Below are 144,179 nucleotides of genomic sequence, written 5' to 3'. Positions count from 1 at the left end.
TATAACAAGGGCCATCATGGAATCTGGGCCGAGTGCAAAGGGAGCACCAAGAAGGAGTGGCTAACTCTCCCAAGGGAGTCATAGAAGCTCCACGGTGGAGGTGGCTTTTGAAGAATGACTGCCCACCTTAGATGGAAGTGGTGGAGCAGGTGCGTGAGGGTGTTCCGGCAGGAAAAGAACAGCAGTTTAGTTTACTAAGTTATCAGGCCGCCATCACCTGCTCAGGACACAAGTCCACCTGCAGACTGGCAGTCTGCACTAAGCTAAGGCTTTGCCCCATGCACATTCTTTAAGGATGTAAAGACAGTTCCGTTCAGTTTTCTTAAAAATCTCTTTACTGATTTTTATAAAGAGAGGAAGGGAGAGGGAGATAGAGAAACATCAATGTGAGAGCAAAATATCAATTGGCTGCCTCTTACACGCCCCCTAACTGGGGTCAAGCCCACAATCCGGGCAAATGTCCTGACCAGATTCAAACTGCAACCTTTCAGTGCACAGGACAACGCCCAACCAACTGAGCCACGCCGGCCAGGGCTCCATTCAGGTTTAAACAGTCAACTTAAGAGTTTAAAACTAAGCATAGAGAAGGATGCTTTGACCATTTCAGGATCATGACTTTATTTGTAAATAAAAGACAGTGGGTTAAATGAAAGAGAAACCCCTAAAACATCAAGACGGTTGGTCATTAGTCCAGCATGATATGGGAAATTTTTTTTAAATGTTTCTAGATTGCTCTCTCATAGTTTAATTTGATCTGAATAGTTTCGCAGTATGAAAGTCTCTCTCAAATCTGTGTTCTTCCATGAAAATGAAATTCCTTTTCAATATCTATTCTTCAATTAAACAGCATGCATTGTGTTTTCAGAACACCTCCACCTAAGATTATTACTTTGGAGAAAGGCTCTGAAGGATTGGGGTTTAGTATTGTAGGGGGTTATGGAAGTCCCCATGGAGACCTGCCAATTTATGTCAAGACTATATTTGCAAAGGTATTTTTTTCCTTTTTTACTGTACTTATTTTTTTAATCAAACCTAGGTGAGATTTTTTTTTAAGTGCTTTGGTTTATTTTGGGCTATACCTGGATATGTACATGTATATTTATTTCATTTTAATCTCATAGGAAATTCCTGTACCACACTAGTGAAAGAAGAGTTCTTTTATAATAGTGGAGTCACAGAAATGTAATTTTCTTTGGACTCCATAACAAAAGTAGATGCTGGTAGTTTTTAATGATCGTCTTCTTTCAGCAACACAATATTAAGAGCAGTACCATGATCTTTGGAAGCTGATCTTGGTATTGCTGTGGGCTAGAACAAAGATGTGTTCTCCTTTAAGAAAAGGTAGCAGAAAAGAAAAGGTAGCAGACACAAGAGGGACACATGGCATAAAGCTTAGTACAAGCCTCAGATCAGTGCAACATTAATGGCTGCCCATCACCAAAAACCTCAGGACACTTGAGCATAAGGTGGTTTCTCTCTTACAATGCTCTGCCAGGTACTTACTTGCAGAACCAGCCCAGGAAGTTAGATCCTGTTTTTCAGGGATTAGATATTCCAATGCATCCTACTGAATACACAGGTCACGGTGTGCATGCTTCAGATGGCTCTTAGATAAGTTCTTTTTAACTTCATTAGGATTTTTAAAGTCGGAATTTCATTTTATTATAAACTTTGAAGAGCTTTGAAAAGTATTCACTATTGATATTGCAATTTTCTCATTGATTTTATCACAGTCATTTGTTTACGTGTTAATTGATCCGATTGTCCCCTTTAGCTTTACTTCTCTAAAGAAATAAAGATCTTAAAAAAAAAAGTTGGTACTTTCCCTGGATCTTATATGTCCACAGGGTGTAGAGTTTTTTTTTATCCTCACCTGAAGATATATTTTTGTGTGTGTGTTTTTCATTGATTCTAGAGACAGAGAAGAAGGGGTAGGGAGGGAGGGAGAGAGAGATGGAGGAAGAGAGAAACACTGATCAGTTGCCTCTTGTACACACCCCATCTAGGGATAGAACCTGAAACTTGGATATGTGGCCTAATAGGGAATCCAGCCCTTGACCCTTCTATACAGAGGATAACATTCTAACCATTTAGCACACTGGCCAGGGCTTTTTTTTTTTTTTTTTTTTAATTGAGAGAGAGAAAAATATCAATTTGTTGTCCCACTTATTTATTCATTCATTGGTTGCTTCTTGTATGTGCGCTGACCTGGGATCAAACCCACAACCTTGGTGTATCAGGATGAGGCTCTAACCAACTGAGCTACCTGGCCAGGGCTTGGGAGTAGATTTTTATGTGACTTTTTTGGTGTCCTAAGCCTCATTTAATATTTCTTACTCAACTAAGAAATTAATTTGGCCCATTAAGATCTCTTTCCACTCTGGAAATATGAAGCATCACAGGCACTTGAGTATATGCAATTTGCAAGACCAAGTCAATCTGATTAACTTCCAATGTCCGGACCTTCCATTGTCTTTCAGATGTTTGGTTGGAAACTTCAGAATCAAAGCCAACTTTAGGTCCTAGTCCCTTCAGCAGCCAGATTTTACCATAAGCAAAACAAAAACAAACAAACAAAACAAAACAAAACCATGGACCTAACAGTTTCAACAACCCTGAAAATTTAGGGGGCAGTTTTTCAGAGCCTGTGAAATATAAAAGGAGTTTGATCATCATGGGAGTGAGTAAATATCGTGTGCCATACGTTTAATCCTTAGAACAGGTGAAAGGTAGCTAGTGGATGCCTGTTTACAGCGCAGGGAAGGCTGAGTGAGCAAGCTGGGACACAGCGAGTGGGCAAAAGCCTCATTTCTGAACCAGATGGAGGTCTGTCTGCAAGCCATTTCTTTCTTTCTTCTCTGCTTAGTCCCCAAATGCCACATTGATAGTGTAGGAGAGGAGATGCAGGTCAGTAGGAATTATCATGTAAGCATAGCAATATCTGAAATAGTACAAATCCTAGAAGGCTGAAAAGTCGTCCTTTTTTGCCTTTCTGAAAATGAAAACTTGAAGAGCTTAACATGCCTTTTAAAAAAACGAATTATGCAAATAGCTGAGGTTTACTGAAGCCTTTAAATCTCAGAGTGTAAAATTTAATAAAGTCCAGTTAGCCAATAATTCCGATTCTATTCATTAGAGTCACTTGTTTAATCCTGACTTTAGTACAGTTAACACACTTCTGAAAAAAGAAAAAAATATATTTTAATGAAGTTGCAAGCTATTTAATTTTGGAATCTCCCCCCACACCGGCCCCAATAAAAGCCTGGTTTTGAGTATTCTTTATTACAGCTATATTCAGGAACTCTACCCTTTTCACAGTTTTGAAATTCTAGAAAATTCACCCACTACCTCAGGACCTCCACCTCTAGTGGACACGGGTCTCTGGAACGTTAGTGCCTCTTCGCTGAGCTTCTGAATGAGTCAGGCACGTTCTAAGCACCTGTGGGCCTGATTTAACTTCCCCAGTAGGTCAACATCATTTAAGGACCCTTATGGCACTGACTTCTCATAGGATTTTCAGTTACCCCATCCGGTGAGAAAAGCCTAGGTCTTCTCCTTCCTTACCCACCCAAAATGTTTCTGGTACTCTCGTGGCATTTTTGGATCCTCAGCTTTAGAATGGAAAAAAGCCCAAGTTTCACTTGCTTGGTGCCATTTTGAGGAACCATGCATGACTGGGTACATAAAGAACGCAGTCATTTAGAAACCGATGTAGATGATCGAAGATACATGAAGTTGAAGCTTTTAATTATGATATTGCAAAATTTTAGACATGCTACACTTTTGTGTATGTTTTTATAGAAGAGCTTTGTTGAGATATAATTCATATACCATACAACTCACCCATTTAGAGGCTATGCTTATTTTTATTTTACACTTATTTTTGACAGATCACCACAATGCTGATAGGTTAATAACGCAGTAGGAACCCTATACATATAATAAAACTAACGCCAGATTCAGTTTTGCCTTCACTTGTGTATTACATATTCATGAAAAGGACATTCAAATTCCATTTAGCACTTAATATTGAAATAAGGTCCTATTTGTATTGAAAGAAATATGAATGTTGTTACATTTCTACTGATGTTATTTAAACAATGCATAGTTAAGGTTACTAATGGAATAACATATCCCACATTTTTCTTAAGTTTCTTAATTTAAAAACACTACCTAGAAATGACTTTAATTGGTAATTTTTAAAGTTACTCTTTTAATATGCACACCGTATTATTAATATGATTTGAATTGCTTCGCCCTGGATTAAACTGGAATGTTTCTTATTTGTAGGGAGCAGCTGCAGATGACGGCCGATTGAAGCGAGGTGATCAAATTTTAGCTGTTAATGGCGAGACCCTAGAAGGTGTCACTCATGAGCAAGCTGTGGCCATTCTAAAACGCCAGAGAGGGGCTGTAATCCTAACCGTGCTGTCATGAGCCTCAGGTCCTGATCACAAGCTAGATGTAGAGCACCCACAGGAAGATGAAGCTATGAGAGGATGAGAAGCAACTTCAACTAAAACCCACCTTCACCGATTCTTACTGTCTCGTCCTCTCTGCTCAGGAGAGACGGCTGAGATTCACGTGGATTTCCCACATCAACAGTCATCTCCCTAGTGCTTCCCAGCATCTGTCTCCTCTTGGTGAAGTTGAATGAGTCTTATCTGCTTTGCATTTAACATCGATGTTCATCAACTAGTAGTAACTGGTTCTGATTATATTTGCTGAAACTGAAGTTAACAACCACTCGTTCTGTATGCCCTGCTCTCCCCATCCCTACTCAAACAGAAGCTTAACAGTGACCTCAGATCTCGTCTGGTGAACAGAAACAAATGTTAAGCAACTGTCATCTCACTCCTGATTTACTTATGCTAATTGTCTCTTCCAGTATGCCAGAAAACATTAGCCGTGTAATTAATTTACCAGTGATCCCCAGGATGAAATACCAACTTCTCCTATGGAAAATTACTGTGCTCTCTTCTGTACGACTTACAGTCAAATAAGTCTCACACTCATTTCTTGGGATGGATCTTTATACATTAGTCATTGGTGATTATGATGAGTCAGTTTGCAGACTGTAATCTGAAAACTCTGAAAGGCTTTTGAATTATTTTCTTAGTTACAAAAATGCTGACCTAGCAAAAGCACCTATTCTCAACAGGAACAATTAGCATCCATGTTCTGAATTCTAACAATGCTAAATTATGTTCAAGTCTGGGAAGTCCATCTGGAGGTAATGGCATCTCAGTATCATTCCCACCCCTTGGTCTTCAGACGGGGGTGGAAACCCCCAAAACCACACTGCAGAGATCAGCAAGTTTTGCCTCAAGTTAGACGAGGTCCAGGTGACCTTGGCCTTCTGGAACATGGAGTGACAAATCTAAGTATCCTTCCCCTTGGCTCCATACTGGTCAGTCTAGCAGCACAGATTGTAGGAACACAATGTACATAGCCACAAAGTGACGGAGCAAATAAACTGAGCCTAGGAATCAGTGATGGCTCCTTGGCTAATGCCTCCTGGTCCCCAGGGAGCCGCCATTTGCTGTAGTTTTGCATTTTAAGAAAGTAACTACAGCAGAAAATGCAAGCATACCTTTAAGAGTGATTAGGGACATTCTTATTCAGGTATTAGCAGGGAAAAAAATGGGGAGATGCTTATCAGTGATTGTTTTAGGTTCTTCTGTTAAAAAAAAAAAATGCACCATGAGGATGAGTACGGGCATCACTAATGGAAGTAGTTGGCATTATTTAACTAAAACACAATGCTGCAAGTGATTATCAAAATGTAAACATTACCTTTCTAATTTAAAATGTTATTTAATACATATAGGTTTTAATTGAGAATATCTTTGAGTAAATATAATCACAAAGTGCATTAACTCTCAGTGGAATATTTTGTGGCTATTCCAAAGTCTAGAGTGCCTAAATTTTATGTTGAAAATGTGTTTCATGATTGGTATTAAATTTTCTGAAATTGCACATGGCTTTTGAAATTTCTAATGTATCCAAGATATGCAATATTGTTAGGATCCTGTCTTTCAATGCATGCAAAGCTATCAACCTCTGGACATTCTACGTTAATTGTATCTGCAAGAACAGCTCAGGCATCCAAGAAGAAATGACGCCCAATAAAACTTGAAAATGCACCTTAAAACAATATATACATATATATATACTTTTGAAATGTGATTCTGCTTGATTTTGATGGAATGGCCATTAAATACACATTTTGAAGTAATACATCGTTGTTGTGTGTCTTTACGCATTGCCCTTTAGGTCATGTTACTCAAAATCTGTTGATAAAGGAATTGTGATGCTTGATATTCCTTGCTGCAGGAAACGGACAGAACTAGTGCTTCTCATAACTGGTCCTGTCTCTGCTTGCATGCCTCATCAGTAATTGCCTTTCCAAAAACACTCTTTTTGCATTAGAACATACTGACAAGCGAAGAGGTATGATGAGAAGATGGGAATTTGTGAAAGGAGTTCTCTCATCCACATATATCTTTTTGGCTTCATCATTTGGGCCATTTTTGTATTGTAGTAATATCACTAATTGGAGTTAGCGTGGGAGGGAAGTGAACCAGGAAAAGCAAAACTGCTAAATGTTTGTATGTACAAGATGTTAAGATTTTAAATAAATGTAGTTGCTTAAGGAGCAAATGGAGTCTCATTATATATGAAAAGAAAAAGTTTAACTTCTGCATCTGATTTTGTTTTTTTTCTTCAGCCATTTTATCCCCTAATAGAAAGGGGGGGCAAAAACTCCAACTTTTCACATGGTTTTCCAGTGTCCTATTAAATCTGGGACCCATTCATAGCTGTCACATGTATTAAATGTCAGGTATGCTGGGCATTCAGACAGACGCTTTACAAAGGAGCCAGTCTGGTGATCCAGAGGGTGAGTCTTGGCATCACACTAAGTTTGAATCCTAACTTACTGGGCATGTGGCCTTGTCCAAGTTACGTAAGCACCCCTTGCTTAAGTTTCTTCACTCAGAAAGGGTTGGGGGAAAGGGGAGTTTCTAAGCACTATAATGACCAAAATCCAAGTAGAACTCTTAGTATAGTGCCTGGCTCCTGGTAAGTACTACATAAATAAACATTAGCAATAAACCTCTTCTCCCATTTATGCAGGTGGCCTGAAATTAGGCACTTATGCTGGCGACTTATGGTTTCAATTGGAAATGACCTTTAAAAAATATATTCTTGAAGGTGGCTTACCTCTGAACTGTTACCCCAAATCAGAGAGCAAAGTGTGTCATTGATTACAACGGTGTGTGCTTGAGGAACTAGAGGCTGTGCTGTCAAAAGCTACAACTGAGCCGAAACCAGTGCTTCCTTCCATCATCAGCCATGCCCCTGGGATAGGAGTAACACCAACGCGATACGCCTGCCTCCCACCTTCAGGATGACGCTCTAACCAACTGAGCAACCGGCCAGGGCAAGTTTTTGACAACCTGACTCAATCTTCAGGTTCTCTATATTTAAGATGAAAAGGAAACAGTTCACTGTCTGCACAATACCAAGATAAAAACGAAAATGTGTGTGTGGCTGTGTAAGACTTTCACCTCCACCCGTTCTGAGCATTTCTTCCATGTCCAGTCACTTTAAGAAACAAGTAAGCCACTGTGGCCTGGGCCCCTGAGATGCTGCTGTCCCGCAGCAGGATCCATGCTGGGCAAAGACACGGGAGCAAAAACTTCTCCAATCCTCCCTCTAGAACCAGACTTTAGAAATGGTGGCCGCCTCTCTTTGGAGTCTGTCCTGCCCTCCACGCCGCCACTCACATTTCACAGGTGGGAGAGACATGCCAGAGGGAGTGCCTGGTTTGCCCAGTCACCCAGCTAATTTGCAAGCAGAAGAGTCTTTAATAAACCTGTGGGAATTCACCGATTTAGCAAACTATTATAGAGAACCCATGCATGACTTTTAAATTAGCCTGAATTCTTAAAAGCTTATTTCTGTTCTCCCTATAGAGCTCTATAACACAAGGCTAGAAAACAATGAAAAATAGACATATCTTTTGGATGTTGGGGAAGAAGACTTGGTCTATCAACTTGCCATACCTCTCTACAGTCTGGGAAGAATTCCCAAGGCAGGACACCTGGATGCCGTCATGGTTTAAGCATCTTCTTCTCAAGGGAGCCACAGTTCATGGCAGGTGCAGTGCCAACAGCTCCTCCTGGCTAACGTCTTGACTGGGCACGTGCCCAGCTTTCCTCTCCTGGGAGAACAAAAGAAATGGTGATGGAATAAAGAGTGCCAGCCATTCAACTCCAAAGCCATGTTTTATTTTCCTGGAACCTCAAAATAGATGTTAGAAAACAGGCTTCAATGGTCCCCACCCCTGAAGAATAAGATTTATCTGTTTTTGCCCTGCCAGCATGGCTCAGTGGTTGAGCATAGTAGACCTATGAACCAGGAGGTCACCGTTTGATTCCCGGTCAGGTCACATGCCCAGGTTGTGGGCTTGATCCCCAGTAGGGGGCGTGCAGGAGGCAGCTGATCAAAGATTCTGTCTTATCACTGATGTTTCTATCTCTCTCTCTCAAAAAAAAGATTGGGAGCAGAAATTTCTGGTCTGCCATTGTATTAGGGTTCTCCAGAGAAAGAGAACCAATGAGATATGTGTATTTATGTAAAGAGATTTATTATAAAGAACTGACTCATGCAATTATAGAAGCTGGCAAGTCCAAACTCTCTACAGCCTGGGCTGGCAGGCTCACCACCCAGGGGAGTACCTGGTGCAGATGAAGCCCCAGGCTGCGTGCCAGAGACTTCTCTCCGGTTCAGGGAGACCCAGCTTTTTGTTCTACTTGGGCCTTCCACTGGCTGGATGAGGCCCACCCACATTATAGAAGGTGCTCTGCTAACTCAAAGTCTGCTGATTTCACTGTCAGTTCCATCCAAAGAGACCCTCAGTGTTGACACATAACATTAGCTGTCACAGGCATCATGGGACCTTGAACCGAAACTCCTCTAGAATGGCTTAGGGTAATCCTTGTTCTCAACGCTTTTCCAGCCTCTTACCCCTTTTGGTGTCTCAGCTGCAGTGCAGTCACCATCAACTCCCCACCTCCCCAGACCCCCCAGGTGCAGACAGCTGAGATTTTGCCTCCGTCACCCCACCACCCAGGCACCCCTCGGCATTTGTGTTCGGTGGCTTTTCGTTGCATTTAGGGCAAAGTCCAAACTCAGCATGTTTTTGAGGCATTTCAGGATTTATCTTCTGTCTAAATCTCTGGCCGTTGTACTAATACTGGTGTCACCAAATACTTCCCAGGATAAGCCAAGCTCTCTGGCTCTTAGGCCTTAGCACACACTATTCATTAGCAATGACAGAGGAGAGAACCAAGATGGTGGCGTAAGGTACAGACCTGTGTGTGCTGCCTCCCACAACAACATTGAAACTACCAATTATAAGACAAACAGCTGTCATTCAGAACCATGGGAAAGCTGGCCCAGTGGAAGCTCTACAACAGGAAGGAAAGAAAGAAGAGCACTGAGACTGAGTAGGTTGTGTGGAGGCTCTAAGAACGGAGGTACGGAGTCTCGCGCCAGGTGGGCTGCAACTGGATGCGCGGTTTTTTTCAATTAGAAGGAGCTACAAACTCTTGAATCCACTGAGCTTGTTTGGGGCGGGATTCTGAGGTCCCAGACCCCTATGGGGAGAGGCAGACGGCCTTGCAATGGGCCGGAGAGCGAGGGTGGCTGTCTCACGGAGCTGCTCCGGCACTCGGGGGTGCAGAGACTCGGAGTTACCCTCGCTTGCTCCGCCCTGGTGATTCCTGGAGACCCTGCCCTACTCAATTTACATCCCGCCCAAGCTGTGCCAGTGGCACAAAAGGAACCACCTGCGCTTTTGCAGCCCAACCCAACAAACTGCAGATTTCATATACATACATACATAAGACAAACAGCTATCACTCCTCACATACATAAGGGACACACTCAAGAAGCAGAATCAGGTTCAGAGGAAGCTGGAGTCGGAACCACTGTACCAGCAAATGCACAAACAGGTCCACCAGATCCAGTCTCACATGGGACGCTGGGAGATGGCAGATAAGCAGTCTGTGCACTTAGTAGAAAACGAAATCCAAGCAAGCATACCAGATATTCAGCCACCAAGAATGCCTGGAGATTTTGTCCAGCAAGGAGCCGCCCAGCAAAACGTCGTGTTGCTGAGACAGCCCCCGTGAGGCTGAGACGGCCCCCGTGAGGCTGAGACGGCCCCTGTGAGGCTGGGACGGCCCCTGTGAGGCTGGGATGGCCTCTGTGAGACTGAGACGGCCCCTGGGAAGCTGAGAAAAATACCACATGATCTCACTCATTTGTGGATAATAAGGACCAGTATAGACTGATGAACAGGGATGGATACAGAGGCAGAGCAGCATTGAGCAGACTGTCAAACTACAGTGGGAAGCCTGGGGAGGGTTGGGGGGTAGGAGATCAACCGAAGGACTTGTATGCATGCATATAAGAATAACCAATGGACACAAGACACTGGGGGGTAGGGGAGGCCGGGGGAATATCAAGAGTGGGGGGAAGGAGACATGTGTAATACTCTTTGTAATACTTTAAGAAATAAAACAAAATTAAATTAAAAATAAAAAGCAATGAAGGCAGTGCTGCTCAGGGAATCAGCACAGACCAACTTCCACAGCATCACCTGGGTAAATGCAAATGGATGCTCTGCCCTGAACCAACCTCTGGGCTGGGGCCCAAAATCTTGTGTTTGAATAGGCTCTCCAATTGATTCTGATACATATGAAAGTTAGAGAACCACTCGGCTAGAGCAGCCTCCTCCTTTTTGTCTGAGTCATTTACAATTACCAAGTTCTTTCTGGAAAATGCCCATGGCCTCCAGTGGTTGGAGTCGGGCAGGAATGTTACACTGCGAGCAAGTCTGAATGAGTCGGCCACCTGTATAAACATTTGTTTGCAGGCAGCACAACACACAGCCCCCACCTGTCCAGGATGCTCAGCGAGCTGCCCTTTCTGTTCTTAACCTTGGGTGTACATTAAAATCACCTGGGGACATGTTAAATGCCCAGCGCCTGGGGGATTGCCCAGGTCAATTAAAAGGAAGTCGGGGGCCCAGCTACACAGGAGGTCATGATTTGATTCCAGGTCAGGACATATGCCCGAGTTGTGAGTTTGACCCCCAATGTGGGGTATGCAGGAGGCAGCTGATCAATGATTCTTTCTCATCATTGATGTTTCTATCTTTCTCTCCTTCTCCTTCTCCCTCTCCTTCTCCCTTCCTCTCTGAAATAAAAAATATATATATTTTTTTAAAATATATTTTATTGATTTTTTACAGAGAGGGAGGGAGAGAGATAGTTAGAAACATCGATGAGAGAAGAACATCGATCAGCTGCCTCCTGCACATCTCCTACTGGGGATGTGCCCGCAACCCAGGTACATGCCCTTGACCAGAATCGAACCTGGGACCTTTCAGTCCGCAGGCCGACGCTCTATCCACTGAGCCAAACCGGTTTTGGCATATATATATATATTTTTTTTTTAAAAAAAAAGGGAAGTGGGGGGAGGAAGGGTGAGACATAAGGTGTGTTTGTTTTGGGGTATTTATTTGGGGGGCCGGTTAAGCTCCCCAGGGGATGCCAATGTGTGGCCAGAGTTAAGAACAATGGTTTTAGGTCCTCCTACAAACACCTGGCTTGAAGCTTCACTCCTAGGCAACTGCGACAACATGCAGACTTTCTTTCCCATCAGATAACAAACCCTTCCTGATGTGGGTGAAGGTGGGAGGAAGAACGCAGAACTGAGAGTTCCAGACCAAGAAGGCTCCCCTGTTTAATCAAGGGGGAACGGGTACCTTGTCCTTCATTCTACCAACTAATTTTAAAAGTACCCTTAAGTAATTAATGCACCCTTTAATGTAGCTTTAGATGCTGTTCAAAGCCATCCCCTTTCAATTTTTTTCTTTCTCTCTTTTTTTACTTTTTTATTGAATTTACTAGTCCCAGTGCACAAATTCATGCACCAGTGGGGTCCCTCAGCCTGGCCTGCAAGATCAGGCTGAAACCAGCTCTCCAATATCCCCTGAGGGGTCCCAGATTGTGAGAGGGCGCAGGCCACGCTGGGGGACCCCACTGGTGCACGATTAGGGCTGGGGAGGGACTGTGGGAGGACTCCAGGGCATGTCCAGTCCATTTTTCTCAGTCCTGATTGGCCGGACCAGAGCAGCAAGCTCACCTCCTGGTGGTCAGTGCACCTCATAGGAGTGGTTGAGTGGCCTTAGCATATCATTAGCATACTACACTTTGATTGGTTGAATGGCCAACTGGACACTTAGCATATTAGGCTTTTATTATATAGGATTGGGGTGATTTCAATTTCAAATGACCCATCTTTGAACAGATTCCTGATTGGGGTACACCTTCATTATTAACTTACATCCTTGGGATATAGGTTAAACATAGTTTCCATGCACATCACACTATGTATGTTACAATATTTATAGAGACTATAATAAAGTCTTCTTTTAAATGTCACTTCCTAGGGAAGGCTTCCCTGACCCCATAGACCGGGATAAGTTGCTCTCCTCTGCTTGGGGTCACCCTGAGTTTCCCTAGTCATGGCAGCTAGATGGTGGAAGAGTTGGTATCAGATAACTTGTCTCTTATTTGTGCCAAATTCTGAATACCTTAAGGAGAGAAACAGTGTCTTTCTCACTATTGCATCCCCAGCACAAAATTAATGTTCAAATATTTGTTGAAATACCTGCCCAGCCAATGTGCCAGATACATTTAAAAAAAAAAAAAAAATCTCTCTCTCTCTCTGCAATTGACTTTGAAATACATTGTTTAAAAGATGGATTTATAATGGATAGACGGATGTGTGCATGGATAAGTGTGTGAGAAAAGAAGTTTAGTGAAATGTTAATGACTATCTTGGTGGTAAAAATACTCTGTAAAATTTTTCAACTTTGCTGTATGTTTGAAATTTTGCATAATAAAATATCAGAGGAACTCAATGACTCTTCGAAACAATACTTCAGGCTAGGGATTATTGTCCCCCTTGTTCACAGGAGGGGAAATTAAACATCAGAGAAGTTAGAAACCTGCTCAAGATCACACAACCGGCAGAAGCCGAGTCCGCACCCTCCCCCCCTGCTCTCAGGCCGCCTTCCCTTCCTGGCTGTCATTAGAATGCAGACCCCGCCGGCAGACAGCCCAGTTCCTCCAGGAATTAAATGGACGTATTTCATTTCCAAGATTGGGAAGAACCACTGCAGAAAACGGGGTGTGGGGGCTCCCCAACGCGACATACCTGTCTCCTTAGGAGGCCAGAGGCACGCACCTCCCCGTTCCCCGATGTCCTGACAACTTCCTTTCCTGAAAGCTCTGGAAGCCCCAGCGCAGGCCTCATGAAGCCGGGGCACGTGGTTGCTTGACAAAGACGCATCCATTAAATGCGGCTTAAGGATCAGAGCTGGGGACCAAGGGTTTGAAACCCCACTGTGACTTCCCGCTGTGACTTCCCTCCCACAGCCTCGGAGTTTTAGGTCCGTAACTGAAATATAATTACTCCCTCTTTCAAACCATTCCTAGCTATGAGTGAGGATTCTAACCAGGGAGGTTTGCCAGGCGTTTGGTTGGCCGCGTGACGGTAAGCACAGGACACGTGCTTCACTGGCGGGTTGATCTGTTTCACCTGCAGAAGCGAGAAATGAAATCCGGGCGCTGGGCCACGGGCACCCAAACTTGCTTCCTTCCCACGCGGTGCCTCAGCGCCTCCGCCCGCCGCAGCCAGCCCAGCCTGCGAGACCGCAAATGGCCGCGCGGGGGCGCACGAGAGGCGCTTCGAGTTCCTGGCCTCGGCTATGCCGGGTGCCCCAGCAGAGAGAAAAAAAAGAAGAAAAAAAGTTCATTAGCTGAGACCTCAGTGAGAACCGGAGGGGGAGGTGAAGGACGGCGCGGGGAGGCCGGCTGGAGTGAAGGCTGGTATGACCTCCAGTGAGGGTAGAGCTTCAGAATGTTGACGCTCCCACCCGGCCAGGAGGTTAACAGTACAGGAAGGTGATACAAAAAACAAAAACCCTCAGTGCAGGAACGGAGACCTTCTTCTCACAGCTGTGCGTGGTTTGGTCTTATGACCAGGCTCGGCTCCGTGGCCTTGGAATCTCCGCTTTTCCATTAGCCAAATGGATCAGTTTGTCCCCTGACAGTGAGAGGTGAGGTTTTCAGGGCTTGGGCATGGATTTCAGTACTTAGGTGTTCCCCACTCCCTTGTCCTTCCCCCTTCAGGACCTGCACTCTGGAATCTTATTGCTGGAATTTGTAATTTTATTGTGTATTTTAAATAAAATTGCTATTGTAAGATACACTTAGAAAAGTGCAGTCATTCAAATTTATTTTTTAGAAAACGTGAGGTACAATAAGACTTTTTCAGTTACTCGTGTAATATTTATTAAGAGCTAGCTATGTACCCTAACCGGTTTAGCTCAGTAGATAGAGCGTCGGCCTGCGGACTGAAAGGTCCCGACTTGATTCCGGTAGATGTTTCTCTCTCTCTCTCTCTCTCTCTCTCTCTCTCTCTCTCTCTCTCTCTCTGAAATTAATAAAAATACTTTTTAAAAGAAATAAAATCAATAAAAACATTTAAAAAATAAAATATGGTGTTTTCTCTTCGATTATATGTGGATTTAATTTCCATCTTTAATATTTCTGTACTTTCTCAAATGTTACACTTGAATGAAAACTGTTTTCTTTGGTAACCATAACACGATTTTTAAAACTGATTATTCGCTTTACAGTTTGTCCTCCATCCCATCATTTTTACTGTTTCTCAGAGTGGTTCATGAACAGTTTACATCAGAATCCTGCTGCAAGCAGGTGCACACTTAGGAATCAGAATCTCCGTTTTAACCTGGCTTCTCAGGTGAGTCTTCATTGAACACACACTGAAGTTCACAGAGCCTCGGGTTTAGCAACTAGGAAAGAGAAACCTGTGTTCAATATTAATGAACAATGGGTCTTAAGAAAGCTACTCCCACTCATGGCCAGAAGATGGCGGAGGTTTACCATTTACCTGACTCCTGAGTCGTTAGAGGGAAATCTTGTTCAAAATAAATTGCTTGATCTCATTACATAAGTCCAGGAGATCATCCTCACCCGAAATTGTGATGGGAAATGAAAGACTAGAATATTAAAAAATGAATGGGATTAGGCGTCCTGTGTCCATAGAAACCACTCTTCTCTAGAGAAAGATCATACAGTGATGGAGAACCTTTTGAGCTCGGCGTGTCAGCATTTTGAAAAACCCTAACTTAACTCTGGTGCCTTGTCACATAGAAATTTTTTGATATTTGCAACCATAGTAAAACAAAGATTTATATTTTTGGTATTTGTCTTATATATTTAAATGCCATTTAACAAAGAAAAATCAACCAAAAAAATGAGTTCGCGTGTCAGAGGTTCGCCATCACTGGATTAGGATGTGCCTTCTGGGCTCCAGTGATACTGCACCCAGAAGAAAGTTCTAACCAGCTCCTTGTTTTGTCTGGCTGCACAGCCAGGGCCAGCTTTGAGAGTAGGGTAAGTCTCTGTGGAATTCAGGAATGACAGCAGCGAAAAGGAAAGGGAGAGGCTCTCTAGTCCCAGGACTCCCTAACCCAGTGGTCGGCAAACCGAGGCTCTCGAGCCACATGCGGCTCTTTGGCCCCTTGAGTGTGGCTCTTCCACAAAATACCACGTGCGCGCCCACACGTACAGTGCAATTGAAACTTCGTGGCCCATGCCCAGAAGTTGGTTTTCAGAAAGGAGATAGACGAAACAAGTATACAAGACGAGTGTGGATGGGAGAGTTGGAAGGGGTCGACCTCAGTGAACATACCTCAATCAGATTGAGGACGTTTTTAGCAAAGGCCAGCTTAGCAGTACCCTAATTAAGTTAATAACAATGTACCTACCTATATAGTTTAAGTTTAAAAAATTTGGCTCTCAAAAGAAATTTCATGCCGAAACCGGTTTGGCTCAGTGGATAGAGCGTCGGCCTGGGGACTGAAAGGTCCCAGGTTCGATTCCGGTCAAGGGCAGGTACCTGGGTTGCGGGGACATCCCCGGTGGGGGATGTGCAGGAGGCAGCTGATTGATGTTTCTCTCATCGATGTTTCTGACTCTGTCTCTCTCCCTTTCTCTCTAAAAAATCAATAAAATATATATTTTTTTAAAAAAAAGAAATTTCAATCGTTGTACTATTGATGATATTTGGCTCTGTTGACTGATGAGTTTTCCAACCACTGCCCTAGGCTGTTGATGCCTCCTAGCCAGTTCTTCTCCTTTACTTCTGGTACTGAGGCAGGTTGGTTAGCCAGGACAAGTGTGTGCTGGGCTGCATATCTGGCACTTTGGCCAGACGGGTCATGCTGTGCTGTCTGTTCCTAAAACACATAGACAGGAAGGTACTGACATCAGGCCAGGCCTTGAGATATGGTCTCATGGCCCCTTCCCAGCACGCAGGCCTTCTTTCTCAGAAGGCCCGGAAGTCTCATTCCAAATTTGGGAGACAAAGGACTGGAAAAAGTATAAATAAAGAGAGTTTCCTCCATATTGGGGGCCCAGAATTTGAAAGACACATTTTTCTCTGGGCCTCCACAGAATTTAATAATAAAATGTAACTCCTGTAGTCGGCACTACAGTTCAGACTCTGCTCCGGCAGGGTGCTGTAACTGTAGTCGCTGGCTAGCTTAATAAAGGCTCCTAAATTTTAAATTCTGAGTCAGTGGTCTATCTCGCTGAGTGAACCCATAACAAGTGGAATAGGGAAACTAAGACTGACAGTGTAATGGCCAAGCAGTTTTCAGCCTCTAGTAAATCACAAAATCCTACCTTCCCTAACCAAAGGACATCAAATGCTTTAAACTTCTCCCCAACCAGAGTGTAAATAGCTTAAATCACCCTACTCAGGGAAATAGATAACAGAAATCTAATTAGTACCATTTGTGCCAACCACACCCAAGACCAGATGAAGTCGGGAATCAATCTCATTTTGGTGTATCCGCATAAAGTTGATGAATATTCTATTGAGATCCTCCCCTGAGGCCTCCCCTAAAATTCCCGCCTTTGAGAAAACAGATAATCCTCAAACTTGTGGTGGTGAACACACAACACAATATACAATTTTATTAACCAATGTCGCCCCACTAATTTCAATTAAAAACAACAAAACAAATACCCTCAAGACCAAGACCCCTCACGGGCTCTCTCTGCAGCAAGCCCATGGCTTTCTCCCCTCTCGAGTTCATCTTTACTTTTCTCCTCTACACTCTGAAGGGCCAGCAGGTCCTATTTGACAAGAGGATTTTGCCTTTGCCCACTCATTCATTGCTTCAGTCAACATGAGGGCCTATTACATACTAGTCATAATTTCAGGCCCAGTGGATACATCAGTGGGTTACAGTTGGGATTACCGGCTGCAGCTTGGTTCATCTCTTCGATGCAGAAAAGATTTTAAGGTCAACGGAAATGAAAGTAAAGCCGAGTGGGATTTACTGAAGATACACGCATGCCAAGTGAGGAGCAGGCCAGCTTCCTCTCTTAGGGAAGATCGGCTTTACTAGATGGCTGCAATCTGCTGCTTCGAGATGTTTCAGTTTCCCTAGTCCGCTTATCCTGGAATTTTCTTAGCTTCTTGCTATTCTATAACAAGTGAACAAAGAAGATAAAATTCTTGCCGTATGTGGTTATCGTTTATATTCTAGTGGAAAAGTGGAAGAGAGACATAATAAGGACACACAGAATTGAATTGAATGGATAAGTTCAGATTCTGATAACTGGGAACCAAATAAAGAAGGCAATGTGGTCCACCCGGTGTGGCTCAGTGGTTGAGCGTCAACCTATGAACCAGGAAGTCATGGTTCAATTCCCAGTCAGGGCACATGCCCAGGTTGTGGGCTCAGTTCCCAATGAGGGGCATGCAGGAAGCAGCCAATCAATGATTCTCTCTCATTATTGATGTTTTTATCTCTTTCTCCTTCTTCCTTCCTTTCTGAAATCAATAAAAAACTATTTTTTTAAAAAGAGGGCGATATGATAAACAGTGTTAGAAAAGAAAGAAAATAAATCAAAATAAAGTCACTTTTGCTAAGCCAAGTCACCAAACCAATACTTACTAACCTAATTTCAGTTTCAGCCTCTCCCAGGAGTAGAAATTTCTACCACTCGGTCTGGAATTTTCTGATTGTTATAGTAATCATTATGGTACTTAATATTAGGACCTTAGAATGTAAGACTTAAAGCATGTAACCCTGTGTGGACTGTTATAGTAATTATTATAGTACCTAATGTTAGATATAGGAATACTGTGTGAGAACCAAGAATGCACCCTTGTAACCCCACTAGTACTGGTAAACAACCTATCTCAGTGATGGCAAACCTTTTGAGCTCGGAGTGTCAGCATTTTGAAAAACCCTAACTTAACTCTGGTGCCATGTCACATATAGAAATTTTTTGATATTTGCAACCATAGTAAAACAAAGACATATATATTTTTTAAAAAATATATTTTATTGATTTTTTACAGAGAGGAATGGAGAGAGAGAGAGTTAGAAACATCGATGAGAGAGAAACATCGATCAGCTGCCTCCTGTACATCTCCTACTGGGGATGTGCCTGCAACCAAGGTACATGCCCTTGACCAGAATCGAACCTGGGACCCTTCAGTCTGCAGGCCGACGCTCTATCCACTGAGCCTACCCGTTTTCGGCAAGACTTATAGTTTGATATTTATTTTATATATTTAAATGCCATTTAACAAAGAAAAATCAACCAAAAAAATGAGTTCGCGTGTCATAGGTTCACCATCACTGACCTATCTGATGGGAACGCCCAAAGCCTGTACACACCCATAGATTAACAGACTCCGGGTGGATCCACACATGGCAACCACTGATAACACACAAACCAACGAAGTCCACGCCTACAGAGTGGTATATAACCAGATAGTCTGATCGACCCAGCAGCGCTTAGCTCTCGTCACCAGAGCGTGAGGTCCTGTGTGTGCTCACGTCTCGGTTCCCAGCACGAAACTCTGCCCAATTAACTGTGGATCGATGAAAGAGCCAGAAGCCAAAGGCGCCATCTACCCCTTTGTGTGTATCAGCGAGCATCACCGGGTGGATCCTTCCCAGCGTCTGAGACCCATCAGGAACTGGTAAATAACCCCCCTGTGTGCTTGCATCTAACGTGTTTGTGTAATTTTTCCGGCTCGGCTCAGATGTCGGTGCTGTCTCTGTGAAAGTGTCTGACCAGAAGGTACTGGCACAAGCCTCAAGCGGATGGTCCAGACCACCTGTGCATGTCCCACTTAGGAGCAGCACCTATATGGGGACCCCCCTCCCCCGCACCTCGACATAGGTGACGGGCCTTAAATATATAAGAAATAGAAGCTATTTGGGACACTGATCAACATTAGTAAGGTAATCTTCTTTATATGATCCCCGACCTTCCCCTAAGGTTAGGAGTCCATCGCCTGAAATAACCCATTTTAATTTCTTTGTCCCCTTTCTCCCTTTCTCCCTTTCTTTCTTTCTTTCTTTCTTTCTTTCTTTCTTTCTTTCTTTCTTTCTTTCTTTCTTTCTTTCTTTCTTTCTTTCTTTCCTTCTTTCCTTCCTTCCTTCCTTCCTTCCTTCCTTCCTTCCTTCCTTCTAAAAACTTTGTTTTGTACAACTCATCAGAGCCCCCTTTGAATTGCTAGATGGGATGCTATCAATTCATCAATCACTTAAAGTCAATTGAATTTTCAAATTTACTCAGTTGAATGTGTTCTTTAACAAGTCATGGAATGGTGTGTGTGGCTCCTTTAAAAGCATGGCCTGCGAGGCTTCCTAGAGGAGTGAACATTTGACCTGACACCTGAGAATGAAAAGCAGTCAGCTGTGAGAGAACTAGGGAAACAGTTCTTCCTGGGGGAACCGCTGGTGCAAAGGCACTGAGGCAGGAGTCTCACTGTCTCTGAAGAGCAGGCAGGAGCTTGTTTTTATCACAGGGAGTAGTACTTACACAGTGTTGAAGGGAAAGGATGGGAATGGAATGAGGAGTTAGGATTTTTTTTTAATTTATTTTTTACAGAGAGGAAGGGAGAGAGATAGAGAGTTAGAAACATCGATCAGCTGCCTCCTGCACATCTCCTACTGGGGATGTGCCCGCAACCCAGGTACATGCCCTTGACAGAATCGAACCTGGGACTTTTCAGTCCGCAGGCCGACGCTCTATCCACTGAGCCAACCCGGTTTTGGCGGAGTTAGGATTTTTTAATTGAAATGGAAACCACTGAGAGGTATTACCTGGAGGAAAGGACTGCAGAGAGGCCAGTGAAGAGGCGAGGAGACTAGTTGTTGAGTTCAGTGATCCAGGTGAGAGATGATGGGTTCAGACTAGGCTGGGGCCAGGGAGAGGCAGATAAGGACAAATTCAAGGGCTTGGCAATGATTAAAGGTGGGGATTTCAGGAAACTGAGGAATCAACAAGAACCCCTGGGGTTAAGGCGGAGGAGTGGTGCTTCCTTCACTGAGACCTTAGCCTGGAGTCAGGGGGGGATGGGTGGGGCAGGTTCCGCCCCAGGCGGCGTGGAATTGGCGCTGGGAATCCTGGTGGCGGTCGGAGATGGCTTCAGGGCTGGATCCGAGCTCCTGAGGAGGGGACTAGGGAGTGTAGGTTGTGGGGGGGGGGGGGGGGGGAGGATTGGGCCTCGGGACTTTCGGTCGCTACATAAGGAAGGGAGGAGCCAGCCGCGGGTTGTGAGTCAATCCTCATTGCTCTTCACCTCATTGCCTCTCCATCCCTAGGTCGGTTCCTTCTCCAGGTAAGGCGGGCTGCGGTGGGGCCGCGGGGTTGGGGGCCACCTTGGGCCCCAGCTTTACAACAGGTTCTGTTCCTCATTGGCAAGTGAGGAAGGCATCTTCCTAACCGTCCCCCACGCGGAAAGCGGGATGTTAAAATAGCAGAGCCATGGGGCGCAAATGAGGGCAAGGAAACGAGGAAGTACTTGAGCACTAGCTTTGAAGAAAAAAGAGGGCGAGGAAAGTAGTGTCTTTTGGCAACAATGGGATAACTAGGCGCTACGGAGCCAGGCGGACCTGGATTCTCAGCGCATCTCCATCGCCTGGATGTGAGAGGCCTTGAACTTCCATCTCCAAGCTCTTCCGAGTATTTTCTTTATCTGACTGGGAAATCGATTTGGAAGTAGTAACTTTTTTCTTTATTTCCTTCATTGTGAGAAAAATTGATCGAATTTATTTTCAAATGACAAAAAATACATGTTGACTGCCAAAAGGTCTTGGAAAATGGACCCAACTAGCACAAGGAGACCACCCTCCTCCCTTGTCCCTTCGCTCACCTCCCGTGTCCCTTCCCCGCAGCCCTCCTCACTCCGCTCCCCGACTCAGTTGCTAACTCCCTGGGGCATCTTTGCTATGATCGCATTCATGCAAACAAACACGTGGTGGGAGAAGTACCTTGTTTTCCTGCATAAAAATGGGGTGAGTTTTCTATGTATCAAGCCTTAGACTTTGCATGATATGCCATGAGCTCTGCTTGAATTTCAGGCCCTGCGAGGCAGCTGTGCAGGAGGCCGGCGCTGCTCTGCGGAGGGCTCACCTGCAGGCCGCGGGCCTCGGTGGGTAAGTACCCGAGATGCACCCGAGATGCGGGGCTTGCGGCCTGAAGGGCGGGCGATGGGAGGGGCGCAGTGTGTCTGCGCTAAGGTCCTGGTTTGGGCCACTGCCTGCTGGTGGTGAGGGAGAATGTCCGTGTGTAGGCAATGCGCGCTGAAAGTGTTAGGTAATGAAGACCGAGCAGATCAGCAATTTATGCCCAAATGTTTCAAATCTAAAATTTTTTTTGTATTGCATCTGCAACACTTCTAATTTGTGATTACCTCCGATTTTAAAATGATTCTTTAAAAAATGAAGTAGGTGAAGAAGATCACAGTATTTTGTATGTTGTTTTAAATTACCGTTGTTTTGTTTTCATGATTTAAATTTTTTAAGTGGTTATTTATTTATTTATTTATTTATTTATTTATTTATTTATTTATTTAAATCTACGCCCTAGGATATTTTTCCATTGACTTTAGAGAGAGGGAAATACAGAGAAACATATTGGTTGCCTCCTGCGCGCGCCCTGACCAGGGCCCGGAAGGGGGAGGGGGAGGAGCCTGCAACGGTGATCCGGGCCCTTGACCGTTGACTGAGCAAACGGCGTGAGCTCATGATTTAAATTTTAACTTTACTATTTACTATACTATCACTCTAATGTGAGATATAACATTTTGTAATGATAGATAATATTAAAGTAATTATCTTTCTGGGGGGTAAAAGTGGAGGGTGAGTGGGCCTGTTCGGGCTTGCGTAGAGTGAGAATGGACCTTGGCACTTAGGAGGAATGAGTCTTACAGCGGGTAATTTAGGGAGAGGTGTCCTTAACCTTGCACTTAGGCAGTCTGGTAGTTGGCGTTATTAGCAGAAAAGCAAGACTCTGTCACCACTGGAAACCACAGGGATTTTCATTCCATATTACAGTTGTTGCAAGTATCTTGAAGCAGTTTTACACTCTCAGAATTAAAGCAGTTTAGACCACCACTCAATCTTGTTAAAATAATAGGTTAAGAAGCTCACCTGTTTTATATCTCAAATTTATTATTTTAATAACTGAATTTAAATACTGAATTGCAGTCAGAGTTAACTAAAAATAAAAGGGTGGTCTCTGTCCCACCCAAGGTCCTAGATGCCCTGAAATTCTATCTGCTCTGGGTGAGAATCCCTAATAGAGGTGGAAAGCAAGGTCTACCCTCCTAGGCTGGACAAAGTTGGCAAGTTTCGGGTCAGGCTTGGAAGCCATCAAAGAAGACTTCAGAGTCTTTAATCAATGCAGTGGTGAGCTCTGGTTTGTGTTTTAAGAAGTTATTCTAACAATATTACAACAGGAGGGCAAACTTTGCAGACCAGAGAGAACTAGAGTGAGAAAGATTTAAGAGTTCTAACACCCAAGGCATGGGGGTGGGTGGGGTAAATTTTCTCTTAATCTCCTGGGTAGTATAAAAGGCGGTTTTTAATTTGCATGTCCTTGGCTTGTGGCTGAGCTGTCTTTTTATATGTTGATCATCTACTTGCATTTCCTTTAGGTGAATTAACTTTAAAATAGGCAGCCGGGAAATAAAATGGGCAGTCTGTTTTTAGTGTATTTTCCCCTCTGAACTTGCTGCCCCGCTCCCCCTACCTTGAGTTTGTGTGGCTTCTCTCACTACATACAGGTGCCCAGGTTTTTTCTGATTTTAGGGGAGAATATAGAAAAATACTAACTTTAACTTCTTTTATCTTGCCCTGGCTCATTTGTCTCAGTGGTTAGAACCTTGGCCCATGGACCAAAGGGTTGAGGGTTCAATTCACAGCTAAGAGCATGTACCTCCGTTGCAGGCTTCTTCCACAGTCAGGTGGGGGTTTGAACCTGGAGGCAACCAATGGATGTGTCTCTCGAATCTATGTTTCTCTCTACCCACCCCTCCTTCCACTCCACTATCTCTTAAAAAAAAAATCAATGGAAAATATCCTGGGGTCAGGGTTAACTTCTTTTACCTTTAATGACATTCATTTCATATTTTAATTTCCAAAAGATTCTGATAATTATCAGTGCCCTTTTCAAGGTGGAAGGGTAGATAAGATTTGCCTAAGCACTGGCTGTAATCAATTTTTTTTCAAAAACTGGAATCTGTTTTTGTTTGTATTCCTATCACTAATAAAATCGAGCATATTTCAAGTTTTTTTTTCTTTCATATGCTGAGGACATCCTCGCCAATATATATGTCTCTATACACTCATAGCTTTTATGCAGAAGTATTTAATGTAAATTATCTGTTCTATATACAGTTAAATGGAAACTTGTAAACATAGGACCTTTTAAATTGTTGAACATTTTATTGATTTCTCTTTATAATATTAACCTGATGACGTTTTTGTTTTTATTTTTTGGAGCAGTTTTATTTTATCTAGCTTTTTTTTTTTTTTTAATTAACATACATTTGCAAATGTGTTTTAATATCCTTGTGCTGGCGCCTTTCTCATGCTTAATTTTACATTGAAATTTTCTTTCTCTGGCTTTTGATTTTATTCTTCATACTTTTAAATTTCTGTTTTTTTCTCAGCCTTAGTCTTTTCTTTATTTTATTTTTTATTTAGTCACATTGTTTGGTGCATAAAGATATTTGTTTGTGGATGATCATAACTGAAATTTTTTCTGTGCTTTATCTCATACTTTTTGACCATTGTGCCTTTTTAAAAAATGTTTTTTAACTTGATTTTTAGACAGAGGGAGAGGGATAAAAACATTATCTACTGGCTGAATATCTGTTGTAGGACATACAGAGCAGTCTGTGTTTCAGTCAGGAGAGCTCAGTGGTTTTCCTTAAAACTTTAAATTTTTTTACTTATTTTTTATTTATTTTTTACAGAGAGGAAGGGAGAGGGATAGAGAGTTAGCAACATCGATGAGAGAGAAACATCGATCAGCTGCCTCCTGCACACTCCCTACTGGGGGTATGCCCGCAACCAAGGTACATGCCCTTGACCAGAATCGAACCTGGTACCCTTGAGTCCACAGGCTGATGCTCTATCCACTGAGCCAAACCGGTTAGGGCGAAATTTTTTTAAAAATTAGGAGCACTTTCAGGTATGCAAAAGGAGAAATTCCCAAACCCACCATCCAGATTCAGGAACAAGCATCTCCCCATAAACCTCATCTATTGGGGGGTGTGTGTGTGTGCGTTTCTGAAATCTTTTAAAGTAAATCTCATGCATCGTGTCAATTCACCCTTAATAACTTCAGTATCTATCTTAAAAATAAGGACATTTTCATAAATAATACAATATTAACAGCTAATGAAATTCATATTCCTTGATATAATTTAATACTCAATTTATATTAAAAATGTTCTACTTTTGTACGATTGATTTATTCAAACCGAGATCCAAATAAGGGGCACACAGTTCTCCTTGTCTCCTAAGCTGGAAGAGGCCCCTCACCCTGTCACGGAAGTACTGGCGGCCCTGTAGAAGGTCCTGCTTACCTTGTGCACTTTTCTGGGTGTGCTTCCTCGTAGTCTCTTGGATTAGCTTCAGGTGCAGCTCAGGATGCTGAATTTTTTAGTTTATTTCATAAAGAGGCATGAAATGTGCATGTAAGTAACATTGATCACTTATTAGTAGTTGTTTTTATCTTTCCTTTTTTGACCTTTTCCTGATGTAAGATCTTTAATATACATTTTCCTTCACCTCCTGTCACTCATACTTTGAGTTATTTTTATCATAAATAATGCTCACTTTAAGACTTTAAATTCAGTGGTATTACATACATTCACGTTGTTGTGCAACCATCACCACCACCAATCTTTAAAACTTTCATCTTTTTAACCTGAAACTTTGTACCCATTAAACACTATCTCCTTATCCCATTCCTCCCCGCCCTGGCCCCTGACAACATCATTTCTACTTTCTCTGTAAATTTGACTGTTTAGGCACCTCATAAGTGAACTCATACAATACTTGTCCTTTTGTGACTGGCTTATTTCACTTAGTGTAATGTCTTCAAGGTTCAAAGATGTTGCAGCATGTGTCAGAATGTCCTTCCTTTTTAAGACTAAAGAATATTATATATATATAACATTATGTTTATCCATTCATCCTTTGAAGGGCACTAGGGCACTTGGGTTGCTTTGACCTTTGGCTACTGACTGTGAATAATGCTGTTAACATCAGTGTACAAATAACTTAGTCCTTGTTTTTAATTCTTTTGGATAAATAGTAGAAGTGGAGCTGCTAGATCATATGGAAATTCTATGTTAAGTTTTTGAGGAACCCCTTAGTTTTCTAGCAACTCTCTCATTCTTGAATAAGCCAACTTCATCTTGGTATATAGCCTTTAAAATACTATTTGTTTTTATTTGCTACTATTTTTAAGATTTTTGTTTTTATGTTTTTGAGGAAAACTCATTTTCCTCTGATTTGTTGAAGTTAATCTGGCCTCATAGAGTATTAAAATATTTCCTTTGTGCTGATCTCTGGAAGAGTTTGGGTAATATTACAATAAAAGTTGCTTCTCAACTTTTTAATTTATTTGGGAAAGTTTAATAATGCTCCTGTTTTTGAACTATACTTTATCTGTACCTGTGTCCTTTTTTGTTCATAGTGTCATTTATTTATACCCTTTCTCAATAGTTCGATCAATTGTCCCAGAGGTTTAGTTTAATATTTTCACATTTTGGGGTCCATATTATTATCTATATGTAGCAATTTAACTCGATTTTTTTATCCTTTCCACCTTTTTAATATTTTAGGTCCATAAATCCCTTTCAAAGCACTACTTACACTGTGTATCACAAGTAGTTATTTTTGACATTGTCTTTACAAATTTCCTTTGGTTTGTGATTGGTGAGTTTTATTATTACTAGAGGCCCAGTGCATGAATTCTTGCACCAGTAGGGTCCCTTGGCCTGGCCTGCAGGATAGGGCCAAAACCGGTTCTCCAACATCCCCCGAGGGGTCCTGAATTGTGAGAGGGTGCAGGCCAGGCTGATTGACCTCACTGGTGCACGATCGGGGCTGGGGAGGGACTGCAGGAGGGCTCCAGGGTGTGTCTCACTCAGTCCTGATTGGTTGAACCCCAGCAGCAAGCTCACCTACTGGTTGAAGCATCTGCCCCCTAGCGGTCAGTGCACAACATAGCGAGCTGTTGAGCAGCCTTAGCATATCATTAGCATATTATACTTTGATTGGTTGAATGGTTGATCAGACACTTAGCATATTAGGCTTTTGTTATATAGGATTATCCCTTGCCTGGGATATTTTTTCCATTGATGAAAATGGGAGGCGGGAGGGGAAGAGAGATGGGGGGAATTGTAAGACACACATCAATCAGTTGCCTCCCACACTCACCCCAACTAGGCCAGGGATGGAACTTGCAGCCCAGGTATGTGCTCTTTTTTTTTTTTTTTTAATATATTTTATTAATTTTTTACAGAGAGGAAGGGAGAGAGATAGAGAGTCAGAAACATCGATGAGAGAGACATCAATCAGCTGCCTCCTGCACATCTCCTACTGGGGATGTGCCCGCAACCCAGGTACATGCCCTTGACCAGAATCGAACCTGGGACCTTTCAGTCCGCAAGCCGACGCTCTATCCACTGAGCCAAACTGGTTTCAGCCCAGGTATGTGCTCTTGATGTGGAATTGAACCTGTGACCCTTTGGTGCACAGGGTAATGCTCTTACCACTCAGCACACCATCCAGGGCAGATTTATGCATTACTTCAGAATTTAAATACTTGTATCCCTTTAGTAGTTAACTGCTAAAGAAGTCTTTTCTGATTGGCTTCTTTCATTTAGTATGCATTTTAGGATCCTCCATATTTTAAGGCTTGATACCTCATTTCTTTCTTTTTTTATTCTATTGTTGAGAGCATTACACATGTCCCCTCCCATTGTCCCCCTCCACCCAGTTCCTGCACCTCCCCAGATCTTCACCACCATACTGTCTGTGTTCATAGGTAAGATCTTTGATTAGTCTCTTCCTGCCCCTGCCTGCTCTCTGAGATTCATCAGTCTATTCTATGTTTCCAGGCCTCTGATTCTATGTTATTCACCAGTTAATTTTGATCATTAGATTTCTTGTTCGTTTATTTTTGATTTTTAGATTCAATTGTTCATAGATATGTATTTGTTGCCATTTTATTGTTCATATTTTTATATCTTCTTCCACTTCTAAAGAATACCCTTCAACATTTCACGTACTACTGGTTTGGTGGTGATGAACTCCCTTTAGCTTTTTCTTGTTTGTGAAGCTCTTTATCTGCCCCTCAATACTAAATGAGAGTTATGCTGGGTAGAGCAATCTTGGTTGTAGGTCCTTACTATTCATCACTTTGACTATTTCTTGCCACTCTCTTCTATTGAGAAATCAGCTGGCAGTCATATGGTTCTCCCTTATAGGTAATTAACTGCTTTTCACTTGCTGCTTTTAAGATTCTCTCTTCGTCTTTAACTCTTGCTTTTTAATTACAGTGGTCTTGGTGTGGGCCTCCTTTGGTTCCTCTTGTTTGGGACTCTATGGGCTTCCTGGATTTGTCTTTCCTTCACCAGGTAGGGGAAGTTTTCTGTCATTATTTCTTCAAATAGGTTTTTAATACCTTGCTCTCTCATCTCCTTCTGGCACCCCATAATGCAAATGTTGGTACACTTTAAGTTGTTCCAGAGACTCCTTACACTATTTTCATATTTTTGGATTCTTACTACTTTTTGCTCTTTTGATTGGGTGTTTTTTGCTTCCTCGTATTCCAAATCATTGACTTGATTCTCAGAATCATTTACTATTGAATCCCTGTAAATTGTTCTTTATTTCAGTTAGTGTATGGTTAATTTCTGACTGGTCCTTTTTTGTCTTTGACATTCTCACTAAGATCCTTGAAAGTCTCATGTAGATCCTTGAGTATAACCATGGTTTTGAACTCTATTCAATAGTTTGCTTGCTTCCATTTCTTTCACTTGTGATATGTTTCTTTGTGGCTGCTTACCTGTTTGTTTCTATATAGTAGGTAGAGTTGCTATGTCTCCTGGACTTGGTAGAGTGGCTTTTGTGTAGTGGATGTCCTGTATGGCCCAGTGGCTCAGCCTCCCCAATTAATTTTGATCATTAGATTTCTTATTCGTTTTTTTTGATTTTTAGATTCAATTGTTCATAGATATGTATTTGTTGCCCTGAGATGGGCACTCTAGGTGTGCCTCTTTGTGGGCTGTGAGCACAATCTTGTTGTAGGTGAGACTTAATTGCTGTAGGCCTCACTGAGAGGAATTGACCTCCAGGCCAATTGGCTATAAGGACCAGCTTACAGTGGGAGAGCTGCTGTGCAGGAAACACCCCTATGAAGCAGAACTTGCCTCAGTGGGGCTTTAGTACTCACTGAGCCTGCCTCTTTAGTGTGTTGCTTGTGGATGGGTAGAGTTGTAATCTGCTATGGCCTCAAGCTGTTCATTGGGTATACTGGCTGTGGTTCCTACAGGGAAGTGCAAAGTCGGCCACTGCCTGGGGCCACCCTGCAGGAGCTACGGAGGGATCTGCAGAGTGATGCTTTTTGTATTGGGTTTAGAGGTGCCCAGGTGAGTCCCAGTTGTGAAGCAAGGCAGGCAGGTGCTAGTGCCAGGTCTTGGGCCTTTTATTGATAGACCCCACTGGTGGCATGCTGTCACCGGCTGCAGCTTGTTTGAGAGATTTTAGCAAAATCTGGAGCCTGAGTCAGGACAGGCCATTTATAGGGAAAAGCTGTTGTAAACAGTTTGGGTGGGGCAGGTTCTCAGGGTATCCCCAGGATGGAGGAAACAGTGTGCTTCGGGCTAATGCTCCATCCAGGTCAGATGTGGCTGCCAGTGAGCTCTATGACAGGAGGTCCCAGCATAGGAACAATGACCCCTGTCTGGGAGAAAGCTGCCCCTGAGTTCCTGCTCCAATACCAGCCAATCCATTACCTCCCTGTATGTGTTGGGGTCCCCCAAAGCCACCTGGTGTTGGGAGTCCAAGTAAATTTGTGTGCCAGCCTTTTAATGAAATACCTTTATCTCTAGCCACCTCCATGTCAAGCAGCCACAATCCCCACTGGTTTTTATAGCCTGTAGTTGTTTGGACTTCTCTTTTCCAGTTCTGGAACACTGGGCTGGGGGATTGGTGTGGGGCTGGGACCCCTTGCTCCTCACCGATGGCCTCCACAGAGACAGTCTCCCAGTTAAAAAAATGGCACATGTGGGTATAGTACCATCCCATTCTGCATCTCCGCCCCTCCTACCAGTTTCAGCTTTCTTCGTTACTTCTCTAGTTGTAGGGCTTCCATTCAACCAGCTTTCAGGTAGTTCTGAATGATGGTTGTTCTGTATTTTAGTTGTAATTTTGATGTGGTTGTGGGAACCTGCGAGTACCAGCATTTAGCTATGCCACCATCTTGGTTCCTTCCTCAGTCACATCTATATATATAGAAGCTCATCGACCAAATGGCAGAACAACCAGAATGACTGGTTGACCAGTTGCTATGATGTGCACTGACCACCAGGGGGCACTCAACGCAGGAGCTTCCCACTGGTGGTCAGTGCACTCCCACAGTGAGCACTGCTCGGCTGACCCACAGCGGGAGCAGCTGCTCAGAGGGCAGGTCCACAGCCACTTGGCTGACCGGGATGCGTGGCACTCCCACAGTGGGCCAATCCTCACAGGCAATGCGTCCCCCCCCCCCCCCCAAGGGCACCAATCTGTGCACTGGGCCTCTAGTTTTTTGTTTTGTTTTGTTTTTAATATATTTGATTGTGTTTTTTACAGAGAGGAAGGGAGAGGGATAGAGAGTTAGAAATATCGATGAGAGGGAAACATCGATCAGCTGCCTTCTGCACACTCCCCAGTGGGGATGTGCCTGCAACCAAGGTACATGCCCTTGACTGGAATCGAACCTGGGACCCTTGAGTTCGCAGGCTGACGCTCTATCCACTGAGCCAAACCAATTAGGGCTCTACTTTTTATATAACTGGCTTTTTAAAGAATATGTCAGATGACTCAAGTCTGGGAAGTTTTTCTGTAAACATTAGGTGCTTTTTAATAACAGCTACAGTTTATTTACCCTAGTTTCCTTCCTATAAGTCACTGAATCCTCATAAAGAGGTGCAGTTTTTCTTTTTAAATATGCAAGTTCAAGCATTTTGGGTCTTGACAACTATGATGAATCAGTAGGTGGCATAATTGTTAGTACTTCAGCAGTAAACTCAATTGGTAAAACTTGATTATCTTTGAGGCTTTGCAGAGGGAGGTTTGGGAACTGGTATCCCAGGTATTGTCCAAAGTGTGCAGTGTGCTTTCCCACTTCTCATCAAGGAATGGGGGTGGTCTCTCTCTTTAACACATTAAGCACCATATCAGTCACCGGTGACTGACAGGATACTTTTCGTCCGGGAAGACAAAACAGGCTGGGTGCTTAACCTGTTAAAGGTTTGGCACTTCTGCAGTATAGTGGAATGATGAAACGCAAAAATGAACAAACTAAGAGTTTCCTCAAGCAAAAATAGGGCCTGTGTTAAGTGGGAGGAGGCATGGGATTTAATTCTACTTCCTGCAGGATATCCTGTATAAAGAAAGGCTAATATGTAAATCAACCAAATGACGGAACAACCAGTCACTATGACATGCACTGACCACCAGGGGGCAGATGCTCAATGCAGAAGCTGCCCCCCTGGTGGTCAGTGCACTCAGCCAGGAGCTGGGCTCACTGCTGGCAAGCGCAGCAGCAGTGGCAGGAGTCTCTCCAGCCTCTGTGGCAGTCGGACATCCCCTGAGGGCTCTTTTGCAGTCTGGGGTTGAGCAACCAACCAACACACACACACACACACACACACACACACACACACACACACACACACAAATTTCATGCACCCGGCTTCTAGTGTCTAAATATTTGCACCATAGAAAATAATACGAATTGACTTGACAGCTGGTTTTGAAAAAAAGTGTTAATGTGAATCTCTTCAGTCAAAAAGGGGGCTTCATTTGTGTAAGATTCCATCCAAATCACCTTAGATTTTCAAAATTTGGTATACTGCACTTCTAAAAAATATTTTCTTGTAATTAATCTATTTAATACTAACAGAAAGTTAATGGTATGGAGAACCAGTCAGTTTCTATTTAGCTACTGTTTGGATGATTTAGTACATTCAGGTCTTAACTTGCATGGGGTTTCACTGTAAAAGAATTTTTCATTAAACAGTTCTTTATTTTTTTATCTTTCAGATGATTTTGTAAAAAGATTTTAGGGGAAATCCAGCAGGTGTGCAAGAACAAAATTACTTTTCAGGAAACAAAGACAATCCAGTCTTGATAACATATTCACCATGTACAGTGTACAATCAGAAATTCCTGCACTTGCAAAGAAACTAGAAAGCAGCTTCCACATGGAAATGATTCAGTTGATAGAAACTGAGATGGTTCAGTTATTGGATTTAAAATACAAAGACATGTCAGCAGTTATTATGAATAAGTTTAAAGTCTTGATGGAAAATATGGACTTAATGGTTGTAGAGTTAAGGGAATCTCTTATAAATGAACTAAAGGAAAATTTAGGAGTTAAAAGTACAATGCTTGAACTGAAAAATCCAAAGAACCCCAGTACCAGAAAAGAGTGGCAACAGATAAAAGATATCACATCAATAAAAACAGGATTGGTAGAGAAAATAGAAAGAGAAAACTATATTGAGGATAAAAGAAGTGAAATAGTTAAACTCAGTAGCAAATTAGACCAAAGTGAAGACTACAATACTAACCAAGGTAAGGAATTGTCCATGGATGATTCACAAAATCACAAAGTTATAGAAAATATGGAAGAAGCCATAGGTAATATAGATGACACAAGTAGAAATTGCAACATTCATATAGAAGTTACAGGAGAGGATGAGGGTCAAGAGCATTGGGAGGATGTATTGGTCAAAGAAACGAGAGAGGAAAACATCCCTCAGAACTTCAAAAATAAAGAGAAAGTTCTAAAAGCCTCTAAAGAAGATGGAGCAATACTAACATTGGCAGCAGACTTTTCATCAGCAACACTGGACGTTAGTAAGCAATGGAGTAATGTCTTCAATATTCTGAGGGAAAATGATTTTGAACCAAAAATTTTATGCCAAGTTAAGTTAGCATTTAAATGTGATGGTGAAATCAGGACTTTTTCAGACATGCAAAGCCTCAGGAAATTTATCAGCCAAAAATCTTTTATGAAAGAATTACTGAAAGGGGCTCTCCCAGAAAATGAAAACAGGAAGAAAGGAGGAAGAAGATATGGGATTCAAGAAAAAATGGTAAGCATACAAATCTGTAGAGCTTATTTAGTTGGTCTTCCAAGCAATTTTTAAGAAATTGATAAAAGTGAGAGGTGTTAAAAGTAATGATTAAATTGGTGGTGTTGGAACTTTGGGAAAAGTAAGAGTGAATAATTTGAGAGGAGATTATACATACACCAGACTTTGATAAAAAAATATATGCTAAATATTTAAAGCTAAAACCAGAACAATAGCTTTTATTTTATTTATTTTTAATACCTTTTAAATAATTAAAAGGAAAAAATGAAACAAAGAATTGAACGAATTTAACGAAGCCCTCATACTGGGAATAAGAACAGAAATATTAAGTATAAGTAATTAGGTTCCATTTTTTTTTCATTTTCCTTTTTCTAAATATATTTTTATTCAGAAAGGATGGGAGGAGAGAGACAGAAACATCAATGATGAGAGAGAATCATTAATTGGCTGCCTCCTGCAAGCCCCCTACTGGGGGTCGAGCCTGCAACCTGGGCATGTGCCCTGACTAGGAATTGAACCTTGGCTTCCTGGATTATAGGTCAGTGCTCAACCATTGAGGCAAGCTGGTTAGGCTAGGTTCAGTTTTTAATGTGTTAAGTAGTCTGCTAAGTTTTCTTTATTCGCAATCAGAGAAATGCATATAGAACTTTTTTATTAAAACCCGTCTGGTTGTTCATTAATGTTAATATCTAACTTTTATCCATTCAAATATATAAAGGTTTTCTTTTCTTACACCAAATTAGAGTATGTTCCCCATGTACTTGATTCATTAAAAACACTTTAGCTTATTTCCTGAATATTTTTATAACCTCAATCTTAAAAGGTAACCTGAAGAGATTCTCTTTTTTCTCTTCCTCCCTCTCTTTCCTTTTATACTAGAGGCCTGTTGCATGAAGACTCACGCAATAGGCCTTCCTTCCCCTGGCTGCCTGCACCAGTTTTCCGGGACCTGGGCCTTTGGTCCAGCCGCAGCGGAGAAGCAAAGCCTCTTTAGTCTTCAGTCTTTGCTCCCACCTGTGTATGCAAATTAACCCTTCATCTTTGTTGGGTTAATTTGCATACTCACTCTGATTGGCTGGTGGGCATAGTGGAGTGACCAATTTACATGTTTCTCTCTTATTAGTGTAGATGTTAAAGACTATGCTTAGCCCATTGTAGATTCTTGGCTTTTCATACATTAGTTGACTATATATGCATGAGTTCATTTTTGCCCCATTACTCTGTTTTTATGTCAATACCATATAGTTTGAAATCATTAAGTGTGATGTCTCCAGCTTTGTTCTTTTTCTCAAGATTTGCTTTGTATATATGAGATTTGTGTGTGTGGTTTCATGTAAAGTTTAGGATTGCATGTCTATGAAAAATGCCATTGGAGTTTTGATAGAAATTGCATTGAATTGGTAGATTCCTCTGGGTTATATTACATTTTAACAATATTAATTCTTGCAATTCATGAGCATAGAATGTCTTTATTTGTTTGTGGTCTATATTATTAAGCCAATATATTTTTTAGATTTTTTTTTTTATTAATTTCAGAGAGAAAGGGAGAGAGAGAGATAGAAACACCAATGATGACAGGGAATCTTTGATCATCTGCCTCCTTCATGCCCCCTCCTGGGGATCAAGCCCACAACCCAGTCAACTGGGGCATATGCCCTTGACTGGAATTGAACCCAGGATCCTTCAGTCTGCATGCAGGCTGATACTGTATCCACTGAGCCAAACTGGCTAAGGCAAGCCAATATTTTTGACAGGTTTTCAAAAGAACACCTACTTCCCCTGCCCTCCCAACATTTTCAAGTACAACCTCTGTGCAAAATGAAAGTCTAGAATTTGAAGATACACTTAGATCCACAAATTTACTACTTAAGAATAAACACTTAATCTCAGATATTAGCTGTGCCCCGGAAATATAAACAGAAGGAACCTAACCTGTTCTGGAGATGGGAATATTGACCAAATAGGAATCAACCAGCCACAAATGGGACATTCTTTCCCAGTAGACAAGTGGTTCTCAACCTTCCTAATGCTGCGACCTTTTAATATAGTTCCTCATGTTGTGGTGACTCCCAACCATAAAATTATTTTCATTGCTACTTCATAACTGTAATTTTGCTACTGTTATGAATCGTAATGTAAGTATCTAATATGCAGGATTTATTTTCATTGTTACAAATTGAACATAATTAAAGCATAATGATTAACGACAAAAACTATGTAATTATATATGTGTTTTTCAATGGTCTTAGGTGACCCCTGTGAAAGGGTCGTTCAGCCCCCCAAAGGGGTCAAGACCCACAGGTTGAGAACCGCTGCAGTAGACAGCAATGAATGAAAAACTCAGGGCCAAGAAGAGTGTTCTAAGAAATGTTGAACCCACATTACATTGCAGACTTGCCTGAAGCTCAGCACCTAAGTTGCCTTTCTTAACCCTTACAACAGACAAAAGTAGTGCTATGGTCAGATCCTGTTTTAGAGGAAAAACTGAGATACTGGTAACAAATGTGGAGACTGGATTTGAACAAATCCAAAATGAATTGACCCTGTCTGTACTCCTAACCAAAACATGTTTTTCTTGTAATTAATATGGCTAGAGTTTGAACTGCAACTGGGATCTTTTTAAAACTTTAAATTTGCTTGTTTGGGAGGGGAAAGGTAAATGTGGATTTTTGTTGTTGTTGTTGTTGTTGTAATTGTTTTTAATCTTTCTAAAGTTAGATAACAAAGTCTCTTTATCCTCCCTAAATATAACCAACCATTCACTAACACAAGTCATTATTGAAGCACTAAGGGTTAGGACTATAGAAGGAATACAGTATACACAACCTCACGGAAATCTGTTGCAAGTACTACATAAGTCATTGCAGGTGTGATGGTTGATCACAGTAGACATGACTTGTTTGGGGATCCAAGCCTTTAAGAACAAATCATTTAAATAATATTCTAGGTATTTGCTAATCGTCAAATAGCAGTCACATTTAATTTACAGAGTGAAAGAAAGGTTTTACTGCCTTAACAAATTTTTTTTTTTTTTAACTTTCAGAACAAAACTCTAATAGCCTCAAAGTATGAAGCAACCAGTGATGGCCTGAGCTTTCTGTTTATTAAAGAGGTAAAGGTTGCTGAGACGGAGGAAGTGAAAAGCTTAGAGGCTCAGGAGGAAGAGGCTTCAGAGTCTCAGGACAAGGAAGCCCCGGAGGAGGAAGAGGCCTGCGAGCTAGAAGAGGAAGAAAGAGAGGCTTTAGGTTTGGAGGAGGGAGGAGAGACTTCAGGGCTGAAGCGAGAGGCTTCTGAGTTGGAGGAAGGAGAGACCTCGGAGCTAGGGGAGGAGGAAGAGGTTTCAGAGTTGGAGCAAGGGCAAGAGTCTTCGGGACCGGAGGAAGAAACGGCCTCAGAATTATGTAACCAACAGAACTTTCACTATTACAGCCTGGCACGTGGAGCTGAAAGTGAGGAGTTGGACAGTATTTTAACTGAAGAGACAGAGTGTTATGAGCTACAGGAGGGAGAAAGCTCCGAGTGGGAAAGCGAACGGTACTCACCGTGGCCAGAAGGAGAGGACTCGGAGGTAGAAGAGACTACCTCCCAGGTCGAGGGAAAAGAACTTTCCTGTACTCATTTGGCTTCAGATTCTGAGAAGAAAAAATTGGTGAAATGTAAGCTAACATCTAAGGAAACAGACTTACTACAAGAAACAGAAGAGAACTTTAGGAGAAGTGTAATTCATTCACTCAGAGAGATACAAGAAGAGATTAGAGATATTAAAAATTACCATCCTGGAAATAAAAAGCTATCTACACTGAGTGTTAGAATAGACATACTTAAAGAGAAAGTAAATCATCTAGAAGATCGAATTGAAGAGTTCTCTAAGGATACAAGGCAAATGGCCAAACAGATAATAATTAAAGAAAGAATAAGAGAGGTAGAGGATAGGTCCAGAAGCTCAAACATCCGTTTGATAGGCATTCCAGAAAAAGATAATAAAGAGAATGGAGCAGAGGAAATAGTTAAGGAAATAATTGAAGAAAACTTTGCAGAGCTAAAGAAACGGTCAAGTCTGGATATTGTCAGTGCCTTTCGAATACCCAGTAAAATTGATAAAAAGAGAACCACTCCTAGACACATCTTGGTGAAATTTGGGAGTTGCAGTGATAGAGAAAAAATCATAGCTGCTTCCAGAGAGAAAAAACAGGTAACCTACAGAGGAATAAGAATCAGAATGACTGCAGACTTATCATTGGATACTCTGGATGCTAGAAGTAAATGGGGCAGTATCATAAGATGTCTGGAGGCTAAAGGCTTTAAACCTAGAATCTTATATCCAGCCAAATTGGCATTTGATTTTGAGGGTAAAACAAAGGTATTTTTTTATATTGAAGAATTCAGAAAGTTTATTTCTTGCATACCCTCTTTGAAAGAATCACTGGAGAATATATTTTAGCAACCCAGGGTCAATGTAAAGAATACAATATATATATTTTTTCCCACACCCAAAATGAAGGAAAACAAAAATAAAATGCCACAATTTTATCCAACAAGATGGTTAGCTAACAGTATACTTGGGGATGAGGGGAAAGGAAGATTACCAATAGTACCTAGATGTTGATAAATTTAAAGGCTATATTAAAATTGTCATTTATCATAATGTGAATCTTAGTCTTAATTAAACTATCTTCCTTTCAATATGTATTTGCTTATTAAATATTCTGGCTTAAATACTTTTACATTTTATTGCATAAATCCATTCTATGGTGAGATTGAATCTCTTCCCTAATGCTAGATATTAGCTTTCTCTCAGTTTTAATTATTGATAAATACTATGAATTGCTTTACGCGAAGAAATTAAGGAGAAGGTGATATAACTGTTTCATGGCTTTTATTACAAGGGCTCATTCCGTATATTCAGTTTACCTAAATAAATAAATGTATCCTCTCTCCAGCAGTTGAAACTAGGTTCTCCTTTCTCAGCTTAATCCTAACTCTGGTCTTTAAGGACCTGCCACAAAATGGTTCTTTTAAATGCCCTGGCCTCAGCAGACCTGGCTTTGAGCTTTTAATTCTGTGTGGCTCCAGGGAAATTACTAATTTCTCTAGAGTCTCGGGCTTCTTACTCTAACTAGTTAATTCCTTACAAGCTTTCTGAAAATGTACTGAGGTGATATTTGTGCCTAACATAAGAGTCCTCAGTAGATGGACATCCTGCTTCCTGCCCTTCAGAGGCAGAACAAGGCTGATTGCCATTTTCACTTTTGCAGATGGAGTGAGAACCAGAGAAGGCCATTTTCATTCGGGTTGGAGGTGGGTGGGTCAGAAAACTACCCACCACATTATCTTTCTCTACGCTCCATTGCTTTGCTCTTCGTGGCTTCAAGGTTTTACCCCTCTCTCTTTACTTTTTGCCCTTGTGAAATATTTAACAACAAGTTGCAAAAATACAACAGTCCCACATACCCTTTACCCTGTTTCCCCTAGCAACATCTTACATAAGACTAGAGAACAGTATAAGAATCAGGACATCAGTATTACTTTACTCACATTTTAGGTTTACATGGCCACTATAACAAATACCACAAACTTGATGCCTTAAAAATTATGGGAGCCAGAAATACATAATCTTATTGCTGGACTGAAATCAAGGTATCTGCAAAACCCTCCAGAGGCTCAATGGGAGAATATCTTTGGGTCCTAGTTAGCCTCCTATACAAGAATGCAGACTTCACTAAGGCCAGTATGCACTCAAATGTGTATAAAGTTCTATGTAATTTTGCCTCGTGTAGATTTATGTAACCACACTCCAGACAACTGTTGGTCCCACAAGGAACTCCCTCATGCTCCCTGCCCCCTGTGTGTACCTGGCTCCTAAGTGCTAGTTCTCTATTTTTGTAAGAGGATGTGCTCTTGAGTCTTTATGCCCTCTTTGGAGGGGCATTCTGGTATTTCAAAAGGTTCCAGCCTAGATGCACAAGAAAAATGGACAGCTCGCTTCAAACCTTAGATCAGTTAGTGGGCCTGGATGTGAGCACTCATCATGACCTGCCCAGTTAGGAATTTAGGATCAGATCACCTGGGGTCACTCCATAAAAACCCTTTATTTGACAACTGCGTTCCCTTATCCTTCCTCAGATTGTACCCAGAGGCCCACATGGTGAAGGCTGAGTTGCCCAGGTTCTCTATTTCCTACTCAACTAGAAATAGTTATGATGGGACTAAGTTTGGATCTATGGAGCTTTTATACTAAACTATTCCTGAGGGGTAGATGTGGGATGAAGGAGAAGTCTGGGGATATCCACCCCGGGATGTCTCGTGTTGTCACTCTTGGAGGGGACCAACATGGGTTCACACTTCCTATCTCAGCCCCTAGAGACTTTTTTCATCCTTGGGCCTTGGGTAATGTAATCTCTGTAACCTGGGGAGAATGTAAAGTCCAAGACAAAATGTAAAAAAACCCACAAAACTATCTCCCCAGGGTTTGAAATGAGACTGAACAAAGGTAGTCTTCAGAGTATTTATAATGAGGATCATATCATCAAAGAGCCCTGCACTGTCAGATGGGCCTCTACTTTGTTGGGGTGACTTCCTGTACTCTATTTTCACAATGTAAGGTGCTACAAGATACTTTGACAAGTATCTCCAGGGTCTCATGTAGGGTTGATTCGCTAATGGGTCAGTTGAGTGGACTCAAGTCTACCCATTGCCTTTCCCAAAGTCTCTTGAGCAAGTCTGTTTCCTGCCCAAAGAGCTACCCACCCACATTTAAGGCATTTGGAGAGGTCTCCATCTGGCAGGATTCTTCATGCAGCCCTTTCTTTTAAGATTTCCACTTTGAAAGCAAAGGCCCAACTTCTTAGCTCAAACGGATGGTTTCCAGATTCAAGAAAGCCTTTTGAGCTTTATAGATCTGCTATAGCTGCCAAGGTAGAAGGATAAAAGAATATTTTGGTCCACAATCTCAAAGCCATGGAATATGTCAGCTTTAATTCTGGAAATACAGAAATCTTGGGACCTTGAACTGGCAAATAGGGTGCCTGCCCCAGTGTTTCTCAGGTTTGATTAGGTATTGCGTGTCCGCCTCTGTTTCTCTTCTTTTTGGTTTTAGAGAGAATTATTTTTTAGCCATCAGAGCTAAAAACACAAAAGGAAAAAATACATTATCACTATTCACCTCTTAGTGATGGCACCACCCTTAATTCCTGCAGAAAGTCTAAGTAATTCCTTCACCCTCCCTAGCACACCATGCGAATTGCTATTATACCAGACAGAATAACAATGAGAGTAGGACATCTTATTTAAGCTTTTGAAATAATAAAACAATATAGAAGTAGACACTCTGGTGAAATTTTCCTGTTCAGTACCAAGATCATGAATGCTTTATAGTTGTGCCATACTGTAAGGTTGAGAGAATATAAGCAAGAGTGCTCAATAATACCTTTAAAATAAGCACTGTACTGGAACTTTTACAGGCACAAAGTTGAAGTTGTCTGTCTAGACAACCCTCAGTATTCACCAGAAATACTTCAAATAGACCAACATCTAACTAAGCAGCATGACTTGACTCCACAAATTTTAGAATAAATGTGTTTATACTTTGAATATTCATGTGAATACAATAAAGATAGAAATTGAGCATCCCTGGAAATTCCTTGCCTTCATGATTTCTTCTGTTTTCCCCCCAATGGGTGAATGATTTTCTAAAATGTTTGAAATATGCAAGCACCGTTCATCTGGTAAAAGTGGGCCTGTCCCATCAACATGATTGGCAGCTGTCTTTCTCTCCCTTCTAACACACTATCTAAACAAGATTTGTTTGAGAGACAGGCAAAGTTTTTGGGTCTTCTTACTCCATAGGACAGTGTGGATGCCAACCAAATCCTATTTGTTTGTTGTTTTTCTTTTATTGATCGGAGAGAGAGGAGAAGCATTGATTTGTTCCACTTATTTAGGCATTCATTGGTTGGTGCCTGTATGTTTACTGACCGGGGATCAAACCCCAAACCTCGGTGTGTTGAGATGATACTCTAACTACTGAGCTACCCAGCCAAGGCAGCCAGAAGTGTTTAGATATAAAACTTTCAGTTGCCCCTGAGGAGATGACCATTGGCAGCCCACCACCTTGGCTGCATCAGGACGGGCTGCAAAGGGAAAAGGCCTTGGGAGTGGCCGTCTCCAGGTGCACAAATGAGTAGGTCTGACCCTACTCGGTGGGGTGCACAGGTGAGGAGCCAGGCCAGATGCCTCCTTGGACTTGTATGCTAAAGCCAACGAGGTGTCTCAAGGTCCAGCAGCAGGATGCCTGCCTACTCCAAGATCTTGCAGGTCTGCCTGACTTTTTTTAAAGAAAAAGATTGTTATAAAAATTTTTATTATGCCCTAACCGGTTTGGCTCAGTGGATAGAGCATCGGCCTGCGGACTCAAGGGTCCCAGGTTCGATTCCGGTCAAGGGCATGTACCTTGGTTGCGGGCACATCCCCAGTAGGGGGCGTGCAGGAGACAACTGATCGATGTATCTCTCTCATCGATGTTTCTAACTCTCTATCCCTCTCCCTTCCTCTCTGTAAAAAATCAATAAAATATATATTTTTTAAAAAGAATTTTTATGATACCGTTATTTATGCCAGCCAAGCTTTGTATATTTTTAAATTCCTTGGGCTTAAAGCTCTTATACAACTATAAAATGGAAACAGTCTTATAACTGAATTGCAAACAAAGCTGCAAAACCAATGAAATTAAAAACATTAATATAATTATGTTCATGATGTTATTTTTTCTGGAACTTAATAGTTCCTCACAGCGTGATTATAGTCCTACTCACTCCCTAACAGTGAATTCTGCCTATCTTTGGGAGGACTTTTTACTTTTATGTTTATTGAATTTACTGGGGTGACATTGGTTAACCCCAGTTATATAGGTGTACAATTCTATAATATGTTGTCTGTATATTGTATGTTTACCCACCCAAGTCAAGTTTCCTGAAGACGTTATTTCCCAAGGACATTTCTCTCTTCAAATCAACTGGGAAGCCTAGAAGATACTTATATTAAGCTTTTCTCTCATCCTTTCCAAATTAAAACACAAAATTAAATTGTTCCTGAGAACACGACTTCACCATGCTCCTGAATCCATTGTTTGAAAAATTCTGAATTCTGCTGCAAATTGTCAAGAAATTAACACAGCAACAATCTGATGCAAGAAGTGTGCATCTCAAAAGCAAGGTCCTGGCTGTGCCCCCAGAGATTGGGGTGTGGTTCTGCCCCCTCTAGCCCCAGAGCCCCTCTCACCTCTGCCCCAGACTCAGAAGCAAAAGCCTCTGTGTTCCTAGCAGAGTCAGCTGTACCAGGAGCGGAAAGCGTATAGGCCTTTAGGGAAATTCATCGTTATCCACTCATGTTTTCCAATGACTCTACATTTAGGCATGGCTGCCTGGCAATAGGTCTCTGCAGACTAGGATAGGGCTCTGCTGGGAAGAAAGAGTTATGTCATATTCTCTGCCATCCAGGAATTTACCTTTTTAAAAATATATATTTTATTGATTTTTTACAGAGAGGAAGGGAGAGGGATAGAGAGTTAGAAACATCGATGAGAGAGATACATCGATCAGTTGTCTCCTGCACGCCCCCTACTGGGGATGTGCCCGCAGCCAAGGTACATGCCCTTGACCAGAATCGAACCTAGGACCTTTCAGTCCGCAGGCCGACGCTCTATCCACTGAGCCAAACCGGTTAGGGCGAATTTATCTTTTTTATTTTTTATTTTATTTTTTATTTTATTTTATTTTTTAATATATATTTTATTGATTTTTTTACAGAGAGGAAGGGAGAGGGACAGAGAGTCAGAAACATCGATGAAAGAGAAACATCGATCAGCTGCCTCCCGCACACCTCCTACTGGGGATGTGCCCGCAACCAAGGCACACGCCCCCCGACCGGAATCGAACCCGGGACCCTTGAGTCCGCAGGCTGACGCTCTATCCACTGAGCCAAACCGGTTAGGGCGAATTTATCTTTTTTAAAAAATATATTTTTATTTCAGAGAGGAAGGGAGAAGGAGAGATAGAGAGAAACATCAATGATGAGAGACAATCATTGATTGGCTGCCTCCTACATGCCCCACACTGGGGACCTAGCCAGCAACCTGGGCATGTGCCCTGACCAGGAATCAAACCTTGACCTCCTGGTTCATAGGTAAACACTCAACCACTGAGCCACACCAGCAATTTTTTTTCTAATTAGGTAAATTTTAATTTTAAAAAATTGTATTTGCTCAAGAGGCAGCCAAAACAAATTTAAAAATTAACTCAAACCCAGCCAGCATGAATGCATAATCATATCAAAGGGTGTTGCCCATCTGGGGCTTGAATCAAAACAGTGAGACTATTTTCTAGCAGAAAGAACCCAGTTCAGGCTGGCTGATGTGGCTCAGTGGTTGACCTATGAACCAGAAGATGATGGTTCGATTCACAGTCAGGGCTCTTGCCTGGGTTATGGGCTCAGCCCCCTGTAGGGGGCATGCAAGAGGCAGCCAGTCAATGATTCTCTCTCATCATTGATGTTTCTATTTCTTCCTCTCTGAAAATCAACAAAAAAATATATTTAAAAAATATATATATTTTTAAAAAGGACAGTACAGTTGAAATAGAGGCAGGCTTTGCCTGGCCATAAGTTATAAGGGATTAGAAAGTGCTTTGGCACAATGGCTTGAGCTCATCTTACACAGCTGGTTCATTGTCCCATCCTGGGAGCAGAGCTGTGGATAATAACCCTAAGTCAATGTATAATAACACCTCATTCTTGATTTTGAAAGTTAGACTCTTAGCTTTTCGGCAATAGGTTTATTATTGTACTAGAGGCCCAGTGCATGAAATTCATGCATGCGGTGGCGGGGGGGGGGGGGTCCCTCAGCCCAGCCTGCACCCACTCCAATTGGGGACCCCCACAGGGATCAGGCCTAAACCGGTGGTCAGACACCCCTCTCACAATCTGGGACCACTGGCTCCTAACCACTCACCTGCCTGATTGCCCCTAACCCCTCTGCCTGCCTGCCTGATAGCCCCTAACTTCCTCTGCCTGCCTGATCGCCCCTAACTGCCTCTGCCTGCCTGCCAAATTGCCCCTAACTGCCCTCCCTTGCCAGCCTGATCTCACTCCCAATGCCCTCCCTGCCAGCCTGGTTGCTCCCAACTTCCCTCCCCTGCTGGCCTGATCGCCCCTAACTGCCTCTGTCTGCCTGACCACCCCTTACTGCTCTCCCCTGCCAGCCTGATTACCCCTAACTGCCTCTGCCTGCCTGATGTCACTAACTGCCCTCCCCTGCTGGCCTGATCTTGCCCCCAACTGCCCTCCTCTGCTGGCCAATTTGGTTCTGATTGGTCAGTTTCTATGCCAGTCAGCATCTCTGGGTCTATCAACCGGCCTGATCAAAAAGGCAGGGCTGATCAGCAGCCCTGGTGGAGGCCTGGAGAGAAATGGAGGCATGGCTGTTGGCCAGGCCAGGAGAGAAAGAGAGGCAAGTTCTGATCAATGGCTGCCACAGAGGCTATGGATCAGACCCTGCCTCTCTCTCTACAGGCCTCTCTCCAGGCCTGATCCGCAGCCCCCTAGGCCCGTGGTCGGCAAACTGCGGCTCACGGGCCACATGCAGCTCTTTAGCCCCTTCAGTGTGGCTCTTCCACAAAATACCACATGCGGGCACGCATGTACAGTGGGATTGAAACTTTGTGGCCCATGCGCAGAAGTCAGTATTTTGTGGAAGAGCCGGTATTTTGTGGAAGAGCCACACTCAAGGGGCCAAAGAGCTGCATATGGCTTGCCAGCAGCGGTTTGCCAAGCCGCAGTTTGCTGACCACTGCCCTAGGCAGTCAGTGCTGGGTCCGGGTGCCAGCAGTGGCCCCAGTCAGTGCTGGCTCGCCAGGCATCCCAGCACTGACTTCTGGTCTGGTCAAGCCTTTGGTTGTAACAGTCGTTTTGACCCTGGCTCTTTATTATATAGATGTTTTTCTAGAACATTAAGCTTATGTCTTCCCAGTTCCTGGTACTTGGAAATGTGTACCCAAATCAAATACGCTCATATATACAATTTATTCTGCATACTGAGTCATGTTTGGATTTATATACAAAATGTAAGGGATGGCTGAGTTGAAAATTTAGAATAGGAAAATGCAGAAGCAAGTCACCATTGAAGGGAGACAAACCTTTTTCTGTCTCCATTAAGGCTGCTGCCCCTTCCCAATATCCCTTTCCTGTGCTGAGCCCTGGTTGAACTGGCAGGGTGGCCTAAGGAAATGAGACTCTTCTGGTAGAAATGGATTGAGGCCCCTCCTCAACCCCTTCTACTAGAATTTCATATTTAGGCAATGCTGTTGGTGTAGACTGTGGTGCCTTGATATCCAAGGATCCCATAGGGGAAACTGCACCAAGTGGGCAGGGGGAGTAGGTGCTGGGTACACGGGGACCTCAGCTAGATTATTTGGGGAGAACAGATTCTGGCAGAACAAGTGGCCAAGGCCGGGAAGCTTATTGGCTGGCAGTCATGCTGGTAAAGCATCAATTCCTAGTTAGGCTTAACGGTGTTATTCTTTCTTTATTCAAAGTGTACTTATTTTAATCTCTTTTATTTTTAAAATATATTTTTATTGATTTCAGAGAGGAAGGGAGAGGAAAGAGAGAGAAAGAGGGTGAGACATCAATGATGAAAGAGAATCATAGATCGGCTGCCTCCTGCACGCCCCCTACTGGGGACTGAGCCCACAACCCGGGTATGTGCCCTTGACCAGAATTGGATCCAGGACCTTTCAGTCTGCAGGCCAACACTCTATCCACTCAGCCAAACCGGCTAGGGCTTAATCTCTCTTTTAGATTGTTCTAGTAACTTTACTTCTTCAGGAATGAGTTCTCCCATTTAAGTAAGATTGTACTTAAAGGCACTGAACTTACGTGTTTTAATTCTTGCTCAAGAGATTTCTCCTGATACTGCCCTCTGCAGTCCTGGATCTGTCTCCTGCTTCAACAGTGTTTGGACGGAACAGACCCAGGGACGCCCCTTCTTCCAGCCTCAGGCCACTCTCCAGTCTCTTATCCAGGCACCACCTCCGGGACCAGCCAACACACCGTTTTGTTTTTCTACCTTAACTCCTTATTGCCGAACAACCATGAGCTCCCAAATTCGTCAGAACTATTCCACCGAGGTGGAGGCTGCGGTCAACCCCTGGCCAACCTGCCTCTGCGGGCCTCCCACACCTACCTCTCTCTGGGCTTCTGTATCAGCTACAGACCATAATGATGTGGCTCTGGAGGGTGGGGGCCACTGCTTCCGAGAGTTGGCGGAGAAGAAGCTCAAGGGCGCTGAGTGTCTCTTACAGTTGCAAAACCAGCGCGGTGGCCGCATTCTCTTCCAGAACTTGCTTAGCCTTCCCAAGGTGAGTGGGCAAAACTCAGGCCACCATGGAAGCCGCCCTGGCCTTGGAGAGGAACCTGACCCAGGCCCTTGTGGAGCTGCAGGCCCTGGGTTCCACCCGCACAGACCCCCATCCCTGTGACTTCCGGGAGAACCACTTCCTGGATGAACAGGTGAAACTCTTCAAGAAGATGGGCAACTACCTGACTCACGTCTGCAGGCTGGCCGGCTCCTCGGCTAGGCTGGGCTGGGCAAGTGTCTATTCGAAAGGCTCACCCTCAAGCATGACCTTTGGATTCCAGGGGCTTTTGAGGGGCCCCTCTGCATTCCCCTGGTGTCTTTTGCCTGAGCCTCTCCCTGAAACTACTAGCCATTCTTTTAACCATCCTGAAGCCCTCTCCCATGCATTGGACCAAATGGAAACAATGAAGATATTTGTAGCAGAGAGAGAGAGAGAGAGAGAGAGAGAGAGAGAGAGAGAGAGAGAGAGAGAGAGAGAGAGAGAGAGAGAGAGAGAGAGACTTCTCCTCCTGTGACTTAGCTTGTGGAGGTCTCTATTTGGGGCAACTCCGTTTGGTCGCTTCTGCTCATGTTCTATTTGGGGTTCCCTGTTTCTAGATAATTTTTTATGTTAGTGGATTGGCTTGGATTTTGCTTACTCTGAGAATGCAGGTTCCACAAGCATGTAGTTAGTATAGGCTCAGGATTCCGATTTCATGGTTCTAGTTTGAGAGGGCTAAGTCTGCCTTCTAGTTAGGAACTTGGACTAGTGGAAAGACATTCCAATTTCCATTTGTGGACAGCTTGATCCTGGCTCCAATTCCACTCCTCATTAAAGGCCAAGCCTGTGGGCATTTTAGCCCCAGCCCCTACATCCTGCATCTGTCCCTGTTATGGAGTCCCCTTTTCTTGCCTTTGTGACATGTATTTTAAAATATTTTTTTTCAAACTACATACAAGAGAAGTTAGTTTAGAAAATCATGGAGATAGAAGTGGTAATATCTATTTACAGATAATCAATTTTATTTGGGTTCTCAAGTGTATTATAGTGGTATAATAGTTGAACACCTATTTATATTTCCTCTTTATCCTAATTTTCCCTTTATCCTAACTTTGTGTTTTTGTGCTTCCTCCTTTTTTTTCTTCTTTAAGGCTAGTTACTGATACCCATGTGTTCAGTGATCCAGCATTTAGATCTATAAATTCATTTTCTTGTTTTCTTAACGTTGACATCTGATTTTGAATTTATTGTTTCCCTTATTCGGCTTTCTCTGGGTTTATTATGTTGTTTTTCTAACTTCTTGAAATTAAGTGAGTATTCATGTATTTTTTTCTATAATGGCAGGTAACAGAACTAGATTTTTCTCGGAGGAAGTCAATATGCTCCATCTGTTGACCCAGTAGGGTATCACACCCCCTGGGGGTGGCCTTCCGGGATTTACTTACTTGCCCTAAACCCAAAGGGATAGAGAACACTGGGTGAAGAATAAACAGACGCCGAGTGAGACCTAAACATGCAGAAAATATCCGGATAGCAGGAGAAACACGAGCAATTCTCAGAGGGCAGGGAAGAATGGAGGTGTTGCCTAGCTGGAGGGCATGGCAAATGGTGGCTATCTGGAAGCCAGAACACACTGGATCTTAAACCCAAGGCTAGAGATCAGAGAGTTTCTGTAGGCAGTGGGGAGCCCTGATGGGTTTTGTGTAGGGTGGACGCCCCGAGCTCAGAAGGGGTCAGGCAGGCGCTGTAAACAGGGCAGAACATCAGGTTCTCCTGCATGACCAGTACTCAGTCAGGTGGGGTGGATGGAGCTCCCGAGGGTCAGGGCAGAGATGAAGTGGTTTGGAAGGAAGGAATCATAGAAGTCCTGAGGCTTCTAAGGGAGAGGAGGGAAGAAAAGAAGAGTTGAGGAGGAAACCTTTTAAAGGAATTCAAAGACAGGAGCCTGCGGTGGAAATCTGGAGGAGACCAGGGAGGGCAGAACAGAAGCCAGGGGCTACCGGGAATCACCGGGGCAAAGCTGCATGCCAGTGGAAGAGTGAGAGAAAGGTGAGGAGAGGAGAAAGCCTGTGAAGACTCCTCTTGCTAGGGGGCTTCCTCATTCCCAGTACTAAATGGGTGTTACAGAGCAGAATGGTAAGTTCTGGAACGAATGGGCTCTTCATGCTTTCAGATCTTTTCATTTTATTCACAATTAACAAACAAAATATTAGAGAATTGTTGTTGTTGTTGCGACTGGGAGGTCAAATTACTGACCTGGGTAACACGTATTCAGGGGAAAATGTTGACTGATGCTTTTTTTGGGGGGAGAACAGATTTTGTCAAAGAGAGCTCCACTAGATGAAACAGGGACTGTTTCCTTCATTTCAGGGGTTTACCACAAATTTCCTTTAAACAGAGGTCTCTTGCCCTAGCCAGTTTGGCTCAGTGGATAGAGCTTTGGCCTGAGGACTGAGGAGTCCCAGGTTCGATTCTGGTCAAGGGCACATGCCCGGGTTGTGGCTCAATCCCCAGTGGTGGGGGTGCAGGAGGCAGCCAATAGGTGATTCTCTCATCATTGATGTTTCTATATCTCTCTTCCTCTCCCGTCCTCTCGGAAATAAATAAAAATATATTTTAAAAAAAGAAATGTGAGAACCCTAATAACACAAACAAACAAAAAAACACAGAGGTCTCTCCTCTGGTAATGAAACTATTCAATTTAGAAAGATTTTGGATTTGCTGAGCTTTCCCATGAAATGATATGTTTAAAATGCCTTGTAGGCCCTCATTAAACTTTAGTAATCCCCCCACCTCCCATTCCCAATAGTTTCTAGGCAAATCCAGCCTGGTGCTCTGTCAGATTAGAAATCAGATTAGATCTTTTGATCTGAGGCCAGATGCAGCTGCGCCTCTCACCACCAGAGGCTGTGAGCTCACCAGCACCTTTCCAACAAGCATCAGCGTTCGCCCCGCTGGGCCTGCGCATTTGGCCTGATACCTGCAACAGGATCATGGCTTTGGAACTGCAGGGCAGGCCTCCTGCTTCCAGACTGTACACAGACCAGGAGTGTGTGAGGACAAGGCGATCATATGTGCCTTGCCACCTGCAAACACTCACACAAATGCTGGTGGGCTCTGGGGAAAGGGACAGCCTAAGGAGACCTTAGGCACCTGTTCTAGCATGATGATGTATTTGGTCTTCGTGGCACAGAGCTCCTGAAACCCTTGGAATTTTCCAAGTGATAAGTGCCATGAAAGTGTCTGTTGTTATGTTAATGAAGTGACTTCTGGAAAGCTCCTAAGGATGGGCGTGCAGTTGCAAGTGGAGCCAGCCATGTGATTGGTGGAACCTGTCAGTCATCCCCCTCCCCCCACACCTCTGGGGAGGAGAGGGGGTTGGAGGTGGAGTTCAGTTATTAATGGCCAGTGATTTGCTCAGTGCCTATGTCGTGAAGCCTCCATAAAACCCCAAAATGACAGGGTTTGGAGAGCTACCAGGTTGATAGACTTGTGGAGGTTCAGGGAGAATGGAGCACCTGTCACGGGCATGGAAGCTCCAAGCCCTTCCCCCTGTACATGGCCCTGTGTTATATCTTTTCATAATAAACTGGTGATACAGGAAGTAAAACGTTTCTCTGAGTTCGTGAGCCACTCTAGCAAATAATCACACGCAAGGACGGGGTCCAGTTCATAACCACGTGGACAAAAAAAAAGGCCACATACTAACTGACTAGCTCAGGGAAGGCCTGCAAACTCAAAGACCTAAAGGAGCCACCAAGGATGGTCTGAAATTAAACCTTTAACGAAAAGCAGTTTATAGCAGGTAATCAGTATTCTGACAAAGATCAACTTTGATCTTTACTGAGCCTATTTGTCTTTTTGCATCTAAGACAGTGATTCCCAAAGTGGGCGCTACCGCCCCCTGGTGGGCGCTGCAGCGATCCAGGGGGGCGGTGATGGCCACAGGTGCATTTGGGGGCATATATCTTTCTGTTTAATTGCTATTAAAATTTAAAATAAATTAAGTTTTAGGGGCGCTGAGTAATATTTTTTCTGGAAAGGGTGCGGTAGGCCAAATAAGTTTGGGAACCACGGATCTAAGATAACATACACCTGCTAAATGTCAGGGTAACTTGCGACTTCCCTGTTTTCAGACCCCCCAGGACACAACAAATGGCACTAGGGCCGAAACTAGAAATCCCCTCAGTGTTTGTTACTGTCATCCTGTTAATTAGTGACTGTTAACTATCCTGCACCCACGTGTAGAAAAGAAGCAGGTGTCCATCATTTCACTTTTTATCCAATCCCAGAGGTTTCCCCTTTTTGCTTTCTCCCACCTCCCTGATCTATCATTAATGGATTTCATGTAGCCCACCTATGTCTCCTCCTTTGATTGTAATGTATAAAACAAGGTGAAAAATTGCCCTTCTCCAGAGCATTATCCCAATATGTAGAGATTCTGCTTCCCGGTAATTGTTGACAGTTTGGCTCAAATAAACTCACCAAAATTCTTTACAGGTTTGAATGTTTTTTACATTAAGAGCCAGTTGGTCAGAAGCACAGGTGACAACCTGGACTTGCAATTGATGACTGAAGGAGGTGGGGAGGGGGCAGTCTCATGGGACTGAACCCGAGATCTGTGGGATCTGATGTGATCTCCAAACAGTGTTGGAACTGAGTTGAATGGTAGGACACACAGCCGGTGCGGAGAATTGCTTGGATGTGGGGAACCCACCCCCTACATTGGAATCGGTGTCAGAATCTCAGTCCCCCCCCAGACTGAGCGCAGTCCTGACAGGGACAGAGCGCACCCAGGGTAGTCCTCTTTACATGCAGGCAGGACAGAGACAGGGTGTGAGCTTCCCTCTATTCCTGCTTCTGATCTGACAACTGGGAGTAGCGGGCAAGAGGGTCTAAAAATAGCTTCTTCTCTAGTTTTCCTTTCTGGGGGGAAGAGTGGGAATTTCTTTGCTTCTAAGGCACCTTGAGGATTGGAAAATACACCCCCCCCCCCCCCGCAACCCGCCTACCCAAAGTCAACAACAGAATGGCTTCATTGGCTTCAGAGCAAAGACCCAGGAGCTGTTTCCCTCACGGATCACGGAAGCAGGGTGGGGTGCAAGATTGGGGCGGGGGAGAGGGTGGTGGTGGGGGGAGCAGAGAGGAGGGAAGGCCAGACCCCCCTCAGACACTGGTTGGGCTCCCTCCCTCTGTTCCAGGACGAGAGAGGGGGTGGAGGGACAGATTTGGAACAGTAGGGAATTGGCCACTGAAGGGGCAATTGAGGCAATGTGGGGTTCAGACCATCTGTATCCTGGACAGAAGGCCGCGTTCTTCCCCAGGGATGCTGAGCCCAGGGAGGTCCCAACCCCTCAGCTGTTCCAGTCCCAAACACTCTGCCTGTGGGTCTCCTCTGTGCCGGGGCCGCCCAGCCGGACCGGCAGGTCAGCCGCTGACTTAATGCTGAGTCCCTGAAGCAGCTTTGTTCCCTCAGCAGGGCCCAGCCCCTGCCACTGGGCACCCCTCCATAGCCGAGGTCACTGCGAGGAAGCAAGAAGAGCTCTGGGTGTCCGGCAGGCAGGGGAGTGTGGTCACAGAGCCAGAGCTCCTGGCTTGAAATCCCAGACCCCCCCAGTTACTAGCTGTGTGGCCTTGAAGGAGTTATTTACCCTCTCTGTGCTTCAGTTTCCTCGTATGTATAACAGGGGTAATATTAACCTACCTCATTGGGGTATTGTGAGGCGTAAATGATGCCCTTAAGACTGGCGCCTGAGTAGATGTAAGTACTCAGAGGAGGCAAGCTGCTATTTTTATGGGGTCGGGTCTAGGGCAAAGGATCCAATGGCCAGGAAAGGCATCTATACTGAGCTCTGCCATAGAGGCCAGCACGATGTGGATACCTTATCTGATCAACCACGTACAAGAACAGAAGGTAGGAACTATTATATCCCAGTTTACAGATCAAGAGCCTGAGTGGCCAAAGGGTCCAGCTGGGATTCAACACCTGAGGTAGCCGATTTCAGACACCGTGCCCTTGGTTGCCTCCCACCAGGCTACACAGCCCAGAGAGGAGACTGGGGAAAGCAAACAAATAGGGCAGTTATGGAATTGAGGGGTGAGTGTCTACTGGGCTTTAGGGAAGGAACACGGGTTACTCCGGGGAAGCCAGGACATGTGCTTCAAGCACCTTGAGGATTAAGAGTCACTTTTGCTTCTCAATTTACAAGGCTAAACCAACCACCAGCAGCTTCTGAGATCGACATGTTACAATCCAGACACTCAGAAGTTCTGGCTAATGAGATGTGAATTTCTCTCCTTCTAAATCCCAGCTCCAAAATTCCTGGGAGAGGGTCTGATGGCCCAAGCCCAGGTAATGTCCAGTGTCTACCTTCCATGGCCAGGGACCAAGTTTTCTTGTAGAAATGCGGCAGCTTCTGCTGTAGTCATGTGCATGGTGGAGGGGGTTGGGAGGGGGAGGTTCCTGGGAAAGGAAGATCTGGCAGACAGTCCACAGGAGTCTACTCATTGGGCTTTTCTTCTCTCTCCATCCTTTCTCTCTTCATAGCTGTTCTTTGCTCATACCCTCAACCTGTGTTCACCTTTACGTCTTTTATCATGCCTCGCTCCCTCTCATGACTTCTCACTGTAACCACAACTCACTGCTGCTGCCCCAAACTCTCCATGTTTCCTCATTCAATGTTTCAGCTAATTCAGATGGTCTAAAATGCCCACGTTTCCACACCAGGCCAGTTCATGGGCACTGTCTCGCTGAAGAACTGGCTGCCCTGTGGTGCAGAGCCTGTGCTCAGGAATCTTCTAGGGCAGCGGTTCTCAACCTGTGGGTCACGACCCCTTTGGAGGTCGAATGACCCTTTCACAGGGGTCGCCTAAGACCATTAGAAAACACATATATAATTACATATTGTTTACAGTAGCAAAATTACAGTTATGAAGTAGCAACGAAAATAATTTTATGGTTGGAGGTCACCACAACATGAGGAAGTGTATTAATGGGTCGCGGCATTAGGAAGGTTGAGGACCACTGTTCTAGGGCAACACAAGGCTGCGCCCTTTGAGGGCTGTGGGCTGGGCGATTCCCCTGTGGGCATTGAACTGGGGCTGGCACCGTGAGGATATATAAAAGGATGTGCCTTCCTGAACTCTTCTACCCTGAAACTCACTAACCATAGCATGAGATCCTGAAGATTGCCATGGGGTGCTGAGTGCATTTATCCAACTCCCACTGCCACAGAAGTCCAAGTGTACAATGGCTTACATAAATTAGAAGATTATTTCTTGATTAGAGGCCCGATGCACGAAATTCGTGCAAGGGGCTCAGCCCCTCACAATCCCGGCTGCCTCCAGGCCCCAAGGCCCCGCCCCCCACCCACTGGTCATTCCGGAAGGTTGTTCTGGAAGGTCATTCCGCCATCAGTCTAATTAGCATACTAGCTCTTTATCATATAGGGCTAGAGGCTCGGTGCACAAAAATTTGTGCACTGGCGGGGGAGGTGGGATGGGAGGTTGTCCCTCAGCCCCACTTGTGCCCTCTCACAGTCTGGGACCCTTCAGGAGATAACCACCTGCTGGCTTAGGCCCACTCCCCAGGTGGCAGATGGAAGGCCTGATTCCTCGGTGCCTGCCCCACCTCCCCAGGTCGCACACACGGCAGGGCCGATCCAGGGTTTGGGGCACTGCCCTGGGCGGGTTGCACATGGGATGCCCGGATGGAGGCCAGGCAGGCTGGCCGATCGCTGCTGCACCGCCCGGCCGCCCCGGGGTCAGGTTGCACACGGACACCCACCGCCCTGGGTCGCAGATAGCAGGCCCGGATGGCGGCAGGGCAGGCGGGATGGTGCTGTCCCGCCCTGCCTGCAGTATGCAAATTAGCCGCCATCTTTGTTGGTGGTTAATTTGCATACCGTGCTGATTAGCCAATGGGAGGTGTAGCAAAGGTACGGTCAATTACCATGTTTGTCTATTATTAGATAGGATTACATATCAAAAGGGAATAAGCAGTCCAGAGCAGATTTGATGGGTTTATGGTGTTGGGGCCTACCTCTTTCTGCCTTGCTGTGATCACCAGGATGTTGGCCCCATCCTCATGGATCAAGCTGGATTGTTACCATATACCAGCCAGTGGGAAGGGGCAAAGCATTTCCCTTTCCTTTGCACACAGGAGTCAGACTTTACATACAGCACTTCACTCACATCTCATTAGCCAGAACTTAGGTATGTGGCCACATGAAGCGACAAGGGCAGCTGGGTGGTGGAGTCTCTATTCTGGATGGCCATGTGTCCAGCTGAAATTTGGGGATTCTATTTCTAAGGAGAAAGGGAAGAATGGATATTGGGGACAATGGTACCACCATTTTCCTATCACTCATTTTGACCCTCTTTACCATCCAGTGTGTCATCACCTCCTGGCACATCCCCCTAGGCCAGTGATGGTGAACCTATGACATGCATGTCAGAGGTGACACGCGTGTCAGAGGTGACATGCGAACTCATTTTTTTTGGTTTATTTTTCTTTGTTAAATGGCATTTAAATATATAAAATAAATATCAAAAATATAAATCTTTGTTTTACTATGGTTGCAAATATAAAAAAATTTCTATATGTGACACAGCACCAGTTAAGTTAGGGTTTTTCTTTTTCTTTTTCTTTTTTTTTTTTAATATATTTTATTGATTTTTTACAGAGAGGAAGGGAGAGAGATAGAGAGTTAGAAACATGGATGAGAGAGAAACATCAATTAGCTGCCTCCTGCACATCTCCTACTAGGGATGTGCCCGCAACCCAGGTACATGCCTTTGACCGGAATCGAACCTGGGACCTTTCAGTCCGCAGGCTGACGCTCTATCCACTGAGCCAAACCGATTTCAGCAGTTAGGGTTTTTCATAATGCTGATATGCCGATCTCAAAAGGTTCGCCATCACTGCCCTAGGCCCTCTCCTTCTTCCCCACAGGTGTCATCAAGGACTGGGCCCTTACTGCCCTATTCCCAGTGTCTGAGGACAACCTTCTCACTGATGTCCTCGCCTCCAGTCTCTCTCTCCAGCCTCCTTCTGTGAACATTCTAAAAGGGCAAATCTGATCTGGCTCCATCATTTAGAAATTCTTCAATGGCTCCCCACCGTCCACAGCAGTGAGATTTTAACAGCAGATTTCTGAATTCCTGAAATTACATGCAGATTTATGTGCATTTTTCTGAATAGAGCTTCATGTTCTCAAAGAGGTCTCTGATTCCCCCTCAAATGAGAGGCTTAAATCCAAATTCCTATCTCAATGTACAAGTATATCTACTAACCTTCCTCTTAAATCTACTCTTCAGCCCCTTCCCCCATGCCACCTAAACTAGAGTCATTCTGCAATTCTTTCCATTGCTCAGAAGCCATGGTCTTTCACACTTCACATCTTCATACCTGCTGTTCTATCTAGAATGCCCTGGCAAACTCCTTCTTCCACTGCCTATGGCTTAGATCAAGGGCCACCTCCTCTGTGAGGTTTCCCTGACTCCCTCTGGTCAAGTACGTCTTTACAGCCCTCTTCAGACCTCCATTACTCATCCTGTTCATAGTCGTCGTCAGCCTGCATCTGTCTCCTCCACCAAACCATGAACTCTAGAGTCCAGGACCCAGGACAGATAGTCCACAGATGTCTGTTGAATAAACATCACTCATCCCCTCCGCCCCCAACCTACCCAATGGAGTATTCTTTCTAAAATGCTAATCTGAGTGTTGCTTCCTGTATTCCTATTTCCTTCAAATCCAAATTTGGTGCAGTGGCTTTTTCCCTGGCTTCATCTTGCACTCTTCCTTCCTTTATATCTTTTCTTTCTTTCTTTCCTTCTTTCCTGGAACACTGAAGTTCTTTTAATGCCCAAATCAATGCTTCTTGTCTAGAGGGTTTATGCATGCTTCTTACTCTGCCCCTCTTTGCCTGGCTAATGCCTATGCACCCTTCAAATAGCATAACTATTCTCAGGAAGCCCTCCTGGGCCCTCCCTACCCTCAGATTAGGCTGAGGATCCCTCCTATGGGTCCCCATGAACCTTTTCCTTGCCAGTCACAACATGCATCCTGTTGTTCCGTGATGACTTGTTTTCCTCCCCTGTTAAACTGTAAGTTCTTGTCTACCTTGCTTATATATCCCCAGCCCCAAACACCCTATTTAGAAGGGAGTGGGTATCTGATAAATCTGTGTTAAATGAGAGCTAGGTAGATCAATTTCTCCATCATAAATCTGGTTTACAGTAGCTTTCCATTGCCTTTATTTTATTTTTTAAATATATTTTTATTGGCTTCAGAGAAAGAAAGGGAGAGGGAGATGGTTAGAAACATCAACGCTGCCTCCTGCACCTCACTTACTGGTGATCGAAGCCCTCAACCCAGGTATGTGCCCTGACCTAGAATGGAACCGTGACCTCCTGGTTTATAGGTCGATGCTCAACCACTGAGCCACACCAACCGGGCTTTCTATTGCCTTAAGAACAAAGCTTTATCATAACTTTAGGGCTCTTTGTGATTTGGTCCCATGTTTTATCAGTCTCACCTCTTCCCAATCTCCCCTTTTATCTCAGCATCTTACTCAAACTCTCTATGACAGTCCTATTAAACTGAATGAAGGCCCCCAAATGTCTGCTCTCCCATAGATCATCCTTTGCAGCACGGTTTCTCTGCCTGGCACACTTGAACCTCACCTCACCTCTTACTCTTCTTTTTTTGAGTGACATCACTAATCTTTCAGTTCCAGGAAGCCTAAAGTTACAGGCTCGCTCCCCAGTAGAGGGCGTGCAAGAGGCAGCCTATCAATAATTCTCTCTCTCTGAAATCAATAAAAACATATAAAAATATTTTTTAAAAAAGAAATAGAGCCTAAATTGGCAACACGGGACACTGACCCCCATAATAGCAAATAAAACATTGCAAATTCCCAAGAACCAAGAGCAGAGAAATGCAAAGAAACTTTGAGACCCAAAGATTGAGGGGCAGCATTTTAATAGAGAAACAGAAACAGTCGAAGGCCAGAGCCCTGCTACTCCAAGTGTGGTGTGGCCCAGCAGCATTGCTATCCCCTGGGAGCTGGTTAGAAATGCAGATTCTCAGCCCCTCCCCCTCCTAGACCTCCTACATTCTAACAAGATCCCCAGGGATCTGCACGCGTATCAGTGTTTGAGAACCACTGGAGTAGAATATTTATTAATGTGGGGGTTTGCTCTTAAAGTGTGCTTTGAGGTCAAAATAAACCCATTTAAAGCATTTTTAGCTTATTATTTGCTCCATTCTCCCTACCTCTGAGCAACACTGCCATATGCCAGTGTCCTGCTTGGGGACTTTGAGCCTCTCTTATGATCCCAGTGGAAAACTTCTGTAGGCAGTCTCTATGGATTAAAACTGGATTCCCAAGCTCCCATCAGCTGTGCCTTTCACAACACCCCCAGGAGGTAGGTTGTATAATTTTTGTTTTTAAAGACAATGAAACTGGAACCCAAGGAGATTTGGTGACGCGCACAAGGAGTACCGAGCAAACAGGCGTTTGTGTTTCCAATGTGAGGCTCACCGAACTTTGCTGTCTTTCTTTTTCATATAAGGTGATTTTATGCCCAAGAGACTTTAAGAAAAAACAAATTTGTAGATAACCCTGGGTGAGCTACAGCATGTGGGCCCTGGGATTGTGGAAGTGTAAGAAAGAACGTCCAGTGGAGACAGAGGTCACCCAGGCTGGAAGGTTCTGCAGTCTGGGACCTTGGAAACCTCCTAGCTTCATGGAGCTAGTGCTTTGCTCATGACGGCTATGAGGGAAAGGAGCTGAGATTATCACATGGCCATGGAGGAAAGGAGCTGGGATTACCACATGGCCATGAACACAGCTGTGAGGGGAAGGAGCTGGGATTACCACACGGCCATGGACACAGCTGTGAGGGGAAGGAGCTGGGATTACCACACGGCCATGGACACAGCTGTGAGGGAAGGAGCTGGGATTACCACATGGCCATGAACACAGCTGTGAGGGGAAGGAGCTGGGATTACCACACGGCCATGGACACAGCTGTGAGGGGAAGGAGCTGGGATTACCACACGGCCATGGACACAGCTGTGAGGGAAGGAGCTGGGATTACCACACGGCCATGGACACAGCTGTGAGGGAAGGAGCTGGGATTACCACACGGCCATGGACACAGCTGTGAGGGAAGGAGCTGGGATTACCACACGGCCATGGACACAGCTGTGAGGGAAGGAGCTGGGATTACCACATGGCCATGGACACAGCTGTGAGGGAAGGAGCTGGGATTACCACACGGCCATGGACACAGCTGCGATAGGAAGGAGCTGGGATTACCACACGGCCATGGACACAGCTGTGAGGGAAGGAGCTGGGATTACCACACGGCCATGGACACAGCTGTGAGGGAAGGAGCTGGGATTACCACACGGCCATGGACGCAGCTATGGAGGAAATGTGGTCTCTGGCCCCAGGAGGATCCTCAGTCGGTTTACTTGTTTCTTTCGGAAGAGCTGGCATCCCTGACTCTGCCTCAATACACAGGATGTGCTTCACTGGATTGGATTTCCTGATTAATCCCAATATCCTTGGAGCAAACTGGAGCCACAGATGGCCAAGACGGTCTATCTGGCACTGGCGCCCGTGTGCTTCTTTCTATCTTGCCTGAATTTAAGCTTTCTCTGTCCGCCCCAACTGAGCAAAGGCCCCATCTGGGGTCCGTTCAGGTTCCCCTGTCTGCCAGGTGATTCTCCTCGGTCGTCTAGAGAATGACGCAGGGAGGACTGTGTACATCTCCCCGTCCTCCCTAGACATGCATATTCAAGAGGACATCTTCATGTATGATGGATTAAAAACCAGAGAGGCGCACTTTAAAATTCCATGTAAAAAGTATTGTTTTTCTAATGTGCTCCTGCCGGCCAGCTCCCTAAGCGGTGCTACAAAGGGGAGAGTCAGGAAGAATGCCAGGCTGTGACGTGAGGGACTTTAGCCTGGCTCCTTCGCCCTGCTCTGCAGCCTGCGTTGGGGGCCTGACCTAAGGCAAAACTACAAAGCATCCTAATGAGCAGAATGATACCCCAGGAATGTATGCGCATATCTGACATAGCTTCTTCTCTTGAGGGGCAGCCCTCTGGCTGTGACCCATGCCCTCTCCAAGGGCGAGGGAGGAGTCCAGAGAAGGGGCCTTTTGTTCCCGGCTGCCGGTCCCTCCACAGCTCCTACAGCCTCAGGGACCTGCCCTGCTCCGCGTGGGCCTGCAGAAGCTCAGCGATTTCCACATGGGCGGGCGGTTTCAGCGCGATGGACAAAGCTGTTCGGCCAGCCTGCAGCGGAGAAAGAGAAGGAGAAACACATTTTATCCTGCAGGCCTCCCGCCCCAGACAGCAAGGGCGAGTTGGGAGTAGGGCTGTGCATGGGGCAGACAGTCTATTCCAAGCATCCAGAGGCCGAGGAGGGGAGGAGATTCAAATGGCACGAGAAGCGTGAGAAACGGGCCCCTTCTACAGAAACAACATTCACTCCTGGGAAATTCACATCAACGGGAATAAAGTGTCTCTTGCTTTTAACACACTTAATTTTAAAAATGGAAAGCAGAGGAAAGAAAATAAAATAACGCTTCCATTTTTTTCCATTACAGAGACCTACATGGGAATTAGCATTTTGGCTTGTCTCCCTCCATTCTTTTCTCTTGTCCTAATGTGCTATTGGTTTAAATAGAGAAATGACATTGCATATTAATTTTAAATCTGCTGGCATTTTGAACTTACCATGGCATGCTATACGATTTTCCCACGTCCCTACAGTCATCAGAACACATAACTTTTGTTATTGGCTACATAACATTCCATAACTTACTGAACTGTTTCCCTTCTGTTGGAGACTTGGGTGCTTTCCAAGTCTTCATCATCATAAACTTAAGTGCCGAAAGCATTTTCTCATTTCTAATTATTTTCTAAGGACCAGCTCTTAGAAGTGGGCATGTCGGTGGAAGGAAATGTACCTTGTTACCTCCTGATACACGATACCCTGGGGCTGTTTCAGTGACAGAGGGAGTTGCCGGGGCTGCTCTCTAAAGCTGCATCCAGGGGCTCTCGCAGGCAGCACCCACCAGCGAGACGAGGGGAGGCGAGGCGAAAGGCCACCGTGACCTGGAGGACACCGTCTGCGAGGGCAGCCACTGTCTTACGAATGGGCTCAATCATGTCTCCAAAATTCTGAAACCTAGATGTGTCTGGAAACCACTATGTTGATAACTCATTTGCCAGATAATTTGTAATTTTTCGTTGTTCCTGTAACCTGAGATGTCAAGAACCCTCACTTGTGACAAGGAAAAATGGCATTGCCAAATCTCCCTGGAGGGCAAAATCGCCCCGAAATGAGAGCCACTGGACTAAGCCGAGGGTGTTGACTACTTGGCTTCTGCCTTTGGGGGCCGGTCTCCCTCTGATGGGCTCCCCGCCTAACTCCAGACCTTCGTGCTCCCTCTTCCCTCCAGACTCTGCCTGGGAATGCCGAGGCCCCGGCTCCGTGATGTGGTTAGTAGTTGTTTCGTTTCAGCTCTCACCGCTCACCTGTCCATAAAAATGCACCATCAACTGAGTACCTCCTGATGCAGGACACGGGCTTTACAAGCACTGCCGTGCTCAGTAGTGTCGATTATCATCCCCATTTGCAGGCGAGCATACAGAGGCCCTGAGTGGTTAGATGAAGGGGCCATAAGCACAGTCACTGAACCTGGTTTCAAACCCAAGAGTGTTTAAAGCCCCTGCTCCTCATAGTCACTGGAATTGTCTGAAGTACAGCAGAGCCTGCCCGTGACTGTTCCCCCACTTCCTGAAAGCAGCCGTGGCCTTACCTCTCGTGTCTGACAGGTCTCCAGTGGTGTCCAGGAGATGCTCAATTAACCCCTGACTAACCCAGCTAACCTGGGACTTCCGAAGCTCATGCACCTGTCCCACAGGCCTGCCTCCCAGGCCTCCCGGAGGTGACAGGAGTGGCCACTCCACAGAGGCCCTGGGCCTGCTCCAGATGAAAGGGCTGCTCTTGCTCCCCCAGGGTGACCCTGCAGGGAGCTCATTAACGCAGATCCTTTGTCTGACTAGTAATAACAGGAGGTTCTTATTTCCAGCAGCCCTACCATGCATCTCAAGAGGGTCAGTGATCTCTAATTATCCCACAAATAGCTTCTAGCTTTGGGATAGAGCTGGGGTACCTGGGACCTACAGGCACTGAATTGGAGCGCCTGCTTCCAGTGTGCAATTTCAAGATCAAGCAGCCTGACTCACTGATGGAACAATCCAGGGTAGATCAGACGTGGCACAGTAGTGAGAGGTGCTGTCCCTGGGAAGGGAAGCAACTCTCTTCCCCTCCCCAGGCCTTTATTCTTTTGGAACTGTAGATGTTATGAAAGTATAGAGAGGTCTGTTTAAAGCATAAAACTATGGTGCCAACATTAAGGACACTAACGTTAGACCTGGGCTTGAGTCCCTACTCTGAGAATAAGTGACTTGTGACTTGATAATCCTATCTAATAAAAGACAAAAAGGGTAATTAACCATACCTCAGCTACGCTTCCCATTGGCTAATCAGCAAGATATGCAAATTAACTGCCAACCAAGATGGCGGCTGGCAGCCACGCAGCTGAAGCGAGCAGGAGGCTTGCTTGCTCCAGTGATGGAGGAAGCCAAGGTTCCCCGCCTGCCGCAGCCTGCTCTAAGCTCTGAAAACAACAAAGTTTCAATTATAGGAGCTAAACAAACCCCAGATACCTGCTTCCAGCCAGCCACGGCCTCAGAGCTGGGAGCGCCAGTGAAGGCAACAGAGTTTAAATTATAGAAGGTAAATAAATCCCAGAATAAAAAAAAAGAAAAAAAGGAGAGGCTGGGAGCTTCCGTCGCCGGCAAGCCTGAAAACGGCCCTCAGCCCTTCACCCAGACTGGCCAGGCACCCCAGTGGGGACCCCCACCCTAAAGGGGGTGTGGCCATTCTGAAAAGAGCCATCAGCCCCTCACCCAGGCTGGCCAGACACCCAAGCGGGACCCTCACCCTGATCCAGGACACCCTTCAGGGCAAACCAGCCAGCCCCCACCTGTGCACCAGGCCTCTATCCTATATAGTAAAAGGGTAATATGCAAACTGACCCTAACAGCAGAAAGACTGGGAATGACTGGCCACTATGACACACACTGACCACCAGGGGGCAGACGCTCAATGCAGGAGCTGCTCTCTGGTGGTCAGTGCACTCCCACATGGAGGAGCTCTGCTCAGGCACAAGCCAGGCTGATGGCTGCTAGTACAGCGGTGGTGGTGGGAGCCTCTCCTGCCTCCTCAGCAGCACTAAGGATGTCCAACTGCAGCTTAGGTCTGCTCCCCGCTGGCAAGTGGACATCCCCCGAGGGCTGCCAGGCTGCCAGAGGGATGTCTGATTGCCAGCTTAGGCCCAATCCCCCGGGGACCAGGCCTATGCCAGTAGGTGGTCATCCCCCGAGGGGTCCCAGACTGCGAGAAGGCACAGGCCAGGCTGAGGGACCTCCCCACCTCCCCACCGAGTGCACAAATTTTTGTGCACCGGGCCTCTAGTCCTATATAATAAAAGGCTAATATGCAAATCAACCAAACCACGGAACAACTGGTCGCTATGACATGCACTGACCACCAGGGGGCAGACGCTCAATGCAGGAGCTGCCCCCTGGTGGTCGGTGCACTCCCACAGGGGGAGTGCTGCTCAGCCAGAAGCCGGGCTCATGGCTGGCGAGCGCAGTAGTGGTGGCGGGAGCTTCTCCTGCCTCCGTGGCAGCACTGAGGACCCCTTGGGTCCCAGACTATGAGAGGGCACAGGCCAGGCTGAGGGAACTCCCCTCACCCTCCCAGTGTACGAATGTCATGCACCAGGCCTCTAGTTAACTATATAAACTCTCTAGGCCTCTGTTTCCTTATCAGTTAAAAAAAAATGGAGATTGCAATATCTACCTCACAGGATTATTGAGAATAGTGAGTAATGCATGGATAGAGCTTAGTTTCTGTGAGTACTCTAGAAATACTGCCTGCTGCAATTATCAGTCAATTTGCCTCTGTAGTTCATTCATGCAACTGTTGATTCATTCAGCTGATATGTGGCAGACACTCTACTAGGTGCTGAGAATTCAGCAGAAAACCAGAAACACGGACCTTGCAATGTGACAACAATGACGATGATGCAGCAACTAAGAGTTTGTGTTTAGGAATTTGATGGAGATGGGTTCCACTTGCTGTGTGATCTGGGATATGTTGCTTAACCCCTCGGTGCCTCCATTTTCTTGTGAGCAAACCAGTGCCATCAACAGAGTCAACCTAACAAGATAGCTGTGGGCTTTAAATGAGATGGTCCATGGTAAATGCTTAGTATGGTACCTGGCACAGAGAAAGCACTTGATATATATGAACTATTATCATTATTGTCATTATCATTGCCACCACCATCATCGTTATCATCATCGTCATCACTTTACAAGGAAGCTTATTTAAGAAGCATGCGGCTGGCATTGCAACTTTAAGCAGGTTGGCTGGATGCAGCGGGTTGTTCTGTAAGCGGATCACTGTCAGACAGTGGGCATATGTACACTTGGCTCCTTCGTCCAGCCTTCAGGGAGTCCCCATGAGCAGCAGAAGCTCCCCATCCAAGCTGCTGCCGTAAAGCCCACATGCTGTTATTGCCATGACCAGAGGAGGTCAAGGCCAAGGCCAGGCCTGGCTATATTCCCTCACGATGGTGTGAAAGGCTAGGGCTTGGGGTTTCCCAAATCCAAGGCTCCAAGCATTTACCGTGGATCATCTCATTTAAATCCCACAGCAGGTGAATTCTGAGGTTGAGTCTATTGCTATTGCCATATGGCTCCTTAAGTTCTGCTGCCGGCAAGGCCCTTCACAGGAAGGGGAAGACCTACTTGTTAATGCCTAGGAGTCTCACCTTGTCTGTCAGGCTGCTGTCACAGGCCGGGTGTGCCAGGAGCAGCCGCACCATGTCAGCGTTGCCACAGTGACAGGCCAGCATGAGGGCCGATGATCCATCGTGGTCCTGCAGGTTGACATCTGCCTGGCAGCTCAGCAGCGCTTGGACCATGTCCTCCCTGTCGTGGCTGACTCCCAGCATCAGCGCAGTCTGGCCTCCCTGCACACAGAGCCCAGGGGTGGGTCAGGCTGCCACCTACAGGGAGGATTCCTCTCCTCTCCTGCTCGGGTGTGCTCAGGGATAACTTCTCCAGAAAATGACCAATGACTTGAATTTTCCTCTGCCCTTGGGATGGGACACATCTTTCTCGCTGGCACACTTCTACTGGTCCTCTAAGACACTGGTCAAATGCTACATCCTCGCTAAAGCCCTCTACCAACTCCCAGGCATGGGATTCACAACATGGCACTTACCGCTTGGCGTTACAACCTGTCAATCTCTTTCTTGAGGAATGAAATTTTTGATGGCAGGGACCGTCTTTTTCATCTCTGTCTCCCCAGTGCCTCCCACCTCATATGTGCTGACACATGTCCAATGATGGAACAAATGAGGGCTGGATGCTTTAGTACCATGACTTCTTACTGCCTGCCCCGGTCTGACTTCCTCAGGAAGCTTTGGTCTGCTCTGAACGCCTCTGGGATTGTCCATTTAATGGCACCCAAAGCCCTCCTGTCTCAAGGAGATCTCGAATGGCTCTGTGGTTATTTCTAATCCATGCACACTGACAGTTTCTTACATCCTTGTGATAGTTGGTGGGCGTGGTTCCGGTTCTGCTCTACTCCTCACTTGTCTTCCCTGAATCTTGGTTTCTCTTTTCTTAAAAATTAATCTAATAATGATCTATCCCCTATGTACCTAACAGGGATTTTGTAGAAATCAAATGAGGTAAAAGTTGTAAATATAATATTGTAAAGTAGTAATTTTTCTGATTACAAATTGACCATCATTTCTTATAGATCTTCCTGTGTAGACACAGTCCTCTCAGACATGATTATATTTGCCCTCACGGTACTCCTGAGTTCCAGGCAGATCAGGCTCATCTCTCTGACGGGACATGGGGCTTTGTAAGGTTGCAAAAACGAGGCAAGGACTATGTGTTCTCTTCTTTCAGATCCCCTGTGGCTCTGAGCACAGTGTCTTACAAGTAAAGGTGCCAGTGACATGTTTGCTGATGTGTTCACTGATTAAAGCGCCAATCTGCCGGCACTGATGGATTGTGCATCCCGCCCAGAGCGCTGGGGCTTAGAGAAGACAAAGGGGGGTTGGCAATCACAAAAGTCCTGGCTCTGCCACTTACTGCCTGTGTGAATCGGTGACTTTTCATGGTCTGGCCTAATGGAAACGACTAACAATAAATATTACCTGCCCGGTGAGGTTGTTGTGAGACCTGAGCACTTAGCAAATGCTCGGTAACCACTGTTATATTATGAGGGTGAGAGAGAACAGTGACAAATACTCAATATACAGGAATGCATTTGCTTTTTGGTTTGCCTGTACTCAGCCCTGAGGTAATGGTTGTTTATAGAACTAACCAGATCAGGAGGTTTCCATCCAGACCTGTCCCTCCAAGTGGTATTATAAAGCCGGCTGACATGTGCAGATTGTCCTCATGTCTGCCCCTCTGCCTGATTCGGGTCCCTTCCTTTCTCACCTCCTTCCTGGTCCAGTTCAATATAATCTAATGATCATTTACAGAGCACTGCTATCGCCAGGTGCTGCGCGGACCCTGGAGGTACAAGGAGAAATAAGCAGCTTATCCCAGGAGACTCCCAGCTCCCAGCTCACTCCCATTTAACCTCTCATCATAGTAAGGACCCCAGGGGGAGCTGAAGGGAGCAGCCTCAGCTATGAATTCCCAGCCCTCCTTTGATGACCTGGGCTGAGTCCCTTACCCTCTTCGACCATCAGTTTCTCCTCTGTAAAAAAAAAAAGGGAGTTGATTTTGATCAGAGGTAAGCATCCCCTTTTGCATGAAGGCCAATTTAGAAAAAATCCATATGTTTATAGAAAACATATTAAAATGAAAACAGCTTGACTCGTATGCAATAGGAGCTATAAATGGGTGAAAACCAGAACATCTATAATAATAAAAGCATAATATGCTAATTAGACCAGATGTCCTCCTGGATGACCTCCCAGACAAAGCCGGGGCTGCGAGGGAAGCCCGGGTCCCGGGTGCCGGAGGGAAGCCCAGGTGCCAGAGGGAAGCCGGTGCTGGCAGCTGGGGTAAGGAAGGCCTACTCTTGCATGAATTTCATGTATTGGGCCTCTAGTAATCTATAAATGTCTATTTCTCGCCAACAATAGGACTGCTGTGAGATAAAGTCTGCAAAGTGACTTTGCCATCAGTTAGGTCTGTAATCACTTTGGTTGTGGGGGAGTGGAGTTTAATATGTTGTTGGGAGACAATTTTCCATGGGTCCCTTGGATTTATGCATATCTTGTGAGTGAGGCACTAGCTTCCTGTTGTTGCAGACTGTCTTTTTAAGGATGTTCATACAGTGAACAGCTTTGGGAGACAGAGGCTGTCTCCTCCAGAACAGAGGGCAGACATGCTTACTGGCCAGCATAAAAGATTCAGGTTCCCTAAGCTCAGGGTTCCTCTCCAGCAGCACAACCCACTCTGTGCACAGGGTCCGAGCCCCCCTCACAATGCCCTGAGGGAATGGGGAGCTGGGTTTCGGGGAAGTGGTGTAAATGCCAATGCTGTGGCTGCTACCACTGCTGTAATACATTGTCCTTCGTCTCTGGCACAGGAGTCTTGTGTCACCTGCCAGCACCCAGGATGCTAACTTGCTAGCTTTGAGGTAAAGTAAAAGCTCAGGCCCTTCACAGTTCTCGATAGTTAGTCTACCACCCGTGATCACTCCAGGGGGAAAAGGAGAGTTGGACGCACTCTGCTTGTTCTTGGTCGAAGGCTGGTCAGTAGCCTTTGGTAGGTTCCCATTGTCCCATACGGAGTCTTGTCTAACTCAGAGCATTACTGGGTTAGGACGACACCCCTACTCTGTGTTCTCAAGGGGGAGAGCCCAGCAGCGGAACAGAGACATCCCAACCCCCGGAACTGCTCTGCAATTCGTGACTAAGATGGATCACCTGCAGGGCGTCCAAGAGAGCGGCCAACTAGCACATGCCTGCTTAAGGTGCTAACTGTGGGAACGTCTGGCTCGAGAATTTCAATCCAGAGGGAATGTGTCCAATTTTAGGCTGGGACGTGAATTACAAGCTTCCTGACCTCTGCCCCAGCCTGTCTGGGTCTCAGGAGCTTTTGCGGCAACCAAATGGTCAGGCTTTGGACACACGCCATTTGGAAGCCCCAGCCTTCCTGGGTTACAAAACATTCTGTGGATTTACATGGAATTTCTCACCCCATCGGCAGAATAAAACTGGGAGGTTCCCGCACTTAATGAAAGCGGAGATCAGTTCACATCTCCTACCTGGGTAGCTTGGATGTTCACATTTCCTTCTCTTAAGAGCTTCCAGACGACAGCCATGTCCTCATCGGTCTCTGCAGAAGCCAAGGGAGTGATCATCACGGCGGTATAGCCAGCTTTGTTCTGATGATCCACGTTGCAGACGCCTGCAAGAGAAGCAACAGCGCTGGAATAGCTCCCAAGGGGCCAGGAGCCAGACGCCTGAGCCTGTTAACAGGATGCTGCTGGTTAAAATGCAATAGAGCAATCCTCTCCCAGGGAGGGAATCGATGCTTTCTATTTTTAGCAGCCTTTAAAACTGGCTACTTTTCTTCACAGGTTTTCTGAGGATACCCAGCCAGGAAGGTCCACGGCAGATGGCAAAGGGGGCCAATGGCCATGGCTTTATTTCCTAAAGTGGAGCACAGACCACACTCCCATTTTACAGAGGAGGCCACCGAAAGTCAGTGAAGCTACGTAAACTGCCAAAGGGAAGGTGAAGTGGGACCGGGGCGCCAGTCTCTCTGGCTCTGAAGCCCACCACTCCCCCGGCCACATACTGCGGCCACACGTTTTAGGTTTCACTCTCTGTGTGTCTGTGTGTAATTCTTAAGCTGATGGCTGTGTTTGTATGTCCTTTCCAAGGCCTAGTGATATGCTGTGCAGTGTACCAGGGGCTTTGAACAATGCCACAGGATAAACATGGGAAATCCTTAGGAACACCATCTCACTTGAAAAACAGGGGAAGCCCTGGCTAGTGTGGCAAGTCACCAGTTCGATTCCTGGTCAGGACACCATGCCCATGCTGCGGGCTCAATCCCCAGTCAAGGTGCATGTGGGAGGCAGCTGATTGGTGTTTCTCTCACATCAATGCTTCTCTCTCTCTCTTTCTCTCTCTCTTTCTAAAAGAATAAAGAAAAACAGGAAAAAAAATCTCCACAACTTTTTATGGTAAAATAATTAAGAATATACATTTCATAATAATGAAGAATTGGCTTATTTTAAAGATGAAATATTAAATGAGAATTCAAAAGAAATTTCTGCTTTGTAGCCCTGGAACTATGCATTTGTATCCTTCTCCACCACAGGAGATGGTAGAAGATTATCAGCCTGTATGTGTTGTATAAACAATCCCACCTCTTAAGGGGAAAACCAAATCTTCCCTGTACGTTTGCTTATCTGAAAAGACTGTGTCTCTTTTGGACAAGAACAAAACTATCTCAGGAGATCAAGTTACTTGCCCTGTGTTAGCATTCCCTCTATAAAACGGGGATAATAACAGAAGGCGTGTCATAGGGTTATTGTAAATTTAATGAGTTTATATATTTAAAGTACTTCATACACCTACCATACAGTAAAAGCTCAATAAGTGTTATTACTACTATTACTGTCTACAATGGTATTCTTGTCTTTACATTCTTTCTACCTGCTCATGAGGAAAGACTTAGGGCCCTGGCCAGTTTTGCTCAGTGGTTAGAGTGTCAGCACAAAGGGTCACGGTTTGATTGTCCGTATGGAATGAGGAGGCACTCAAAAAGCCATAGGTGTCGTTGTTACTCATGTTTTACAATGAAAACCCCTAACACTGAACACAGTAAATGTTCATCTCCATTTTATGATGTACCTTTCTCAATTGAGCTACCACTTAAAATTATGCTGGCTGTGAAACTACAAAGAAATGAAATCCAGTAAAACTGGCTCAGTGTTAAAATTGTGCCTTCATCTTCCTCTGATGATATGGGATGCAGAAAGAACTTTATGCTGTTATTAAGTGTGTCACCTATGGATTCAGGTGTAGAGCCTCAAGGTTGCTTACTGGAATTTTGGAGAATTGGAAGTTTACTAGAATTTAATCTAGCTCACAGGAGTCATCCATCCACTCATTCATTTAACACCTATATTCACTCAACACCTACTGTGAGCCAGGAACTGGTCTAGGTGCTGAGGATACTGAAAGGAAGAGACAGACAAAAGCCCCATTTGACTGAGTTTACTGAGTTCTGTTGGGTAGAAATGACCCCAAGCTAGTGTGTAGCTAGTAGTATTAGCTAGTGTGGACCTCACTGTAGTCCACACATATATCTGATGAAGGATGAATGAATCAAATTGAGTCAAATTGGCCAAATGGAGCCAGGGCCTTTTTTGTTTTTAATTGAGTTGATTCGGATTACATTGGTTAATAAAATTATGTAGGTTTAAGGGGGGTACAATTCTATAACACATCATTTGTATATTATATTGTGTGTTCACCATTCCAAGTCATGTCTCTTTCCATCACCATTTATGTCCCCTTTACCTTCCTCTACCCTCTCCCCGCCCCCAATTTCCCTCTAGTAATCACCATACTGTTGTCTGTCTATGAGTTGTTGTTGTTGTTTTTTACTTAATCTTTTCACCTTTTTCGTCCAGTCCCTCTACCCCCGCCATGGCCTTTGTTAAAAGTTCTCACGAAGATGGTAACATGTGACCTTCCTAGAGGCAATGTGGTGTAGATTTGGAGTTAGACAGGCTGAATACAAAGCCTGACTCTACCATTTACCAGTTCTGTGACCTGAGCCTCAGTGTTCTCAACTGCAACATGAGAAAAATAATCCCCACATCACAAAAGTGAGGTGAAGCATAAATGACATGCTAAAAGCAAAATGGTCTAGCCCAGTTCCTAGAAAACAGAAGGAACTCAGAAAAAGAATCCCACTGCTGGAAAGAAGAGAGTACAAGAACTGCCCTTTAAGGAGGGACCCAGAGCATCGGTGCAACCATTTCTGACCTGTCTCCAGCAGCAGCTTGACGATGGAGAAGTTGGAGTGGGACACACTGTAGTGAAGGGCTGTGTTTCCATTTCCGTCAGCCAAGTTGACAAGCAGCTTTAGGAAGTGTGGGGAGTGAGGCTGGAGGTAGGCAGCCACCACAGCAGGACTCGATGACTTCCGGCTAGAGATGCGAAACCACTCTTGACTGATGGTGTTCAAGTTTTGCCTCTGAAATACCAAAAGATTGCAATTCTGGAAGGTTATCTGGCCTGGGGTGCTCCAGCTGAGGTACTAGTTTCTACCAGGAAAAGTCAGCTTTGGATGCTTCCTCTTCTATTCCTTCGCTCCCTCCAACTCTCCATGGGACTGACTCCTGGGGGGCTCAGGGCTAGTGGGGTTGAGGATGGAACCTGTGCGATTGCTCCCGTCCCAGTTGAGGTGGAAAGGGGCCCTGGGAGCGCAATGCAGTAACCAGTAACAAAGCACTTGGCTGGGTGACAGTTCGAGTCTACTGTAAGTTTAGGTCACAGCCCCTGCATGCACAGGATAACCAAGACCTTCTCTTTCATGTGCATCCAGCCAGTCTATCTTGACCTTAGCCCAGACTCGACCAGGACGTATGTGTTTTCAATAGACACAGACAGAAAGTAACATTTTACTGATGGGAACAATGCTGAAAGCCAAGGCAAACAACACTACTAACTTATGCTCAACACAAAATGCAAACAGCTGTGCTGGAATGATTTTTGCTTTTAAGTTTTGCTAGGACCTTCAGAGAAACAGTTGAATAACCCATGGCAGGACCCCACTATCCACAGGGTTCAGTTCCTTGCAACCACGATTGAGGAGAGTTCCAGAGCAAATGACATCAACTCTGTGTGACATGACCTCAGTGTTTAAAATGGGACATGGTTAGATTACCTACCCATGGGGATGCCAGTATCAGAAATGATTCCACACTCATTCTGGAAAGAGTGCTGGATTTGGAGTCACTAAACCAATGTTGCCAGATGTAAGTCCTGGCTCAGCTATGTGACCTTGGAGGTCATATAGCCTTTTGAACCTTACTTGTCTTGTTTACAAAATGGGGGTGCAGAAAGGGGCTAGCTCCCTAACCTCCCAGGGCTCTACAGAGTGAGGTCCTTGTACAACCTGTTTTTTCTCTGAGGTAGAGTGGCAGGGGTCTTGTGCTCTGATCCTAACATGGGTATGGTGTCAGGTTTGGATATCTGTTAACCACTTTTCTAGGCAGAAATAGTGGAATCTTTTGTGGATGAAACACTTTTTTATATAACATCTCCTTTGCCCATGGAATCTTTAGGAGAATTGGAAAAAAGACCCTAATATTAAGGAATATAGTGATAGATTTTAAGTGGAGAGCTAAGGAATAAATTAGTTCTATAATGCATTCAAGAATAAGTAACAGGAGTTTTAATCAATATCCACAACAGTTATTGGTTTGTTTGTTTTTTGTTGTTGTTGTTGTTGTTTTGAACAATCTGGGAACAGCTATTTACCAAATCAGCTAAGATAAAGTAGCGAAAAATGGGTTGGGCTGAATTGATCGTTTTTACTCCTACAGTTCTGCAAAGGAGAAGAAAACAGGCTTTGAAAATGCTTACAAGCTGTTACACATTGGGTCTTATCAGCTGCTCTCATAGCTTGTATCTCTTGATTAAAAGTAGAACCCCATTGTTACATGTTTAAATCTCCATGGGCCATAAAGGTGTTAAGGAGCAAACAGATGTAGTTTCTTGCTCTTGGTCTCTTGCCAGTAGGTACACTTCCAGAAAAAGAGTAAAGACTACAAAATTGAATGCTAGGGCTTGAGGGTAATTGGAGAAATGCTGCCTACCACCCTTATTTTATTAACAGGGAAACTGAGGCTCTGAGTGTTGAGCTGGCTTGGCCAATATCTCATAGATGGTGCTCCTAGGAATAGAACCCATGATTTCTATCTATTCCACATGCTCTTTTCCATTCTCCCCACAGTTCGCTCCACTTGCAAGGCAATTTTGAGCCTAAGCCACAAATACTTGTATGACACACATCCAGGGTGCGATGCCTAATAACCCTTATAAAAGCCTCTGAGCACCAGGCTTGCTCTCCAGGGTATATCTGTCAGTTTCACTTTCTCAGCATAATCCATCACCTTAGGCAACAGGCAAGGTCTGGGCAAATGAGAGCACCCCGAGGAAAGGGACTCACATCGCTGCCTCAGCTAAGGGACCAACATCACGCAGTTGGAACTAACCGCTTAAACAATATGGGAATCTCTACATGACAATGAAAAATCAGAGTACCAAGAGCTGGTCGGTGGTGGTCCCAGTGTCTGGCAGATATTGGCTCAATGCCCGGCATGCATTAAGAAATTCTTCGGAGGGTTTATATCTAAAGAAAAAAAAATGTATGTTTCAGTCTCCATGTTGATGAAAAAGGTTATTCTCTAGCTTCACTTCCATTCTCAGCAGCTCAAACTGGGCCACTTCGCAGGATAAGGGCATTCCTCAGAAATATGGGGTGAATACAGTGTCCTGATGATGAGGCGTGGCTTCTGAGCTCCTCTGAAGTGTGAGCAGAGCACACTGCCCTTTTTACTGTACTTATTTCTACCATTCATTGAGAGCCTACTTTGTGGCAGGCACTGCAGTAGGCATTGTACATACTGTTCCTCATCCAGTCCTGAGATCAAACCTACGTGGTTGCTGTTATCTACATTTTACAGATGAAGTAACTGAGGTGACCACAACTTAATATCCTGTCTAAAATAACATTGTGCAGACATGGGATTTGAATCCAGGTACGCCCAACTGTAAAGTCCCCTTTCATCATGCCCCATGACCTCCCATCACTTTCAAAGAGTTACATCAGCATAGCCAATGGGAGAGGCAGAAAAGTGTGTGGGTAAGAGTCAGAAAAGACTTGGCCAAATCCCCGCTCTGCTAGCTGTGTCATTTAACTTCCCCAAGCCTCCATTTCCACACATGCAAAGTGGAGATTATAAACATTTCTACCTTGAAGGGTTGTTTTTACAACTATGTAAGAATGCACGTCCTTCATATTTTCAGTGCTAGACCAATGCTAGCTTTATCTGTAGAGCTCAATCTATGACAGTATATCCCATGAAGGAAGGAGTTACATCTGTTTAGTTCAACCAGTGAATCTATGCCAGGTACTATACCAGTGCACAGTACTTGGCATAGATTAGAAACTCAATAAATATTGGTGAATGAGCCCTAACTGGTTTGGCTCAGTGGATAGAGCGTCGGCCTGTGGACTCAAGGGTCCCAGGTTCGATTCCAGTCAAGGGCATGTACCTTGGTTGCGGACACATACCCAGTGGGGAGTGTGCAGGAGGCAGCTGACCGATGTTTCTCTCTCATCCATGTTTCTGACTCTCTCTATCCCTCTCCCTTCCTCTCTGTAAAAAATCAATAAAATATATTTTAAAAAATTGGTGAATGAATAAACAAAGGAACAAATGATTGAATAAAAGGATGAATAAACACCCCTGTCCTGTCTCAAAAGTTCACGTGTCCTTATCTATACCCATCTGACTCACCTCTCAGCCTTGGGAAGGGGGAGTTCTTCCCCAAGCCCTTTTTCCTGGCCTGTGTTGCAGGTGCCCTCGGAGATGCCTTGCCCCGCCTTGCAGCCTGGGTGGTCATCCTTGCCCCACCTATGTTCTGGGCCATCACATTTCTTCTCAGCCTCGCTGTCAGACAAGTCTTCTGGGGAGCTGTCCTCACCGCTGGTCTCCTCGCTGGAGGTGGTCTCGTAGCTGGGAAAGGAGACAGAGGTGACTTGTTCTGTGCTTCCTGCCCAATGCCCATTCAACAAGAATGAGACCTAGTAGGCTTTAGCTAACCCTTCCCAGCTTGCTAACCACACCCTCCATTCTCTATACCTTCAGGCCTGGACCAGGGGCTCCTAGGAACCTTGGTGTCAGAGATAAGTGAGGTTAAAAGCTCTGACTCTAATGCCAGAGGCCATTTGGGGAGAAAAGATCATTAACTAGGATCCTGGCAGCAAACACACAGCACATGCCCTAATTGACCAATGCATTCAGATGATGCAGACAGGCAACCCAAGGTTCTTATGAAAGCATTTGCTGTTGGAATCCTAATGCCCTGCCCAGAGAGGGACCAACATTTGGTAAACATTTCCCATCCCAACCCTCAGTTTTCTGAATTGCCTGACACATTTTCATGTCTTTGGGTGACTGTGAGACTTTTTAGCCCCCACCCCCCTCATTATAGCCCAGCTTCCACCTGACAAGGAAGGAACCATCAGTGTCTACTCCCAGTCAGAATACCTGAACCCAGCATTTGCCTTTCTCAGGTGCAGCCTATTTCAACTATTGGTTGAAATAGCAAAGGAGGGCACGGGCCGCCACTTCACCTGGGGTCCTCCCGCTCCAGCTATAATCCTCGTGTTCAATTATATGCAACTCTATTCAGGTGGCAGACCAGAGACCATGGAGGAAAGTCCTGGGAGATTTATTGATTTCTCTGCTGATGGTCAACAGGAGACCTCCAATGGATGAAGATTTCAGGCTTTAGGACCACTAGACACTGCCACCGAGAGTGGGGAGACTGCAGCTTCCCCTGAACACCTCATGCCCTTTCTCTGAATGGGGGCCCCTTTGTTTACTGTATTTGCAAACCCAGCCTGTTGTCTGGTATGTTCACATTCTGTCTTGTTTAAACCCTGAATATTTCTTCCTCTATTGTGCTTGGAACAATCTTTTGCTTTTGTGACTAAGAGAATAGGGGATATAAGATGTTTAGCAAGCAGCTCCTATATTAAAATTGTTCCCATAAAAACTTCACCTGGAAGTTCATTCATTCATGCAACAGAAATATATTGAGCACCTCCTATGTGCCAGGCACTGTTCTAAGTGTACATCTAAGTCCCTGTTCTAACTGAGCTTATATTCTCGTAGGGAAAGGCAGAAAATAAACATGTAAAAAACATACTCAAATAGTAAATACTAGGAATTAAATAAAATAATAAAGAGCCATGGGCTAGAGCAGCCGTGGGGATCCGGCCCGTTTGAAATGAATAAAACTAAAAAAAAAAAAAAAAAAAAAAAAAGACCGTACCCTTTTATGTAATGATGTTTACTTTGAATTTACATTAGTTCACACAAACACTCCATCCATGCTTTTGTTCCGGCCCTCCGGTCCAGTTTAAGAACCCATTGTGGCCCTCGAGTCAAAAAGTTTGCCTACCCCTGGGCTAGAGTGATGGGAGGAGGGATTACTTTAATTCAAGCAGAACTTTTTAACCTTGGCTGCACATTAGAATCACTTGAGAGGGTTTAAAATTCCCAATACCTGTACTACACTCCAGACTAATTAAACTGGAGCCTTCAGGGAGAAGACCCAGGCACTGCTATTTTTAAAGGCTCCCCCAGGTGCAGCCAAGGTTGAAAACCACTGCACTCGGGTGACAACTACTGAGCGCTATCTGGGAAGGGAGCACTTTCAGCCGAGTGGATAGCAGATGCAAAGGCCCTGAGATGGGCCTACCTCAGCACACTGGAAGGAAGAAAGGCAGGGCCAGCAGTAGGGGGCCTGCTTTACACTTTGAGATTAGGCTGATCCTCCTTTTCTGTACATGAACTGGTGAAAGCTCAACACTAAACCGCTTCTCCTCAGGCCACAGTGTCTGACGTTAGCAGGAGTGGGAAAAGCAACTCTTCTGTGACCCCATCTCGTCATTTCGGACGTTTCCCTCACAGAATGTGCAGCAGTAATGTCACTGTTGTTTGAATCTGGTGTCTTCCTCCTTGTCTGACCCGAATTAGCAGTGGTTCCTACCACTTCCAGGCAGCTTCTTAGACCCCGCCCCCCTGGCTGGGCTGGGTGCCCCTCGTTTGGGTTTCCATAGCAGCCTATGCTTCTTTCTTTATTAGAACTCATCTCATCATATCCACATCTCTTTATTTCCTCTGCCCAGGCCCACACTGAACTAAAGGCAGGGGCCACGATTTATTTGACATTTTTATCCCCACCACCTAAGACATTGTAGGCATTTCAGATATGCTTATTGACTAACTTATTCAGAAAATACTCCAAATCAGTGATTTACTCTCTGGAATATATATGGTTTAGTTCATGGGTTGTTTTTCTTCCTCCTAAAAAATGTTGCTTTGAGTTGCCGTAAGTTAGTAAAAGAAAGAAAAAAAATTAAATGGCTGAAATTTAAAGTTCAACAAATTAAGAGTTTGTCCTAGTTTCAGTGTTGTGGTTCAGATTACATGTCTTCCGTAAAGGGCCCATGTGCCCCCCAAACTCCCAGAAGCCAACTGGAATCCTGGCCCGCAGGACACCAAAGTTAAAACATATTAAAAGCACAGGATCCAACAGACCACAGCTGGCAAGGAGCCAAACACATGCAAACCCGAGATGGAGTTTTAAAGGGCCGTTGAGAGTAATTCCCTTGAAGAAGAATGAAAACCAGATGCTTTCCCCTAGGAAAAGAGTGCTGAGACGACAGAGGGACAGGCAGTGTGGGGGGCAGTCTGGGCTTCACGAGCGATGCTTACCCACCGTTAACCCCAACAAACTGAAGGTTCTTTTTGGTCCCATTACCTCCTGCACGGAAGCCATAGTCTTTCTTTTTCATTATGGATTTAAGGCTGGTCGACGGGGAGAGCTCTAGGCAGACACAACATCACAGGTTAGAATGATCATGGAGATGCCACCGAAGGCAGCAACACTGAGACTCTTGCTTTGAGGGGATCCAGAGGGAAGGTGTGTGAAGAGGGAGAAAGGGACAGGGAACTAGATGATGTCAATCCAATATGTTGAGGGTCTTGGAGGAGGCCTAGCCTCTGGTGAGTGCCAGCTGAAGTGTCCCTGGTCACAAAGCCCCTCTGTGTGGCTGACAGTGGGAGCACTCTTTAGAAAGAGCCATGTGGTGTGGGTGCCATTGTTGTCGAAGTCTGAGGCTCAGACTTCCAGGTACCCGTGCTCAGCGAATGGCAGAGAAGGAGGTAGTCAGTTAGTTCTAAGCACAGGAGTGAGTTCACATGACTCCTGGTCCCACCTCTGTTCCCACCTCGGCGAGTTGACACCGTGATGTGGGACAGGCATGGGAGACACATGAGCAAGAGCACAAGTCTTCTTTAGCTGTGCTCAAAGGTAGAGGAGGCGTTTACTAATGGGCAAGACTAGAACTAGCACGAAATAATGAGAAAGCAGGCAATTTGCAATCTGCGGCAGGAAGCAGGCTCGCATGCTGCTCATTGAGCAAAGCAAAATATGGTTCCACTTTACTCAACAGTGCATGGTCTGTTACAAGAGGAAGTGCTGCTCAGCCAAAGGGTCAACATGTGTCACTCAACCTCTCTCTCTCTCCCTCTCTCTCTCTCTTTCTCACACACACACACACACACACACACACACACACACACACACACACAATGTTCAGTGAAATATTTCAGATCTCAATATAATGTTCCTGCAAAATTAGGCCAGAGAAAGAAAAAAAAAAAAAAACCTCTAATGCAGCGGTTCTCAACCTGTGAGTCGCGACCCCTTTGGGGGTCGAAAGACCCTTTCACAGGGGTCGCCTAAGACCATTGGAAACCATATATATAATTACATGTTGTTTTTGTGATTAATCACTATGCTTTAATTATGTTCAATTTGTAACAATGAAAATACATCCTGCATATCAGATTATTTACATTATGATTCATAACAGTAGCAAAATTACAGTTATGAAGTAGCAACGAAAATAATTTTATGGTTGGGGGTCACCACAACATGAGGAACTGTATTAAAAGGTCGCAGCATTAGGAAGGTTGAGAACCACTGCTCTAATGTGTAAGAACCAGAGAGGATCTCAGGAAACAATGAAGGGAGACTGAGGTTTAGAGCACACACAACCAGGGCCATTGTCCACCCTAGACCTTGCCTTTGTGCCATGCAAATGAGATATAGGCACCCCTCTGGGTGGACACAGTGCTGCAGGCTTGGCTGCAGGTGGACAGTGGGCTGGATTTAAGCTCCTAGGTACCACCCCCCCAACCCCCCGCCCTGGCTGGCATCTCTGTGCCCTGTACTATATCTGTACATCCTGCAGTCAATCCTAACCTCAGAGCAAGGACACGAATAGGGGCACAGAGCCTCCACTGTTACATAGGTGAGTTTTTATAACACTAGGTGTTATATAACCCAGAGGTGCTTAAATCTTTTGAAAACATATGCATGCAATCAAAGCCCCCTTCCCCTTTGGCTTGTCCCACTAAGGAGAAATGGTTCCCTGTCTCAGGCACCAGTATTTACCCATTGGTGGTGGAGAGGAGGAGGGGGCCGGGGACTCCTTCTGGGCTGGAGCCTGGGCGGAGTAGGCAGACAGCAGCAGGTTGAGGGAGCTCAGGAGCTGGCGCTGGATGCTGCTGAGCTTGGAGGCGGGCTGCTTGATGGCGCTGGCCAGCTCCGGGTACCCGTGCTCCAGGCAGCTCCACTGCTCCTGCAGCAGCTCCTGGATCTTCTTAACGTATTGCCCAATAGTGGCATCTGTGGGCGAGCTGGGCGGCCTTCCTGGGCCCTCCTTCCCTGGGTGCTCTGGACTGGCCTCCCTCCCTGCTGAGGGCGCCTTTATGTCGCTGCTGCATGAAGAGTCTCCTGCTCCCCCGACCAGATCCCTGTCTCCCACCTGAGGGTCTCCCTCCTGCTCAGAGCTTGCTTCTTCGATCCTGAGCTCAGTGGAGAGGCAGCTATGTAAAGAAGAGGTGAGGACCATCTCGGGGTCCTGCGGCAGTGACAGCTGGGATGGTGGCACAAATTCTGCTGGGCTCTGATCCCGCTGTGTATGACTGTCCTGCCCACACAGGTCATTCTCCTCTCCTGGGGCCCCCCAACTTTCAGATTCCGCGCTGCTCAGAAGGTTAACACCAATGCTCTTGTCACACGACTCCCTGGTCAGGAGTCCCTGGAGAGGCTCAGTGTTGACCGTGGCATCCGCTTGGCCCTGAGTGTCTTCGGTGTTCTCGTGGCTAAGCTTTTCTGCCAGTTGAGCGACCCTGCACTCCAGCTCTTGAATCCTCTGCCTCTTGGCCTTGATTTCCTCCTCCTGTTGCTGGAGGGCAGCTCTGACCTGGGCCAGCTCCTCTGTTTTCCCAGACAACTCCCCCTCCAGGGCCAGGAGCTGCTGCCTCAGGATGGAGATGCTGCCAGGATCCGCGGGGGCAAGGCCCAGGCTTTCCTCCGTGACCCGGGTGCCGATGCTCCTCACGTCCACCTCCACGGGAGGCGGGGGCGGGATCTCACTGATGTTGAGCTCGATTTCTTCCAGGGGGAGCTCAGTCTCAGGGATGGGTGATGGCAGAGGTGGGGGGCTGGGTGTCGGGCAGCCAGGGCTGAACACCACCTCTGCTCCTCTGGGGGGAAGTTGGTCTTTTGCATCCTCTGAAACTACCAGTGCATTCGGGGGTGAGAAGCGGGGCCTGGGGAGAGACAGGTGCTGTGGGGCCTCTTCTGCAGCCCGAGGAGGCTCAGCCCTCTCCCGGACCAGCTCCGGAACCCCCGGCACCAGGTCTCCAAACTCTCGGCCTTGGGGTTGGGTTGCTGCTCCTGGGGTGGAGTTGTGAACACCCGCAAATCCTTCCGCGGGGCCAAAGGCGCCTTCAGCCGCAAGTGGAGGGTGGGCGGGAGGTGCGGGGGGCCCTGAGGTCAGGCTGGGGTCCTCCGAGCCCCTGTTCTGCAGCAGGGTGGCTGGCATGCTCGATGCTCTCAAAAGCTGGGGCCGTCCGCTCCCGGTGGTCAGCTCGGGGTCCCGGGGGGCAGCCGCCTCCAGCTGCCTGGCGGCCTCGGCCAGCAGGGCCTTCCTGTGGTAGCTCCCCTCGCTCCCACCCGCGGTGGCCTGGGGGTGCTCACCAGGCGGCAGAGACTGGGCCCGCTCCTCGGTCCCCAGCGACACCTTCCTGGACACCGCCGGGGACCAGGTTTGGTGGGAAAGAGCAGTTTGCAAGCGAGCCCCGCTGTCGGGAAGGCTGAAGTTTCGGGGCAAAGTGCTAAACTTGGCCTGCTTGGCCCGTCTGTGGATAGGAATCCTCTTGATGGTGTTTCCCTTCTCAATGTCATCCACATACTTGAGGAAGTCCAGGTCTAAATGAAAGCCATATGGGGTCTCCACGGAGTAGGGGAGGCTCTTTGGAGGGCCTTTCTCCTCATCCCCCTGCGAGGACTGGTCTTTGGCTGGAAGACATAAGGCATGTAAAAAGGGAAGCACAGTGTTCACAAGAATTACAGGTGGTGAGGGCTGATATCTATGATTTTGACTTCTCCAGAATGTTCCAGCCTCTAAATTATGCTGCGACGCTCAGTCTTTTGGCTGTGCTAAGAAACCATGTTATTAAATCAATGTGTACTTAGCCAAAGTCTGCAAGGAAATACGTAAGGAAATAGTTTCCAATTTGCAGTAGGTCAACTCAGTTACTTCGGTGGGATCGGCCTGCAGACCGGCAAAATAAAATCGTCTCCTGCTGTTTTATGGGGTTTGAGTCATGTAATTGCCGAACTAAAGTGGCCAGGAATTTGCCAAATCAGGCTGCTAATTGGCATTATGAATATGGAAAGTTTCAAAGGATGAGCTATATAATTGTCTCAACATTAAAGAACCTTGCATTACTCAATAGTAAACCTTGATACAAGCAGAGACATCAAAGTTAACCTTCTACGTAACCTTCCTCAGACGCCCGAACCTCTAGGTGAAGATCAGAGAGCATGGGAACACGTAATCACGCACAGCCCATACTCCTTTTCATCTGAAAACTTCTTAGTGCTTAACAAACATGAACTTCACTTTCAAAAACTCATGCCACGTAAGGAATACTACATTTTTTTTCACAGACTAGAAAACAGGCGGTGAGGGAAAAGGGACATATAATGTCAAAGGGACATTGGCATACATCCTCCAAGAGATGGGGAACTCATGAATTTTCAGGGTAGCCCAAACTCTCAGGGGATGTCAGACAGTTGATCACACCAAGGCAACGCTGATATGCTTATATTTTTAGAGAGAGAGGAAAGGAGAGAGAGAGAGAGATAGAAACGTTGAGAGAGAAGCATCTATCCGCTGCCTCCTGCACATCCCCTCCTGGGGATCAAGCCTACAATCTGGGCATGTGCCCTGACCAAGAATCAAACAGGTGACCTCTTGGTACATGGGATGTTGCTCAACCAACTGAGCCACACTGGCTGGGCCATCACTGATTTTCATGACTCCAACAGAGGTTACTGAGAACAAGTCAGTCTTTCAAGTATTTGAATCCATAGGGTCTTGTTCCCAAGTAGCTCCTTCTTTAGGTGAAATAGCCTTTGTCCTTTTGATGTTGCTCATGTGACACCCTTTATTATCTCTGTGACATTCTGCTAAACATGCTCTGAAATGCTGAGTTCAGGGCAGGACATTCGTGGAGAGCACAGAGGCCAAGAATACATACTCTAGAACCTGGTCTATATTTCAGCTCTGTGACCTTGGGGAAAATTCCTAGCCCCACCATGTCTCATCATCTATAAGATGGGAATAATAGGTAAATGACATTATTGTGAGGACTGATTAATGACTATACATGAAGTGCTTAGAACAACACCTAGCTCAGGCTAAACATTCAACACATGCTCAATATTGTAGTTATCTTTGTGGAAGCCTCAGATATAGAGGAGTGAAGCCCCATAATGGAGGCTGATTTTCTGGGTACACAGTAGGAGCTCTGTAGATTCTTCGTGACTGACTGACCGCTTAGGTCTAAGAGTAATAGGCCCTGAGGGAAAAATTACAAAATAGCAATAATTCAATTCACTTACCTCAATCACTATTTATTGAGCACCTACGTGTTGGTTGCTAAGCTAAATCCTAAGGACACAGAGATGAATCAGGTATAGCCCCACCCTCAAAAAAAATGTGTGGCCACGTAGATAGAAACACCAACAAGTACAACACAGTGTGACAAGAATGGTAACAGATACATAATCATGGAACAGTCTTCCTTCCTAACTTATTGTCCCAGGTTTTCTGGAATAATTTTCTTGGACTTAGAGGTTCATTCTTCTTTGGTACAAAAGGGATGACTTTACAAAAGTGACATATGACTGGTGTTAAATGAACAAATAGCAATTTGCCAGAACAAGAGGTGAAAGACATTGTAGCTGTTTATCTCCAAGAAGGCCACTGTCAATTTCTACCCTCTCTAGACAGGCAAGAAAATCCCACACTGAGAGGTGAGGTATATTTCTCCACTCCTTTGAATCTTGGCTGGCCTGTTGGGGGGTGGGAGAAGGTGGAAATGATGCTGACATAATTCCAGGGCTAGGTCATATGAAGCCTGTAAGTTCTGCCTGGGTCTCTTAGAATGTACTCTCAGTGAAAACCAATTGCCATGTAAGGAGTCCAACTTCCCTGAGATGGCCATGCTGTGAGGAAGCCCAAGTAGTCCTATAGAGAGGTCATGTGGAGACAAGGAGAGCGATACCTAGCCAGCCTGAGCTGGTCCAGCCAGCCTGGCCCAGGTGCCAGGCATGAATAAAAAAGCCATCAATGACTCTGGCCTCAGCCATCATCTGATTTCAATAACAGGAGGGACCCCAAATGAGAACCACTCAGCTGAACCTGTGTTAACAATACATGATTGCTTTAAGCCACTAAGTTTTGGGTGATTTGTTATGCAGCAATAGATAGCCAGGGCAGATATAGCTGTAACTTAAAGTGTGGTTAAGAAGGATGGGGAGTAGAAAAAGACAAACTTGGAAAGATCAGTAAGAGCCAGATCATGGAGTAACTTGTATGCATGTCAACAAAGAGCATTCTCACAGAGGAGGAGATGAAACACAAACCAGAGGCCTGAAGACAGTTGGGAAACTGCTGACATGGTCAAGGTGAGAAGAGGTAAGGCAATGGAGGGAAAGGGCAGGTTAAAGAAAAGGTGCAAATGATGTTGTTACCCGGGGCACATTTTGAGCTGCTTTTCCCCTAAGAGGGTGACATATGGGAGCTGAGCTCTTCCCACTTGCCTGTCTGACTTCTCCTTCTGGCAGGAGTCACATGCTTGTCAGGTGGCCCTCTGTGCTTGGGAAAGTACAGTTATCTCCACTGAACTAAAGGAAGCCAATAGACACATGAAGGCTGTACGCATGAACACTGACACGCCTACCAGCCTCAATGCTACGCAAAGCTGCAGGGCCTGTGGGTAATTACATCACAACCGCAGCAGGGAACAGAATAAAGCATCGGTGCAAATACCTGGGATGGTCCTCATTCCAGAGCTTCTCTGGCAGACATCTAGACTCCAGGCAGATAAGGAGTAAACATGACTCCAGCCCCAAAAGCTCCAAACAAGTTCACATTTACCAACACAATCTTTTACCAACCTGCTTTCCACCCAAAGAGGCACACTGGTAGATTCAGTAAATGAGAGCAATTGCTCCCTATTAGCTTTACAAGCTGCACTATGCAACATCCTAGGCCTCTTGGTGCACTCAGCAGCTCCTGGGTTACAGGGACAGGCCAAATCAGAGAGGAGCTATTTGTCTAAAGTTAAGGGGAGAGCAGATTTATGGCCCAGAAGGCAAATAACTTACCTTTAAGGAAAAAAAAAGAGGTTGCATTATTTATCTTCTTTTTGCCTCAAATAAGTAGAAATGCACTAATTTACCCAGGGGCCTCACGGAGCAGATTCAGAACACAAACACAATAATAGTATCAAATCGGAAACAGAAGATTCAAAGGCAAAATCTTCCTTAAGGGAGGCAGAGGGGAACCAAAGGAGTCTGTGAGACTGAGCAGCTATCCAGGATGACAAGTTTAATAGGTGCTTTCCTAAGCTAGCACTCTGGGCTATCACTAGGACACACACCGTGATCCGTTGTGCTGCTGTGCTTGTCACTGCCACTCTGTGTGCCTTCTCTTTCTCCCAGTGCAAGAGGAATGCCAGTCATTGAATGAGGGAGCTCGATCTGATATGCTGAGAGACCTATGCTCACATTATGCTCTGCTCCTCTTAATTCTACCTGGTGACAGGTATGCAGGAGCTCAGAATTCTGGGCATTTGGCCTGGGTAAGAATTAATTAGAAGGACTGTCTCTGCTCAAAATGAATTTCAGATCAAATAAACCAACACATAGCCAAACTGGCTGGATTTGAAACTGGCCTGGCTCTGTCATCTCTTATCTCTGTAATTCTGAGTAAATTACTTAATTTCTCTCTGCCTCAATTTCCCCATTTGTAACATGGCGGCACTAATGCCTACCTTACAGAGTTCTGATCACTGGCACTAATTCGGTAGAGAACATGGCGCAGGTACTCCACAGAGGGGCCAGAAGGTAAGGATAGGCAGGGGAGGATTGGCTAAAAATGTGCTCTCTCCTCGGAATATTTAACTCTGTGTTAGGACTAGAGCCTCAAGAAGGAAAGAGAGCCCAAGAAAATAATTCTGAAGGAACTGGAAAAATGAGTCAGTGGAGAAGAAAAAGTAAGACAGTTGAAGCTCAGAGCTACCTACAAAGCCTACAAAGTCTTGGTCTGAAAGCACACCCAATCACTAGACCCCTGGGAAGGACCTGCAAACACAGTCATGAGCCTAGGAGTCATACACAGACAGGAGAAAGGGCATTCATTAGAAGGGGACAAGGAAAGAGGGAGGGGCCACAGCAATGACCTTGTGGGACAAAGAGAAGATTGGCAGGTGAACAAACCAATCAGAGGCATTGAAAGTGAGAAAAGAAAGTCCAAAAGCCTATTCTATGATTCTAAAGGAAATGGGAAAAACAGAAACTAGAGAGAAAGTGGCCAGAAATACAGATGGAAAGAAGGGGAATTAGATGAGCCACTTCAAAAGGCCGAGACAGCGACAGCATGTTTTCCCTCTTCTGCCTTTATTGTGTGAGATGTGTGTGCCTGAAGGGAGGGGTGCCCTTCTTGAGCTGGCTGTGGTTAATCACGTGGAGAGCAGTAGTTCTCGAGGGTGCTGAGCAGGGACAAATGAGGCAGTAAAAATGACAGGCCCCCGGGGCATTCAGGGAATTAGTTGGTGTTCTGTGGGATCACTTCCAGGGATGCGCTGAGAAGGCCGCTCTCTGGGGAGAAAGGCAGACTCTTGAAATATATGGTGACTGCATTTGGAAAGAAAGAAGAAGCAGGGCTGGAGCTGCTGTCTGGTCCCAAAGTCCTGCACCGGTGAAGGGCCATGTGATTCAAGGGAGAATATAGGCTCTCCTGTTTCCTGACATTTGGTGATCTGGAAAAAGCTTTTCATTAGAAATCAAATCATCGGGATCCAGTTTATGACCCTCTGCAAATTTCCTGGGAGGGGAGGAAGGGAACATTCATCGAGACATTCATTGACATATACATTGTGCTAAATAGTATTGCGCACCAATCTTATATTATCTCATTTAGTCCTTTACCAACCCTGTGGAATAGGTACTAATACCTGCTTATGGATAGACTGTTTGCAAAAACAATGATACCCCACCCTTGGGTGCGCCCTTCCTACACTAACCCTGAGCTTGGCCTTGTGATTTGCTTTGGCCAATAGGTCAACAGCAAATGTGACATATGCAGAGACTGAAAATCACTTGCTCATTGGGATCTGTTCTTGCTGTGCTTAGAACCATTCTGCCACCATGTGAACAAGCCCCCACCCCCATCCCCAGCTAGCCTGCTGGACAAAGAGAGATACTTGTCAAATCATCCCCAATGTACCAGGTGATATGGGGTCATATCATCCACCAGGCCTGTGAGTGTGGCCATTCTATACCATGAGGCCAAATCACCCAGAAGAACACAGACACGTGGGCCCAGCAAAGTTCAGCCAAGCTGGCCCTGACAGAATCACAGCCCAGAATCTTTTTGAGAAATAATAAATATCTTTAAATCGATACATTTTTTGAGTGTTTTGATTATACAGCAAAGCTAACTGATACATGAGGAGAATGAGGCTCAGAGACATTAAATGACTTGGAAAATCTCACAGATATGAATTTTACCATATTGTGCCTCTTTCTTAGACTTCAAGTTTCTCAACTCTAAAATGAGGGCGGTGTCCTAACTGGTTTGGCTCAGTGGATAGAGCGTTGGCCTGGGGACTGAAGGGTCCCAGGTTTGATTCTGGCCAAGGGCATGTACCTCAGTTGTGGGTTTGATCCCCAGTGTAGTTTGTGTAGGAGGCAGCTGATAGATGTTTCTCTCTCATCAGTGTCTCTAACTATCCCTTTCCTTCCCTCTCCGTAAAATCAATGAAAATATACTAATATAAAATAAAATGAGGACAGTGAGTGAGAGCATCCTACTCCCTTCTTGGTGCTTGGAAAAGATGAGAAAACACTCCAAAAATTACACTAGTCAGATATAAACATAAGGCTTCATTCCCATTCCCTACCAACTTCTCTTATGCATACTTGAAATACATGGTTCGGGTCTCCCAGCGTCTGCTTGAGGAATGTCTCCTGTAGGCCTCCCACAGGCTATCTCTGGGATGTATAGAAACAATCCCTTTCCAACTCAAATGCTCACATTAAACCAAGGATACAAAACAGCCTGCCTACCATCTGTCTTCTCCATCTTAGGAAATGCTGACCGTCAGTCTCTTAGGCACTCTTCATCCGAGAAGTCTGTCCAATGTGTTGGACAGTTCTGAAAGAAAGATAGAAAAGTGGAGATTCTCATTAGAGTTAAAGTAAATATGGAGGGAACACAGCACCAAAGAAAGTAACGACCATCCTTGCCTTTGTCCCAGGGGTGCCCATGAGCTCACAGCTCTCTAATGATGCCTGGATGCACCCTAGATTCCAATCCTGGGAACGTTAGCAATGGTTGACACCAAAGGAAGCATTTGGTCCAGCCTACTCACTTGGCAGATGAGGAAACTGAGACTTGGAAGTTAACTGCTTGATGCAAGGCCTCTCAGCGGTGTATCAGTGAAAGAGCTGGGGCCAGACCCAGGGCTCTGATAACCAGCATGTTGTTCTTTGCATAAGCTGAAATCTATTCACTCCACCCCAACCCCATCATGGTAAAATCATTATAATCTATTTAATGAAAAAAGCTGGAATCAGAGTACCTGCTAATGAACTATGACATCCCAATCAGATTCAAGACAAAGATGAGGTCATTGTAGGTGCTGAGTAGGAGCTGATACTTAGAGGTGATTTCCAACCATGGGCCGAACAAGGGGAAGTGCAACCTAGGTGGCCAGAAACCATCAGTCACTATTCAAGCAGCATACTGTCCTGACTCTGAATTAGGGCACCTTGAGGTTTGATCATAAATTTTCCCCAAAGTTTTAATCCATTCCCCAGACTCTTTCTTCAAATGGTAAACAACCTGCCTTCTGTCCCTATTATAATAAATCACCCAGAAAATTGTTTTTTGTGTGTGATTGTAACTCCACACACATCCTAATAATGAATTATCTGTGGCACATCAGCAGTGGAAGCTGGGTTGTTTTAGGAATTTTAATGTGCTCTACAATGCACTCAGACCAGGAAAGTATAGCAGGGATGAGGGAAAGATTGGGGAAACGGGGAGTGAGAGAAGGAGGAGGATGGCCTCCAGCAACCCAGGATGGAAAAAAGGGGGACAAACAAGTAAACTGGAGAAGAGGGCTGGGAATTATCAGGTCTGCCAAATAAGAGGAAGTCTGAAGCAGGGGTCCTCAAACTTTTTAAACAGGGGGCCAGTTCACTGTCCCTCAGACCATTGGAGTGCCGGACTATAGTTTAAAAAAAAAACTATGAACAAATTCGTATGCACACAGCGGCGGCAAAAACACCCGGCAGGCTGGATAAATGTTTTCGGCGGGCCGCATGTGGCCTGCGGGCCATAGTTTGATGACCCCTGGAGCCTCTGAAGTTTGCCTAACACAAAGTTTCGTGCAGCTTCTTCCTCCCTTCCTCCCTCCCTCCCTTCCTCCCTCCCTCCCTCCCTCCCTCCCTCCCTCCCTCCCTCCCTCCCTCCCTTCCTTCCTTCCTTCCAATATGTTTTTATTGATTTCAGAAAGAGGAAAGGAGGGAGAGAGATATAAAAACATCAGTGGTGAGAGAGAACCACTGATCGACTGCCTCCTACATGCCCCCTACTGGGGATCGAGCCTGCCAACCCAGCGTATGCCCTAACTGGGAATCGAACTGTGACTTCCTGGTTCATAGATTGATGCTCAACCACTGAGCAACACTAGCCGGGCCACACACCTTCTTTCTATGAGAAAGAAGTCATGGCCCTGCTCCTGCCTTGGCTCCTCCCAAACATGATCCATGCAGCTGCCAGAAGGGCCTTTCCTTATGCAGGTGGAACCGAGCCCAAAAGGTCAGGCAGGGTTTCTGTAGGCAAACACACTCCTTGCAGAAGGAACACCGACACTGAGCACCTTGCTTAGCTTTGAGGCAACAAGTACTTAAGTTTGGGGGCAGCGTAGAACTGGAGTAGAGAAATTAGGGGAAAGGAGGTTCTAAATTGGAGTGAGAGAGGGTCACTCATATTAGAAAGAAAAACTTCTGTAAAAGCCTAAGTGTTCATCGATTGATAGATGAATGGATAAAGAAAATGTGGTATATATATATATATATACCATACACACACACACACACACACACACACACACACACACACATATATATATATATATATATATATATATATACATACACACACACACATATATATATATATATGATGGAATATTGTTCAGCCATAAAAAGAAGAAAATCTTGCCCATTTGTGACAACATGGATGGAATTTGAGGGGATTATGCTAAACAAAGTAAATCCTGCAGAGGAAGACAAATATTGTATGATCTCATTTATATGTGGAATCTAAAGAACAAGACAAAATAGAGAAAAGAATGGTGGTTGCCAGGGGGTAGGGGACAGATGAAATGGGTGAAGGGGTAAAAATATACAAATTTCCAGTAGTAAGATATCTAAGTCCTAGGGATATAATGTACAGCATGGTGACCATCTCTATATATAAAAGGCTAAGTGATCTACTGTCCATCCATCCAACCAACTGACTGGCCGGCTGGTACATATGACATGCACTGGCAATCCTATATAATAAAAAGCTAATATGCAAATTGTCCCCTTGACTGGGAGTTTGACTGGGAGTTTGACCAGGGGGCGAGGCTGGCTGGCCAACTGCCCATGGCCCCTCCTCCTGGCTGGCCCTGCCTCCAATCTGCCCCAATCCGGGCAGGCCGGCCAGACCCCACCCATGTATGAATTCATGCACCGGGCCTCTAGCTTAAAAATAAACGTTGACTCATGCATGTGTGATACATATAAGGCTCTCACTGGTGCCAATTGCATGCCTGTGTTTCGATCTGTCATTGTCGATCATGGTTGACACTTGTATTATAGAGAAAGGGCAAATAGCGATTTTTAAAAAATATATCTTATTGATTTTTTACAGAGAGGAAGGGAGAGGGATAGAGAGTTAGAAACATCGATGAGAGAGAAACATCGACCAGCTGCCTCCTGCACACCCCACACTGGGGATGTGCCTGCAACCAAGGTACATGCCCTTGACCAGAATCGAACCTGGGACCCTTGAGTCTACAGGCTGACGCTCTATCCATTGAGCTAAACTGGCTAGGGCACAAATAGCGATTTTTAAATATTTCTTCTAATTAATTTCCTTTCAATGTGCACGAATACATGCACTGGGCCACTAGTAGTTAATAATATTGTAATGTATATTTGAACATTGCTAAGGTAGTAGATCTTAAAGTTCTCATCATGAGGGAAAAAAAATTGTAACTATGGTGGTGATGGATGTTAACTAAATATATTGAAGTAATGATTTTGCAATGTATACATATATCAAATTGTTATGTTTTATGTTATACACCTAAAACCAGTAAAATATGTTCTATGTCAACTATATCTCAATTTCAAAAATAAATATAATTTTTAAATAAATAAAAGAAAGAGAAGGTTCCCAAGCAGAAGGCACTACTACCAATCTCAATGCTGCATGTCCACAGTCTGCAGCCAGTGGTGGAGCCTCCCAGAGGCTTGGCAGCTTCAAAGTGAAGCCTGGGGAAGAGAAGGGTGAGGACACAAGCCCTAAGCTTGGCCCTCTGGCCTATTTCTCCATCATCACGGCTTCTTCTCTCCTTTTTGCTCCCCTCTTCCTCCCACCCCATAACATTACTGAGCAACAGGCAGAGCCTGGAGCCCTTGACATAAATTATCTCATGCAATCTATTCCCTAACCCCAAGAGAATTACTATTGTCTCCATTTTTCAAATAGGGAGACTGAGGCTGAGAGTTTACAGGCCTGTCCAAAGTAACATAACAAACAAATACTGGAGCAGAATTCATCCTCAAGTCTAACTGACTCCAAACCTGTGCTGGGAACAGGAGTGATTTGCAGACATTTGTCCACCCCTATAAGCCAGCCTGGTGCTGTGACTGGTTCTAGCTCTCTGTGTGAGGGGAAATGTTCCTGACTTCCATGCTTCTCTTCTTCTCCCACAGGTGAACATGAAACACCTTCTGGGCACGGACAAGTAACTGCTCTCTTGGGAGGCCACCTGGCCAACGGCATGACCTGATTCTCCAAGGCTGTGCACCAAGCAACAAGGCTCCACCTGAGCAAGAGGGGGCCACCTGGGTGCAGATGGACCTGTGGCTGCACAAACTCACTACCACCTCCGAGAATTCAAGCACACTCCCTGTCTTTGGCTAGAGTTGGGTTCAGCCCTTCATGTATCAGATCAAAGGTTTCAAATGATTATGCAGCACACATTAGATCAAGTTTCACTAAAACACACACACACACACACCCTGTAATATTTGAGAACTCTAATAGTTCTCTGACTTAAATTTTAGTAAAATTAATCATTCCAAGGCTACAGAAATGAAATGAAGCTGACATCCAACTCTCTGAAGAAGAGGGCTCAGCAAGCTTCACTCTAAAGGGCTCTAAACACGGGAAGGAAAAGAGGGGACTGTCATGCCCACATCATGCCACTTCCAGCCCCACCCACCCCAGGCTTCTCCACTCTGGTCCATGATCCTTATGGTGGACAGCTTGGAATTTAGCTAAGGGGAGTTTCTTTGAATGAGTGGGGTGTTTGATGTGGTTAGGTGAGTGGAATTGAGGAATAATTGCCCCATCAACCCATATGGCTTTGTTTGCTTTACAACAGAATATGAAAATTGCTTTGCTGGACAAAATTCTTCTTTGAAATGAAATTTTGCAACCTTCTCAAACATTTAAAAATTTGACCTCAAGCAATTTATTCCTTGTTCTATTAAGTTGTATCCCCAGTGTTCAGAACCTTGTAATACCTGGTGTTGCTATGTAACTTTTCATTTGCTTATGGGCCTATCCCAGGATCAAGGATGCCCAATTAGGCCCCAACCTCTCTCATTAGCTCAGTGTTCTAGATGTTTTGAGTACACACAGCTTTATCTCTCTCTAGCTCTTCTCCCCTACTAATCCCTAAGCTAGCGAAGGTCAGAATTCCTGAAGGACTCATTTCTGTACCCTCTCCCTGTGCCATCCCAATTCCCGTATTCTAACGGGTGGCAGACCCTTAGGCCAGGGTATCATCCCCAAGTTACAAATGAGGAAACAAAGGCACAAAGAGACTATGTGGCCCATGCCAAGTTACCCAGTTAATGAGGGGCAGGAGAGTTTGTGTGACGCCCGCCCTCACTCCACATGACCTCTCAAAGCCAACGGGCAGTGAAGAGGTGGGGACTGAGGCTGCCCATGCCAAAGCCACCAAGGCAGTCACTGGCAGATGGCCCAAGGTGTCATCACCAGGCCACGTTAGAAACAGCTCCAGCAGGGTACACTCCGGGGAGCATGGATTGCCCCCAGTCGGCCCCACTGCAGTACAGACTCCCCCGCTCTCCCTCTCCACATGTATTTTTTATGATGCCATTTCAATGTCATTTCTAATTTCAAGCCCAAATTCAAAGAAGCCTTCCTTTACTTAGCTCAGAAACTGAAACCTAGCTCTGTGCTTTTGTTCTCTTCAAGCCTCTCTTCGTTCTGCAATAATAAAAATGCTGTATTTCATCCCAGAACAGGCTGCATGCCAAAATAAACAGCACCTTGGATTTCCTTGAAAAGAAACGTTGGCTCAAAGCACAGCCTTGCTGCCACGAGAATTCTTGGAGAAGTCAACCTGACAAAGTCAAATATTTAGCAAGGTATCGCTCCAAACAGCGACCCTGCTGATCCACGCACACAGGATCACTTGCAAAGACAAAGCACCCTTTCCCAAAGAAGATTCCTCCCAGACCTCGCACCAGTCCTGCCAAAATGAGGAGCGCTCCCCATTCCCCCACTCCCAGGCCCGGCGCCACGAAGGGTAAATGTCCCTTGTGCTAAGGGACAGCAGGCGGCATCTGACCACAGTGCGAGAGGGCTGCATCCCGGACAGCCCCGTGCGCTCCTGGAAAAGGTTCTGCCAACTGAGTTCTCCCGCCGCCTCACTTCCTACCGCCCCAGGAAACAAAGAGAGAACTCGAGCGCACTGAATGACACACGAACACCATCTCATTAGCTCCCTCCCCACATTTTTCGGCCAGCGTCTGTCATTCTTCCCTGCATTGCAGCAGCGGAATCTGGAGCTTCGTGAAGAAGAGAAAACTGTCACCAGCAAAGCAGTGGCCACATCACCTTCTGTAGTGGCTGTCCCCTGGCATCCGCCCCCCGCCACGGCCACAGCCCGGAGCAGGAGGCAGGGGCTCCTCCCAGACAGCCAGGTTGGGCTGCGGACCTGGCCGGTGGCTGGGGAGTTGAGCACAGTGGCATCGGCTGCCCAGCTGTTCCAGGGTTTGGTCAGGTGATCTGCGACCTTGCTCGAAAAGCAAAGCCCGACTTTTTTTCGCCTCCGGGAAGAGGGGAGCGGGGTCAGGAAGGAATTCAAGGCTCGAGGAGCTGAGACCTGGGTCTCACCGAAAGGGGGGGGCGGGGGGACGCGCAGGTCCTTCCGTGGGAAAGTTAGTTCCCAGCTGCTGCCACTTCGGAGGGACACATGGAAAGACCCCGAAACCACACACGCCTCTTCCCCGACCCCCAGAGCGAGGCGCTGGCCTGGGAGGTGATCATTAAGGCTGCCTTTCCTCCTTCCGCCCTGCAGCTGAGGTGGCTCATTAGCAAAATTGCTGCTAATGAGGACGCGGCTGCCTTAGGAGTGGAAGCCCTCCCTGCATCTCCTTCTTCCCGGCTCGCTCTGCTGCAGAAACTTCCTCTCCCACCGGCCTCCTGGGGTCCCCCCACCCTGCGAAGCTTCTGAGGAACCCCCAGGCCGCTCGCTGCCCTGATCATTCAGCGCAGGGGACAGAAACAGTGATCAGTGAGCTCCCCTGGCAGCTCCGGCTTCGGCTGCCCGAGCGCTGAAACGCACCCAATTCTGGCAGAAAAGAAAAAAGAAAAAAGGCAAGGAAGTACCTACTGTAAGGATCCAGCTCCAAGCACGGATTCGAACTGCAGCGCGCACCAGGGACCCCGGAGAGGCGGGCGCAGGAGCAGGGAGAAGGCAGCTGCGGAGGAGGAAGGTCTCCGTGCCCCAGGCAGGCGCGGCGCGGAGAGTCCCGCCAGCCCGCCGCCGCCGCCGCCGCAGCTCGGGAGCAGAGGCGGGTGAGGAGCACCGCGCAGAGGCACCACCTCTGGACCCCAAGGAGAGGCAGGGGGGTTGGGGCAGTCAAAAGGGGGCCGGGAGATGGTCTGGGCTCCCGTGGGCAGGCTCCGGAGTATAGAGACCTTGTCCCCTTGACCTTATGGGGCTCCAGCCAAAGGAGGCTGTCCCAGGAAATAAAGCCCGGCTAGTAAGACATGTCGAAGCAGCTCTGACCTTCACAGACGCCGCCTATGAGATGTGCTTTCAAAGGCCGGGGCAGATGCCTGTCTAACCCACGCTGAACCTGATGCCAGGGGCTGCGTGTCACCCTGAAATGCCGCCTGCATGCAGCCAGGAAGGGTGAGCACCCCATTGTACAGGTGAGGAAGAAAAGGACAGACAGACAGTCTCAGTGACTTCCCTGACGGAATCTGGATGAAAAAGAAGGTGCCTGGGGTAGGACTCTCTGTGGTTCCCACTACCCTGGATCACACTGCTCCTCTTCCTTGAAAGATTCTGGAGCCTCTCACTCAAGAGAGAGGTTGAGAGACTTACCGAAGGGCACGGGTGACGTGATGGACAAGGCTATGGAACACCAACGTCCCGTTTTCTCAAATGCTGAACATGTTTTTCTATGTTAACTGAGTACATGGACCAAACCATCAGGATTTTTTTAAAAATATGTTTTTATTGATTTCAGAGAGGAGGGGAGAGAGAGATAGAAACATCAATGATGAGAGAGAATCATTGATCTGCTGCCTCCTGCATGCATGTGCCCTTGGTCGGAATCGAACCCATTACCCTTCAGTCCCCAGGCCAATGCTCTATCCATTGAGCCAAACCAGCCAGGGCAAACCATCAGGGTTTTTAAAAAATCATAAATATACTTTAAACTCTGAGGTTCTGTGACAAAATATACTGAAAGAGCAAAGCCTCTCTGATAGATTTTGTCAGTGATAACCCCACCAAACTGGCCAGAGAATGCCTCTGACATTTTGCCAGGAAGCCAGTGAAAAACAACTCTCCATTTTATCAGCCCCCATGACTTTTCGGCCACTCACGCTTATCTCTGGTGTACTACGTGACGGAGATAAGCATTCTCTTTTCCTCTCCCAGAATAAACTCTTCTTCATCCAAGACAAACAGGTGAGAGGCTTACTTCCAGAGCTGCCTCCTTCTTGCAAGACCCAACATTCTGTGGGCACACTGGCCAGTTCCCACCTGCTCTCCAAGCTCTGCTCAATCCCTCCCCCGGTTCCCCTGCTCCTGCCTGCCCTTTTCTGCAGCAGGCATCACCCTCGTTGCTGCCGCTGTGTCTGTCTCCCTGACAAGTGTCAGACTAGATGCTCCACAAAGCACATGAAACTGAACTGATCCACAGAACCGATGTCTCTAAACACAGGTGCCTTAAGTGCCACCGAGCACCGCTGCTTTTCCATCAGGCTCCAGGCCTCTCATCAGATTAAAAGAGATAGTAGCATGAGGGAAGCAAATACCAGCCCCCCCAACTGTGCCACTGATCAGCTTGGCTCAGATGGTAGGACAGAAGACTCACAGGAAACACACACACACACACACACACACACACACACACACACACACACACACACCCCAGTGTCTCCAGACCTTTTTCTGGAGACAAGTAACACTTTTAGTTCTGCAGGTCTCGCAGAGATGCTGAGACAGACAGATACTGTGCTGACCGCCCACATCTCAACGAGGAGGAGAGAGTCTCCTGCCTTTCTAATTGTCCGGTCAGGCAAGGAGGTGACCAGAACAGGGAATGTTTTCCTCCGTTTTCCAGATGAGGAAACGAAGTTTGCTTCCTAGGTTACGAAGCTAAAAAATGACAAAGCCTCAACTCAAACCCAGATTTTCTGTCTCCCAACGAATACCCTCTCCTCTAAGCCAGACAGCCTGAACTGGGATGCAGGTGAATGCAGGTGACACACAACTACCAGGACGTAACCTTTATGCTGGTGTTGTCCAAGCAAAAGTGAGCTCACATGGAGGGACAATCTTTTTTGTTTTAGTATATTTTTATTGATTTCAGAGAAGGGAGAGGGAGAGAGATAGAAACTTCAATGATGAGAGAGAATCATTGATCAGCTGCCTCCTATCCAACCCCCCACCCCAAGTCCCATCCCCAACCCTGCACTGGGGATTGAGCAGGCAACCTGGACATGTGCCCTGACTGGGAATCGAACTGTGACTTCCTGGTTCATAAGTTGATGCTCAACCACTGAGCCATGCCCAGCCAGGCTGGAGAGACAGTCTTTATAGGAAACCCCAACAAATTTCTCTAGGGGCATCTGTGCTTCTTTGGGGGAACCCCCTCCATGGCCTCTGGCCCTTGCCATGTCTGGGATACCACCATATATAACCCCACCCCTCTGCCTCACTCAGACATATGTCATAAGACCAGTAGCCAACTTCATATTACCACCAAACCACCCAGAGAATCCCTGGACCAAACACATGTATCCACAAGAAATTTTCTGGCAGGAATCCTTTGCCTGAGTGGAGGTTTGATTCCTTTTGCAAGTTAAAAACCTCCAACGTCTGCCCCCTCTGTGCCATGCTGGGGAAAAGGTGGACTGTCCAAGTCTCCCCGTCAGGCAAGATGGGCGCTAGGCAAGAGGGAAAAGGAGATGGAACTATTTTAAGAATGTGCCCTCAATCTAAGCAGTCCTTCGGGCCTTTGCCCTTTGCTGGGGAACAGCTGTTTATGGTCTCTGTGTTCATGGGGGGCGGGGGGCTGAGGAGGAGCGCCTCTGTTAGGTGCAGGTGCTGCTGAAATAGAGTCTCAGAGAGCCCAGTTACAGCCATGGCCATTGGGGCAGAACGCAACTTGAACGGATGAAGAAAGAAATCAGGCATGTGGGACCTGTGGGAGTAGCAGTCCCGGGAGGAGAATCAGCTATTCTGAAGATGAAGATTTCTCAGGGAGGAAGCAGATTGTCAGTGATAGCCCAGGAAGAGAGGAGTCTGCACTCACCCCGTGAAAAACGCTCCTTGGACAAAAATAAAGGCTTCAGGGCCACAGGGAAAGAGACCTCCACTCCTCATCCCTCCCTTCACTCTGCTTCCAGAGGCTCTTAGTCCTTGACTCAAACTCACTAAAATCAAGAGGCCAATACACAAATGAGGAAGGGGTGTGAGCAGGCATTCAAAAAAGAAGCAACACCAATGGTCAATATCTGAAAAGTGTTTAACCCCATGAATTAATAATCCAGGCTACCCCCTAACCATCGAAATGCCCTGTTCTTTATTTACCCTACACTGTGCCAGGCACTCCAGGTTCATTTCAAACACCATCCAATTGAATTCCCACAATAATCCTGTGAAGCAGTTTTGTTATTTTAATTATCCAAGGACAGAGCTGAGGCGTGAGCAGCTACCCAGGTACTGAGACCATTGGAGCTAAGATTCGCATTCAGTTAATGAGCTGCTCTTAGCCATGGTACAACACAGACTCTCTTACAAGTTAAAGCAATTTTTTTTTTATTAAAGAAAGATCTTCAGCCCTAGCTGGTTTGGCTCAGTGGATAGAGCACTGGCCTGCAGACAAAAGGGTCCTGGGTTTGATTCCGGTCAACAGCACGTACCTTGGTTGCAGGCTCCTCCCTGGCCAAGGCTTTGGTCAGGGGCTGGCGCAGGAGGCAACCAATCAATATGTTTCTCTCACATCAGTGTTTCTCTCTATATTTCCCTCTCTCTTCCACTCTCTCTAAAAATCAATGGAAAAATATCCTTTGGCAAGAATTAATAAAACAAAACAAAAAGGAAGATCTTCAGTGTTGATAAGAGTGTGACGAGAACAGCACATACCCTTCGTAGAAGTTCTGGAAGCTGCACAGCAGGTTTCCTTGGTCTAAAACAAATCATTATTATGATTGAGGTAGTCTTAAAAATAAAAAATTATCTGGGGGGGAAAAAAGGTGAGAAATCACTATACTCCTACTACCTTGATGCTAGATTCATGTCTACCTATTTTGCATATTTTAACATGATTGACAAAAGCAAGTTCTATGGTGGTAAAGAGTGTGGGCTCCAAGTCAAGGAATCCCAGCTCTGCCCCTGACTGTGTAACCTTGGATGAATACTTTCTCTCTGTGCTTCAGCTGCTTCATTTGTAAACTAGGTATAGTAATGCACCCTATACATCATGGATCTGTCAGGAGGATTAAATAAGGTGATAATATATGCATGTCACTTAGAACAAAGGGTCTATGTTAATCAATAGTAAATATATGCACTATTAATATAATATAATGTATTCATATATGAATTCAGTTTTGTACTTAAAATTCTATCACATAACCATTTTAAAATAAGGTTATACTTGCTTTATACTGATTAATGTGAATGGCTATACAAGATTTTACTGTCTCAGGCCTTATTTTCCAAATCCACTATCTCCTGGAGATCATTCCATCTCATTTTAACTCTCCCTTCAATAACACCAGATCAGCCAGCCTGACTGGGCAAGTCTTCAAGGATGTCCCAGTTCTGGGTGGCTGGAACTCAGCTGCCTTAAGTGAATGGTTAAGAGCATGAGCATTGAGGTGAGAGAGACCAGGTTCAAATTCTGGCTATGTGACCTTGAGCAAATTCCCTTAGTAAAGAAGAACCCAGCTCAGTCCATGGTTTAAGGACCCTATGAGACAAGGTATGTAAAATGCTTGTGTCAATGCTCAGTATTAATAAATACCCAATAAATCTTGGGTATGATTAAGTTTTTAAACCCACAGTGTTTTAAGTAAGGAAAGGGCCAGGATCAGGTTTGTTTTATTTATCATCCTATTCCTAACAGTTTACATAGTAGAATCAACAAAAATGCGTTGAATAAATGAATAAGTAAATAAATTAATGTATGTATCATAGAGACTATCAAAGCAGGAAAGAATATTTTTAAAACACATTTATTTAGATGTATTCTACATGCATACAATTTACCCATATAAATTGTACGATTTAATAGTTGTTGTCCAGTCAGAGTTGTGTAAACATTTCCACAACCTAATTTTTTAAATTGTGGTAAAATATACATAACATAAAAGTTATCATTTTAACCACTTGTAATGTAAAATTCAATGGCATTAAATATATTCACAATTATTACCACTATACTGTATATATACAAAACTTTTTCATCATCTCCAACAAAATTCTGTAACCCATTAAACAATAACTCTTGCAATCTGGGACCCCTTGGGGAATGTCAGACTGCTGGTTTTGGCCCAATCCCTGCAGGCCAGGCCAAGGGACCCTACCTATGTACAAATCCATGCACTGGGCCTCTAGTATGCATATAAGATCTTTGGTTAATTTCTTCCCAGCCTCCCCCATCTCTCTTCCCCCTGAGATTCATCAGTCTGTTTCATGTTTCCATGCCTGTGTATTGAGCGTCTGCCCCCTGGTGGTCAGTGTGCATCATAGTGAACGGTCGAACAGTCGCTTAGGCTTTTATATATATAGATATGTATGTAGCACATTTTGTTTATCCATTCATCTATCAGTTGACACGTGGTTTTCTTCCATCTTTTTGGCTACTGTGAATAATGCTATGAACATTGGTGTACAAAAATCTGTTCAAGTTCCTGCTTTCATTTAATCTGGATATACACCAAGGAGTGAAATGGCTGGGTAATATGGTTATTTTATGTTTAACTTTTTGAGGAAACACCATTTCTTTTCCAAAGCAGCTACCTCATTTTACATCCCCACCAGCAACACATGAGTGTTCCAATTTCCTCATATCTTAACAAATATTTTTTTTTCTATTAAAAAATTAGTATAGCCATTGTGGTAAATGTAGTTGGAGTAAAGTGTTATTTCATTGAGGTTTTGATTTGCATTTGCCTAATAACTAATGATTGTTGAGCAACTTTTCATATGCTTATTGGCCATTTGTATATCTTCTGTGGAGAAATATCTATTCAAGTCTTTTGCCCATTTTTGAATTGGTATGTTTGTGTTTTTTTTTTTAATTAAATCTTTATTGTTCAGATTATTACATTTGTTCTTCTTTTTCCCCCCCATAACTCCCCTCCTCCCAGTTCCCACCCCACCCTCCGCCCTCACTCCCCACCCACTGTCCTCATCCATAGGTGCACAATTTTTGTCCAGTCTCTTCCTGCATCCCCCTCACCCCTTTCCCCCCAAAGAATAGTCAGTCTACTCCCTTTCTATGCCCCTGATTCTATTATAATCACCAGTTCATTCTGTACATGATTATTTATTCACTTGATTCTTAGATTCAATTGATAGATGCATATTTGTTGTTCATAATTTGTATCTTTACCTTTTTCTTCCTCTTCCTCTTCTTAAAGGATACCTTTCAGCATTTCATATAATACTAGTTTGGTGGTGATGAACTCCTTGAGCATTTCCTTATCTGTGAAGCTCTTTATCTGACCTTCAATTATGAATGATAGGTTTGCTGGGTAAAGTAATCTTGGTTGTAGGTTCTTGGCATTCATCACTTTGAATATTTCTTGCCACTCCCTTCTGGCCTGCAAAGTTTCTGTTGAGAAATCAGCTGACAGTCATATGGGTATTCCCTTGTAGGTAACTGAGTTTCTTTCTCTTGCTGCTTTTAAGATTCTCTCTTTGTCTTTTGCTCTTGGCATTTTAATTATGATGTGTCTTGGTGTGGCCCTCTTTGGATTCTTTTTGTTTGGGGTTCTCTGCGCTTCCTGGACCTGTAAGTCTATTTCTTTCACCAGGTAGGGGAAGTCTTCTGTCATTATTTCTTCAAATAGGTTTTCAATATCTTGCTCTCTCTCATCTTCTGGCACCCCTATAATTCTGATGTTGGTACGCTTGAAGTTGTCCCAGAGGCTCCTTACACTATCTTCGTATTTTCAGATTCTTTTTTCATTTTGCTTTTCCGGTGGATTCCTTTTGTTTGGGGGTTCTCTGCGCTTCCTGGACTTGTAAGTCTATTTCTTTCACCAGGTAGGGTAAGTCTTCTGTCATTATTTCTTCAAATAGGTTTTCAATATCTTGCTCTCTTGAGGTCATATTTTTATATGGTTTAAGATAAAGCTCCAGCCGAAACCGGTTTGGCTCAGTGGATAGAGCGTCGGCCTGTGGACTGAAGGGTCCCGGGTTCGATTCCGGTCAAGGGCATGTACCTTGGTTGCGGGCACATCCCCAGTGGGGAGTGTGCAGGAGGCAGCTGGTCGATGTTTCTCTCTCATCGATGTTTCTAACTCTCTATCCCTCTCCCTTCCTCTCTGTAAAAAAATCAATAAAATATATTTTAAAAAAAAAGAGATAAAGCTCCAGCTTCATTCTTTTGCACATGAACAGTCAGTTTATCCAGCACCATTTGTTGAAAAAAAACATCTAGTTTTGATTTATAAGTTTGGTACTGTGAGGCAACTACTTAAAATTTTTATTTTAGTTATTTAAAAGGTATTTAGAGCTTCAAGAATGACTTTTGTATGCAACGTTGTTTTAAATTTTGCAGTACTCTTCATTATAAGAAAACCTGAAAGTCCATTGGATGCTCTTCAAGACCACAGACTGGCTTTAGTCCCTTTTCACTCTGGCTATTTTTAACAATAGGACCTATTGGTTTGGATTATTATCTAAGAATTTCATGGATTCACTCCTGATGTAGGAGATCAGAAAACATTTAATTCATAACTTTTATATTAACCAATGTAGTAAAAAATAAAACAAACAAAAACTAAGTTGCCTTTCCTTGAATGAATCATTCCTGAATTTAAAAAATGAAAGAAAAAGAAAAAATAAATTAATGGTGTGTAGTCTAACTTGTAAATGAATGATATTGAAATAATACACACTGTGGATATTTTTAAGGCCTTACGTAATTTTAATTGTTCTGCTTGTTTTGCAGTTATGTCTAAGACTATAGTATATGATTTCAAGACATTTTCATCATCCCCAAAATAAATCCCATACATGAAATTTCCTTTTTATAAAAGGAACTAGGAACATACTAAATAAGTTTTTGATAATTAATAAACCTTGTCTTTCACAGACAAAAGTTAGCTCATTATAAGAGTTTACTGAGATCATTAATTCTCTGTTCTACAAAGACATGTGACCTCCATCCATCATTAAACAACACTGCAAAACTCCTATGTATGCATGCAGGCCAAGAGCTGGAATTCCCGCAGTTCTCAGGAAGGGTGAATTGTTATTACTGCAGAAGACATTTGTTATGATTTTTTTTAATATATATATTCTATTGATTTTTTTACAGAGAGGAAGGGAGAGGGATAGTTAGAAGCATTGATGAGAGAGAAACATCAATCAGCTGCCTCCTGCAACACCTCCTATTAGGGATGTGTCCGCAACCAAGGTATATGCCTTTGGCCGGAATTGAACCTGGGACCTTTCAGTCCTCAGGCCGATGCTCTATCCACTGAGCCAAACTGGTTAGGGCTGTTATGATTTTTTTTTGGCTACCCAGCACCTTGTGAGCACCCTTCCTATACTTGGTTGATTTCCTTTCTTAGGAGTCCCACCTCTCCAGGGTTGAATCGAGAATTTACAGCACCAGCCTTCTTTACAGCTAGGACTCAATCATGGACCTGAGCTCAGCAGGCAGAGGTACCCAGGCCAGACCTCAAATGGAAAGAAAGCACACTGAAAAAGGAAGGGCTACGGTCAAGTGATGCTAGGGAGGGTGGTGGAATGACTTGACATCCTTGAATTAATTCCTCTTCTAGAATTGATCCTGTAGTTTGCAACTATGACCCTTACCTGCTACAATGAAGCATGAGAGTTTTTAACTGCTTCTATTCTATTAATTTATATTACTTGTAGGATTACTTTTCAGAGTTTCTGTTGATTGTTTTGGCTATTTTTCTCTTCCCTTTTCACCCTTTGTTATTACCATATTTTTTTTCCCACTGGAAAGTGGGAATGAGTAGGCTTGGTGGGCCACAAGGTCTTTTGCTTGGCAGAAATGGGCCATAGTCTAAATAGTTTGGGAACCACAACTTGGAGAGTAAACCCAGGAATTCAGCATCACCTCCTCCCTCCCGGGTCACCTCGGTGAAAGCATCTCAAGGGAAGGCACAGACACACCCTCCGCAGTGGGATGCTCCTGCCCCCACCCCCATTTGGGCAGCATTCCTCCCAGCTTCATTGTCTCTGGTCAGACTCCAGCAGAAGCCTTCGCAGGCATCACCTGGCTTCAGAGCACGGGTTGCAGGTGCAGATACTTTAGGGCTTGTGTGGGCTGCGGCATCTGCCTTTTGGGTTGGGTGGAAGAATTTTCTTGGCAGGGTCTGCACATTCAGGAAAGTCAGTTAAACCAAACTGAGCTTGATAGGTAATCTCCTGACACCTAGGTGAAGCCCATGGTGTTTCCAGATTTTTCAAGTTGGAAGACCTTTTATTACTATTTTATATGGCCCCACCTGGCCCTTTAGCAAGCCCAGGCTAACGAGAAGTGGGCGTTTGTGATATGGGTCACACAAGGCTGATGAGCACCCAGCCTCCACAGTCTGAAAAAGGCTGGAGCATCATCAGAGATAAACCAGACAGAGGCAGTGAGAGAAGAAAGGCTCTAGAAACTTCTATCAACTTCAACTTTCCTTCTAAGGAGATGGGGTTTGTTGCCAGTGTACCGCCTGGCAATACAAAGGAAGGTCACATACAATTCTGGTTTATGGTTTATGTTGTTTTAATGTGGGTAAAGTCACTCAGAAAATGTGTTTCAGAAACTCACATCCCATATTTGCATCACCCTATAGCAGCGCAAAGGTGTCACAAAATGGTTGGGCACTAGAAGCACAGCAAAGGCAGGCTTTTATTAGGTAACTGTAAATAAACAAATAAGCTCAGAACTTTTCTTCCAGCCAGATTAGGGGGCTTTTTCAAGTCAAGGCACCTCTTTCATGCTGCTGAGTATCTTGAGGGCACCAGACCAGGGCCTTGCAGGTGGCCCGTGCTCAAGGAGGCCTGCTGATTCTCTACTGCTGGGAACAGAGAAAGATAAAACAGAACCTTGGGCACCATTTACAAATGGGGAAACGGAGGCTCAGTGACTTGCCCGTACCCTACAGCAGGTTCAAGGTCAGATCCTACATTCTAGACTCCTGCCCCTGTGCCTCCCTTTACACACCTCATGCGGATGGCCCTGCTGTGCAGTGTGGCCCTGGAGGACACCGAACTGGTGGTTTCTTTCAGAACGAACAGTGTGGCTGGTGTCCCCAGTTTAAACGTGGAGCAATGACATTGTTGTGGTCAAGAGAGCCAGAGAGCTACGCATACTTCCGTTGGTGACCTTCGCTGCAGCCTCAGGTTACAGGGAAGGACGATGCACCACAACAGGAACAGTCGCCAACATCAACGAAGCACTTATTCTGTGCTGAGTCCTTTACCCATCCACACTGCGCTGGGACAGCACTGTCACTCTGCCCTGTAAATGTAGCACAGATGGCCTCCTGGAGTCCCAGCCTCAGCTCAGTGTTGCGTTCAAAGAAACAGCATTAGGTAGGAAAAAACTGGAGGCAATCCAAACCTCCACTGCAGTCTCTAGAGAAAACATCAACGGGGAAGTGCATTCTTAGCACAAAGCAAAAGTCTTAATTCTCTTCTCTCCTATCTCTGCTATTCTCAGTATCTATTTCCAGCAACACAACTGCTCCAGTAGCAGAGCACCCTGCTTCTCACCATCCCATCTACCCAACTCTTTACTCACTCACCTTCCTCACCTCCAGCATCTACTCGCCCATCCTCTCCTTGTCACCAAGAATCCCAATACTGGCTTCATGTGCCCGATGCTTTCTCAAGACTTGATGACCCCCGTCTGCATAGTAATGGAAGGGCAACAGCCAAGCAAAGGATGCCAGAAACTTTCTTAAAAGGAAATGACTTGAAGGCTCCACAGGCAAATATGCTCACATGTTTACGGTTTTTATTCCCCGCCACACCCATTCTGCAGATAAGAAAACTGAGGCATAATAACAATAGTGAATAATTATGTTGTGATAATAATAATAAACAACCAGGCACTGTCCAATATTGTACACATGATACCTTACTTAATTTCACAATGACCATATTAGGCAGGTGATTATAGCCTTTTCACAGATGACAGGTTTAGGGCACAAAGCTAGTCAATGGCAGGGCTGAAATTCTAATTGGAATGTATCTGACTCTAGAGACCCAGCTCTTAACCACAATATTCTCTTTCAGGTTCTACTTCTGTTGTCTATGAAGTTGCCAGTAGAGTTTAACTGGAAAGAGAAGGGCTAGAAGGGATTAAGGGGGGAGGGGGGGGGCGGGGAAGGACATATGTAATACTTTCAACAATAGATTTAATTAGAAAAATAAATGGAAAGAAAAGGAACCAGATAGTAAGGTTTAGTGTTAAATTCCATCACCAGCCATGCTCATTAAACACCGGATGATTATGAAAATATAAACAACATTTCCTGAGCATGCAGTAGGTCTATAAATAAGATAAATTTATTTTAAAGAATTAGACTGAGAAATGCAGCGACTTTCTAATTAGCTTAAAATTATTTAATCGATACAACACAATTACTTTTCAAATAATCTTTGAAGGTTCCAAGGAGTCTTGAGCATTTAATTGCTATTTAAGCAGATAGCCACAGTCAAGTTACACAGATATCAATTGTAGAGAAAATGCTCTTTGCAGATCCAGCACTCTGTCAAAATTTCCATTAGAAAGATATATTTTCAGGCCAGATACAAGGGTTTTAGGTTACAAATTAATTTCGTTTCTCTGTTGTTCACGAGGGCAGGGTGGGGGAGGGGGGCTGGAGAGGCGGATTCAAGGATCCACGGGGAGATGTACCTCCCTAAGCAGAGGAGGATGCTGCTGCCAGTGACTCCAATTAGCAAATCTGGGTTGAACTTGGGTCCCCCTTTCATCTAATGGCTCCGCTCCAGCAAATATAAACCATGGGCCAAGACTTGAACCAGGCGTTTCCTGGATCTCACTCATACCCAATACACCTACTCTCCGGACCCCATGAAGTGAAAGCAGTAGACTCTCATGGAACAAGCAGTGGCTACAGAATCAGAACCTCTTGGGCAGGAATCTGTGTGTTAACAAGCCCCCCAGGTGTTTTTTATGCGCAGTAAAGTTTGAGAAGTCCTGCTCTCGCCTACTTTTAAAAACACTTTGTAAACTATGGTTCGGTGCTTCTTAAACTGTAACTAACACATATGCATGTGCTGAAGATCTCCTTAAAATGCAGACGCGGATTCAGTAGGTGTGGGGAGGGGCTGAGACTGCGCATTGCCAACGGGCTCTCGGGAGGTGCTGCTGCTGCTGGCCCAGGACCGAGGAGCCAGGCGTGTGATTGGGGTGTCTGTGGGGTTGGGAAGGAGTCCAACAGACCTCGGCACAATTCCTAGCTCCCATGCTTGCAAGCTGTGTGACCTTGGCCACGTCTCTCCACCTCCTTGAGCCAGATTCCTCCGCTATGAGAGGGTGTAAAATAGGACTATGCACTTTCAGATGGCAACAGGCCTGTACTTAACACAGCACTTGGCATGTAAGAAATACTCAAACAGAAGCTGTGGTTGCCATTGTTTCTCCAGGAAGAATGAAACAACCAAGTGCTCAATAATCGTTCGTTGTTCTATTAGTTACTGAGAATTGCCATATGGTGAGACAGGCATTGTGCCAAGTAGCACACTATTATCAATTCCTCCTCCCAATGACTGTATATGTGAGGTCAGTTATTATCTGTTCTGTCTTGTAGATTAAGAAACCAAAGCCCAGAGAGGTTTAGTAACTTGCTCCAAGTCACAAAGTCAGTGGAAGGCAGAGCTAAGGTTGAATTCGTGTCTCCCTGCCCAAGCTTCCAGTCACCCAGACTGAGGCATGGTCTGTCCACACCTGTCTTGAAGACCTGAGTGGAGGGAAGGTGGTGGGAGGTGGTACAGTTCAGGACCAGGTTGTAGAGGTGGAGGTCAGGCAGGGCCAGACAATGGTCTAGAGGTGGAAAGGCTGGCTGCCGAGGGACATCAGACACAAGAGAAGGAGCGGGGCCAGGTTCCCCAGGGATTGGGACACCCGTTGATCAGAATACAGAGCCTAAAAGGGACGGGACTGTCACCCTAGCGCCTTGCACCCTGCTGAGCCAGAGCAGTGCTCCTTAAAGATACAGTAGGTATACGACTAACGATGGATTCACAGATTCATTACTATTTCGAAGGCAGCAACTGATTTGGAATTGGTGGCCAGGATGTGTTGAAGTGGGGAAGAGATTTTCACATCTGGCCTCTTTTCTTTAAAAAGGGAGCAGTTCAAAACAGAAGAACAACAGGAATATTTCCCTTGGAGCTCAGCCAGTGCGCACAATGCCTCCTTTTCTTCCCAGGGAAGGAGGCGTTGGGGTGCAGCCCCTTGGTGGGTGTGTGCAGCCCGGAGCCTGCCTGACGTACTTACCCACTTGTGCTGAGGAGCACAAAGCCCCCCAACTGCCAAGCCAAACACAAATGCCTCCTTCACCGCAGGCCTGTGCGGCGTGTGGTTCAGCTGCCACGGCTTCTGAAAGGCCCCCCTCCAGGGCCAAAGTGAGGCTCCTGTGGCTGGGTCCCCCAACCACCATTTGGAGACAAAAGGAGGCACTCGCAATCATCCAGTCACCCTCACAGGCCATGAGGCACGAAGGTAAACATCCCAGCAGCTTGAAGGGAACAAGGGGAGACTTTCTGGTAAAAAATTAGCCTCTACAGATGGTGTTCAATCAGCCATTCATCAGAAATTATTGTTCAGGCACAGGGCCTGGGTCTGTGGATTTATGGATGAATAAGCCAGAAATAAAAACGCTTTAAAGAAATCAAGCTCCAGCCCTAACCGGTTTGGCTCAGTGGATAGAGCGTCGGCCTGCGGACTGAAGGGTCCCAGGTTCGATTCCGGTCAAGGGCATGCACCTTGGTTGCAGGCACATCCCCAGTAGGGGGTGTGCAGGAGGCAGCTGATCGATGTTTCTCTCTCATGGATGTTTCTAGCTCTCTATCCCTCTCCCTTCCTCTCTGTAAAATAGCAATAAAATAAAAAAAAAAATTTTTAAAAAGAAATCAAGGTCCAAAATAGGAGGCAGAGATCTAAATCAGGACATAGGTTTTACAGAGGTGGGCAAAGGCAATACGGAGGACCATGAAAGCATCACTGTCATGGTATTTGAGCTGGGCTTTGAAGGATGAATAGAAGATCGACAGGCAGACTGGGGTGGCAACCCTGTAGCTCAGAGCTGAAAACAGGCACAGCGGGCTTGAGGAATGACTGTGAGCCAGGCCCCGAGTGGGGAGAGTGGGGGCTGGAGGTCAGCTCCTTTTATTCTGTAGAGATAGGAAACAGCAAAGGTTCTCAGCACAGAGGAACAAGATGAAGGCTGGGATTTGGATACAACTCTGGCTGCAATGAAGGGGGTGCATCCGCAGGACCTGGCCCATTAGATGACCATGAATATTTAAGGAATAAATAAATGGTTTCGTGCCGGGAGCCGGTCCATCCTTGCTGTTTCAAGGGACCTGGCATATATGGCATACGGTTCTTAATATGTTTGCTCACCTTCTTGGCGCTGTGTTTTAACCAAGGTCACCTCTCCGAGAAAGGTTGAATCCCCAGGTAGGGATTTTCCCCTGAAGTTAGGGAGGGAATAAAACCCCTTAACTAAGTGCCAGGCGGGTAATTAATCCCTTTAACTACGAACAATCATGCTTAAACTACATAATCTTTTCTCCCTGGAATGGAGATAAGAAACGCCCTAACCTTTGTAATAGAGATTGATAGGATTGAATCAACTGGTATAAATACAGTTGTAACAAGACAGAAAGACTCAGAACTTAGAACAGAATCAAGAAGACAGAACCTACTCGGAGCCTAGAGACAGAGCCTAGCGGGAGAACATGGCAAGGGATCCTGGACTGAACCTGACTACAGAGATTGGCAGGAGAACCTGACTGGAACCTGGACACTGAACCTGACTGGAGAGCCTGGACAGAACCTGGCTGGAGAACCTAGCGAGGGAACATGGCTACAGAACCTCGCTGGAGAACTGAAGCAGAGCCTCTCTGGAGATCAAGACCAGAACTTGGCTGGAGATCCTGGCTAGGCTGCTGATCAACTGAACGCTGTCTCCGTGTCATTCCTTCTTCGCCGACTCCGTCCACACCTTTGGGGACCCCTGGACCTGCTGGGGTTGGACCCCGGCAGTTTCGAGAGGGGGGAGAGCAGCAAGTCTGACGAGAAGTCTGCCCAGACTTAATGCTTTCACTAACTGCTTCTTTTATGTCTTTTTTTTTTATTCTTTTAAGAGAACAGCAGCCTTTCTTCTCCTTTATTGAACCATCACAAATGTATATAATCTGAGATTGCAGGCATAATTACATAATGTCTTATGCTGTTGGCAGTTTCCTGGACATTGGCTTTGTCTTCCGGGGTAATTTTGTCAGCTCCTTAAAGCCCAGGGCAATGGCTCCTGTGTTCTCTGCATGGCCCAGCAGCATCTATCATGCGCTAAGCACACAGTGGGTTCCAGGTAAGCAGAACCATAAAACACATTCATGGATTACAAGAGCTAGACAGGCTCTTGCAATTTAACTGGTCCAACTGGCTCATTTACAGATGGGGAGGCTGAAACCCAGAGAAAGGGGAACATGACCATCTGAAAATGTGTTCACATTCCTCCCTCTAGACTCTGGCATTTCACAGCAGGGACCTGGGCTCAGCCAAGACTTTCAAGTGGTAACGCCAAGGATCAAGGCATCCAGCCACAAGCCCAGATAACAACAGGGTAAACAAAACAACCACACACAAACACTAGGCACAGAAGAACGTGTTCCTATGCATACATGGTATTCAGCTTCCAATCCTTATGCAATTCTGAGAAGAACATAGCCTGGCTCTAGAACTGTTACAGGCAGCACAACACAAACATGAGGAGTGTGGGCTTTGGAGTAAGGTGGGCCTGGGTTTGAATCCCAACTCTGCCCCTTACCAGTTGTGTCTTTAGCAAGTTCTCTAAGCTCTCCCAGCCCCAGTGTCCACACGTGTCAAACAACAAAAACACAGTTTCCTCCTTACAGGGTTGCACAGATTAATTGGGATGAAGTATATCAAATGCTTATCATGGAGCCTGCAGTGGAAATGAAAAGGTGATAAACTAGAGAGAAATTGGCAGTCAGTGGACCCTTTGGTTCCTGAACACTTACTTACGATCAGGCACTGGATCAGGGAGGAGAGGGAGGTGGCAAAAATCCAGGATTTCAAACCTGGGTAACTAGAGAGTGGTGGGGACACCAACTGAGTTATGAAAACAAGGACAAGAGAGAAACCTGAAGGTTAGTGGTGTAGATTCTAGAGTCACCCATGTCAGCTGAGGTGAGGGGGTGAGGAGCAAGAGGAGGAGTGTGAGGAAAACTCCTGAGAAAGTCACATGTGGGGAGCAGATGTGAAAGAAGAGCCAGAGTGGCTTGCAACCCAGAGAACAGGCAAGGCCAAGCTCAGCTTCAGTGGCGCAGGGGAATGTTGCTAGGCGTGGACAAGGTGGGAGAAGCAGCAGATGGGGCTGCTCTTCGCTACTTCAGTGGAATTCAGGAGAACAATGGGCAGCCGCTCAAGGGAGGGGAAGGTGAGCGTGTCTGCAGGCCAGTGGGAAGAAGCCAGGAAAAAGGAGTGGACTGAGAAGCAAGAAAGAGAAGGTGGCATGAGAGCCAACATTGACTCCAGGCTTGGTGCTGAAACATGCGGCAGAACCAAATTTCATCTTCATCACAACCATCGGAGCTAGGTGATTTGATGAGTCATATTTTGCAGTGAAGAAACTAGGCACAGAGAGGTGAAATACCTCACCCACGTTAGCAGTAGGCAGAACTGATATGTGAGGCCAGAAGCATCAGCCAGAGTCCACGGCCAGTTTGAAGGACAGTGTTTCTGGAGGTGGGATGGGAAGATGTTTAAGGCTTGGCTTTGACCGGGGAGGGGAGAGCAAATCTGGAGAGAAATGGCACGGCAGAGATGAGAGAGTTCCAGCCACATGGCTTCCAACTCTTCGTCTGGTAGGAAGGAACGCCCCTCAGGGCCTGTGAGGGGCTTTTGGAACTCAAGGACAGCAGATGAGGTGTGCCACAGTCGGGGAGGGGATTTGGATGAGATGACTGAGACAGACATGAGGGATGCCAGGTAGCAGCTAAGGTCAAAGGGCACAGATTTAAAATGAATCCAGCAGTCCCAGGGCAGGACTAGAAATATGGGACAGTAAAGTTTAGCCTAGGATTGGTCTTTATAAAAGTAAAAGATGTTAAGAGGGGAGACTGTACGGAACAAGGGAGAACACAAATAGTGTGGATGTTGGCATAATGGGTGAGGGGAATATTTCCAACATCACATCATCCATGCCAACCAGCACAAAGTGGACAGGGCAAGTAGCCATGAAGGGCTGTAACTGAGCTCTGCTGACCAGCCACCCTACTCAAACACACCCTGATTACAAAGGTCCCCCAAAGCACCCCCTAACATTCCAAATAAGTCTTCTTGGTTTAACAGTGAAGCCTTGTAACTCCGCTGGCCAAAACTATAGCCACAAACTACACACGGCCATTGAGCACTTGCAATGTGGCTCGTCTGAATTAAAATGTACTATACGTGTACGACGCAGGGGAATGTTGCCACTGCATTTCAAAGATTTAGTATGAAAAAAAGAGTTTAAAATATCTCAATTCACCATAGCTAAGATTTGGAAACAGCCTAAGTGCCCATCAACAGATGAGTGGATTAAAAAACTGTGGTACATCTACACAATGGAATACTACGCTGCGGTAAAAAAGAAGGGACTCTTGCCTTTTGCAACAGCATGGATGGAACTGGAGAGCATTATGCTAAGTGAAATAAGCCAGTCAGAGAAAGATAAATACCTCATGATCTCACTCATTTGTGGAATATAGAGAACAACATAGACTGATGAACAGGGACAGATCCAAAGACAGAGACACAGCGATCAGACTATTAATCCCCAGAGGGAAAGTAGGGGAGGGAGGGGGCAAGGGGAAGAGATCAACCAAAGGACTTGTATGCACCCATATTAACCAAACCAATGGACATGGACAATAGGGGAATGAGAGCATGAGTGGGGGTGGGGGGAGGATGAGGGTTTAATGGGGGGCGGGGGATGAGGACACATTTGTAATACCTTAACTAATAAAGAATTTTAAAAAAGAAAAGAAAAAGAAACTCTTACTAAAGAGAAATTTGAAAATAAAAAATAATAAAAATCTCATTACTTTTTTTGGTATTGATTACATGTTGAAATGATATTTTGGATCTATAGGTCAAGTAAAAATATATCATTAAAATTAATTTTACCTGTTTCCTTTTTATTTAATGTGCTATTAGAACACTTAATATGTGACTTCCATTATATATTTATTGGAAAGAGCTGGTCTATAATGCAACTATGATATTAAATGTGGGCTACATAAATGTATTAGGTCAATATGCCCATTTAAGCAAATTAATTTATCTGAATAGCTCTCAGATATTCTTTGAGAGAGTGTGAAACAGAGGTGATAAGTTTTGACTTGCTGGGTGTGGGAATGGAGGGCCAGGAAGATGTGGCCTGAATTAGGAAAGGTGTTTCCGTGGGTACCAAAAAAGCATTTTATGCTAACTAGCTGAATGGGGCAAAAAAGGGCCAAACATCCAAAAGAGACCAAATGCTGCCAGAGATGACGAAGGCTGGCCTCTCTCCCAGTGTCCTAGCTCTGCACCATCCGTCTGCCCTTCCACTGACCCTGGGGTGACCCCCAAACCTCTTCCTTTCATCTGCTCCCACCAGACTCTCCCAGAATACTAAGCCCAACAACCTCACACACTCCAAAAAGTACTTCCCACCTGGCCAAAACCAGGGCCCCCTCCCGCAGCCCCCATTTCAGGAGCTTTCTGCGCACAATGAGAAGGGGAGGCAATATGATACAGCATGACTAGCATGGCCCGGAGCCAGGACACCCAGATTTGTCCAATTTTTGCTGTGTGAGTTTGAGTCATAGCGCAACTTCTCAGGGCCTCAGCTGCTTCATTTGTCACATCACACCACCAACATCTATGGACTGGTCGGGGGTTTCATGAGATAACAGGAGTAAGAGGTCTTTGTTAAAGATGTGTTATACAAATGAAAGAGAACTATTGTAATCTAGAGCCAGAAAGGGAAGGAGAGAAATGGAAAAGGGAAAGCAGGTAGCAGGGAGGGGGCCTTTACAAAGAGAGGCATGAATCCCCCTTCCACTAAGAGGAGTTGACTTTCCCCACAGGAAGAGGGTGCCGGGCTGATGGGCAGGCGCAGGTCACAGCCTCCCTACCAGACACAGCTTCCTAGCCACATACCTGGCTTCAGGAGTTCTTCTGCGGCTGCATAAATAAAAGTGAGTCCAGAGAAAACGTCCCAAACAAAACTGAATGCATCTATTAATGAACTGCTTGAGATTTTAATGTTACTTGGCACTGAAAAGAGGGTTTTAAAATCCACTGTGAAAAGTTATAACTCATCTCAGATCCACTCCCCACGCCCTAAAGTCCACCCTCATTCCTCCTTCAACATGGTGAAGGGTGGAGAATGAGGAATTCAAAGAATGGAAGATGTAAGCAGGGTTTGCTTTTCCCAACGGTGTAAAGGGCTCTGATCATCCAATACCCAGCAAGCTGTGCGGAGCACATCTGCATTTTATTTAAGCCGCATTCTAGCCTTTGAAGGAAGGAATTATTACCCCCATTTTATAGGGAGAGAACTGAGGCTCAGAGGGTCCCCGTGGGGACTTACAAGCAGCTCTTTCTATCCTGCAGTGCTTTCCACCGCAGACTCTCTTCACGGGTGATGTACTAACCTCGTATGTTCAAGGTAGAGCATTAGGGGGGAAACACAGCAGGACAGATGTAAAACCTTATTCTTATTTAAAAAAATGTCTCTATCCAGATATGCATATATGAATATATATCTAGCTGTGTATAAGGATATAATTGTATCTCATATGGGTATAGTACCAAGTCTAGAGTAATACACTCCAAACCGTTCCACCTGCCTAACCACCAATTCTTGACAGTTGCAGTTTGCGCCTTCATACATTTTTATGTTATTTTAAATGTTTGCTGCTAACTGGTATGATGCTATAAATAACTTTGTAATAAGCACTTTCCAATAGGGCTTATTGAGCCTTTCAAATTTTAAAAAACACATAATACTCTCTAAAAACTATTCAAAAAAATCTTTTTCTTTAGTTTTCTTACCAATTAAAAAACCCCAAACAAATTTCATTTTGTTCTCTAAGAGTCCAATTTTTAAGCTTACAAGCTTAATAAAGCAAGGCAGTAAACATCTCACAATGGAATAAACATCTGCCGAAGACAGGCGTTTTGGTGCCCTTCTTCCGCAAAGACACCGGACGCCATGGCTGGAAGGAGCAGGTGAAATGACTCACTGCAGGGCCCTAACATCTCCATCCCTCCAGGTGTCAGCTCCCACCCTTTACATCCTAGTTCCCTCCCCCAGCCTTCCTGCATCAAGCATTTTCCCCACCTAACTGCCTCTCCACAATTAAGATCTTCTGAGGAGCAGTACAATCCATTCCCTAATGTGATAAAGGAATTACAGTGCTAGTGGTTTAGGATTTTCTTTCTCCTCCCCTGCAGTGCATTAGCATTTTATTAGGGGCTTTCAGAACACAGTGTGCTAACTCCAGAGTGATTTGAATGGTGGAGATTTCAGGCAACAAGCTAACTGGCCAGTGGGAGATGCAACCTGTGACAATGGCTACAGTGAACACCTGAATGTTCACCACTCATCTTCTGGCCAGATGTTGCCATGTGGTGATTAATTCAGGGCTAGTGTTGCCAGATCTGATTTTTTTTTTCTTTTCAAAAAAAAAAATCCAGGAATGTAGTTTTATGTAAAATCTGGTTTTTAAATGTTTTATTTGAAAAAATCACCAACACCATGCAGGTCAAAAACTCACATGCAAACTAAGTGTCGCCCATGTGCCCACCAGTTAGGCACTGATGTAGTCTCAGCCCATCTTCCTCTCCTCACCGCCAACTCCTCTGCCCCACACAGATGCAACCCACACCTCACCCTGCGCCTGAATGCCTGTGCCTTTGGTCACACCTTACTGACCCTTTAAGATGCCTTGTCTTCTCTCCAAGAGTCATTTCCATCCTTTGAGAATCTGCTTAAATTGCACCCACTCTTCCTAATCCTAAATATTAATCTCAATTAATATTGCCCATGCTACAAGGCTCTCTTCAGAAAGCAACGTCCCTCTATGTGCTTCTCACTTAACTCCCTCTCATCCCCACTGTTTCTGCATGTTTAAATCTTCCTGATAGATCATAAATTGCAAAAAAAGGAAGGAAGGGTTCTTGTGTGTGCCAGCTATGACGTTGGTACTATTGTCTTCACTTTACAGGAGAGAAAACTCGGTGAATAAGTGATTTTCTTGAACTTCCTGTATATACTGTAGCTTTACAGGTCGTCTAGGCTCCCTTCTGCCCATACCTTTTCCTTCTGTGTCCATCTGGTAACTCCTACTCAACCCTCAAGGCAGCTTTACCTACCAGCACCTTCCCCTGCTCCCCACACAGTCAGGACTGGTCCCCTCCTAGCCCTGTGCTCCCACATCATTTTGCAAGAGCGTCCGCCAGAGCACTGTCTAGTAATTAGCTGAGTCCTTATCTCCTCTATTGGACTGTAAGCCCCTTGCCTAGCACACACAGTACCTGGCCCAGAGTAAGTGACCAGTCAGTATTTACTGGATGGCAGGAAGGAAGGGAATGAGGGAATGACAGAGGGAGGGACGGGAGAGGGAAGAAGGGAAGAAAAGAGAGCGCACAGGTAATCAACAAATATGAGATATAATGAACCTCATGGCTCCCAGCCCCACTTCTGGGTTGGAATTGAGGCTGGCTCCTTTGTGTTCCAGCCCAAAAGCAGATAACTGGGAAGCTCCAGCTGCACCCCCTCCCCCCCCCCCCCCCCCGGCCCCCGCCACTCCCCCCACACCAGCCATCAGGGTGGGGCAGGCAGGGGGCAGGATGCTGCTTGGCTTTGGGGCCCCAGGAACCAGCATTCACTGCCACTCATCTCCTGGTCGTTGGCCCTGGGGAAAGTGATTTTCTGCACGTCGTCCAGCTGTGCTTTGAAAGGATAACTTCAGTTATGATGGATGATGGCGGCGATGAGCTTTCCCCAGAAAGCTGACAGGAATGTGAACTGGAGAAGCTCACAGCAGGCCTGGTGCTAGGCAGACAATACTCATTGCCCAGGGCAGACAAGGGGCCGAAGGGTATCCTCTTCCAGAGAACCCTGAAGTGAGGCACTCTGCAGGTTGCTAGAACATTCCTGTGACGTTGCCCCACCCCCAAACCCCCTCCTCATTCGCTGGCCTGTAGGCAGGGTCAGGCTACCTCTGCTCCTGGACCCTCTCCCCGGCCCAGGCTGAAAAGAACCATCCTCATCTCAGGAGAAACTGCAGAGAATCTAGCCGTGGTTGATGTTCTCAGAAGCCCAACTGCCCTCTCAAGGGAGCAGTTGACAACACCCACTATGAGATCAGAGGTAAGAGAACTCTGGTCTCTTCCTCATCACTCCGCCAAGATCAAGCCAGGGTGAGAGGCCAAAGATACCACTTCCCCAGGGAATTCAGGCAGAGATCTGGGAAAAGGTCACAGGGTCCACCCTCTCCCAGAGCCAGGCCGGATTCCAGGTCCCCTCCCACCCAGACTCCACGTCCAAACGGCTGAGGCAGAGGGTCAGGGTCCCCTCAGTTCCCCTTTTTCTCCAGCTCCTCCCTAATGACCCACCCATAACCTCCCGCTAAGCTCCCAGTGGCTTTCAATCCCACCTCCCAGGTAACCCGAAAACTAGGCTCTCAGTGAGGCAGGCGTAGGAGCCAAAGGCACGTTAGCTCACAAATCCTCAAAGAGCCAGTACAGTAGGATCTTTTACTCCATTTTAAAAGCAAGGAATTGAAGTTCAAAACCATTTTATAATTAGAAAGGAAATAAATCTTAAAGGGAAACCACATTTCTTAAATAAACAAAGCACACACCAACAAAACCTAATAAGAACCAGGACTTCAGCGAGAGAATGGACCAAATAATCCTACTGCCTTAGAGACAGGGGGGGAAAAGCCAATTTAATTGACTACATATTATGTAAAGTGCTTTCTGTGCACTATCTTATTTCATCCTCGGGGTGACCTTATAACGCAATCTCTTATTGTCCCCATTTTACAGATAGGAAACTGAGGGGCAGGGAGGTGGGGTGACTTATCCAAGTCACAGCCACAGTGGAGGGTGGATTCACTGGTTCCCCTTCAGGATAACATATTTGCATGTTAACAATAGCTCTCAGGAAAAGACAAAGGAATCCAAAAGAATAACGAATGCAGGGAATGTCAGCCTCAGCTGGGCCAGTGGGCCGAGTCCACAAGGCAAGAACCCGAAGGCAGCCACCCACAGACCTGGCTAACACAGGGCTCCATTCAGCAGCTGGCAAAGCCCGGGCATGGGGTAAAATGAGAGAAGACTGGGTCAGAGAAGGCCAGCCAGGAGGCAGGGCAAGAGTGGGGCAAGGAGCAACTGCAGAAGAATGTTTTCAGGTGCTCTGTGAGTGTCCCCGTGTCCAAAATAGCCTGCTTCACGGTGTGGGAGAGACACTTTCAGCGTTGGCGTCAGGGCTGGGCAAGGTGCTGGAGCGGGAGTCCTGGGTTCTCATTCCAGCCCAGTTCCTCACTCCCCGTGCCACCCGGGCCCTCCCACCTGCCAGCGCTGGTCCTCGGGGTCCTCACCTGTAAGACAAGAGGGATGGTCTAGGTAACTGTAAGGTTTCCTAGAGACAAACGGTAGGTGAAGAGGCTCAGGGCAGAGGGAGCTCCTGGCCCAGGAGTGAGTGAGGCCGGTGTGAGGGCGCAGGGAAGCTTCCTAGAGGATCCCACACCTGGAGAAAATGGGACAGTCACCCAGTGGCAGAGGAGAGTGGAGCACTCAAATGGAAAGGCTGTCCTGAATGGCGCTGAAGCACCAGTTAGAGAATGCATCATTTCCAGGAGGCACCACTGTCTCCATGTCACTGATAGGAAAACTGAGGCTCGGCAGGGAGACAGCCAAGTGGCCAAGCCAGAGTTGGACTCCAGTTCAGCCTGACCGCACAGCTTCTGCTCTTCATTTTTATCCTATCCCCACATTCACAGCACAGGTGCCTGTGAGTGGATTAAGGGTGGAGAGTGGAGGGGAGGAGGCGTGGAAACAGGCAAAAGGCTGAAGAGAAGGATGGGGAAGACACGATGGATGGACAGGAAGCACTTTCTTACTGGAACAAAAAGGCAGCCATAGTTTTTTCCAAACAGATTCTTCGGTGGTTGCCTGTAGTTTTTAAGGGCATAAGGGTCTGGAATCAGCCAGATCTGAGCTGAGCTCCTGGCTCCACCACTTAGTACCTTTGTGACCTAGAGCAGAGGTATGAAGCTTAGAACCTCACTTTACTCACCAATACAATCCTATATAATAAAAGGATAATATTCAAGTTGACCCTAATGGCAGAACAACTGGGAATGACCAGTTGCTATGACCTACACTGACTACCAGGGGGTAGACGCTCAAGTCAGGAGCTGCCCCGTGGTGGTCAGTGCACTTCCACAGAGGGAGCACGACTCAGCCAGAAGCCAGCTCATGGCTGGCCAGTGCAGCGGTGGTGGCGGGAGCCTCTTCTGCCTCTGCAGCAGCACTAAGGATGTCCAACTAATGGCTTAGGCCTGCTTCCACAGGGGAAGCGGGCCTAAGCCGTTAGTCCAACATCCCCTGAGGGCTTCCGGGCTGCCAGAGGGATGTCTGACTGCCAGCTTAGGCCTGAACCCCTGGGGAGCGGGCCTAAGTCAGTCAGACATCCCCCAAGGGGTCCCAGATTGCGAGAGGGTGCAGGTCAGGCTGAGGGATCCATCTCCCTGACCCCCAGAGCACGAATTTTCATGCACTGGGCCTTTAGTGGGAATAACAGTCATAGCTCATTGGGTGGTTGGTAAACATTAAACTGCTGTATTTAAAGGACTAGGCACAGTGTATGGTACATGTTAAGCGTTCAATAAAAGGGACCAAACCTCAGTGGGCTCTCCTCTCTCCACAGGCTTCCTCCTCAAAATAAACATCTGGCCAGTCTCCCACAGCCTCGAAGACTCCCTCCTTCTTCCGTCTGCCTCCCTCGCATTCCCTCCATTTCAGAATCTGCTTCAAAGTTACTTCTCCCGGGGCTTCTTCTCTTTCCTAGGACTCTAGCTTGCATTTGACCAAGTGATCTCATCAATTAGCCTACACAAGCCCTTAACCTCTCAGGACCATAACTGTCCACCGGGTGGTTGTTTCAAGGGACTGGTTCTCATAATGTCGGCCAAGCCATCAACACAGGGCCTGGTGGATGTGTGGGGCCTGGTGGGTTTGTAGGCTGATAGGAATTGTCTAACCAGTTGCCCATGTGTGCCTGTAATTTGTAAATGAAGCTCTGGATATACATCAAAACCTTCCACCCAAACCACAAATTATGTGCTCTTACAAATTCCCCAAACTATTAAATGGAGTTTACAACTGCTCAAGAATGTCTGTACTAATTAGACAGAGATAGATGAAAGATGAGGATGAACGAGGGTAGGGAATTGGGAACTAAGCTTACTGACTTCCTGTCGGGGGCTCTTTCCCTTTTGGTGCCATGGACACCCTTTAGCAGACTGAGAAAACCTATGAACCCTTTCTCAGAATGTTTTAAAATATGTAACATAAAATGCATCACTTGACTACAAAGGAAACCAATTACACTGAAATACAATTATTAAAAAATCTTAAAATGAATGTGTAATGTATGTTCTTTATGAACACATTAAATAGCCAACTCTAGCAGCGGGTGGAATAACTGCTTTAATCTCAGAGCTGCAATGGGCATAACTCATAGCCCAAGATGTCTGCAGCAGCTGAACTGTGATATGAAAATATCTGTGATTCCTACTGGTAACAATATCACAGGTACTGCTAAGACATGTGGTTTATTGCCTACGTTCATAATTGAAGAAAATGCTAAATAAAGATGTTATTGCTTTTTCACCACCCAAGTTCACAGACTCCTCTGAATTCTACACATGGGCTGTTAACCCCAAGTTCAGAATCTCTGTTAGGTCCTTTACAACTCGGTAAGTATTCGTATTGGGCATATTATTGAATTCCAGCCCACCCTCATCTCCTTCTCCAGGAATCTCCCTCCACTCACTCCTCTTCCTGCTCCAAAAGCTCCTTCTATACACCTGGCCCTCCTCCATCCTCCACTCCCATCTGCTTGGCCCAGTGAGGACTCAGGTCTCAGTAGTATCCTATGCCCAGGCTGACCAGAGACCAGCCAAGACGTGGCCTGGAAAGAAAGCCTCAGCTTCTAGAGAACTGAGCTCAGATGTCAGGATCGTCTCTGGAACCTGAACTAACAGCAAAGAAGAGGCTGGTGTGATAGTGTGGTGAGGGGGGCGGTGTGGGCAGATGCTGACTTGAGCCAATGGCATCCAAAGTGAAGACCAGTTACCGCCTGCACCAGTGGACTAGCCTTGAACTCAGAACCCTCTCCACCCCACCTCAACGGTGTGCTTAGGTAGCAACGCTGCAGTGGACGGCCCCTCACCCTCCTCCCGAGAATCATTTAAGGGAGTCCCTGCTGTGTGTATCAGAAGGGCCCTCCCTAAGTCCGCATTATCAGTAGCATCTTACAGATGAGGAAGCTGAAGTTCGGAAAAGTTGAGTCATTTGCTTGTGCTCACAGAGCTAGTAAAATGGTGACGTTTTTATTCCCCCTTTTATCCTCCTTTTTTCGAGGAGCAGAGTGATGGCCTTTATTATTTATTTATTTAAAATCACATAAAATGATACATGAAACCCACCTCTCAAACTCTGATGTTACTGATAAAATGCCTCCCCACACACATATTCAATATTAAACCTAGTACATGTGGCCATTTTTGGATATATTCAGCCACCACCCAACTTGACATGACCGTTCTTTTAAACGCTTTCCCAAGAGTAGGATGGCTACATTTTCCAAGGCGGGGAGGGCATGGGGAGCGGTAATTAACAGCCGATGAGCCCTGCTGCCTGGTGCCCTGCTATGAAAATCAAAATCGATTTCACTGCGAGTCAGCATCTCTGGCTTCTGGGCAGAACCCACGCTGTGGAGGGAAATCGGCACTGAATTCCGCTCTTTTCTCTTGGCATGGAGCAAATTCCCCCCAATGCCGTATTTCTCCCCACTTGTCACTTCACGTCAGCGCCACAAACTAGACATACCAAAGGAAACTATAGACACTAAGGGTCCTTCCACACGAAGGGGAAAAGCCACAGTCACATGAAAACATATATTTATCCGGTCAATACGTTCTATTTGCTGCTGGGGGGAAATGGGGAAGGAGATGGGAATTAGGACTTGTGTTTTCTCCCATAATCCCTGTGTCCCCAGAAAGCTATGTGAGGGGCAGGGTCTGGGCCCCAGCGAGACAGTGAGGCGTTCTTTTGAAAATAGATTTCTTTCCTTTGGAGAAGGAATGGTCAGCCTGCTTTGTCAGACACCACCAATCTATAAGTGCCTGCCTGCATATCACATTAACCATCTACTTGAAATCGTGGGGCAGCATTTATTTTATCTTGGAAACCATCGCAGGCCTATTTTTAGCCAGAGGGCCCCTCTTCTTTCCTTTAATCCTACTTTGAAATATTATTCATATAGACTGGACACGGTTCAGAGAAAGACCTACTAGACGCCTCTCAAACTCTGAGTCTGGGAGATCAGTATTCTGAAGCACAGAGAGGGTAGGGGGCCAGCTGTAAATCACACAGCCAGGTAACAGCAGATTTAGGCTCTGATTCCTAGACATCTGGCCTCCAAGCCCGCATCTCACATGACTACAAAATAGCACAAAGTGGTCTGGTCTCCAGGGACACAGGCTCTGTGAATGTTATCATTTATTAGATCCATAACCCTGGGCAAGTCACTTAACCTCTCAGAGCCTCACTTTCCTCATCTATTTATACACCGGGGACTTTGACATAACTATCTCTGGGATTATTCTGAGGATTAAATGTGCCAGGGCTTGACACAGAGGTGCCTTTTATTATACTGTACTGCTTCTGTGTCACATACAGAAGTGAGTGGGTCTGTCATCTGAAGTGTGATAACTGTCCGCACAACTGCCCAGAGATAGGAAGAAAAAAAAAAAAGATTGTTATCAACGCCATTTTACAGTCAGAAAATTCAGTTCCCAGCCTGGCCCCCAGAAATAACATAATTTGCATGACATCAGAGTTTCAAAAGTGAGCACATCCTCAGCATTCAGAAGTCCTAACTGTCCTCTCTCCCACACCTCCCAAGGCCTGGGTTGAATTAGAAGTAATATCCTCTCCTCCTTCCCACACAGAGCAGAACCCTCTATCACACTGGCTTATACTTCATGACCCTTCTTTGTAAACCGGGACCACCACAGTCCCTGGTACCGAGCGAACTCAGTGCAGTTTTGATGAATGAGTGAATTACTATCCTGATCTGCAGATAAGAAGGACTTGGTTGGCCCAGTAGCCAGAAGTAGGTGTCTTGTTGCAGAAAGCAAGAGAGAGGCCAGGCCAGCAGGCAAGAACTCCAGGGTTAACAAGCAAGAACCCCAGTCTCCCCATTCACTCCCTTAATCCTGCTGTATGGGGAAGAAGCTTTTGACAAGACCAAGAGCTGGGCCCCTGATTTTAAAGGTCCCATCCAGGGCCCAGAAGATAACTGTGAAGCACACGTGACCCTCCTCCAGCTAAAACAGATGTAATAACATTTCAGGCAAGGGGCAGCCAATAGGCCAGGGAGATGGCCCATCTGTCTTCCTAATTGTCAACTCTGCCCATAATAAGATTTTTCTCTCTGTCACAACCTTAGGCTGCTACTGAACTGAAGCAAAACCAAGATATCCATCTTCCAGCTACGTGCAATGGCCTTCACGAGGTGCCAGGGACCAAAGGAGGCTATTTGGCTAAAAGAAGAAGCCCTGGACCGGAAGTCAGGAGCTGGGTGGTGGTGGGGGGCAGGGGGAGAGGAGGAGGGTACATGCTCTTAACCAGTTGCAGATGCTTGGGCAGTCACTGTACCTCACTGGCCTCTGTTTCCTGTAAAATTAAAGTCCAAAGTTCAGGAAATGGGGTCAATGGGGAGGCAAGGGCTGTGAACCATGTGACATTTCATGCAAGATATTTTAGATTATATACATTTGAGATGTTTCTATTTCTTTTTTACAATATATTTTTATTGATTTCAGAGAGGAAGGGAGAGGAAGAGAGACAGAAACACCAATGATGAGAGAGAATCATTGATTGGCTGCCTCCTGCACGCCCCCTACTGGGGATTGAGCACTCAACCCAGGCATGTGCCCTTGACTGGAATTGAACCCGGGACCTTTCAGTCTGTGGGCGGATGCTCTATCCACTGAGCCAAACCAACCAGGGCTGTTTCTGTCTTTTGATTCTTCTCCTTTCCTCTCTCAAAATCAATTTAAAAAAATGTGTTTGTTTTAAAAAGATGCACAGTGCAGCTGATGCTCACTGTGACCGAGGCATGTCCAGGGAGCTCTGGAAACAACAAAATGGAGCATTTGACTGGTCAGGAGAGGCCTTGGCTCGGTTGGGGATGGGGTAAGGAAACCTTAAATTTAATGCTGAAACTCAAAGCTGAGTGTGCACTCACTGGATGAACAAGTAGGAAGAGTATTTTAGACAAAGGGCAGCATGTGCAAAGGCAAGAGTGTGTGTTCTAGGAACTGCTTGGAGTGTGACTGTGAGCAGAACAGACAGTGCTCACTGAGAAGGGAGGAGATGGGGGAAGTGATATGCCGTATAAGGAATCTTACACTGCAGGCAACGAGTTCATTCTAGTTTCAAAAGTCTAAGAGGAGCCACCACTCCCAGCATGAGCCTTCCTAGATGTTGAGCAGAGAGGCCTTGGTCAGTTTTGAGCACAGCTGCCAATAGGGAACAACTGGTGGAAAGACTTGCTGCTTCTTGGCAGCCTGAACAGGCATGGGCTGTCTAACCAAGATGCTGGTGTGCATGGGGGGTAGGGGTGGGGGGAATCTGGCACCTGTCTGTCAGTCTCTCCCCCCTTCTCTCCCAGCCAGGGGGACTCCAAATGCGCATTATAAAGGCTGAGAAAGGAAGGTGCCGATTGGCCTAGGTCCATGGTCGGCAAACTGCGGCTTGAGCCACATGCGGCTCTTTGGCCCCTTGAGTGTGGCTCTTCTTAAACCTTAGGAGTACCCTAATTAAGTTAATAACAATGTACCTACCTATATAGTTTAAGTTTAAAATATTTGGCTCTCAAAAGAAATTTCAATCGTTGTACTGTTGATATTTGGCTCTGTTGACTAATGAGTTTGCCGACCACTGGCCTAGGTGATGGGATGCAGAAGCAAGGGGCATGCCCATTTGGTTGAACCGCTGCTCATCACCTGGGAAACAGTCTTTCAGTTCCTCTAATCAACTCTGTTACTAAACTCAGGGCCCTCTCACATGCTGCTCCTTCTGCCTTGAAGGCTCTCTCCACACCCTTCAACTGGTTAATTCCAGTTAGCCTTCTAAGCAACTACTGTGCCTACCACAGATTCTCTTAGCACCTTAACCTTTCATTCAAAGAATGCAGCACTTCATAATTCTATATTTGAGTGATTTGATTCATGTTGGTCTTGGCACTGGACTGCAAGCTCCATGAGGCCAGACACTGTCCCGTTTTGCTCATTTCTCTATCCCAGTATCTCGCCCGTGCCTGGCTCAGTGCAAGTATTTGTTGGTTGAATGGAAAGCCTTGTGTGGACCCTGAGCCATTCTTCCATTCGCACTGCCCTTTAGCATTCCCCATAGCTCGCATTAAGGTCCAGTGAGGAGTTTGGACAGGGAAGGGGGGCGGGACTTGACAAGGCAATATCGGAGTGGACTCTACTTCTATCCCAAGTGTAGTTTGTTCTCCTGTGCCATCTTGAAGGGGCTCTAAGGCACCCGCAATTGGTTTACCCACCCAGGCAGGTCCTCGGGGATTGTATTTAATTCAATGCTTTCTCCACAGGCCTCCTGCTGGTCAAGGTGACATCTGACCACCTCCTGACCCTAATTGGTCAATAGAACTTTGTCCAGGCTTCAAGGGGTCATCCTCGAAAAGGGGGGAATCGCCTTCTCCTCTCCTGGAAAAATGTCCCCTCCTCTCCCTCCATTCCAGCACTCTGGGGCTCCTGGGCACTAAACCCCCTGGTTCCTGCAGCCCTAGCAGGGGGCAAGCGCAGATTCAGGCCTGATGTAGGGGCTCTGGGGCTCCCCCTTCCCATGCCCAGTAACTGGCCAGGCTGCAGGGACACGGTACTTGGGGGTCAAAGGTTTGACCTTAAAAGAGGGATGCGAGGGAGGGAATCTCACCAAGGGGTGCACGGGATCTTAAAAAGCGTCCTTGGCCGCCCGCGCGCCGGCGGAGCCCGACTGCCTCCACCCAAGGTCGCAGCCCAGCGGGAGCGCTGGAAAGTTCAGAGGGCGATCGGGGTAGGAATTAGCGGCCGGCTTTTCGGAAAGAAGAAAGACTGAGAGCTCATTTCAGGGAGTCCTGTGAGCCAGGGGCAGGGCGCTCCAGTCCTGCAAGCTGCATCCCGGACCGCAGCGCCCAGCTCGGAAGCGCTGGGCGGGGGCTGCACCACCCCTGCCGCAAGGACGACGCGGCCTTCCCCCTCCTCACCGGTCTCTTCTCTGCCCACCTTCGGGCGCCGGGAGCCAGTCAGGGCGCAAGGGGAGAGGCGCCCGCCCTTAGGCTGTTTCGGACCCCCAAAGGGGGCTCCGGTCGGCCCAGGATGCCGCAGTCTCTGCCGTCAGGGGGAAGAGGGACGCGGCGCGAGGAGGGGGCGAGGAGGGGGCGAGACGGGCGGCGGAGGCAGGGGAGCGTGGCGGGGCCAAGACCCTGGTGGCGCAGGGCTGGCTGCTGGCACTCCCACCAACGCAGGGCGCGGGCCGGGGGCGCGGGGCGCCTTACCTTGGCGAGCCGCGAAGTCCGGGGGAAGGCGGCCGGGCCAGCGGTGGGCGCACAGCCCGGCTTTGGGGTGCACGCAGCCTCCGGTGCACAGTCCCGTCTCGGGCGCGCACCCCCGGGCGGGCGCACACTCGGCGTCCCGAGCGCGCACACCCTCGGGCGCCCTCTCGCCAGCGGATTCGGCCGGAGCCTGGGGCGCACACCCCGCGGGTCACACCCACCGCGGCCCCCGCCCCAGCTTCGCCCCGCGTCGCCGGCCCAGCACCACCGAGTCCCCGCCTTCGCCAGGAGAAAAAAAGACTGACGCGCGCGGGCTTCGGTGTGTAGGAAGGGGCAGCACTTGGAAGTCGAGGGGAGGGTCTTAGCTGTGACAAACTCAAGACGCCTTTGGACAGTTTGGAAGAGAAACTTTCTGAAAAGAGACCTGAGACCTGATGATCTGTGTATAGCGCCTTTCTGATTTCCCAAAGTGCTTTCACATACGTTTATCTCAGTTCATCTTTGCCACAACCGTTCGCGGGGCATTTGTATGTCACACTAGGCGATGACTGGCCGAGCGGGCACTAGAACCCAGCCTTGATCATGAACCAGAGCTGGGTTGGGCTGAGGTACTCGCCAGCGGTATTTGCTCCTCGAGGAGGTGGAAGAGTGAGGGTGGGAGTGGGGGAAAGGCAACTTCTCTCTCTCCTAAGTCATGCCTTTATCCATTTGCTTTTTTCCTTCCCACTCACGGCGCTAGCCCCACCCAGGAATCCTAAATCTTTCACTTCACACTCACACCGCCCCCGAAACACTTTTTATCAGTTCAAAAGATTTTCATTAAGATTAATAACCGTGAATTATAATAAGATCAGTAAGTGCCAGGCAATATAAACTTAAAAGAAAAGAGCTGATATTGCCCCATTTTACAGATGCGGACAAACAGATATGAGAGGGGTACAGGGTAGCCTGGGGGACCCAGATCCCAGCTCTGGCCCACCATGTGTACCTTTCAAAGGGCCCTTTGGCATAGGGTAAGCTTAACCACAGGGGGTTCATTTTTGACACTGATACCCTGAAGGAGGAGATAATTTGGGGCAAGGGACACTTGCAGGACTTTCATTTTCCTGTGTTGATGGACACATGGTCATTACAATGACCTCACTTCCACCAGGCTCTTCTAAAAGCAAAATAACAGCCCCAGCGCAATAGCAAACTGCAACAGAGACTTGGCCCCAACATTGGGAAGAGCGGGGAGCGGTGGGGACTTCCATGACCTTGTGGGCAGCTCCAGGCTCCTGCCCAAGTGAAGTGGCTGCTGCGATTCAGTTCTAGTTCATTTTAGATATCTGGGGCAAGGAATTAATACAGTTGGATGTTCCCGCTTTTAAGAGAAGCTGTAAATTCAGATATTTAAGTGAAGTCTCAATTTGTTGATAGCTCGCTTTAAAAAATGGTAAATACTTGATATCTAGGTCAATGTTGTTCAAGCTAAATGAGTTTTTTAAAAAATATGTATTTTACAGAGAGGAAGGGAGAGGGATAGAGAATTAGAAACATCGACGAGAGAGAAACATCAATCAGCCGCCTCCTGCACACCTCCTACTGGGGATGTGCCCGCAACCAAGGTACATGCGCTTGACCAGAATCGAACCTGGGACCTCACAGTCTGCAGGCTGATGCTCTATCCACTGAGCCAAACTGATCAGGGCCAAGCCAAATGAGTTTATGAACAGATCCAGTTCATGGAGCAGGGGTTTGTGCCCTGGAAATCGGGGTACTTTATACTATTAACTTGGGCCTCCCAACACCCGGGTGGGATGGGCCCAGCAGAGATGACTATTCCCATTTTCTGGGAGAGGAAACCCCAATTAAGGAGGTTCCAATGATTAGCCCAAGATCACACAAGTCAACCAGAGCTAGAACCGAAACCCAGGCATTCCAACTCCTGGTCCTGGCGCCTTCCCTCTGCATTCTCTGATCTCATTAAGACTTTGTTCCTTGCTTTCTGGGTGTTGTGAGCCAAGTTAGGCATGAGGTGGCTCTGAGGTGTGGTGACAGAGCACCTTTCCTGGGAAGATGAAGCCAGAGTGCCAGCTGCTGTCCTCGAAAGCTTGGCCTGATGACTCAGAATGAAGCTGTGTCAGGAGGGTAAAGCTGAGTCAGAGGAAGCAAGCTTGGAACTGGGGCAGCCCAGGCTTCTGAGTCCCAGAGCAGGGAATCAGGAAACAGGAATAACGGACTAAGCAAATACACCTGCTCGTAGCCCCCGACTCCCCTCCTCAAATAAACCAGAAGCCACGGACACAGAGACATCAGCTAGAGCACTGCTTATTTTTCCTGTCATGACAGGAAAGTCAGCAAGAATGAGGCTGGAAAGTAGACTCCTTGGGTGGTCGTAGGACTAGGGGGCCTTTGCAGGCAGCAGGTCTTCTAGAATCTCATGTTTGGGCATGTCCACTGCAGGACCAGCATGGGCCTTTCAGACAGAGTGAGTCTGCAAAGCTGATTTAGAACGGCCAGACAGAACACTGCTGTAGCCTGAAGCTTGTAAGCAGAGAACCGAGCTGCAGGCAAAGAATGAGTCCTTCCTTCCCCAGCCCTTTGCTGGAGCTTGGGGTGTAGAAGGAGTAACAAGAATTCACCATCTACCAGGTATGTGCCAAGCTCTGAGCTGAACATTTTACATACATGGTCTCATCAGGAGTCACAATAAAACTAAAATGGTGGTTCTCCTGCCAAGGATGATGAGGTTCTGTGTCACTTGCCTGAGGACTCACAACTAGTACATGGGGAGGTAGGAGTCACACTTAGGTCTTGGTGACTCCAAAGACTAAACCGTCTCTAACTGAGGCCTGGAAATTGTGGCCAACATGGAGATATGTCACTCAGATTCTGCTTCAAGAAAGTACTGCCAAGCTGTAAGCACTGTGGTTAGTTGATACCTCCGTAGTGTGGTGAGCTCCTGTGGGGTCTACCTCAGTCAATGGTGTGCTGGTAATGTTGTTTTATTTATATATATTTCAGAGAGGAAGGGAGAAGGAGAGAGAGATAGAAACATCAATGATGAGAGAGAATCATTGATCGGCTGCCTCTTTCATGCCCCCACTGGGGATCGAGCCCGAAACCCGGGCATAAGCCTTTGCCTTGAATCAAACCCAGGACTCTTCAGTCTGTAGGCCAGTGCTCTATGCATTGAGCAAAACCGGCTAGGGTATGCTGGTAATGTTTAATAGCCAACTCTCACGGGGGGAAATTGTGTGCAAAAATACATTTGATTTTCATTATTCATGGTAGTTCTATAAAGTGGCTACAAATACTGAAATTGCTAATATTGAACTACTGTTCCCAGGGGAAATGCAGGGTTAAGTTCCTATAAGCTTCTGGGTACTTTTTCATCAACTGATCAATACATAACCTTGCTTTATGGTTTTGTTAAAAGACTATATATTATACTTTTAATATATAGGGTTTCCCCAAAAAATGTATACACACTTTGAATGATTATAAATTTAACATACAGTTAATTTTCAAAATTTAAAATAATCACCCAGTTAGTGCAGCTCAGTGGTTGAGCGTCGATCCATGAACCAAGAGGTCACTGGTTCAATTGCCAGTCAGGGCACATGCCCGGTTTGTGGGCTTAATCCCCAGTAATGGGTATGAAGGAGGCAGCCAATCAATGTATCTCTCTCACCGATGTTTCTATCTTTCACTTCATCTCCCTTCCTCTCTAAAAATCAATAAAAACATAAAAAAATTATTTTTTAAAGAATCAAAAGAAATGAATATATTTTTTTTCAAGGCCTGTTTTCAAACTTATGACCATTCTGGTCCAGGCACTGCTGATAATGTGAAGCAATGGAATCTCAAACATCAAGAATCCTTTTGTTCAGTATTTGTGTGCTCTCAATTTGTCACCATTGCTGGTTTTGTACTGAAAACTTTATATATTATGTATCTCCATTTAAAAAGTCTAGTGTCACTTTAGGATAAATTTTCTTTGTCCAAAGTTTGGTCTGGTTTCACCCATGATTTCAATTCAGTTAAACCTGAAAAGGAGTGAAAATTAAGGGAGTTATCAGCTGTTAAAGTGTGTATGCATTTTTGGGGGACACGCTATATATTGTTGATTCATTAGCAGTGCACTAATGGCCAACAATGCTATAACTCACACCTGAGAAATGTTGTCTTCTAACACATATATTTTCTCCATAAGGCACATCACAGCCTCTTTGTGCTTAGGTACACTAGGTAGCACTTCAAAACTATACTTCAGTGCTATTTTAAACAGTGAAATTGCCTACAAAAAAAGCACAAAAAATACAAAACAGTACCACTAAAGAGACTGTCAAAAGGACACTTGTTTACAGCATGAGAACTAAAACAAGAAGGCCAAGGGTTGGTCACCTTGTTCAACATCAGCTGAGAATGTGCATGTCAGGTGACTCAAAGCTTTCACCACTCTGCATCTCTGTGAATGACTGCAAAAGTGTTGCAAATATTGGTTTGAGGGTTACAAATAAATGTTAGCCAGTCAGTGAATTTGCAAACACAGAATCCACACATATGAGGACCAGGTGTGCATATACATATCTGAACATGCCTTCTGGGCCCTTCACATTCACAACCCATCCTTCCAGGTTTATCTCGCACTATCCTCCAGCCAGATTGGACTGTTCACCATTCTCCAAACATGTCCCATGCTTATCTAGCTTTGTGACTAAGTGCAGGCTGCTGTCCACATCTGGCTTCTTTCTTCTCTGCCTCCCAACACACACACACACACACACACACACACACACACACGCACAGTCTTCCCATGTCTGACTGATTCTGCTGTGCAGTTGTAGCTCCTGCATTAAAGCCTTTTTAATGCCCCAAACAATGGAGTTCCTTCATCCTTACAGCCATGGTGGCGTTTTGAAGCCTACATCAGACACTGATCATGTTCTACCTTATATTACAAGACCGCCTCAGTGATCTCCAAAAAAACACAATTATGATCATGCCACTCACCTCCTTAAAATTTCTCAAAAGGATTGCATTGCTCCAATAAAGGCTGGATGCTTTTAAGAGGTTTGAATAGACTAGCCCCTTACTACCTTGGCAGTCTCCTCTTGTGTCCTCCATATGCTTTCTCCTCTAGCCACATGTGACTCCTCTTTGTTCCTCTAACTCACTGGGTTCTTCCCTGCCTAGAGTTCTCGGCACATGCTATGTATTCTTCTGCCTGGAATTTTCCTCCTTTCAATTCTTTGTTTAGATAATTAATACTCATTCTATGAATTTCAGCTGAAACATTACTGCCACAAACATCACTTCTCTCTGATCAACCCCTAATCCCCAGACTGTTAGGAGTTCCTGGTCTCTGCTCTCAAAACATCTCTGTGTTAAATTATGTGTTATTGCCTATTTCTCCCACAAGATTATGATTACATGAAGAGAGCCCTATATCGTTTTATGTATTTCAGCAGCTAGTTCAGAATCTGGCACATAAATGTAAATTCCGGTTCTCAATAAATGTTTGATGAATGAACAAACAACTAAATCTCCATTATCCTGACATCTGTTGGGAGTGACGGAGAGCAAACAGCTAAAATAATGATGAAGCTTTTAAGTTTTCTTTCACTTTTAAATCACTATCTTGGTGTTTTATACTACACACTTAATTCTAAACTCAAAAGAGTTATTATTATTATATTCAAAAAGATTATGCTCCCACTACAGTATGTTATACACTAAAATCAATTAGATAATGTAGATTAAAATGTGAAAGCTAATCAATAAACTTCTAGACTGTAACATAAGAGAATACACATGTCCTATAAAGAAGCAAATATTTCTTAAACAAGACACCAAAAGCACTAACTCTAAAGAAAAACATTGATATATTTGGAAGATATTAAAATTGAGAACTTCTGTTTATCAAAACTTATTGACATAGACAACAACCATTTTATTCTCTCTTATGATTCTGTGGTTTGACTGAACTCAGCTGAGCTCCACCCAACGCTGGTTGGGGCTGAGTCATCTAAAGCTAATTTAAGCTGGAACATTCAAGATGGCTCTTTCAAATGGCTGGTTAGTTAGAGGGAAGAGTAGGCCCAGAACTGGTACAGCATCACTTTCAACATGATGTATTGCTTAAGTAGTCGCAGGGCAAGCCTAGATTCAAGGGGAGAGAGTAATAAAAACCATGAAGAGAATATAACAGCAAATCACAGAGAGGTTTTCAAAATTTATATGTTAGCAGTTGAATTGTGTCCCTCCATCCCCAAATTTATAGGTTGAAGTCCTAACACCTAGTACCTTAGAATGTGACCTCATTTGGAAATAGAGTCATTGCAGATGAGGTCCTTCTGGAATAGTGTGGGCCCCAATCTAATATGACTGGTGTCCTCATCAAAGGGGAAATTTACCATGTGAAGATAAAGGCGGAGATCTACAAGCTAAGGAGTACCAAAGATTGCCAGCAAGCCACCTGAAGCTAGAGAAAAGCATGGAATAGATTTTCTCTCACAGACCTCAGAAGGAACCAATTCCAACAACACCATCATCTTGTACTTCTAGCCTCCACAGCTGTGAAACTATACATATCTGTTATTTAAGCTATCCAGTTTGTGGTGCTTTGTAATGGCTTTACTAGGAAACTAACACAATATATAAAGAATTGTCTGCAAAGCAATAGCTATAAAACAATCCAAAAGAGAAATGGCCAAAAGTTTAAACAAACACTTCACAAGAGAAGATACTTAAAAGGTCAATCGTATGAAAAAGTGCTCAACATTATTAAAGAAACTCAATTTAGCCTCAATAAGGTATCACTGCACACTCCAGAACAGCTCATAGCAAAAATGTTAATAATATAAAGTATTGGCAAGAATATAAAGCAAACAAAACTTGTAAACATTGCTCCTGGAGTATAAATTGGTACAACCACCTTAGAAAACTGCCAGTATCTACTAAAGTTGAATATACATATACTCATGACCCAGCAACTCCATTTCTTAGCATAGATCCAATAAAAATGTGCACATATGTACACCATAGGACATAATCATGAATTGTTATAGCAGTACTATTCACAATTTCCCCAAACTGAAAACATTTTAAATTTATGTCCAGTGTAGAATGAGTAAATAAACTGTGGTTTAGTCATACAACAGAATACTATACAGTAGTGAAAATGAACCAACTACTGCTACATGAAATAACATGGATGAATTTCACAAAAATGAATGAGTACCAAATACAAAAAGTATAGACTGTATGATTCCATTCAATACAGTTCAAACACAGAAATAACTATTTCGGTAATGATAGAAATCAGGATAGTGGGTATCTTTGGAAAGAAAAGAGTGAATAGGAGGTGACACAAGGGGGTTTTGGGGGATAACAAAGTTCTATTTTTTAATCTGGGTTTATTTACAAGACTATGTTGCTTTGCAAAACTTCATTAAATTTTACCTTATTTGTGCACTTCTTTGTGTCTTATAGTTTAATGTAAATTTTTATTTAAAAATTAAATACATTCCCAAGTGTCAAGTCATCTCTACCCATTGATAATGGGAAATTTTGGTCACGATTTTCACATTTGTGATGATTTATAAATGTGCTCTACTGGAAAATCAATCTGAGCGTTTTGAGATTTTGTAAAGAGGAAAGAAGATGGTAAATTTTTTTTTTCCTTTCTTTTTTTTTTATTGCTTAAAGTATTACAAAGGGTATTACATATGTATCCATTTTATCCCCCCGCCCTAAACAGTCCCCTAGCCTCCCCTATCACCCAGTGTCTTATGTCCATTGGTTATGCTTATATGCATGCATACAAGTCCTTTAGTTGATCTCTTACCCCCCTACCTCCTGCCCCCCAACCCTCCCCGGCCTTCCCGCTGCAGTTTGACAATCTGTTTGAGGCAGCGCTGCCTCTGTATCTATTATTGTTCAAAAGTTTATAATGGTCTCTATTGTCCATGAATGAGTGAGATCATGTGGTATTTTTCCTTTATTGACTGGCTTATTTCACTTAGCATAATGCTCTCCAGTTCCATCCATGACGTTGCAAATGGTAAGAGTTCCTTCCTTTTTACAGCAGCATAATATTCCATCCTGTAGATGTACCACAGTTTGCTAATCCATTCATCTACTGATGGGCACTTAGGCTGTTTCCAGATCTTAGCTATGGTGAATTGTGCTGCTATGAACATAGGGGTGCATATATCCTTTCTGATTGGTGTTTCTGGTTTCTTGGGATATATTCCTAGAAGTGGGATCACAGGGTCAAATGGGAGTTCCATTTTCAGTTTTTTAAGGAAACTCCATACTGTCTTCCATAGTGGCTGCACCAGTCTGCATTCCCACCAGCAGTGCACAAGTGTTCCTTTTTCTCCACATCCTCTCCAGCACTTGTCGTTTGTTGATGATAGCCAGTCTGACAGGTGTGAGATGGTACCTCATTGCTGTTTTGATTTGCATCTCTCAGATGATTAGTGACTTTGAGCATGTTTTCATATGTCTCTTGGCTTTCTGAATGTCCTCTTTTGAAAGGTGTCTATTTAGGTCCTTTGCCCATTTTTTGATTGGATTGTTTATCTTCCTTTTGTTAAGTTGTATGAGTTCCCTATAAATTTTGGAGATTAGGCCCTTATCAGATATGTCATTGGCAAATATGTTTTCCCACACAGTGGGTTTTCTCGTTGTTTTGTTGATGGTTTCTTTTGCTGTGCAGAAGCTTTTTATTTTGATGTAGTCCCATTTGTTCATTTTTTCTTTAGTTTCAAGTGCCCTAGGAGCTGTATCAGTGAAGAAATTGCTTCGGCATATGTCTGAGATTTTCTTGCCTTTGGATTCTTCTAGAATTTTTATGGTATCCTGTCGTATATTTAAGTCCTTTATCCATTTTGAGTTTATTTTTGTGTATGGTGTAAGTTGGTGGTCTAGTTTCATTTTCTTGCATATATCTGTCCAATTTTCCCAACACCATTTATTGAAGAGACTATCTTGGCTCCATTGTATGTTCTTGCCTCCTTTGTCAAATATTAATTGAGCATATTGGTTCGGGCCGATTTCTGGGCTCTCTATTCTATTCCATTGATCTATATGCCTATTCTTGTGCCAGTACCAGGCAGTTTTGAGAACAGTGGCTTTGTAATACAACTTGATATCTGGTATTGAGATCCCACCTACTTTGTTCTTTTTCAGGATTGCTGCAGCTATTCGGGGTCTTTTTTTGTTCCAGATGAATTTTTGGAAAGTTCGTTCTAGATCTCTGAAGTATGCTGTTGGTATTTTAATGGGAAGTGCGTTGAATTTATAGATTGCTTTGGGTAGTATGGACATTTTAATGATGTTGATTCTACCAATCCATGAACACGGTATGTTCTTCCATCTGTTTATGTCTTCCTCTATGTCTTTTTTCAACGTCCTGTAGTTTTCTGAGTAGAGGTCTTTTACCTCTTTAGTTAAGTTTATTCCTAGGTAGCTTAGTTTTTTCGGTGCAATGGTAAACGGGATTGTTTTTATAATATCTCTTTCTGAAAGTTCACTATTGGTGTATAGAAATGCCTCAGATTTCTTGGGGTTAATTTTGTATCCTGCTACATTGCCAAATTCATGTATTAAGTCTAGTAGCTTTTTGATGGAATCTCTAGGGTTTTGTATGTATAATATCATGTCGTCTGCAAATAAGGACAGTTTTACTTCCTCTTTTCCAATTTGGATGCCTTTTATTTCTTCTTCTTGCCGAATTGCAATGGCTAACACTTCCAGTACTAAGTTGAACAGGAGTGGTGAGAGGGGGCATCCCTGTCTTGTTCCTGTTCTTAGGGGAAATGGTGTTAGTTTTTGTCTGTTGAGTATGATGTTGGCTGTGGGCCTGTCATATATGGCTTTTATTATGTTGAGGTATGATCCTTCTACTCCCACCTTGCTGAGAGTTTTTATCAAAAATGGGTGTTGAATTTTGTCAAATGCTTTTTCTGCATCAATTGATATGACCATGTGGTTTTTTTCTTTCAATTTGTTTATGTGATGTATCACGTTTATTGATTTGCGGATATTGTACCATCCTTGCATCCCTGGGATAAATCCTACTTGGTCATGGTGTATGATCTTTCTGATGTACTGCTGGATCCGATTTGCTAAGATTTTGTTGAGGATTTTGGCATCTATGTTCATGAGGGATATTGGCCTGTAATTCTCTTTCATTGTGTTGTCTTTACCTGGTTTTGGTATTAGGGTGATGCTGGCTTCATAGAATGAGCTTGGAAGTGTTCCTTCCTCTTGAATTTTTTGTAGTAGTCTGAGGAGGATAGGTTTTAGTTCTTCCTTGAATGTTTGGTAAAACTCCCCTGTGAAGCCATCTGGTCCTGGGCTTTTGTTTGATGGAAGCTTTTTGATGACTGCTTCAATTTCTTCCATAGTTATTGGCCTGTTGAGATTTTTAGATTCTTCCTGATTGAGTTTTGGAATGTTGTATTTTTCTAGGAATTTGTCCATTTCCTCCAGGTTGTCTAGTTTGTTGGAGTAAAGCTGTCCATAGTATTTTTTAATAATCATTTGTATTTCTGTGGGGTCTGTTGTTATTTCGCCTCTATCGTTTCTGATTTTATTTATTTGGGTCCTCTCTCTCTCTGCTTCTTGGTGAGTCTGGCTAGAGGTTTATCAATCTTGTTTATCCTTTCAAAGAACCAGCTCTTGGTTTCATTGATTTTCTGTATTGTTTTTTTGGTCTCTATGTCATTTATTTCTGCTCTAAGCTTTATTATCTCCTTCCTTCTGCTCACTCTGGAGTTTTCTTGTTGCTCTCTTTCTAATTCTTTGAGTTGTAGAGTTAGATGATTTACTACCATTTTTTCTTGTTTTTTGAGATAGGCCTGTAGAGCTATAAACTTCCCTCTCAGGACTGCTTTCAATGTGTCCCATAGGTTTTGGATTGTTGTGTTTTCATTGTCATTAGTTTCCAGGATGTTTTTAATTTCTTCTTTGATCTCATTGGTAACCCAATCAATATTTAATAGCATGCTATTCAGCTTCCAGGTGTTTGAGTATTTTGGGTTGTTTTTATTGTAGTTTATTTCTAATATTATGCCATCGTGGTCTGCGAAGACGCTTTTTATGATTTCAATCTTCTTGAATTTGGGGATACTTTGCTTGTGACCCAATATGTGGTCTATTTTTGAAGATGTCCCATGAGCACCTGAGAAGAACGTATATTCTCTGGCTTTGGGGTGAAGTGTTCTGAAGATGTCTATTAAGTCCATCTGATCTAGTGAGTCATTTAGGATTGCTGTATCTTTGCTGATTGTTTGTCTATAGGACTTATCCAGTGCTGTCAATGGTGTATTAAAGTCCCCTACTATGATTGTATTGTTGTCGATCTCTCCTTTGATATTTTCCAGGAGTTTTTTTATGAATTTGGGTGCTCCTACATTGGGTGCATATATGTTTACCAGGGTTATATCTTCTTGTTGTATTGATCCCTTTAGTATTATGAAGTGGCCTTCCTTATCTCTTGTTAAGGCCTTCACTTTGAGGTCTATTTTGTCCGATATAAGTATTGCTACCCCAGCTTTCTTTTCCTTTCCATTTGCCTGAAAGATATTTTTCCATCCTTTCACTTTCAGTCTGTGTGAGTCCCTTCTAATGAGGTGGGTTTCTTGTAGACAGCAGATGTATGGGTCATGTTTTTTTATCCATTCAGCCACTCGATGTCTTTTGGTTGGAGCATTTAGTCCGTTTACGTTTAAAGTTATTATTGAAAGGTACTTGTTTGTAGCCATTTCTTTTTTTGTGTGGCTGTTTCCTTTCTGAGCTTTTTATTTCTTATTTTTATACCAGTCCCTTTAGCATTCCTTGCATTGCTGGCTTGGTGGTGACAAACTCCCTTAGCCTTTTTTTGTCTGTGAAGCTTCTTATTTCCCCTTCAAGTTTGAATGATAGCCTTGCTGGATAGAGTATTCTTGGATTCAGTCCTTTGCTTTGCATCACTTTGTAAATTTCAGTCCATTTTTTTCTGGCCTGATGTGTTTCTGTTGAGAAGTCATTTGACAATCTAATGGGAGATCCCTTGTATGTAACTTTCCGTCTCTCTCTTGCAGCCTGTAAGATTCTCTCTTTGTCCTGAACATTTGCCATGGTGACTATGATGTGTCTTGGTGTGGGTCTTTTCGGGTTCACCTTGTTTGGGACTCTCTGGGCTTGTGTGACTTTTTTCTTCCCCATCTCAGGAAAGTTTTCTGATATTATTTCTTCGAGTAGGTTTTCTAATCCTTGTTCATCCTTCTGTTGTTCTGGTACTCCTATTATTCGTATGTTGTTTCGTTTCATGTTGTCCCAAAGCTCCCTTAGGCTCTCCTCCTGTCTTTTAATTTTTTTCTCCAATTGCAGTACATTTTGGGTGTGTTTTGCTTCCTTGTCTTCTAATTCACTAATTCGGTCCTCCGCTTCTCCTAGTCTACTGTTGATACTTTCAATGGAGTTTTTCATTGCAGCTATATCACTCTTCATTTCTTCTTGGGTCTTACTTAGGTTGTTGATTTTTTCATCTGTTTCTTCTAGCTTCTTCCATATGTTATCGATTTTTTCATCTGTTTCTTCTAGCTTCTTCCATATGTTATCAATTTTTTCATCTGTTTCTTCTTGCTTCTTGCAGAGGTTGTCGATTTTTTCCTCCATCCGGTTTATGCACTCTAGGATCCTTATTCTGAATTCTTTATCTGTCATGTTGCATGCCTCTGTATTACTTAGCTGCTTTTCTGGAGAGTCCTCCTTCTCTTTCCTTTGGGGGTTTCTTTGTCTACCCATGTTTGATCTCACTGACATATCTAGACGTTGAGTTGTTCAGTGGTTGCTCCCTTGGTGGCAGTGACTCCTTGGTCTGTGGTTGCTCTTCGGGCGGTTGCAGTAGCAGCTGTTCTTCAGTTGACAGCAGCTCCTCTGGTGGGTGCTGTTCACAGCTGTGGTGGCTCTTCTGGCTGGTGGGGCGAGGTTTCACGTACAGCTGCTGTTCCTCAGCAGAGGATGTGGTGCTCAGGAGGTTGCTGTTGCTTGGATCTGCTTTCCAGGGGAGTTCTGCTCTTCCCGGCTGCAAACCCTCTCACCAGCTGTGCAATTTCGCCAATTCGGTGTGAGTGTTACTAGCTTCAGCTGCTCGCTCCATTTGCTCCGGGACACGACCTGGGACACGTCTGCCTATATCGCCGCCATCTTCTAACATCGAAGATGGTAAATTTAATTTATATTTTGTATATAATGAAACTTTGTTGTATATGTGAAATATTCACTATTCATTAAGTATTTAAAACTTGGTTAAATTATAGCATAGACAATAGCATATTAAGCAAAGAATTTGACATTAAGCTGGGAGGCACAGAATTAGTAGTGAAACATCTCAACAACAATGTACATTCTAATCCTATCTAATAAAGAAGGAATATGCTAATTGACCCTCATGCCGTTGCAAAGATGGCAGCGCCCACAGCCAATAGGAGGGAATATGCTAATTGACTGCCATACCCTCAAAGATGGCGGTGCCCAGTCCCCTCAGCCCCCCAGCTGCCCAGGGCCAGCCTGAGGCACAGGCAAGCCTTGGATGGCGGCTGCCTACTGCCCAGGGCCGCCCAAGGCTCAGGTAACCAGGGCTAGCCGAGGCTTGCACTGCTGGCAGTGGCAGCAGCAGAGGTGTGATGGGGCATCGCCTTCCCCTGATCGCCGGGTCGCCTCCCACCCCTGAGGGCTCCAAGACTGTGAGAGGGGGCAAGCCGGGCTGCGGGACCCCCCACTCCAGTGCATGACTTTTCATGCACCGGGCCTCTAGTCTTTATATAAATAGCAGCATACAGTCTAACCTTCCTGAACATGCACTTCCTCCAGCTTGGAATCTTTCTCTCTTAATTCCAGGTCATGTCACATGTTTCATCCTCTGCCCAGGACAGTCTTACATAACTCTTCACCTAGCTAACTCCTTCTGATTCTAGTTCAGGTATCACCTTACTCCTCTGATAGAAAGTCTCTGAGATGGCCCCCCAGTGAGGCCCCTCCTCCTGGCATTGTGCCCTGTTCAATGCCCTTCCTTTGAGTGTGGGCTGGATCTAGTGATTTACTCTAACAAATAGAATATGGCAAAAGTGATGGGCGGTCACTTATGAAATTAGGTTACAAAAAGACTGTAGCTTCTTCCCTCTTGGGTTCACTCTCTTCTTTCCTTCCCCCATTCCCTTTCTCTCAGAACCCTTGCTCTGAGAGAAGAAAGGGGCCTTGTTGTGAGTAGCCCTATGGAGAGGCCCACGTGGCAAGGAACTCGTGTTTCTGGCCAACAACCAATGAGGACCAGAGGTCTGCCAACCGCCAAGGGAGAATGCTTCAGGGTGAAAACTCTCCAAGTCAAGCATTGAGCTGACTGCAGTGCTAGATGGCACTTGGATGGCAGCCTTGTGAGAACTTGAGCCAAAGGTGCCACTAAGCTATACCCGGATTTCTGACCCACAGAAACTGTGAGTTAATACATGCTTGCGTTGTAGACAGCTAATGTTTAGAGTAATATGTTACAAAGCAATAGGTAACTAATACAACCCCCACCTTCACCCCGCTTCCAACCCAGGTTGGATTTGTTGCTCCTGTTATACCCAATGTTCCCCATAATCACAGCATTTATCACATCTTATAGTAATCTGTTTACTGGCCTATCTCTCCCATGGAAGAGACCAGGGACCATGTCTTACAAGCTTTATCATTCCAGTTCCTAGAATGTGGTTGTACTCAATAAGTGTTTGATTAACACATGAAAGAATAAGTACATGACAGCTGTTTAACCTGGGGAAATAACCTCCCTGATTCTTAATCTTCTCATTTGTAACATTTGTAAAATTCAACATCCATTGGATTCAGTAACTGGAAGATCATTGAAGATTGTGGCAGATTGTATTTTTCAAAGATGACCGCAAAAATATTTCCCACCCCACATGCTCTTCTACAATGTGATCTCACCACCATCCCATTGAGAAATAGGGTCTATACTCTCTGCCCTTGATTCTGGGTGGGCTTGTGACCACTTTGACTAATGAATTATGGTGAAAATGGTGCCATGGGACTTCTAAGGTTATAAAACTCATAATGACTTCTGAGTCATAAAAGGCAGTGCCTTTTCCATCTTGTTTCCTGGAATATTAGAGCATGCCATGTAAGAAACCAGATCACCCCGAGGCTGCCATGCTGTGAGGAAGCCAAGCCACATAGAAAGGCCATGAACAGGTCTCTTATTAGCAGACAGCATGGAGCAGAGACAAGCTATACTATGTGACCAATCTAATTTCCTGGCCTTCAGAATGCATGAACATAATAAAGTGGTTGTTTTATGCCACCAAATTTTGGGGTAACCTGCAAATTTTAACACAGTAATAGTACCTAGAACAATGACTTTAGGGAAAGCAGTTTCCATGGAGTGGTCAGAGATCAGAATGCAGTGGTTTGGGGAACAAGTAGGAAGTGAGGAAGGAAGTGACGTGACATGTGAATAGACTATAGGGGGGACAGTCAAATTGGAGCGTGATAGAGAGGGCTTAGGAGGGTTTGTGTCAGATGGACTAGACTGGACAGTTTATAGAACAAGAGGAAAACATCGGAGGAGTGGGAAAGTTCAAACAGAGAAAAAAAGGTTATGACAGGAAGGTGAGCAAGGGAAGTGCAGGGCACAGGTGGAAGAGTTGTGTTTGAATGGTCTCCACTGAGACTGGAAAAATAGTAATTGCAATTTGTTGGGGGGGGGGAAGGCTTCGCAGGATAGTAGTGCAAGGGAAATGGCAGTACTGGTGTGGGTTCAGGTCATATGATCACTTACAGGGTCTGGACTTTCAGCCAGGAGGACTGACAGACTGAAGAAAATGAAAGGACCAATAGGCTGGGCTCTCTTGGGGCTCAGCATGCAGGTGTCATGGGTATGAGGTTATGAGATAGCTCAAAGGATGGGAGAATATAACCATAAAGAAAGTTACCTGCCCAGCCGGCATGGCTCAGTGGTAGAGTGTCAACCTAAGAACCAAGAGGTCATGGTTCAATTCACGGTCAGGGCACATGCTCGGGTTGAGGGCTCGATCCCCAGTGTGGGGCGTGCAGGAGGCAGCCAATCAGTAATTCTCTCGCATCGTTTATGTTTCTCTCTCTCTCTCTCTCTTTCTCTCTCTCTCTCTCTCTCTCTCTCTCTCTCTCTCTCCTTTCCTCTCTGAAATCAATAAAAAAATTTTAAAAAAACACCTTTTTTTTCCTTTTTTAAAAGAACGTTATTGGAATCTAGACGACCCAGTCTTGGATCCATGACAAGATCCAGGGTGGGGTCTGGGAGTGATAGTTGCAGTCAAGTAGAGGTGAAGTCCCTTGGAGTTAAGGAGATCTAAGAAATAATAGTCCAATCGGTTATCTGTCTGGGCATTGGAATCTCTTAGGGTGACACGGGGCTTGAGCTGGAAGGAAAGACCAAAAGCCAGGCCATGATTGATTCAGTGAATGAATATTGGACAGTATTCAGTGCTAAGGAGGTGAGAGGTTGGATGGCATGTGGCTCAAAGAAAGATATGAGTGTGGACAAGCCGTGGTGTGGAAGTGACAACAAAGAGCCAGGACAATGCAGCCATTCCTGTTTCAGAGATGTAGGGTATGGGCCTGAAGGGCTACAGAGGAAGTGAAGACTTCTGTTTAGACAAAAGATGATGAGAACCTTCTGTGAGGTTCAAGGTATTCACGGTGCATGGAAGGTGATGGAGGGTGTAATGGCTGAGTAGGGTTTGGGACTGGAATGAGTAAGAAATACAGGAGGAAAAGAGATGGCGGGGGCAGGCTGTGTGTAGTATTTGAAGCTGGGAAAGGGAGTTTTGTTACAAGGTCATTGTTGTAGGCAGGGACTCTAATAAAACACTCAAAACAGAGGCCAAGAGCCCATTAGGCCAGCGGTAAGGGCCTTGTTTTAAGTCACGTCCTGGCCTCCCAGGTCCCGTGACCCTCCTCTAGGGAGGAGGCCCCTGTGCCTGGCAGATGACTGTCTGCCAAGGCCACTGTGAAGGGCGTGGTGGGAGGTGAGTGGGGCAGCGCTTGACTGTGAGACCCCTCAGAGAGCCTGGGCATCCTTGCCTCAGGAAGTTACTCAGAGCCATGGATCTTCCTGTTATGACTGTTTTGCTATAAATGAAACAAGAAAATATGAGAGTTCTTCAATTCTCCTGAGAGGAAGATAATAAAAAGCGATCTGACCACCCACCCGGAAGCTCATTTGAAATAACTTTCTAAGGCTATTTTCAGACAGAAACAGACAGGCTCCTATTAATAAGTCTGGCCAAGGAAGGCCTGTCTGTGGCCGGGAGACTCTGAAAGCCTCTTTCCCCACCAAGCCCTGGGGGGGGGGGGGGGGTGACGAAAAGAAGGGGTGTGCTCCTGTCACGGGACAGGCCTACGCTGGGCATTGCAGGTCGGAAATTCTGCAGGGGATTCTTCGACCTCTAATTCCACCACTTGCCCTTCATGGAGGAGTTTATACACATGACAGTAGCTAAAGAAGAGGGTTTACCTGAGACCCCGCAGCCCCCTGACCTCCCCCACCCCCACAGCATCCCCAACACCCTGAGGAGGAGGTTCTAGTCCCATTTTAGAGAGGTGGAAACTGAGGCTTAGAAGAGTGCATTTCCCCTTCAAGGTCCCACAGTCAGAAGCTGGGGATCAAGGCCGTCTGGCTCCGGGGCCTGGGTAACGACTGCACAGTTTTGCCTGCCTTCCTGAGGCACAAGTCAGGTGTTGGACGGCCTTCAAAGTCAACTTCCTCTTGTGTCATCTGGGACGTGGTTGGGAGGCCGCTGATCGTCACGTGCAGACTCCCCGCCTTGCTCACACAGTCCTTCAGTGTCCCTGTTGTAACCTGCAAAGCCACCATGGACTGGAGCTTGGGTTTCCTGCAACCCCGAACCTCCAGTCCGGCAGGGAGTTCACCTCCTGTTCTGTCGTCTGGTTTTCTGAGAAGCAGAGCACTTCTCATCACCTCCGGAGAAAGGGAATGAGGTGCATGGGCTGGAGCAGGGACCAAAGGTGCCCCAGGTGCTTCTGGGTGTCATGGACCACGTGGTTTCCACCTCTGTCGCCTTTCTCAG

The 144,179-nt window shown here is 45.4% G+C and overlaps 3 protein-coding genes across 15 annotated transcripts in view; 2 read left to right on the top strand and 1 right to left on the bottom strand.

Moving 5' to 3' along the window:
• PATJ (PATJ crumbs cell polarity complex component) overlaps positions 1 to 6,240 on the top strand; it is a 305,718-nt gene extending 299,478 nt beyond the window's left edge. For 6 of the 11 annotated variants that reach the window (XM_059689341.1, XM_059689346.1, XM_059689342.1 and 3 more), the window contains 2 exons: positions 848 to 989; positions 4,291 to 6,240. In XM_059689341.1, coding sequence (XP_059545324.1) covers positions 848 to 989; positions 4,291 to 4,437 — 289 coding nt within the window. In that variant the 3' untranslated portion in view covers positions 4,438 to 6,240. The remainder of the gene's footprint in view (positions 1 to 847; positions 990 to 4,290) is intronic. The other 5 variants (XM_059689351.1, XM_059689347.1, XM_059689348.1 and 2 more) reach the window with 2 other exon arrangements.
• A 12,841-nt stretch (positions 6,241 to 19,081) lies between these two features.
• L1TD1 (LINE1 type transposase domain containing 1) lies at positions 19,082 to 37,531 on the top strand. The gene is made up of 4 exons (XM_059686228.1): positions 19,082 to 19,182; positions 29,073 to 29,169; positions 31,852 to 32,886; positions 35,930 to 37,531. Exons 1-4 carry the CDS (start codon positions 19,082 to 19,084, stop codon positions 37,325 to 37,327), a joined length of 2,631 nt encoding a protein of 876 aa, XP_059542211.1. The 3' UTR covers positions 37,328 to 37,531.
• A 19,710-nt stretch (positions 37,532 to 57,241) lies between these two features.
• Positions 57,242 to 126,284, bottom strand: KANK4 (KN motif and ankyrin repeat domains 4). 3 transcript variants are annotated; one of them, XM_059689319.1, is made up of 10 exons: positions 126,076 to 126,284; positions 86,973 to 87,060; positions 78,714 to 80,627; positions 76,967 to 77,078; positions 73,976 to 74,194; positions 72,717 to 72,804; positions 70,431 to 70,641; positions 67,688 to 67,830; positions 64,209 to 64,409; positions 57,242 to 59,586 (listed from the first exon to the last, which is right to left on the bottom strand). In XM_059689319.1, the coding sequence occupies exons 2-10, from the start codon at positions 86,986 to 86,988 to the stop codon at positions 59,482 to 59,484; spliced, it is 3,009 nt and encodes a 1,002-aa protein (XP_059545302.1). In that variant the 5' UTR covers positions 86,989 to 87,060; positions 126,076 to 126,284; the 3' UTR covers positions 57,242 to 59,481. The 3 variants fall into 3 exon arrangements, with proteins under 3 accessions (XP_059545302.1, XP_059545301.1, XP_059545300.1); XM_059689318.1 differs by lacking the exon at positions 126,076 to 126,284 and adding an exon at positions 93,838 to 94,069; XM_059689317.1 differs by lacking the exon at positions 126,076 to 126,284 and adding an exon at positions 93,842 to 94,069.
• Positions 126,285 to 144,179: the final 17,895 nt, after the last annotated feature.

Source organism: Myotis daubentonii, chromosome 3 (assembly GCF_963259705.1).
Source record: "Myotis daubentonii chromosome 3, mMyoDau2.1, whole genome shotgun sequence".
NCBI classification, from domain to species: Eukaryota; Metazoa; Chordata; class Mammalia; order Chiroptera; family Vespertilionidae; genus Myotis; species Myotis daubentonii.
This window is presented reverse-complemented; position numbering and strand designations above follow the sequence as displayed.

Coding starts and splice junctions, on each gene's coding strand:
- KANK4 (XM_059689319.1), bottom strand. Junction 77,079..78,713: donor CTCCTCTCCACCACCAATGG/GTAAATACTGGT, acceptor GTGTCTGCCTAG/AGCTCTCCCCGTCGACCAGC. Junction 74,195..76,966: donor TTTGTTGGGGTTAACGGTGG/GTAAGCATCGCT, acceptor CTCCTTTCCCAG/CTACGAGACCACCTCCAGCG.
- L1TD1 (XM_059686228.1), top strand. CDS start 19,082: ATGAAAGAGCCAGAAGCCAAAGGCGCCATCTACCCCTTTGTGTGTATC. Junction 19,183..29,072: donor CTGAGACCCATCAGGAACTG/GTAAATAACCCC, acceptor TGGTTCCTACAG/GGAAGTGCAAAGTCGGCCAC. Junction 29,170..31,851: donor TTGGGTTTAGAGGTGCCCAG/GTGAGTCCCAGT, acceptor AAAAGATTTTAG/GGGAAATCCAGCAGGTGTGC.